The 144,179-nt window shown below is 39.0% G+C and overlaps 9 protein-coding genes across 13 annotated transcripts in view; 2 read left to right on the forward strand and 7 right to left on the reverse strand.

Moving 5' to 3' along the window:
• Positions 1-5,099: 5,099 nt before the first annotated feature.
• LOC132987422 (obg-like ATPase 1) lies at positions 5,100-46,015 on the reverse strand. Its single transcript, XM_061054480.1, has 11 exons — positions 45,856-46,015; positions 45,662-45,753; positions 41,324-41,467; positions 39,765-39,892; positions 26,919-27,094; positions 23,306-23,386; positions 22,832-22,929; positions 12,008-12,148; positions 11,364-11,460; positions 7,972-8,094; positions 5,100-5,588 (listed from the first exon to the last, which is right to left on the reverse strand). Exons 1-11 carry the CDS (start codon positions 45,868-45,870, stop codon positions 5,487-5,489), a joined length of 1,197 nt encoding a protein of 398 aa, XP_060910463.1. The 5' UTR covers positions 45,871-46,015; the 3' UTR covers positions 5,100-5,486.
• Positions 46,016-49,196: 3,181 nt separating this feature from the next.
• On the forward strand, positions 49,197-52,003 carry sp9 (sp9 transcription factor). The gene is made up of 2 exons (XM_061054478.1): positions 49,197-49,365; positions 49,904-52,003. Exons 1-2 carry the CDS (start codon positions 49,345-49,347, stop codon positions 51,200-51,202), a joined length of 1,320 nt encoding a protein of 439 aa, XP_060910461.1. The 5' UTR covers positions 49,197-49,344; the 3' UTR covers positions 51,203-52,003.
• A 1,357-nt stretch (positions 52,004-53,360) lies between these two features.
• cir1 (corepressor interacting with RBPJ, CIR1) lies at positions 53,361-61,041 on the reverse strand. Its single transcript, XM_061054475.1, has 10 exons — positions 60,839-61,041; positions 58,702-58,796; positions 58,478-58,551; positions 58,350-58,363; positions 58,144-58,196; positions 57,998-58,046; positions 56,477-56,597; positions 55,280-55,386; positions 54,890-54,975; positions 53,361-54,503 (listed from the first exon to the last, which is right to left on the reverse strand). The coding sequence occupies exons 1-10, from the start codon at positions 60,908-60,910 to the stop codon at positions 53,783-53,785; spliced, it is 1,392 nt and encodes a 463-aa protein (XP_060910458.1). The 5' UTR covers positions 60,911-61,041; the 3' UTR covers positions 53,361-53,782.
• A 172-nt stretch (positions 61,042-61,213) lies between these two features.
• scrn3 (secernin 3) lies at positions 61,214-65,187 on the forward strand. The gene is made up of 9 exons (XM_061054479.1): positions 61,214-61,371; positions 61,609-61,781; positions 61,909-62,090; positions 62,198-62,397; positions 63,455-63,667; positions 63,752-63,914; positions 64,123-64,303; positions 64,415-64,889; positions 64,938-65,187. Exons 2-8 carry the CDS (start codon positions 61,626-61,628, stop codon positions 64,574-64,576), a joined length of 1,257 nt encoding a protein of 418 aa, XP_060910462.1. The 5' UTR covers positions 61,214-61,371; positions 61,609-61,625; the 3' UTR covers positions 64,577-64,889; positions 64,938-65,187.
• gpr155a (G protein-coupled receptor 155a) lies at positions 64,992-74,643 on the reverse strand. 2 transcript variants are annotated; one of them, XM_061054473.1, is made up of 16 exons: positions 74,387-74,643; positions 73,717-74,218; positions 71,949-72,348; positions 71,460-71,628; positions 71,209-71,364; positions 70,384-70,467; positions 70,158-70,278; positions 69,954-70,038; positions 69,615-69,705; positions 69,316-69,511; positions 68,428-68,517; positions 68,132-68,262; positions 67,685-67,780; positions 67,530-67,594; positions 67,255-67,392; positions 64,992-67,008 (listed from the first exon to the last, which is right to left on the reverse strand). In XM_061054473.1, the coding sequence occupies exons 2-16, from the start codon at positions 74,150-74,152 to the stop codon at positions 66,813-66,815; spliced, it is 2,454 nt and encodes an 817-aa protein (XP_060910456.1). In that variant the 5' UTR covers positions 74,153-74,218; positions 74,387-74,643; the 3' UTR covers positions 64,992-66,812. The 2 variants fall into 2 exon arrangements, with proteins under 2 accessions (XP_060910456.1, XP_060910457.1); XM_061054474.1 differs by lacking the exon at positions 68,428-68,517.
• A 5,213-nt stretch (positions 74,644-79,856) lies between these two features.
• Positions 79,857-88,881, reverse strand: LOC132986530 (lysosomal cholesterol signaling protein-like). The gene is made up of 13 exons (XM_061052986.1): positions 88,453-88,881; positions 87,299-87,698; positions 86,536-86,704; positions 86,280-86,435; positions 84,873-84,956; positions 84,667-84,787; positions 84,481-84,565; positions 82,348-82,438; positions 82,062-82,251; positions 80,798-80,928; positions 80,532-80,627; positions 80,380-80,444; positions 79,857-80,232 (listed from the first exon to the last, which is right to left on the reverse strand). Exons 1-13 carry the CDS (start codon positions 88,802-88,804, stop codon positions 79,857-79,859), a joined length of 2,316 nt encoding a protein of 771 aa, XP_060908969.1. The 5' UTR covers positions 88,805-88,881.
• A 1,694-nt stretch (positions 88,882-90,575) lies between these two features.
• On the reverse strand, positions 90,576-98,089 carry LOC132987419 (acetylcholine receptor subunit alpha-like). The gene is made up of 9 exons (XM_061054477.1): positions 97,888-98,089; positions 96,680-96,822; positions 96,546-96,590; positions 95,637-95,746; positions 95,024-95,219; positions 94,241-94,478; positions 91,599-91,822; positions 91,117-91,356; positions 90,576-91,022 (listed from the first exon to the last, which is right to left on the reverse strand). The coding sequence occupies exons 1-9, from the start codon at positions 97,928-97,930 to the stop codon at positions 90,894-90,896; spliced, it is 1,368 nt and encodes a 455-aa protein (XP_060910460.1). The 5' UTR covers positions 97,931-98,089; the 3' UTR covers positions 90,576-90,893.
• Positions 98,090-103,300: 5,211 nt separating this feature from the next.
• chn1 (chimerin 1) lies at positions 103,301-113,786 on the reverse strand. The gene is made up of 7 exons (XM_061054481.1): positions 113,123-113,786; positions 111,278-111,362; positions 108,280-108,453; positions 106,768-106,845; positions 105,882-106,019; positions 105,082-105,187; positions 103,301-104,637 (listed from the first exon to the last, which is right to left on the reverse strand). The coding sequence occupies exons 1-7, from the start codon at positions 113,372-113,374 to the stop codon at positions 104,466-104,468; spliced, it is 1,005 nt and encodes a 334-aa protein (XP_060910464.1). The 5' UTR covers positions 113,375-113,786; the 3' UTR covers positions 103,301-104,465.
• Positions 113,787-135,966: 22,180 nt separating this feature from the next.
• atf2 (activating transcription factor 2) overlaps positions 135,967-144,179 on the reverse strand; it is a 19,128-nt gene continuing 10,915 nt past the window's right edge. For 3 of the 4 annotated variants that reach the window (XM_061054485.1, XM_061054482.1, XM_061054483.1), the window contains 3 exons: positions 144,027-144,179; positions 140,894-140,999; positions 135,967-137,846 (listed from right to left, as the gene is read on the reverse strand). The exon at positions 144,027-144,179 is cut by the window's right edge and continues 57 nt beyond it. In XM_061054485.1, the coding sequence (XP_060910468.1) occupies positions 137,632-137,846; positions 140,894-140,999; positions 144,027-144,179 (474 nt within the window). In that variant the 3' untranslated portion in view covers positions 135,967-137,631. Of the gene's footprint in view, positions 137,847-140,885; positions 141,000-144,026 lie in introns of those variants that run through there. The other variant, XM_061054486.1, reaches the window with a different exon arrangement.

Raw genomic sequence — 144,179 nt, forward strand, 5'->3', positions numbered from 1 at the left:
ACCAATAGAGGTACTTTCTTACCTGTGATCAGCAGTTGACTTTTATCATGTCCTTTGTGTTGATTACTTCAACACAATTGAGACACAATCTGAGCCTGTATTTGACTGCATTTCTTTCCCTCCATCTGGTTGTGCACAGTGAGCATTGCGAAAGTGCATTGAAATGAGTGCCTGCATGCTATTGTGCCCACTCTGTGGCTGTGATGCTATCAGGACCCCACTTCTGAGTATTATTTGTGGTGTGTCAGTTCCTCACAGTGCGCGACCGCAGTGAGGCTATTTCTCTCAACCTTCAATTCAAACTTGGCCCATTACAGCCAGACTACAAAAGCACTTTCCGTGCACTCAGGAGCTCACGGCAGTGAATGGTGGATATTTCCAATCACTCTGCTGTCAATCCAAGTGTCAGGTAAACATAGGCCAATGGAAACAGCTTTAGAAAAACCTTGCTGCTATGTCTGTCTTACTCCAGGAGTCCTTGGAAGCATATCAACAATTTCTACAAAGACCTCCAAGTTAAAGGGAAAAGTCAAATATCCTATAAGAAGCACAAATGCAACACCTAGGTGGACACAACGGCATTGGCAAGACATATAACTGCCAGGGTGTTTGTCATCAAACTGTGAGTGTTGTCTTCAGCTTGAGGTGCAAACAAAGGAAATGAAATTATATTGACAGACCTTGTATTCACCTCATGAGAGTAAGCTGTGAAGTCTGTGGAGCAAGGTGGGAGTTTAAACACATCTAGGATTCAGTTTAATGAATATAACTTTAAATATGGACATCAATGACCTAAATGCACATTCACACACCCCCTAGTTAAGTTTGTTAGAGAGAAATATGATATAAGTCAATCAGAACTTATTTTTAAACAAATCTTCACTGAATAAAGGAAACCAAATATACTTTTCAAAAAGTCTCTTCTCAGGAGTGGACACAGTGTTTTGGCACCATGTAGATCGTTGGAGGATAAGAGGAGTAACTGACTGAGTCCACAATGGCTCTGAGTGTTTCATATTAACATATTGACAGTTGTTTCCATGAAGGCCAGTCCAAAGGAGAGTGACCCCACAGAGAGAAACTGCCCTGCTGGAGGCACCTTGTGAGACTCTGTAAATGGGACCCAAGAGTGAGAATTGAATCTGGTGCAGTGCAGAGACATGTGCATGGAATATCAAATGTGTGTTATGGACAACACTGAGGCACAGGGACAATCATACAGTTCTTTGTCTCAAGAAAAGAATAATCTGCTGTACATACAGCAAACAGAGGTCAAAGGTAGCTGCATGAAAGGTTGTTAGAATAACTTCTGCAGGAAGATCAGACATTTTTTCACATACAATATAGGGATGCATTTTCAATATTTATAAACTATGTTGGACTTTTGTTGTCAAATGAGACTTGAAAACAAGATAATTCAAAGATAAATGTTCAGGAAGGAGCATGAAAAATATATTTTTTTAAGCATGAACAACAATAGGATAAACACACAATATACATAAGTATATAACTGTTGCTTAGAAATGATCAAACAGAAGATCAGGTCTGGTTAAAAAGTAGTTCAAGTGTGTGTCAGTTAAACCAAATTAACATAGTGTACAGTGAGTGACTGTAATGTACAAATGTGGATTATCTTTGTCTATTGCTGCTACTATTTGAAGGAACATGCTTACAAGCCGTTGTAATCACATACAATTGTTCTGCCTCAAAGTCAAGTTTGATAATGCCTAAAATGTACATTTTATGTAATGAAAAGTATTGAATTTATCTACAGTATATGCTTTTTATTATTAAAGTTATAGAAAGTGATGGAGTCGTACTTTATAGCAATGCATTGAGAGATGGGTCAACTTCATTTTAAAGGCTTTTTATGTGATTTTTCACACTTAAATGTAATATAAATCAAGTATATCCTCTGAAAATAACTCTGTGAGTCATGACTGTCTACAATAGGTGTAACACCCGAGTCCCACTGTCTGTGATGTTTTCAGAGTTTTCAGAGTCCTATCTTCAGTTTGTTTACATCGCCAGGACGGCCAGCTGACTCCTCCCCTCGTGTATAAAAGTTGTTTAATTGAGGGACTAGAGAAAAGAAGAATAACATACTGTACTCACTGCTTAACTGTGTTTCTAGATCACGCTCATTTCAGGTAAATTTACATGCAGTGTGAAGATACGAGCATAATAAAGATCGCTAGCATTAGCATGCTAACACAACAATGCAGCGCGAGTTGTTTTGGTTTCATGCTGGTGCTCAAGGGCAACATCTGCTGGATCAAAAAATACATAAATATAAAGCCTTTAATGCTTGAATCTTATTTTGGCTATTTGCAACATTGAATGGCTTAACCTTTTGCAAAAACACTAAAACAAAGTTAGTCTTTTAAAGCTCCTGTGAGGAACTTTAAGTTTGTGACAATTTTTTTGTGACCCATGTGGGCAAAGTGATACCTCTTCTCTTTGCTGATTTTGTTCTTGCGAGGAGAGTTTCCTGACAACAACAAAAAAAGACACTCTCAAACATAATACTTATGGATGATTTTTTTGCTATGGAAAATATAAACAAAGGCTTTTACAGCAGCGTGCCTTAATCTCCTCATCTGGCACATACCCCGCAGCAGCAGCAGCAGCAGCAGTTTAGCACTTTGGTACATCATATCGAGGCATCAGTATTTATTTTCATTCTGTCCCATGACCAGTAAAAAACTCCTCAAAGGAGCTTTAAAGTTCATTTTTTCAGTGTAGACTTTCAATGAGCTCTGCAGAGGCAATTGGGAAACGTAGGCCTTAGGTTGTGTTCTACATTTATCTTCTGAACTGTCTTTTCACATCAACATTTTAACTCCACGGAGAGAGCAATAAACCAAACATCCCGATATATTATGGAAGCACAACGTGAATGAGAGGAAGTTGTCCACAAACTTTCAAATAACAAGTGAAATGTAATTTTAGTCAAAACTGCTTATTTATTGAATTCACATGTATTGTGAATACATTATATGGTGCATGTGTCAGACAGAGAAGTCGCACAATAGCAGCAATAATTACAACATGGCGACACTTTGTTTAGAGAAAATTTCCTCCCATAATGATACATTTATAATAACCATCATGTCCACCAACACAGTCCCTTGTGCAGTAACTGCTCTGCAAAATGCCAAAGTTATTTATATGTTTATTTGTTATAACTCTTACATTCTTTTATTTAATTCATCAAAAGTCTTTTGTGTTTGTGTGATTTACAGCAGCAGGCTGTGGTCCCTCTTTTTCTTATGGGTGTGTGTTTGAACGCAAGATTTCCACTCTGTGCCCTTCTTGGTTTGATGCCACTGTGGTTTGCCTCGGGCCAGAGCGGCACCGCGTGATTGATGGTGCTGACAGAACATTTGCACCAACAGAGAATCTGTCACATTTCTGGACTTGTTTTTACTTCAGAGGTTATAAATATTGTACTCCTTTTACAATCCACCTACGTCACGTATAGTGTTGTTTATGAATGTGTTTTAACCATTAACTGTGGGTTGCATTTTCATGAATCAGAAAAAGACATCAAATGGGTTTATAATTCACTAATTCTTGTCTCTTCGTTGACAGCAAAACTGTAAATATGAAACCATTCAACAGGCTTTTGAGGATGGACATATAGAAAAAAAAAAAGTAAAAAAAAGTTCTACTCTTTTGTTCCTTTTCAACATCTGCATGATTCTAAATAGCTTTATTACTCACCCTGAGAAGATTTATTGTCACTTTATGAAAAACAAAATCCTCCAAGACCCAGACCACTGGGAACAACTCATCAATCCCTGAGCCTCAAAACTGCAGCAGATGAATGATCCTCTATGTAGGGTTTAGGTTGGCCAACACCGCCACCATCACCACCAGCCCGTGAGGAATGCAAAAACAGTTCTGTCTCAAGCCCCCATTGTGCTCTCCAGAGGATTTGTATGGTTTCACTTAAAAAAACATTGAGCCTTAAACAGCCTGTTGTTGTATAGAAGACAACAGAGCTGTAAACGTACATATCATCTGCATATGATGTCTTTCAGCAGTTATAATCAGTGTTTAATGCTTAATCTACCATGCAAGCAAAGTAAGCTAAATGTTACTTTATTCACATGCTGTCATCTGCGTTGTATTCTCTCTAAGAGAAATAAACACTATCCTATATTTTGCCAGTGATCTTAAAACCCTAAAGACTATAATCCACCTTATTTCCATGACAAACGCTCTGCTTTGTAGTGCTAGCACAGGCTCGGCTCCATAAAACATCCCATTCCAAAACTTGGATATGCAATACTATTGCTGCAAAATGACCATTTTTATTCAATCTGTGTTTTTTTTGTTCCCATCAAAAGGCCATTTTGTTCTCTGCAGACTAAATGGTTGCGAGATATTCAAGCAAAACACTGCTGATCTGCGGCTCTTTGTTCGGACTCCAGCCGAGAACACAATCTTACTTTGGAGCACCGGCGGCTGCAGCCATACAATTCCATCAGCATAAACGCTTCACAAACACTTACACACAAAGTATAGAGAGCGAGAAAAACACTACTTCAGACAAAAGGAATCATTTTCGGCTTGGACTTGGGGATTGTGTCAACCTCTATTTTCATACTATATGGAATATCAAAAAATGTGGCCTTCTTTGGTGGAAATTTGGTTTGAATGCATGTTTCCTTTATCCTTTTTGGAGGTGTGTGTTTTCACCCCATTGTTAAGGAATTGAACAAAGACACTTTAAACATAACAAAGATGCTTTTTGTCAGTATTTGAGATTTTGAGAAATGCTGTGGGAGCACTGAAGAAGATGACTCAGATATTCATTCAAAATGAAATTGAAATCATAAATAAAAGGTTAACTCAATCACTTTACAAATTATCGTTTAAACTGACCGGTTCTTTTGGCCGAAACACCTGCATCCTGTCAGCGGCCCTCTAAAATCAGCATCACTTAACTGATTTAATTGTAATTGTCCCCTCTCTGCTACAGTCAATGTCAGCTGTGTCTTTTAATTCTCTAATCAGTGGTGGGCAGAAGCGCTATCACCATCCCCATGCAGCTTCCCACTCAATACAGACATCCCAAAACACACACAGACTGGTTTTTGTCAAATGTTTTATTGAGTGTAGACATCTGGGCTACTGTAAAACATGCATTATCTGCTGAAGGGGGAGAGGAGCAGGTGGCATTGTCCCCGCTGTCAGCTGTGTCAGTGCTGGCACCCGTGATGGAGATTAATGAAGTATCTGGAGAGTAATATGCTCCTTCAAATGCTGCTACAATTTGGAGTGGGGGCCGATCCTGATCTTAAATAGCAAAGCTGTCAGAGTTTACTGAACCTGTGCTTTGGCACAGAGGGGAGGGGGGGGGGGGGGGGGTGATCCCAGAAAGTGAGAGTGTGGCAATGGGTATCTGGGCAAAGAATGAAAAAAAAAGATGGGTAACAAGCACAGTCAGTTATGTAAACAGTCAGACTGTTCTTGCATCACTTCTTCTTTGGTGCGTTCGGAGCATTAAATTTGAAAAAGATGATGTCCCCATCTTCAACAGTGTAGTTTCTTCCCTGCTGTCTGTATTTCCCTGCTGCCTGTGGAAAACAGAACAAATAAATATGACTTAAAAACTGCAACTGAAAGACATGTGATGTACAGGTTACATATAGGTTGACATAGTTTCATCCTTTTTAGAGTAATTGACACCAGAAAGCAAATAATAAATAAATAAATATAGAAAAAGATAGTTCTTAATTAGTTTCAGCTATAATCGTACAACTCCTATTAAAAATGTCATATTCTCTGCCTTTTATTTTTGTGTCTCTCCTTCCCTCACACACACACATTTACACGCACACTTGCATCAATGTTTTGTTCAAGGGGCGCCTGAATTCCCACTGAGTGAATAATCCTCTCTTGTGCCCATTTCAGTTTCATGTGCAGCAGCTTAAAATGTTAATAAGTCTTTGATTGTGGCGCTGTCAAACTTCTCAAGGAAACAAAATAAGTTCTAACATTTCTTTTGTGTACAGTAAGTGTTTGTTCTCCTTCCCGTGCAGCAAACTCAAAATAATTGACTTGAAGTGCTAATACGGACAGGTTTATGCATTCTGGTTCTGCACGGCGCACAATTAATTAGAAGAATCAATGTCCCTTTAAAGGCTCAGGAGACCATTTAATCCAAGCTCAATACCACCAGAAACACTGCATGGAGAGGGAGACAAGAAAAAAAATCAATGGCTATTTGTGATTCCTGAGTATGTATTAAACCAGACACGTCTAACTGGTTCATTTGCACTTGAAAGCAGCCATCTGGAGCAGCAAGCTTGGCTTAAGCAGATATGATTACTAATAATGTGATATCCCCGTACACTGGCCTTATTCAGACAGCCTATTCCCACAACTGGCATTAAATAGCATGGACCTTCATGCCACAGTCAGAGACGCTTCATGTTCTTATGAGGCCCCGAAAAGGGATTAGTAGGGGAGCGTGCAGTAAGGACCTGACACTCCGAGCTCAGCCCGGGACAACAATGGAGGAAGTCCCCAGAGACCCGTACATTTCACCCTCTGTTTGCAGCTTAAGGAGGGTGTGGACAATACACTGCGGCTGCATTAAATGCTAAATACTTATTTTAAAAAAAGGCCTGAATAGTAAAGAGATTTAAATGTTTTCATAGTGCTTCCTTTCCACATGGCGTGGCTCCATAATTACATTAGTAGAGTGTGTAAGTGGGCACATGGAGTCGATGGAGGCAAAGGATGGAGTGTGACAGCATGGCTTACAGCTGCGACTCACATATGTCACACATATATTTACCTTTTTTTATATATACAACCGAAAAATGGAAAAGAAGTCAGACTTTCTTTATAAAGCCATACTACTTAAACTACATACTTTTTAATGCTCTCCACTCATACTTCAAACTTTGCTCACCTAAACACATTATGTATGTCATTCCTCAGATCAGCCTTTGTAAAAGAACTACCTCATCTGCAGCCACCTTAAACTAGATTATTCAACAACCATGTAGGATCATAAAAACAGGATTATTTGCCAAAAAAACAAGTTTTCTTGCTAAATAATGTTAATTCTATTAGTTATAAAGTTTGTTTCATGGTTTGTTCTTTAATACGAACAGTTTTCCCTTAAAAAAGTGTAGGTCAGTGGAAATATTCCTAGTCAAGTAAAGGTAACACAATCGGGAGTAAAAGTTCAATATCAAAAGTATTACATAACCTAAGGAACATGTTTAGAAAAAAAAGTAAATTTTTGATATGAAAGACATCCTACAGCGTAAATACCTGATTATTAACTCTCTACCTTTGATTTCTAAATGACAGTTTGTTGATTTGAAAGTAAATTAATGATCAAAACCTAAAACAGCAATCGAAGTAAGAAACAAAGCATTGTGTAGCATTTTGAAGAAGTGGCCGCCCACTTATTGTCTACACAAATTCACCATGAAATCACTAATCACATGTGACATGAGTGTGAACATGGACCCCAGTTAAAAGGTCAACACAAACACATGGCCCCTGTGGAAATAAAGAACACGGGTCCCATTTCTTTTCTACCCACCCATGAATCAGTCCTTATTGGAGGAATTTCACACTTTATTTAACTTGTCGCTTTTTATCACTGTCACACGCCCACAGTGCAACAGAGAGCCCCCGAGCTAACAGCGCTCTCCATAGATCTGATAAACGCCTGGCGAGGTGAAGAAGTGCTGCCTCTGAGAGCCACCATCAGCCAGTTAAGACACATTGTGATAAAGATATGCACAGCTGGAGCAGACTGCCAGTGTTTAGAGCCAGAATCAGTCGCCTTGTCAGGAGTGCCGCTGGAGTGTGTGCAGTAATTTCTTCCCCTGAGTAAAGGTGAAGAGCAGTTTGTAGTGGGAGCTGCATGCCGACTGTCAGCTCCACTGATCACAGGAGACTTCCTCCTCATCCTCCGGCACCCTGACTGCTCACCTTGACAGCATTCTCGCTGCCTTCCTCTTTAAAATCCTGGAATTTCATTACTTCCGCCATAATGAAGCCCTTCTCAAAGTCGGTGTGGATCTTCCCCGCGGCCTGTGGAGCCTTAGTTCCTCTCTGTCATGAGGAAAAGGGAAACGAGGGGACAAATGAATTGTTTGGAGAAGATGGATTACAGCATGCGAGCAACATGGTGTTTGATGAGGGTGATAGTGTTGTGAGCATCACTCAGCGGGTGTTTGAGCTGTGCCCCTGCTACAGGGCAGTCTGGACAACGATAAGGAGCCAGCGCTGCTATCAATGCCTTCTGATTCCCATTCCCTGCTGCTATTGATTTCTGTCCAAGCAATCTCGCCTCATTGTGGGTCGCTGCTTTGCTCTCTGGTCATGACAGCAAGAAGACCCGGTGTTGCAGTGAGAGACCGGGGCAGTGTAGACTCCACACAGTTTGGTCATTCCTATTCAAAACATGAATTATATTTCACCGGTTAGAGCAGAGCTGCAGGATCCCTGGAGCTAATTCTGACTTATTTCACTTTAAGTTGTTTTCTAATAATAATAATTTTTAACGTGTTATTATTGTTTTAACAAATTTAAGTCTTGCAAAATTGTATTTATTTTTGTAAACATTTTCACTGCACATTTGTTTAAAAGGTGCTAAATATGTTGTAGGATAAATGTTGGGTCTCTTTAAATGATTTTACTAAGAGTAGCATCATGAGATAACTTATGTTGTGATTTTGCTGCATGTAAATAAACATGATTGATTTATTGATAAAAAATAAAATGAGTTGAGTTTAGTGTTTTTAAAGTCTTGACGATCATTTTAAAATGGACATATTTGAATTAACATGCATTACATTGTGCCTCTTACTTCAAACCAGTATAAAAATAAACATGGAATCACAATTTTTCACGCTTTGAATCCTCGTTAAATCGCCAACACACACCTTGTGACTGATAAAATGTGCAATTTATATGCGCTGAAATAATGCAGGGCGGAAATGACAAATGAGGGATGTAAGTGACGTGTCTGCTGTGCATCATCGTGACTCGTGCCTGTCGACCCGCTCGCTCTGCAGCTCCGTGCTCAGGAACTGTTGAGCACTTTTAATTATGTATATAATCAGGTTGGGGTCAACATATTTCATGCCAAAAGAATGATGCGTATTTAATGACTCTAATACATTACCATCTCTTTGCAATCTCATTGACGGAGTGCTTGTGAGTTTAACTACCATTAATCAGCATCAAGGTTTGTCTATCTGCAGAAAAATAGATTAAGGGAGGGATTTTTTTTCAGACAAGAGAGCCACATTGTCCTAGTTAAGAGCTATGCAGAACAGGCTGATAGATAATGGTCACCTCGAGGCTGCCTAATAAAGCATGTTAAAGGATTTAGGAACACGACATTACTGAGTGTAGTTTTTACAATGCAAGATGTATCGGCTTAATATAGTTACCCAGTGATGCTTACCTGACTAAATGCCCCTCACACACAATCAAGGCTGCCTGTAATCAGTTATGTCAGGGAGGACAGGTGTGTTTGTGAGGATGCCTTTGATGTGTTTCTGGACTTTTTTTGTAAATAGCCAGGACATCAGTCATGCTGAGACGGGTGATGTCATCCAACTAAAATGTAATGTGTCTTGTGTAAAAAAAAAAAGAAGAAAAGAAAGGAAGTGAGCTCACCTTCCCCTCAGGTCTGTACAAAGTCTAAAGAGCCATCGTGGAAATATTTACCTCAAGTTCCTGTTTACAAACTTGTGAGGGCTGGTTTTACCTCAAATGACACAATAATTGTAACATAAATATAAAATAATGTGGATGTGACTTAAGCAGAAAGCTAACATGTATGTGACAGTGGCTTATTAATCAAGGCATAAACACAATGTCTGCTCAACATGATAACATCTGTCTGCAGCATCAACATATAGTAAGCACAGTCAAACGTTTATTATATAATATTGTTGTCCTGTGTTTGTATCTGACCAGTGGGTTTGTTGCATGTTCTTCCCCCTCTCTAAAGAATGATTAACTTACAGTTTATCTTTTGATTGATAGGATTTTTTTTTAAAAGTACGAATACACAGGATCGGTTACTACAGTAATATATTTTCTTACATTTTAAAGCATAAAACTAAAATGTCAGAATCTGTGAAGAATTCTTTTATGAGTCAGTATAATGGCTGTAAACATTTAACAGTCTTATAAATAAATAATGACTTTCAAACACATCAACACTGTAAGATGAGCTCCAGTGAGGTAAGTGTCAAAGTCTTCAATGTAGTTTGCCACATGTCAATGGTAGTAAGATATTCCTCTGTTGTTGTTGTTGTTGTTGTTGTTGTTGTTGTTGTTGTTGTTGTTGTTGTTGTTGTGTTTTGTTAGTAAACATGTTTGTATAATTGGTTTTCAGACTAACTCATGTTCCTTTATACACAAATGTATTTAATTCTTTATGAAAATAAAAGATTTGTTGGAATGGAAAATGTCCAGCAGCTCATTAGATCAGTGCAGGACGCTCATTACCTTTTTCCTTTTTTTCTTTCAGTTAGTAATATATTAAACATGTAAACACTTGAATACTGATGTATGGAAAGATTTGCTTGGTGACACCATTTGATTCAACTGTGAAAAAGGAATTTTTTTAAGAGTCCTATATGAAATTAATAGTAATAAAAATATTGATTAAAATCTCAGATTCACAAATTTTAAGTAATCAAAAACTATCTCGTAAAAATTCCTGTTCTATATTTTTTAACCACCTATAAACATGTACAATATGGAACTCCTGACCAATCCCATATTTCATTATATCTGCATTCAATATTTCGGTTAGCTGTAGAGAAAAAAAAAGCATTTGTCCACAAAAGCACCATGCAAAACCAACATCTGTATCGATGCAAATCCTGCGATCTTGTTGCACAAAGCTCATGGCGGCCTGCGCTCAGTAAACTGAGACACACAGGAGGGAGGAGCCCCCGGTGAGGCCCACAAACAGCCGAATGAAAAGCAACATCAATTTTGGCACAGACACCCTCCGTCACACAGATTAGGCAGGCACAATGCAGTGGCTCCTTATCTCCAGCGGCAGGAGGAGGGCAGGCAGATCTGCACAGGATGGAAACATTCTCATGGACGTAATGGGCAAAATCAATTGTTGCCCTCCTCAATCAATGTAGCCCCCACTTTCACTGTTCAGCAGCTCACATGTAATTGAAGTTATCCTTGGCCTGTAATGACTGGCTAAAGCACGACCATGACAAAGTTTAAAGTGTGTGATATCAGTGAGGGTGCCAGCAGGGTGGAACGTTTATGTGTGTGTGTGTGTGTGTCTGGCACACACTCAAATGGACGTGCACAGCAAGCGGAGGACTCTTTACCCGCATGGTCCACGCACGGACCTCATCCGGTCCAGCAGTGAAGAAATACTCCAGCTGCAGGGCGGCGTATCCAGCCTTGATGATCTTGCTCAGGGCACTGGTGGAGACAAATCCCAGTCTGAATGTGTGGGATTCGAACTGGTGAAGTGTTATTTATTGCCACTGATGCCAAGACAGAGTTCACTCCAGTGGCAAAGGCCCCATTCATCCCAATATGAACTCATTTAGTGAATAAGATGGGTCACTTGGTTTCACACAAGACATTCAACTCTCCAATGGTTTCTTTGATTAATTACAAAGCGTGCAGACTCATTTAGCATTTATAAGAATTCAATCCTCGTTCTGCACCAAGAGGAGGAAAAAAAATAATCTGCTGTCACAATTTTCCCTGCATAGAGGTTTTCACACGAGAACAAAACCCCCAAAATGCCCAAGTTATAATTATACCTAGAGATGACAGATGACAGTTAAAAACTTAATTTAGAGGAAAACCCTTTGACTGAGTTGTTCGGTAAGAAGAGGGATCCTTTGCTTTATAATGGTAATTACTCTGCCATTTATTATTCTATCAGCACATGCAATTAAAGGAGTGCATGGAGGACACAGCTGATAATAAAGTGTGGGGAGACTGAATTCTAATTAACCTCTGCGTCTTGTGCTCCGTGCAGTACTGCTGCTGCTCCTCGTCGCTCTTGTCCTGGAGCAGGCTCTCCAGACCGCCGCTAAAGGGGATGACCAAGGCGCCCGGGTCGTGACTATCCACCCACTCCTTGATTTTCACCAGCCTGAACAAACCAGCCGACAGACACAAAAAAAGATAAGCATGAAGAGTTGATCAACATGAAAGTCATTGTCTTCTGGTGGCACATGCATGTTCCTGAGAGCAGCTGAACATGTGAGTGTCTGCAGGACAATACACCTCTGACACAGAGTTTGACTTTGTTTCCGTAGAAGTTTTCCTCTAAAAATCAGACTTGACATGTGCTCACATTAAAGAGCACAAATACTCAAATATTTTTAAGAAAAGTAACAGTAGCAGCGCTTTGACAAGAATAAAGATCCTGCACTCAAAATCCTGCTTAAGTACAAAAATGGTATGACATAAATCAATTAAAAAAACAAGTCAAAGTATTCTTAATCCAGAATGGATCATTTTGATATCACCTATTTTTGTGTTCAAAGTTCATCTTTTTTGGGGTACTAATAAAGGTGCATTTATATATATATATATCTTAAGTAATGTTTAACCTTTGGAGAACAAGGATCAGGGGATTTGAAAACACTTTGTACTGTTTTGCAGATAGATGTGCAAAATCCCTTTGAAACTTTAAACAGCATTTCTGTCCATCATCCAAATCTTATTTGGAAAACTTATATTCTTACAAAGTAAAAAAAATGTCAGCCTGTTTTTAAATTTGAATAAAGTTATGGAGAACAAATTTAAGTCAAAGTTGTTTTATATTGCTAAGAGGCAAAGGGAAGTATACTCAAATAGAAATATATTGAAGGAGACAATCACATTAAAAAAATATCAGAATATAAGTGCTGCTCTGGTGTACAATAAGTATGGTTTGTATTGTGTGTTTGAGCAATATGATTAGAAGTTAATCATCAATTTTACACGTGCTGGAGGTAAAAGGACAAGATTCTCCGCTTAAATGCGACTACAATGGAAATACTTAAATAAAGTACCTATTGTTGTTAGGTACTGTTCAGTTAATTTACTTGTGAGTTAGCTTACATCTTACACACAAATAATTGTTGTCTAATGCCGTTATAAACATTGTATTCTGAAATACAAATAGAGCTCCACTATCTCAGTTTATCACCTCAGCACATTCTGACTCAACGTCTTTCTGAGTTTCTCTCTCCTTTTGTCTTCCAGTGCAGCAGGACACCTGACATTGCAGGGCAAAGATATCCTTACACCTAATGGTAACTCTCAGTCAGAACAATATGAGGGGGTTAGAGGCAATTATGAGATTAGCCCCACATGCTCTCAGGCTGGGATTGGACGGGTCTTAAAGAACAGCATCACACAAATCCATTTTCACACGCCGGCCCTGACACAGATCCTAGGCTGGATTGATTCTAAGGGGTCCCTGTCATTATCTGTAATCCTAGTTTCCTGTTTAAAGCCCAGAAGAATCAAAGACTGGGAGGGATACGACCACCTCAATACCACATCTATTCCAATAACAATGTCATCGCTTTATCACCTACAGCAGCATATCACTGCTCCTACCTCATAATTATCAATATACAATATATGACAAGGGAACAGGTGTGGGAAGAGCACTGCTTTTTGTTTGATGCGATGTTTTTCCCCAACAAGCTGGAATAACAATAAAGGACAAATTTGAAATGACTCATGTGCCAGTTTGTCCATCTGCTCGTAACCCAATATTTTCCTTTCTGTTCGTATTTGGTTTCGAGGCTGATGTTTGACTGCCACCTCAATAAGATAGTCGTAAAATGTCTCACCAATAAAAAAAACCAGAAAAATAAAAACATATTTAGTCAAAGCCTGAAACGTGAAAACACAGGATATGTCGGGCGCTCCAAGAGGGGAAAAAAATCCAATCTGAGATAATAACAGATGTAGTTTGTCACTTCTCCCAGCACAGCTGTCTATTTGGTGGCACGTTATTTGCATTCCTCAGGTATTGTGTACTCTACAGGCGGCGGAATAATGATTCACAAATCACTCTCTCCACACCAGTCAAGGGCTGTGATCCTTTGAATAGACCATTGTACCTGAGACTGTAATTGGTGAAGACTTGACAGAGCCGAGCCGAGCCGGCCCAGTAACAAAGAGACCCTCGCTAGAAAGGCTGAGGGATGATTTTAATAATGTGAAGCCGAGACGGGGAACGTGAGGCGCAAATGAGCACGGGGATCTCCGGGTCCTCGCACTGAGTGACACGGGACCAGACAAACACCTTGCCACAGGAACATGAAAACTCCCCCTTCCCTCAACTCCCGAAACAAAGCACTGTCAATTAAGAGCTTTGATGCTCTGTCAACATGGCTCCAAAAAACCAATTCTGTCAACTTCAGCGCCGTCTACCCACGCCACTTTGCATTCCCTATTTATGTCCTTTCCAATTATTTGTGGGAACATTTGAAGGGAAGTGTAAATTGGGGGAAAACATGTATGTAATACATTTTTCTTATGGTCAGTCATTCTTGAAAGTCTAATGAAAGTTAGTAAGTAAACATTGCCGAGAATTTCATTTTCTTTACATGGAAAACTTGTTGTGTCTGCTCAGTAACGGCCTCTCTATGACACAAGAAAAGAGAATGTAGAAAACCACATACAGACTCACACACAGACACACACAAAAAGTGAGAAAGATGTTGTGTGTATAAGATTGTGTGTGTGTGTGTGTGTGTGTGTGTGTGTGTGTGTGTGTGTGTGTCTTGTCACTCTGCCATTATATTCCAGCACTGAGTGCCATCTCTCACTGCTCCCTTAATAGATAGATTCAGCACTTTCTGCTCTTGATATCCCTCTCTGAACAAATGATGCCTGAAATTTTTATTCTTTTTATAATGGAATTCCAATGGCCTCTGCTGCAAATCAAGTGGAAATTTTTGCATATCAAGTGGGAAAAATTAAATGTTAACCACGTTTTAATGTGATTAAGGGTGACAGGGACATTATTTCTGCTAATCATTCACTAGCTTGAAGGCTCAAACAAAGCTAAGGAACAAGCCATGTTTTTTTTTGCTTTTTCCTGCTGCTTTCAAATCGAAGAGGAAAACAGAACTCTAAAATCTCACAAAAAGTTCCCAAATCTAAAACGTATGTTTTTTTGTTATGTTTTATTTTTGTTAACTTGATGAAAACAGCCCAATATCTGTTTTGAGAAAATAACAAGTCCTGTAATTTGTTATAAGCCTTAAATTTGAAGCATGTTGTATTAACAATACATCTAATTTAAGGCACAACATATTGTGAAATGACAATCAGGAAAAAAAATTGGAGCTTCCACAGCAGAATGGCACTGAATGGAGATGTCCCACAGGGGGCCACCCTCTGGGGCTAGTCTATTTGTCTTTTTGTGTGGGAATCCTAAGGGGGGGATAATTCCTATGTTTCTGCACGCCTCAGGCTTCCCTGGGCTTTGTCAGGGTTTTGATCTGCTTAAATGGCTCAGGAGGGGAAAACAATGGGATTTAGGAAAGTACAGGGGCAGCTACCTGAGACAATGACCTGAGCCTTGTGTCTGACATACATTCATACAGGTTGGCTTTATTAGGAGTGCTTAGCTTGTTAAGCCGGTAAAAGGTGCGCCAACACCTCCAGACTGAGAGCTCCTTTCAGATGCAAGGGAACTCCGACAGACCTGAGAGGTAATCGACTTTCTGCATCCATCTCAGCTTCATCACTGACACACCCACAGGTGGAGGACACACATCCACCTGGGGATACTAGCTGTGTTGTTGTCCTGCTTTGTGTCACTGAGTTATTTATAGAACAGTTTAAACTATTGGTGGGCCATAAAAGTTTGTTTCCAATAAATAAATAAATCTGAAAAAAAAAAAAATCTGAAAAATATTTCACATGTTGCACTTTTTTCTGGTTGTTTCTCACTTGCACAATGCATTTCCATAGGCCAACTTTTACAATTTAAAAAACGATGTTCATGAACAAAAGTCTCCTAGAAAATATTTTATTTTTATATTGTTTCATTCTGGGATTTCAACTTTTTGTGGGCCCAGGTTTCAAATTGGGCCACAGAATTCTCAAGTTTGGGAACATCTGGCTTAAACTAACGTCTACTAGATTAGCTGCAGGGGGGGGGGGGGGGGGGGGGTTGGTCTGGTTTGCTAGTCTGAGGTTGACAAGCATCCTAAAGAGAGTTAGGATGCTGCAGATCACAACATACACCCTACTCCTCTGTCCTTCCTCTGTGAAGGGAGCCAGAAATGAGAGGTATGAGCTCATGGTGGCTTTGGAGGCTGAGAAGTCGGGGTCACTGTGGGAAGCTTTTCATCCTCTCAGTGGTGAGCTCCTGAGCGACAAGAGTGCAGACGCTCTCTGCTCCCTGTGGCCACGGCCGGATGGAAAGGCATTACACATCAGCCTCAGAGAAGGAAGGAGATCTGACAGATACACACACACACACACACACACACACACACACACACACACACACTATCTCCAATATTGTCAACTTTCTTTCAGCCTTCAAAGCAATCAGGAGCTGGTGGAAACAGCCCAGTGCAGGCACAATGGGAGCAGCTTTAATTAAGAGCAACATCTCACATCATATACCTCAAACAAACCTCAAGGGTGTTCTGGTAACAAGCTTTTTTTTTCTTTTTCTTTTTAAAGAAACTTTCTTTTCTTTGATAACAACCGCCATTAAAATGTTAAAGACAAATCTTTTGACTGCTAATGTTTGCACCTGATATATAAAACCCAACAAACTATCATCTGTGGCTTCCTCCCAGTGATTGTAGAGGGCGTGTTGTCATAGCGATGGGCTTGTTTCAGGGTGTTTTTTGGGAGGAAGAGGGTGATAAAAGGCAAGACAAGGAAATTCAAGTAACCTATGAGTACATTGTACATCATTCAAATAATTCTCTATATGGGGTATCCATGCTGTCATTCATGGAGGTTGACTGGGCGAGAGAAAATAAGGGGGGTTGTGGCAGAGTGGGGGGAGTCATCAAGATGTGACAATTGTGACAAGAGCAGGCAAAGTGTAGCGCCGAAGAACACCACACGGATTTCTCCATCTCTCCTTTTTTTTTTCCCCCTCCGAGGATGACAGCTTAATGTCTACCACATGCAATATTTATTCTCATCGTGTGTCAGACTGTCTAGCTGTCCCAGGGAGTACAAAGAATGCCACTTATTAGAATAAAAGCAGAGAAAGGTAATCAAGGACATATGTAACATCAGCCAATCATGCCCCCTTCCCCATCCAGCATCTTTATTTTTCTCTCCCTTGTTCCAAAGAGTTCAACAATAATCCTGATAATAAGCATTCAGGAGCTGTATGTGGCAACGCTAAATTCATTTATTTGTCTCATTAGAGCCGCCGAGGCTGCAGGCTGCTCACTGCGGCACGTGTGTTTGGTCTTAACCTTATCACAAAGATAATAAAAAGCGCCCGCTCAACAAAGCAAAAGCTTTCAAAATGTATCATTAGACAGACCTGCAACCTGCAGACATTTCTTTTTTTTATGTCTACTATAGGCAACAGGCTTCACAAGGAACAATCCCCAGTATGCACGTCGTTCAGTTGGAGATGTCTACATGTGTTTTGAACTGCAGGAGGATTGACGAGGAATTAGCATCTTTGAGTTTAAGAAACCTAAATGTAGTAGAAAAGTGACAATCTGTACTGGATTTGGAGAGCAAACTGGTTTCTTGCAGGATCATTAAAGAACACACAAGAGCAGGAAAAGTCTGAAGTTCAGGGTCTGTCTCATTAGTTCAACAACAGCGCAGTGTCTTCACCACCAGGACACAACAAAGACAACGGGGTGACATGTCAACAGGGTCCTTTCATTACCTGGACTGGGGACAGTCAATAACTTTGCTAACTGTAATGACAGGACTTTATTAGCACCATCTGTTTCAGCTTTACTATACAGCCTCTCCTGTTGTTTTCTCTCATTGAAAGTTGGCTGAAGGCATCCATTAGGACAGGCTGTGGGCAGAAGGGTACACATCTTACCATGGGAAAAGTGTTTTTCAGGATCCCACACGATACAAGGGGAGAGTGGACGTTTGTGCACAAAGTAAAAAAAAGGAGCAAGCGATCGTATATATCTCCCACACAGCTTTGAAAAGTGAACTCTTACTCCCTAGATAGTAGTTCCTTAAAAAAATTGGATGGAGCCGGTGGTTTTGCACTCAATAAAGTTTCAGTTGTGTTTATGGGAATTATGGTCTGGAGTATAGCTGAAGTGGGCCGCAGTGACTTTCATGGAGTAGCTTTCAGTGAGTCATAAAAGTCTCCCCCTCAGACCCCATCTGAGTGTCTCTTCTGTCTGTAAATCATGATTGATGCTCAGAGATGTCTGGCTGATTGTCAAATCTACCCATGTAAAAGAAAACGCATGTTTTTCAATACCAATAAAACAAAGATGCACATCACAAATAACAAGTCAACATTAATGAAGAAGGATCTATTTTTAAATGTTTGGGGAAATAGGTACAAAATCTCATGTTGGAAATGCTATTAGTGCTCCCTTTACCTTAGATGTCAAAGCTCCTCCTACAGGCCAACTAGAGAGAATCAGAGAATCAGGAATGGTAGAAAAAAGTGTAATTGGATTTCCTTTATTTAACACCAAAAATGTCACAGAGTTAGACACCATCGAATATTTAAGATTAGACTGATGGGAATGTATTTTTTGGTCAAACAATGTAATAAAACCTTTTTTTGTTGTCCCTCAATACCAAATGGGCACTTTGGTTTTTTAGCTCAAAATGTATTAAAAGCGTATTTTGGGATTGTTTTCAGCTCTGGATAGATTCACATTTTATTTGTTTTTATGGTAGGATGGATTAATCACAGTTTCCAAGTTTGTCAGGAAATAATGAATGTTACTCAGTCCAAAGATATGGCTCACTTACTTGTTCTAAAGGGAGCTCCCACACACAGGAGTCAAATCATCTATACAGACAAGACTTTACAGTGGGATCAATTCAGCCCTGTTTTTTAAAAAGATTTGTGGACAATAAGAAAAAAATATCAAACATCTGCAACCTTACCCTTTAACTAATTATGATGTGAACTGATCAGGGTTGATTCAGTATTGTTAAAAAACTGTGAGGAGTTTTCTGATTATGAAAGTATCAGAAGAAGGGTCTAACTGGCTCCAGGACTCCATTTGCAGGACAAAGGCCACCACGGGTCCCACAAACTGACACAGACCAAAAGTTCCTCACATGGAGCGTTAAGCTGAAACAGGGCCAAACTCTAAAGTGCTGAGACACACCGATTGTCATCCAGATACAAGCTGTCTTTTTCAACATCATGCAGGATGAGAGCCCAAGCATGGCACATCATGTTCTCAATTACACCATGCCAGACAAATAAAGGGGGGAGATATTTATGAAAGATCAATTTATGGCTTTGTGGCAGGAGAAAAAAAAAAGATGATTAAAAAGGTTGACTGGAAGAGCAGCTGTGGTATGTGACTTTTCAGTTGTGGTTTTTTGAAGCATAAAGAAAAAACAGAGACACCTAATGTAACACACATTTAGAAATAAACAGTAAGATGGAGTATTAAAAAAGTGGAATAATAAGACGCAAGGAATATCAAAGAGAGAAGCATCCATGCCTGTACTTTTGCACACACACACACACACACACTCACACACACACACTTGCATAGAAGCAGACACACACACACACACACACACACACACACACACACACACACACACACACACACACACACACACACACACACACACACACACACACACACACACACACACACACACACACACACACACACACACACACACACACAGTTAATAAAAGCTCTATGCCATGGTACCCTGCAGTTCTTACACTCACCAGGAAAACCCACACTGCAGAGGCACTCACAGACAGGTCACGCTTGCTGGTTTCCTTAAAGGTCACCATATCTACTTAAGAGGCACCAATTTACTTTAATGCACATTGTCCAAAAGCAGAAAAAAAAAGCAGGCAGAAGAAATGACGAGAAAGAAAAACATCACAGTACATCTGGACTATTCTGAAGTCTATCCTTTTCCCATCCGCCAAATGTGACTTTTCTTGGTATTCTGAGCAGGATGGAATTAATGTGTGCTGTATTAAAATTAGGTGAGATAGACAAAGATGGTGAGGGTGAGCTTGTAAAATAAACAATGACTTTAACTGACAAGTGAAAACACACTAACAGTGGGCAGGCTGCAGCCACCACATCATCACCAGTGCTCTAATGACCCTCTCTAAACATACAAACTACAGTATGTGGCGCAGAGGATCAGTTGTCCAGGCGGCTCGCTGACGCCGGGGGGAAAGAGGAGAAAGCCTCTTGATGGACTCTTGTAGATGCCATTCCCTATCACGCAATGCCTCTCAGTCATAAACACATGACAAATGCGGCCTTAATCATTTTTTACGAGCGGGGATGTGCAGGGGGCAGTGCATGGTTAGAGGGGCGAGGGGAGCGGTGAGCAGCAGGCGGCCCCCCCTCTGCACAGAGGAGAGGGCTGTGTGGTAAAGTCTCCTCTGGAACATCACTCGGCCGACGAGCCTTTGATCTCTACACCGCAATTACGCCAGCATCCAAATGAGCGTGGAGTCGCCTCTGAAACAGACTTCAAACATGTGCACATGGACGCATTCTCATACACATACACTGTATATAGGATTGGAGCCATGTGCTCCTCTCTCAACAGTAAATGATGTACTGTCTCCAGCAGAGAACCTGGGGGATGAAAGGAGGCCTTGCTCCTCGTCTGATCCTCGCATTAATGATGGCTCGCTGAAGCTAATGCTGTGTATTCTTGTCTAAACAAGGAGCAGCTTGGTGTGTGATTCCCATACTCCAAAACAGGATGAGATCAGTTAACAACGAACTGTTTTTGGAGGCTCTAAATGTCCAACACTAGCTATTTAAGAGGGAACAATCGGCAGCATTATTCAACCCTCTTCTGGTGTCTGAATCAATCAGCTGACATACAATTTAAACTTATGTAATATGTTTGCTGAGGCATGCTTGGAAAAAAAAAAGATTTGCATAAAGTTCGAGTGGTAGCATTAGCGGAACAAAAGCACTGAAAATATATTTTTTTTAAAGCAGGGATCCGAAGCTGTGAAATGGCCTGAATGGGTGTCCAGAGAGACACAGATAAGATTGGCTTATTTGCCTCATTCTGGGATTCGCCGTCTTTTTTCCCCTCCTCACATTAGAGCTGAGATTGCAATTTGTCTAGCTGTTTGCTTTGAATAGTCCTTAACCGTATCATCATCTCAACTGTGCTGGTGGAAAAACACGGGGGCATGGCGACAGCCAAATGGCAGTCTGGCGTCTCCACTGCAGACTAGCTGCCATTAGGGCTGAGAGCAGCGTTTATTGTACAATTAGGGGCAGCTAGATCTACCTGTAATCATCTCCATACAGGTGTGAGCTCCTCTCTGGACAACGGGAAGTGACTCATCACTTGTCAAACATCAACACTTTGATGTCGGCATTGTTCACCACCGAGCCCTCGGGACACCTGAGCACTACTGTTTAAAAACGCTCTGAGATTTATTGCATTTCACACAGTTAAAAAAAAGAAAAAAAACCCCACTCACACACACGCAACATGAAAAAAAAGAACCCCTCTCTACCTACTGATGACGGACGTTCCACATGCCATGAATCATTTGATTTACGAGCTTCTCTTCCCCTCCCTCCTCCGTCTCTGACAATCATAGTTTCATGTCAGGAACATTTTCAACAAACGCTTGTAGGTAAACAACTTCCCGTGTGATACAATGCTTGCCAAGTAAAGCACACAAACAAATTTTTGTAAGGAGCGACAACCACAAGCCTAGAGGGCAATTGGAAAAGTGTAGTAACAATCCACAAGTTGGTGTTATTGACAAAACGGCTGTTAGTGTGGAAAAGTATCCCTTTCAGATATAATGGATGTCTAACAGCAGCTTTGGAGATGTGCTCTCACTGTGGCCACAATACAACATTACTATAAAAAGTATCTCTGGCAGAACAGAGGATTGTAGAGCTAGAAGAAGAAGTTTATTCAGTAGATTAAAAGGTCATGCTTTAGTAGGCTTACACTCTAAAAAGTATTGCTCCTGCGAAGGTAAAAAAAAAAAGTGTGGTGGAATTGAAAAGCAAAACAAATGTGCAAATGCCATTTTCTCTCTCAGCCAACTGTATATCAAGAAAGCCTCGACTGTCATTATGATCTGTGGGAATCTCATGACTGTATGAGGACGCTTGTAAAAAGCTACTTGAGCAATAACATGTGAAGACAAAACCAAATATTTGGAACAAAGCACTTTCAGACATGAGTGTGATGTTATGATTTATAGCCCCCCCTCAAGATCAAATTAATTACATGTTTTTATTTGTATGTACATGTTTGTTTATTTGTCATATAAAAGCCTTCATTTTCTTTGATATTAAGGTAATGACACATTTTGATGGAAAAATTGGGACCATGTGTTAGTATGTGCTGAATGAAGTGCAGAATGTGGGGGCTGCTTGTTTAGTTGTTTTTATTTGCAGAGCTGGATGTTGTGTTAGAGCTGAGTTAGTGCCACCTCCAGGCAGATTCTCTCACAAAGATATGATGGTGTTTGTCAGCAGGAGACCACAGTGAGCTAACACACACACATTGTCTTAGATCCAAAGCCCATGCATACACAGACGCATGCAAAGACTTTTAAAGAAGAAATTAGTAATTAAAAGGGAATAAGACAGCGCTCGCCTTTCCTCAAAGCACTCACCATTTGTTCTTTCTCCTGATGTAGTCTTTTTCTGAGAGGTTAACGAGGTATATCATCGGTTTGGACGTCAAAAACAAGTATTTGTTCAATACTTCAATCTGCGGCAAAAGGCAGAGAAAAGCAAGTTCTGAGAACACAAACTTTTCAAAAGCAGCCTTTGAGGACGGCACAGGCAGACATAAGTGAAGCCAAATCAAATTAGGGCCTGGTGTATAGGCACTGTGGGTTGTCACTATAAAGCCTCGAAATCAAGATCAGCGCGGCCAGATGTCATTAGCTTGTACAAAAGTAATGTCAAAATACAACCAACAAAAGACTGTGCATAATATTAACTAGTGATTTGCACAAAAGACGTGTTGCTCGAGAGAGAGAAAAAAAATGAGGGGAAGAAACAGCAGTTGTACTTTCAGGTCAGATGAAAAGATTAGCAAGATAAATGACATTAATAAATGTGACTGTAACATCAAAGCTTACCTCCTTGTCGCTCCAATCGCGATAGTAACGGACGTGTTTCTTTTCATCCAGGACCCAGCTCTTGATTTTGCACATAACGTCCTGTTTGGGGTTAAAAGAGAATGAACAAGAAGCCATTAAAGGAGATGAAAAAGAATATAAACCCAGCAGGGTATGGGGTAATTATTTCCTAAATGCATGGCATCCTGATGCCAAAATGAACAATGGCTGTGCTCGCATTTAAGCAGGAGAGGCCTGGCTCTGACAGAGATGGCACGCACAAGACCCCCTTTTCCCCTCCTTTAAATCATGACAAAAATGCCTTCTGGGAGGGTGTCTCCCTCAGAGTTTTAACATCAATATTCCATCAGAGCTCTTTAATGGAAAGGATAGAGAGAGGGGAGATAAGATTGCAAAGAGCGGGGAACTAATTGGAAGTTTAGGTGTAAATTATTGGTCCTTCCTAAGGCTCTTGGCAGAATGTAGTCAGACTGAATATGTACCAGTGAGGTACAGAACTAATTATTTGCCGCTTCTTCTGGAGAAAATATTGAGCACTTGCAGCCCCCTCTACGCCACATTCATCACTGAGGTACTTGTGGGTTGAGACCACAGGCACGACTGGGTCTTGACAGGATCTGGAAGCGGAAAAGGGTGGGAAAATGGGAGGGAGGTAGTTATAAAATTTGTAATAAAGAAATTGAGCCTATTATTGTTGATCCAGCCCCGCAGAAATTAGCGGAACACATTCTTTTTTGTTCCTGTCAACTTGACCTCCCCCTTCATATAAAAACTCCCCCACCCCCTTGCAACACTCCCCCTACCTCCTTTTCCCCTCCCCAAACCCTTGCAGCACTTCACAATCATACTCCCTTTTTGAAAGAACTGAGGAAAAAAATCCTGCCAGAGCCTCAATTACACAATGGCAGAAAAAGCTCCACACACTGACCCCCAGCCAGCTGCATTCACTCTCTGCACATCTCTCTCCACAGGAATTCTAAAGGCCTTTTAGTCAGGCAGCCAGAGTGCAGCCAGCGGGAGAGAGCACAGGAAGAGCTGCATACACTCCGCCCGCGCCGTCCCAAGTCTTCACAGAGAGATTAATCATCTGTGAAATGGAAACAGCAAACGGCCAGTGACATAGGCTGAACCCGCTCCAGGTTTCCCTCATCAGCTCGCCGCTGCCGTGCAGCGCTCCTCTAACAGGCAGGTGTTAATAAAAGGCATATAGGTCCCACAGGGGTCAAACACATATGCCTGCCACCATGAAGCGCCGCTGGTGGGCCGGCTTCTTATTATTGTTTTGTGAGGATAGGGATTTCGAGGATTCATACGGACAAAGGCAATGAAACATTGTTCTTGTAAACACATCACTGGCAAAATGGATTTAAATCTTCCTAACTATGCATATATATGAGCCCTGTGCCACTGTGTGCATACAAATGAAGCTTCAACTTGAAAATGAAATACATGGGGATTTTTTTTCTGAACCTGACAGCAACATTTTAACCAGAATACACACTATTAAAATGAATTCAGACTTTTTGATTTGGTTGCTTTTTCCTCACAAAATAAAATTTCATGAAACAGAAAATTTTTAGCTGTGACTTCGGGCTGCAGCAGCAAGCAGAAAGTTTTTATCCTCCAATTCCTCCCCCCCCCCCCCCCCCCCAACTATCAGAAATCCTTTCCCTATCTGTTATCCCTTTGCTTGAATTCATTTATTCATCCTCTTATGTGTTTTGTATTTCTCTCCTGTCTTGTTTCAGAAGGAGAGGCTTTTAAAAAAGAACAGGTTGTCTTCAAAACATTTGTGATTGATTTGTGTCATTTCATGTAAGTTGTTTCACTATGCTGCATAATGATATTCCAACATATACTTAATTCTTAAAACTTAATTCTGCTTCAGGTAAATGTGAATTTTGCATCAGATATTAGTGTGTTTTTCTAACAATTATTCAATAATCCAGATGTTTCTAACAAATAAAGCAAATCACCAGGCTTAGTTGGTTTGATATATATATATTTATATACGACTTTATTGTCCCCATGGGAAATTTTTGTCTGGACTCTGTCAAACTTCATTTACAGACAAGAAACTAGAGGGGAAAGAAAGCGGAACACTTCCACAGGAATCACAAGCACACACATAGTGTTTGCAGAGGCAGATATGACACTGGAGTCACGTATTGTCCTTATGGTCGTCTTATATTGCACAGAGTACATTGATTGTGGTCTTTTTACACCTTCCGTATATGATAATATAAAAAGTGAGAAAGAATGTTTAAAACACACTTCTTCTTGAATCTTGTCGGGGATATTAATGTGATAATAAAAAATAGATTTAAATGATAAAATCCAAAAAAGTAAGAAAGTAACCATCCAAATAGTTTCTTTTATATTTCACAGCATTCTGTGGCTCTACAAAAGAAAGTAACATTCTGTCAGAGTCTTTAAGCTGTTAATGTAGACTCTTGATACACATGTTGTGTATTTAGATGCTGACATAAACATGTATATATGTCTGTGCACAGCTGAGCGTGTCAAACGCCAGGCTCAGCCTCTGAAGACAATCACACAATCCCTCCCCTCTAAAAGCTTGCTGCAGCCTTTGATAAGCACCATTCTTTGCCATCTAAAGAGGTCTTCTATAGATTTCACTTGCCGACGTGTGCACAACCTTTGACAAGTAATGTATCATTTTTATTCATTGCCTAAAATTGTTAGCAATTATGTGCGTAAGCGGCCACCTGCCTAGCCTGAATGGCTCCTGTCTGTGGGGCTTACAGGGGTGTGGGGAAGTGCTGTTGGCTCTAAGGGGAAGGGGGGGGGGGGGGTTAGTCTGAGGGGAACCAACCAAACACAGGGCCTCTGCAGCAGGTGAAAAAGCCCCTCTCGTTAGCGTAATGAGTGGTCAGAGCTTCGGTGTGTCTGGGCCTGAAATTGGGCAATGGCGCTCTGAGTGAAAGGCCGGATCCCCTCGCGTGCATCCCGCTCCGGTGATGGAAGGAGCATCATGAGACATTTACAACCAAATCATCGCTAATGTTAGCTGCTCGGCCTCATTACCTTAACAATATGTCCACCTCAGTGTGTGTGTGTGCATCCACATATGTTGTGATCTGACATTCAGGATATGGAATTTTTTTTTCTCATCTTACCCTGCGTTTGGCCCGAGGAATCGTCTGAGAGACACTTTACTAAACATTTATGGTATTCATAACGCAGTATAGGCATATGTGTCACCCACTGCATGGCCTTATACAATTTCCTGAGCTGCTGTACAGTATGTGTATTAGTATGAGCAAGAGCTGTGCTATGATTTGAGTATTACTTTAGATGAAAAGCTGTGTGGAAACACTTTCATTAGCACAGTGCTGCTGACCCGGGGTCAGCGGCTGAATAAGTAACTCTATTAATGATTTCTACAGCAGAAAACCCCTGACCCCTGATCACTTTCAATCTCAGAAAAAGAAAAAAAATGGGGCAGGGGGGAGGGGTGAGACCTATCGGAGGGAGATAAAAAAAAAAAGCATACTTTTTTTTCTTCTCCTTGGCCATGTGTGTGTGGGAGGGTTATTATTTGTGCCGTGCTGTGAGGGGGAGCAAAGGGCCTGCTGGGACATTGACTCACGTATTCTGGTTTGAGTTTCTTGTCACCGCCTCTAATGGCCGTCTTCTCCAGCTTGTCAATAATAGGGCCGATCATCTCCTCGTCCTTCAGCCTCAGCTCCTCATGGATGATCTCCATGTCCCTCACCGGGTCCACTGTCCCCTCCACATGGATGATATCCTCGTCCTCAAAAGCACCTGCAGCGACAGGACACAAACAGAGAGAGAGAGAGAGAGAGAGAGAGAGAGAGAGAGAGAATCAGTATTCGATTTTTATTTCAATCAACAACACTGCTGCACATGAACACGTGAAGTATAATCAAAAGAATCAGAGTCACAGAATCAATGGTATTGATTTCCTGGGATCGAATATGAAACAGTGATTAGATTTAGACCCAAAAATCATAATCTTTTTGCAGAGAATATGGGAGAAAAATAAACATCCACATAAAAAAGCACAGTGGGGAGTCTCAGGAAAGTCACAACAAATACAGTCAAATACTCAGGAATACATTTAATCTTTCTTTTAGAGTTTCCAGGTGTCAGAACTGTTAGAAACCAGCTGACAATGTCAAACTAAGTTCCACTTAAATTGGCTTTAAGTGCAACTAAACAGGCTTGTCTTGTCAATCTGCATGAAGTGGGGAATGTCTGGTCATGCATTTCTGTGCCCCTCTGTCTTAAAACAGTTAGTCATTAAGTAAAAAAATATGAGCAATAAACAAAAATAGGATAGATTTAAAAGAAAAATGTCTTTGATTTACTGATGATAGATGACAGTCCTTCCCTTAATCATGTGCATCTTAGCGGTTGCTGTGCTGGTGATTAGGTAATGAGGCTCTGAAGCAGAGCATTTAGCCAGCAGCAGCCTTAAGGACTCCTGAGGCTCCAGCAGAGATCAGGGGGGCGAGGGGGGCGAGGGGGAGGGAAAGAGGATAGATGAAACAGGGGGGTACATCTGTCACATGAGAGTAGCAGTCTTTAACATGACCAGTGGTCACTTATATGTAAAGCCCATACAATTATTTTTTTGTCAATACTTTTGGAAATAAAAAAGGGGGATTAGAAGCCCCTCAGTTGTGGAGCGACTATTCAGATGCTTAGCTGAAAGGTGGAGTATATGATCCCGGAGGAGGTAAATTAAATTCCTCCCTTTTTTAAGTGATCCTACAGAAGCACCGCCCACTTTATACATGCATGTGAGGAAAATAATTCAAAATGATAATTTACAACAAGGACTATGATGAAGTCTTGTGGGGCCTCTGTCTTTGTTCGTTGCACATTTATAGACAAATTGACACCTGATTTTTTTTTTTAATTCACATACACTGCGAAGCGAGCTGTATGAATATTTTGACTCCTGCCCCAAGTTTCCAAAAGCCAATGGCAGCCCGGTATACTGACACCAACTTACTTTGTCTCCAAATGCACAAACGCCATGTGAGCAATACGGCATGAAAAATACCAAAATGATCTGGATTTTGAGTATAAAAAGAGGACTATTGAAAGAGACAGAGAGATTAATTTTCAAAATACAATGATCCCGAGTTTTAGCAAAGATACTGTAACTCCTTTTTTTTTAGATCCCTAGAAAATGATCCCATTATCATGAGAAAACGAGCTCTGTTATAGTGACGTTATAAGATAAACGAGCGCAAAACTAAAGAAAACAACTGAAACTAACTTGTTACCATGGAAAAATTGGAAAAACTGAAAATGTATGGATGCATGTCAATTTACAACCTTCATATAATACCATTATGTTTCTTTTAAGTACTTTTAATAATCATGTCGCTTATCTATTATAACTGATGTGGGTATAGGCATTATACTCTGGATTTTTTTCTATGTTATGTTATGTGTAAAATAATCTATAAGAGCATCATATTTCATCCTTTTAGAAGGTTTTGTCAGAAACAATCTGAACTACAGTTGAAGACACTTAGCGTGACATTAGAATATACAGGTGAAGTACAAGTATCTGATTTTTATTGTTGTTACCGTAACTTAGGAAAATATAGTGCATGGTTTGATTGGGAATATGGCTGCACAGGTTCGTAAATCAATCAATAAAAGTAGCTTGTGAAGTTTCACACTGTGGCTTAATGGGAATGCCATGTCAGTCAACAGGGAAGTGGGTGTCAGGTGAATGACTACTTTAACTATTGCTATGTTGAGGGACATGTTTGGAATGTGCACAGTGAGTCACTTAACGGTATCAGTGATCCATATTCATGTGCTGACGCCTGAGTGATAAAGGTATGCTGACAGGTGAGGCCCCCCCTAAGGGTCATTACGTCACTGAAGTGATCCTCATACTCGTCATGAAGCTGTCACATTATCTCTCGACAAGTTCTAACAGTGATACATACAGAAAATATTGATGATTCATAAATATACGTTTAGTACCTAGGATGATTCAGGTAAATATGTTCACAGTATCTTTACTCTGTATGTAAATCTCTGGAGAGTTTGAATAGTCTACACAGCAAAGTCTTCCCAAGCCATTCTTCATATCAGTTCAATATCCTGGTTGACTGCAGATGTGTACCTCTGAGTGCATCACTGAAGAAGACTGCTGGATGGATTGCCATGAAATGTTGAAAAGATACTCATGGTCAAGGATTCATCACACTTACATTGATGAAGCCTTGACTTTTAACTTCAGGACCACCAGGAGTTTGACATTTTCCGTTTCAAGAAAAATGTTACCCATGGAGGCTATTTTCCTATGATGTCACGCTCAGGGTGGGAAGCTCAAATGCTGAATTATGAAGTCCTACAGTATTCAAATGATAATATATTTTTTAATGCAGGGTATCTAACAAGCATTATTATTTCTTGGCTTCTCACATAATAAGGAAAATACATTTGAAAAGTGAGATCTTGCTGCATCATCATGAGATAAAAAAGCCTATTGGCTACTCTAAGCCCTAATGCTAATGTTAACATTTTTCACTTCCTAGTTTAAGATATATTAGCTAGGTCCAAAATAAATGGTGTTAACACTATTCTAAGGTATTTGTATTTGCTTTCAGCCTCTGTGTACCAGTAGAGTGCAATAGTTAAATGTTAACACTAGCTTGTGTCTGACTGTGGTCAAATGTTGTTGAAGTTATGATTTTTCAGATTCCCCAAATTGAAATGACTTAAAAACTGGAAAACAGCAGAATGACATTTTAACAACATTTTAGCTCCCAACCCTAAGCAGGACGTCAGAAGAAAATTGCCAGTAATATGGTCAGTTTGATGGCTTGCCATGTAAATGTTCACCATAAAATGATTTTCAATAACTACTATGTAAGCATGTTTAACTAAGATGGTAAAGTTGACCTGCTCAAAGTCAGCATGGCAATAGTCACACAGCATGAGCATGCTATCATGTAACTGTTAGCATTAGCTTACAGTTAAAAACTGTAGGAAACAAGAGTCAAAGTAGCTTTGGCAGAGATCGATTTATACATACAAAACATTGCCTGATTTCTTTTAAGATACTTTAAATTGTAAAATGAACCAATATAAAAATCCCTTACTGATCATGCTGCAGCGCCTTATTCTTCTGCTAGGTTAAGGAGCAAGAAGTACCTGCTTTTCCATAAACTTAAGCTCTATTACACTCAATCATCCACATCTAAACATTAATGCTCAATGACAGAATGACAAACGAGAAATCCTGCAAAGGTGTCCTTATTACTCATGCAAGTCAACAGAAGCTGCAGACTTTTGTGCAAGCTGTCATCCTGTGCGTTGTCCTCATGCTGAAATGAACTTATCCAATTACTCTTTGCCTAATCAGGCTGTTTTGGTTCCTCTCCTCTTGCAGAGGTACTCCACAGTATAAACAGTTCGCTTACGCCACACAGAAAGGGGCTAATCAGTGGAATTATTGTTTTGCTGCTCCAATTTACCAGCTCCCTGTTCAGTGCTGATTGGAAAGAAAATTTGCTATTGTGTCTGCATGAACTAGGAAAATATAATGCAATGTAATCATTTTGTTAGCTGCAAGAATATACATACATTATGAACAATTATGATGTACAGTTTTGATACACTGTGATTCAAATGGAAAATGCATGCAAGTCTGTGGTTCAAATTCGTACATATTTATTAGGCTTGAAGAGGTTTTTTTTTTTTTTAAAGCTTCAGATGGTAAATAGACCTCTAATGATTGGCATAAATCACAATTTGATAAAAACAATTATGTCATTCTAATTAATTAAAATACTTAAAACACCTAGTATAAGGGCAGCACATTCTTTACTTTTTAAAATAAATAATCAACACTTACTAATGTTCTACATCCCTAATAAAAAGCAAATAAATCAAAATTTCAAAGGAGCTTTCAGAGCACAGGAGCAGCTGATCACTCACTATTTAGTCATCAGCTGACACTCTCCTCTGACTGCCACATATTCCAAAGTAATTTGCTTTAATTAATTTTGCCTAATTTAACATTCACATCTCCTTTAATGCTGTCCCATTCAAGGCTTAGAGCTGGAGAACAAATGTATGAGGTGAGAGAGAGAGAGAGAGAGAGAGAGAGAGAGAGAGAGTGAGAGAAATCTGAGGGGGCAATCTCCACAATTAGTCCTTTAACAACTGGCTCTGGGAAGACAGCTCTTATGAGGCTGCGGCGCCACACAAAGCCACATGCACGACAGTAAAAACACAGAAGAAAGGGGAAGACAGAGGTTGGAAAGGCCCTGTTTCAGGAGTCAGGTCTGTCTCACAATTTCAATTTTGCTGCTTCATTTCAATAGGGCATGTTTTGAAGACACTATTAACAGGTGCTCCTTTATCAGCCGAACAAAAGGATTAGTCTGCAGAGGGTGAGTGCTGTTCAGTGGCCTGATTAGGGATCAGGCTAATCTCTGCAAAATGATGGACTTACAGCAGCACTGCATGCTGAGAAAATAAAACTGCATGAACTGACATTTAAATATGAACATATAATTTTTTAGAAATAAATAAAAATTAAACAAAGACAACACATGACATTCTCATTAAACCTCAAAAGGAAGATTCAGCCTCCAGTATTAAAAAAAACTAAGCAATCTTTTTCCAGTCTGTACAGGTCTAACACCTGAAAACACCCAGCGAGCAGCAGCTATCTTCTATCATTACTTCTCTGTCAGGTACACAGACAAGGCAGTCATCTGAGTCAAGTCGAGATCAATACTGATTGAGCTGCTTCCTCTGATGTAGCTACCTGGGAGGATATGTGGTCAACATAATTCAGCTAAATTACAGTATTCATTGACTTTTAACTTCCTGTGCAGGTTTTCACATGCAAGACGGGGTAAGAGCACATCTAAAGAACTTGCATTCCTCGCGTCGCTTTTAAAATGTTCATGCAAAGTCAGTAGCCGCAATTCTCCTGGTATTCAGAGCAGTAAAAGCTATTTTATGAGTCTGTCAGGAAAAGCACATTATGCATGTCTTCTCGGCATAAAAAAACACTGGCAATGCACACAAGGGTATTTATGTTCATTCAAGAAATATCTTCTCGACATTCGTTTTAGGGGATACATGAAATTGACTGCAATTTGTAGTTCTCTGCTTCTGTAACAGAGTTTGTGGCATATCCATCCTTGTTTCTTTGCATATGTCAATTATGGCAAATACATTTGATGCTAAAAAGCAGTTTGACACCTGAAAATGGCAGGTTTGAGCCCTTTAGAGATACACTCATGTTTTCTACATGATCCCATCTTTCCAAATAGATCAAAATGAAACCACAGTGTTCGATAGTATGAATACCAGAATCTCAAATGTCTCCACTTACTATGCAATCTACTGTGTCACACCAAAGCTACTATTATTGGTGCATCTTCCCAACATGTTTGATATTACTGACTGTTAAAAACACTACATGTAAGGTAGAGCTCTTCAGAAAAGCCTGATGTGATGCATGTTAAATGGGACTGTGGTGGAGAATGGCCAAAAACAACAGTGTTAATTCCCTAATCATTAGTTTAACCTCTGTCATTCTATTTATTTTTGTTAAACCTGGGAGCAACAGAGTGCCGTGATTGAATGGAGCCGACATATGCACACCACTGTTGTCCCACATCATTCAGAGAACAAACCTTTTTAGATCCTTAACTACTATAGTGCTGCTGATTGCACAGGCACCGGCAATTTCCTAACCAACTGCCACCTGAACAATGATGTGTTCAGCTTTCAGGCCCTCCAGCCTTTCAAAGGTGAATCATTTCACAGTTTGGAGCGGGATCTCCATAGCAACTCCACTTTGAAGGGTTTAGAATCACCATCCAATAATTCTATGATCATCGGGCCTCGCCGTTCCCAGTGGTTCCTTTCACAGCGGACGGGCGAGGGGGGCACAAGGAGGAAGCAGGAAGATCCTACAGTCTATTTCAGGCAATTCATCTCGCAGCCCCCATTAGAATTCAAAATATTGCGACCTTCAATCACCGAGCATGTGATCGGGAGCTGTGGCGATCTCCAGTCAAGATGGGGAGACGTTTTGCTCTAATCATCCACGATGAGTGGAGGCTGACAAAAACTCTTCATTCTCCCTCGAAGCAAAATGCTCATTTAAATGCTGTGACAGCGGCACGACACAGACTGAAACACACAAAGGACCATGATCCCCACAGCTGAATGATCTGGATTTAAAACAAACTATTGGTAAAAACAACAACTGACATAAAACCTAGCCTCGTGCAGCACAGGGCAGCTTATATTCAAGACTGATTTATGATGCAAGACATAAAAGGTAAGTGCTAGGACCCTGCAGAGACAGTGGTACAAACAAACAGTTAACTTTGTGTCAACAGAGTGAACCATGGCTGCACATAAAATGAAAAGATAAGTCAGATAATCTGGCGCTCATTCGACAGTTTACCGGGGTCCATACAAGTGTAAGATACACACCTTGTAGGGTTTTTGGATGATTGTTGAAAACAAGGCCTTCACAGTGAAATGTTAGCACAACAGACCCAATGACTTCAATACATAAAACATGTGTATCAATTGTCCAAAATGATCATGTAATAAGAAATGACAGATGGTTTGGTACCATCTATAAAACACTTGTATGTGTAATAAGGACTTTTGATGAAAACATTTAAAAAATAAATTGCAAGAGAAGAAAGGAATGTCAAAGTTATAGTCAATGCAGAGAATTATCCCATCTGTCATTTCTTATCACACACTCTTAAGAAGGCTTTAAAAGCCATTTGTGTTGTTATAATGCAAAATTCTGCTGTTTATATTACACAATAACTGTAAATGAAATGCAACATGGAGGATCATCATGGAGAAAATGTGACTCAATCAATAATACAATAATTATGTCAAATCAAAAAACTTAGTGAGGGGAAAAAAGCGCTCATGCTAAGCTAACTACAACATCATAGAGGAGTACCATCAATGTATTGTTTACTTAACCTCTATAAAAAATAATGCTAATTGATCCATTAGATATCAATGTGAGATAAGCTACAGTAGGCTAATCTCACTTTTAAGATTATCTTCAAATCTACATTTTTTATGGGAAAATGAAAAAAAAACTGAACCCTTCAACACTACTACCAAAAGCCCCAAAATGTATTAGAAACTAGTTTTTGAATTGTTTCTAATACATTTTGGGGGATCAACATGACAACTTGACCTACTTCCAAAAAAGCTCACTAACAGACCAAAAGAATCCGCTGCTAAAAAACAGTGCCAATTAAATGCACTATTTACACCTGTTTTGGTAGCATGTAATAAAAACTGCAGTACCTGGCTGCATTAGGGTATAAGTAAGACTTTTCTTATTAAAATATATTAGATTCTTCTTTCCCGACGCAATATGATATCAGCACTGTTGCATTTACAGCAGAATACTTTCAAAGTTTTTTGTCACATTTCTCTGCCTTTTAGAAAATCGATCTGAAATATTGCGAAATCAGATTTCTTAGAGGGACTGTTGGAAAATGTAAATGTCGACACTACATCTGATTAAGCAACTGACTTTCTGACAAATTCCTTCACTGCTGTTTAGATAGTCACACACTGATAGTCACGGGGCTGGGCGAGGTGTCTTGGATGTTTGTCAAGTTTTAGAGTTGGTGAGTCGGTGAGTAAAGAGACAGACATCCTGAAGCGCAGCCATCACTGGCGTCAGTGAGGAGGCAGGTCGGCCATAAATCATCCCTGTCTCAATACTCAATCCAGTTTGTTCTTAACGTCTGAAGCCAAACAATCAGTTTGATTTGTTCACTGTAAGCGATTAGAGGAGACTATGCTGAAGTCTGAGTGATGCAATAACCAAACTGGATACAATGACCTACATGATTTACAAAGTGATTTAAACAATCCTTATCATCAGATTTATGTATCCGTCAGGCTGTGATGATTCATGGATCAGCTGACTGTGATGCTGGAGGTGTTTGAAGAGTGGAAATGTTTGAAGGTGAGTTTTTAGGACCAATTTATCGAGAGAGATTATTGTTGACAACTTTCCTGGATTGTTTACAACTATTCTCATGATCGACTTAAAACACTGTATTAAGAGCTGAGTTGTAAACTTTTTCAGATACAGTTAAAAAAAACCTTTTTACATACAAATAATAGTACACAGAAGTAATATATGTCTAAACCTTTTTCAAAAATCAGTAGGGCAACTGAAAAAAAAAAACTGTTGATGATTGGTAATCCTGATGTATGTGATGAGCTAAAGAGTTAAAAAGGATATTAAAACTCTCGTTGACTTTCATTGTTGTACAGCATAGCAGCACAGTCTGTACACCATTACACCATCACACCATATAGCAAATGTTTCTAGATATCCTGGAGTGCAAACCAAACAGAACTGTTCTCTGAACTTAACAACTCAGCTGCCATTGGTTCTGTTAGATTTTGTACAAACTGCTACTACCAAAGATTTACAAGTTTGTGTCATTAAGTCAAGAGCTGCTGGAGGGTAACAAAACGATACGAAACTATCTTTAAACGTATTTTATGTTTTTTTAAGAACATCGTTTTTAGAAAAATGACTTAAATGTCTTACAGATTGTTTGAGGAACTTTTAGTTTGTGTTGATTTGGCATCCTCCTTGGACAAAGCTGTAGGCTGTACCTCATCACTTTGACAAATTTGTTCTTTAAATAAGTTAGTAGTTTTTTTTGTACCATTGTCTTTATCCTGATTTCTTTTATTAGTCAAATGTATCACTCATCGAGAACCTTTGCTGTGGAAATGTAAAATAAAAGACTTCTTCTTCAGCATGTAAAAACCCTTCTAGTCTAAACACTTAGCCCAGAAGCAGAAGTTACAGGTATTAAAAATAACTCTATACAAATAGTGGATCTTTATACTGATGATCTAGCTTTTAAAGATGCAACAATATTAATTTCAGTCTGATTCATAACTGGCTAAAAACTCCTCATAGAAGCTTTAAATCTGCAGATGATTATTTTTTCTCTTTAGAGATTCCACTTACTGATTATGATCACATGAAATTGATTTGGTTGGTTCCTTAAAAATAACAAACATTGTCCTATATGGTGACTTTATTGTTTCTACTTCAGACCGCAGACAGAAGGAGGGAAGGGATTTTACTTAACCAGGAGTTCAGGTGTTGAAAGCATGAATATCACAGTGCGAGAAGAGACACTAAACCAAAAATAACAGTTTCTTTCCAGCCGGATGCCCACAACCACAGCCATCCCTAAAGAGTAAATGTGCTTTACCACCGTATCTCAAGGCTACGTTCTTACTGAGTGCCGTGCAACCGTAAGTAAGTCTTCATTAGAAGTGAACCAGAGCCTTCCTGCAGCAACGCGGGGACACTGTGTGAGCATTCAAACATCTAATTGCTGGAAACCAAACATCTGGGAATAAGGCCAGGTGAGCTGGCAGAGCGGCTAGCGGGGAACAGAAGAGCAGATGAAGGAGAACATGTCTGTGTCTCAGACTGCGACGTGTTCCAGTCACTGCAGAAGCATTGAAACACTTAGTCTGAATACTGTTATGTTATCCGACCAGAGAACACCAGTCGTTGACAGAATCAGCTTCAGGATGTCTTAATGCACTTCTGGAGTTTTTTGGAAGCTATTGTAGAAAGCCAATCCCTTTATTTACCAAGCCTTTCAAAGTCATTAAGGGGCTGAGATATATTCATAATGGTGCTCAGTACCGGGGGGGATTTGGAGATAACAAGAGGAAAATCCAGTAAGACGACACCCTGGAGGAAATTTAATATTTTCAAAAGAGAGCCGTAAAGAATGAATCATTTCAAAGGCAGTGTTGTCGAGAAAGTGTGATATGATTTTCAGACTTCAATTAATGAGGCTGAGGGCACCTGCTCACTTTCAACCAACAAACTGGAGCTTTTCACACTGCTTTGTAACAAATGATAATTTGTCCATTTGTTTCTTTGTTTTCATTTGGTTCCAGGTATACAGGGAATTAAGTTTGCTTAAATTAATAGAGATAATAATAATGATAATGCGCATATATGGGGAATTAGAAGTGCCATCAGAAGGCAGCGGGAGGATGTGTTTTTTTTTTCTTCTTCTCAAAGACACTATTAATCTTTACTTTCCTGCCAAATGTTTTTTGACCTCAGCGTCATGACTCTGGTGCCTCAGTGGACGATAGATTTTGAGTATTTTTTATTGAATTGCTTGACTCTTTTGACAATCACCACTACAATGTTACTGATCCTGAGCGTCTCTCTCCATCATCTTTAGAAACTCTTCTGCTAATTTAAACAAATAAAAAATAAAAAAACATACCAGACACCAAAAAGTGTTCTCCCCCACAACCATAATCACCCCATATAAAAGTGGTGGCTTCAGCATTGCAGTCTGCCTGACACCAGATAGATATAATTACAAAAGCTATGTTTAATGGTTAACTTGTGAAACATACCACATTGTTTCCAAGGAATCCTCCGGAGTGGAAACAATGGCATGCAACAGCAGAGAGATATAAACACACACAGAAGAAGAAGAAGTAGAAGAAGAAGCTGTCTCTGTTACTATATCTGACTGTCAAGGATGTTTGTCTTCTTTGTGCGAGCAGAAACAAAAGAGGTGGTTTTGGGTCAGGATCTTGCATATACATTTGAACCATATTAAAAGGACTGTGGGTGTGTTAATGTTTAAAAAAATACAAATACCTACATAAGTTATGAAAATGTATTCATCACACTTTAAATTTAGTCACAGAAAGGCAGCAGATTACAAGGAAATAATCAATTACATTCTACACATTCTCACACTGTATTGATATATACAACACATAAGGCCGCTGTAGTTATCTAGAGTTGATCCAACACTCAACTTCTTGCTGTAAATACTTGCAACTGGACAATATTTATATTAACCAGCTGATAATGGTCCCCTACATATACACTTAATACTCTTTTATAATTAAGTCATCTTAACCTGCAGAGGCCAGAGGTTTTAGGAACATACTTCTTCTTTTCTTTTTAGAGAAACATTTGATTAAAGTACAGATTTTTTAAATGTTAATCAACTGAAAGCCTCAAACAGAGGGCCTTTAAAACATTTAAGAGTAAAGAACAACCTTTGGCTGCATCCTCTAACTTTTGTTCTACCAAAAGTCATTCAGAGCTAAACTGACAACAGACCCTTTAATGTCACCTTACATTTCCACTCTGTTAATCATTACTGGTCTAAAAGTGGGTGATCTTTCACTTTCTTACAAACTACAAAGAGTCAAGGGCCATTTGAAAACTGTACTGGCACAGAAGTAATACACATCTTAATGATAAAGGGACTGAGGAACAATATAGGAGAAATGGACAAATCTTAAAGCTTTCTATGACTAATTCTCTATCAGAGCTCCTTTCACACTATGGGAGACTCGGTAACAGGATAAAAGGTAAAAGTATAAAAATAAATGAAAGTTCTTTGAGCAGGTGCTGGAGCCATATTTAACATCTTCAGGTTACAGTAAACAAAACAAAGTGTTTACTATCTTTTGAGTCAAAGATGAACACTTGTCTGTACAAACATTCCTGTTTAAAAAAAACTCCCTTTTGCACTATTTAAGACGAGAGAAAATATGAAGTCAGGCTGTGCAACATCGCATTGAAGGCAGCGAGCAGCGATGAACTGCTAATCTAACAACGATGATTTTAAATGTATTTTAAATATGTCAAATAAATCAGGGTTGGGGTGTGTGCATTCATTTTGTTTGCGTTGAATCAAATTGTTCTAGTGTAAAACAGAGACTACATCTCAGACTCAGAAGAACTTAAGATATAGGTAGACCTGGAAAATAAACGAGTTTAAGCCTGTCTCACTGAGGGACGGACTGAATATATCAATTTATCGTTAACTTCATTATAAGAAATGTTAAAGTTATACATGGCGTTAAATGGAAAGTTCCATAATGTGGTTATGAATAACTAACTCACTTACCTTCACTGCATCCAAACTTAATCAAAAGTGACATTAGGATTCACATTAGAATATCATGTTGTGTTTCATCTGGACTCTCTTTCAATCATGAAAAGTTTCCAAACCTCAGAATATGCTGCTGATTTTGTGAAAACCTTGATTAGGCACAGACTCTCTCACTTTCCCACTTCTGTGACTCTCATTCTGGGAGCCTCCCAGTAGGACTGTGAGGTCTGGTCTGATTTCATTTATCTGGACTGTTTTGTTGATCTTGGCACCAATCACACAAGATTCCTCACTTTATAACATAACGAAGGCATTTCCCCTAAAGAAACTGTTTAGTGTGACCAACTGTTTCTAATGCAGCGGCTTTGAATAGAGTATGAAATACACAGTGAGAGAGAACAGCTTGTGTCAGTTTATTGTAATTTGTTGATGGTTTGAATCCCATGAGGGGAATCAACCATTAACCTGTGACTCACGTGTCAGGTGGAAGATGCCATCGCAGGCGCTGATGTGGGACAGGAAGGAGTTTCCCAGGCCTTGGCCAGCATGAGCACCTTTCACCAGGCCGGCAATGTCAACCACATTAAGGAACGCTGGGACTTTACTGCAGCAGAGGATGTGAGAGGAGAAAATATCAGACTTTTATAGTTTGGATACTATTTTAACAAAAAACATTGTGATCTGATACAACCGTTTGCATGGAAAGGGATATTACTTTAAAAATGTGGCTTTGCTAGATGGTTAGATGGTGGTGATTATACGGTGGCTGAGAAGTCTCGCACTGTAAAGAGAAAACACTACCGCAGCAAAGAAAAAAACAAACATAAAGGCTGCAACACAAACTCAAACAGGCACATGGGAAGTTGAAGTCTGTAGGACCTGGTACGTCTACGATGAGATGTTGACACAGCAACTTAAAAACATTATTTACTGCACGTTTTGGGAAAACATCATAATCCATGAAGCCAGATATTTTCAGTTACTCTGAACAATTCCTCGTTTTATGTTGAACTTCAGACACTCTGTGACTCTGGTTGAAAGTGTCGATAAGAAAAAAGCTTTAAAGACATCTGATCTGTTGGGAAATATTGTGGACTTTTATATCGGTTTGTTATATTACTTCCTTTCATTTCTCAGAATAATTTTATCTTCTGTTATTAACTTATTTATGTGCTTTTGAAAGTTGTTGTACAGTAGTAGAGACCTGTGGCACAAAGGGATAACATATATAACGGGCAATGCTTCTTATCAGGATCAATGTATTGACAGTTTCTGTCTTTTGAAAGGACTTTCCTCAAAGGTTCAGAATCAGAATCAGAATGCTTACACACACAAGGAATTTAACTTTGGTGAACTGTGCTCTCTTATGTACAGGTACAACATTAAATATCAACAATAAACATAATAAGAAAAGACTAATAATTACATGACTAAATATGAAACAGTTCAGTGGTGAATAGTGAAAAAGATGCTGAAGTAGTTCCTTAGGTAGGTTAGACCGGCAGATACTCTAAAATTGTATTGTGTTTTATCAAACGTTAGGGTTTTTTTGGGAGTTTACTGGTGTAACTATTCATTTTTTACAGCAGTGGAATCTGTTTTGCATGTGTTTAAAATGAGACTTTACAGTTCACAGCATAGGAAAGCCAGAAGCAGGTAAAAGCATGCCACAAAGACACATGTTGCTCTTTGAAAAGCAGTTAAGTTCTTGCACTGTTCACTGCTATTCAACATGTATTCTTGTCACTCAAAAAGGTGAATCTTGCAAGTAATTTATCAACACAGCAAATCTGAATCCAACCTGCTTGAACAGCCTCTGTAAATGTGTATGATAACCAGGTGTTGAAGGTTCACATGCAGCAGCTTTCCCCCTTCTCAGAAAACCCTCAGAGAGGATCAGCAATCACACATCACACCACACCAGCAGCAACATGTCAACAACATTGTTATATGTTTTCTCATACCTATAGCAGGAGGAGCAGCGAAGACTACAGATCTGAAGTGTGAATAATAGGAGAACGGCGAGACCCCATACCTGGCAGGTTTGTGGAATTGGCAGAGGAAATCATAGCGTTCATCTGGAATGGGCACTCTGCTTTCATTTGGGTCAATGGTGCAGAAGGGGAAATTTTCTGCTGCAGCCTGACTCTTTGTCAGCACGTTGAAAAAGGTTGACTTCCTGAAAATAAAAAAGAAACTGCAGTGAGGGCAATTCGTGTGAAAGTGCTTGTGTGTGTGGAGTCTGATGGTTCGATAGCATGATCCTGAAACACTCCGGTAAATCATGCAAGATCTGCGTTTTTCTTTTTTTTCAAACTCTGCACATGAAGGAAAAGGTTATTGTAATGGATGACATATTTGATCACTTAAATCAAAAACATGTTATAATGCCCAATTACAAGGTCAGAAAATCCCACAATACATCGACTGTATGAGGAATCAAGGGGGCAAAATACATTTCTGATAGATGTTAGCTGATCGGCCAAACGCCGCCCCGTGTTGTGATCAAGGAGAGATTTATTTTCTGCAGCACAAGCAGCTTAAGTGTACTTCAAGATCTACAGACAGTGGCAAGTGTCTAAGAGTAATAATGGCACAGTTAACTATAATCCTGGACTTTCCCTCCTTACGCCCTCCCTCAGTGCTTCACATTGAAATGATTGGTTGTTAAGTCCTATAGGCATGAAATTGCTGGAGATTGTTAGAGGACGTGCATTAATTCCTTATAGAAAGCTTGACTGTTTCTCTGACATACTTGATGGCTACTCTCAGGTCACCTTGGGGGACAAAAGGAGAGACAACCCCACAGAAACAAAACAACCATCATCAGGTCATTTAAATAATTGCACAGAAAATGATGTACTGCCTTAAATGCAAGTTAGTGTGTAATATGCTGGCATGTTGGAGGGGAAATGATGAGTTTGGGGATTTTTGCTGCCAGACTTCTGTGTTTTTACATCGGTGGTAGTGCAAACTCCTTCTTAAGTTACACATGAGAAGAAGCCAGCAGACTCCACGTGGAAATTAAAACTGACAAGAGGATAAAATCTAAAAAAAAAAAAATGCAACAGAGTTAATCTTGAGCAAAGAGTTATTTGTTGATATAAGATTTGGTTTAATTCATGGCCTGACCGATAAGGGATTTTTGTGTCTGATACCAATATCGACATTATGGAGAGAAAAATCCCATAACGATATATCGGGCCGATATCTGTCTTTGATCTGTAGATATGATCTATAGATAAACACAGTTATTGTGTTGATCCCTCAAATTAAGTTATCAAGATAGTCAGTGGATACGTTAATATCGGCCGGCCGATTAATCGGTCGGGCTTTAGTTCCATTGTAGTCTACCAAAAAAACTGAGGTTGGCAAATTTTGAAGATCCTCTGATTTTGTTATATTAAAGCATACTTGAGGGATAGAGAGGTTTAAGTGATGTTTTTATCCATCTTATGATGTAATAATTCTTGTGTTATAAGGCATACCAGTAAATATTAGGGCATACTGGTGAATATAATCACCCTGTTTGTTTGTAAATAGAAGTGAAGGATCACTTTTATTGTTGTATTTCTCTGTCACCCCTGTGCCTGGAAGAAGCACCTGTGGGTTTTTGACAAAAGCAATCATAAAGAAATCACTAAGCATTATTATTCAAAGGATGCAGGGTAAACTATTAATCTCAGTTCATTAACTAATAAACTATTGAGCCTGAAATCAGAACCAGTTTAGCATTTATGAGAGAGTTTTTGGTTGGTGGATTATGACAGATTTTGAACAATAAAACTGCATAAAAATTAAACTATATTCTCTGATAAAAAGCTCACTGCTGCAATGAAATGTTCACATTCATATATTAAAGGACACAGAATACAAACCACAAGTATATAATATAAAACTATCAGAGCGTAAGGGTCTCCATTAGTAGACTAAGAGCTTAATACAAAGTTAAGATGGATGAGGAGAACAGTACAGTCAATATAAACACTTTTAAATATGTTTTTCAAACAACATTCAGTCATGTTAGCTGCACTTTTACAATAAATGTTTTGGAGCTAACATTTGCATGACCCTTGTTAAGGTTGATATTTTTATTGTCAGTTCATATCAGATTGCAGATTGTTTGATTTGCTGGTTGAACGACTCGTTAATCACAATCATCTTTTGTTGTGCTCACACAAGCTGCCTGATTCACTTTCATAATGACTCTGATTATTACCCAGATATCAGTATGAAATAAAGAAAAAGTACAAATGTAGGCCAGTAAAGAATCGTATGGAAAACAAAGAGTTTTTTTTATTTTTTACTTCTTTGGAAAATAAACTGACAAATATTTGGGGGTTCATATCGTCTCATATGAACAACACTTATATTTAAGCATAGCATTTGGGCTTTTGGGGCCTTTCAATTGCAAAAGCTAGATTAGCAAGATACAGACTTAATTATCTTGAGTTTGAGTTTTGACTCTACCTAATTAAAGTCTGCTTCAGATAAATGAAGACGTGACATCTTTCCAGTCTTCATGAGGTAGGTAATGAGAATATACTGTCTATGTCCCAATAAGGGGTTAAACTGCGACACTAAACTCTTTCTGTGCCTTTAGGCAGAAAGCATGGCAGTAAACAGAACTGCTGTGCAGCTCTTAGTGTTGAAATAGCTGCAGATTGGTTGAATCACAATCTCAAGTTTCCCATATGTGTGAAGACTGGTCAGTTACGCCCAACTAACAGCAGGCCGGCGTCTGAACATGGTTCATTCATGAGGAAACCAAAGGAGGGTCTACATGTTGACACAAATGTGGTGTGGCAGGCCACAACCTCATCGAGTTCTACTTCTTACACCAGGAAGAAATTGTGGTTTCTGTGGTGCAAGAAATGAAAACACAGAGAGTTTCTTAGTGCAGTAAACTGTGAAATCTGGCAAAACAGCTATAGGACAACAAGAGAAAGAGGCACAAACTGAAGCTAAACAGAATGTTTATTCTGCATTGCCAATAGGCAGCATCCAAAAATGGCATTAAACAAGCACCCTCAGTTTGCATGAATAGAGTTAAAGTGAAACAATGTCTGTGGTTTCATGTTCCCCTGAAATAGTACATTCACTTTAACATGCCCAAACTAAACTTTCAGTTATTTCTGGGCATTTGTTGACTAAAAGTAATGAGTCTTAAATCAGAACTGGGAGTCACTGTGACCCTGTGGCTCAAAGAGGGTTACAGAGAGTCAAAGTAGATCTGCCCTGTGATTACATTCTGCCACTGAGGAGTATTTTTTTAACCAGGTTTGACATGCAGACAGCCTGTCAGCCTCCTAACACAACACAAATACAAAATGTGATGTGTCCCTGTGATAGACTGTCTTCATGTGTGTCCTCACAGCGATTGGCTGGAGACCTGTGTCTGACGCACCCTGACCAGTGCATGTGTGAATGAGCGATAAGTGATAGATATTTAAAGTGAGTGGACTGTTGGCTTTGTTATGTTTTTCTTTTTTAATTCATTTAATATTCCTCTGTGCATTCACAGCAGCGTGGTAGGTTTATTTTTACTTGCTATCATGCTGTTTTATTCAAATGTAGAGATGGATTATAACACATGAACAATAAGACTGCATAAAAATTAAACTATATTATCTGATAAAAAGCTCACTGCTGCAATGAAATGCTCACATTCATATATTAAAGGACACAGAATACAAATCACAAGAACTCTTTCTTTTACGTTTACCAAATTCATCAAAAAAAATTGGATGAGAAGATCTTTTGGGATTTGATTCTTGGCTTGTGTGTTTTATCACACTTAAGAACACTCCGAAAGTATAGAATAAAAAAAAAAAAAATCCTTAAAAAATCCATAATGAGCAGAATTTGCAATGGGCTTTTTACGCCTTTATTTAAAGATAGGACAGTGGATAGAGTCTGACATCGAGGAGAGAGAGTGGGGAGTGACATGTGGGAAAAGAGCCACAGGTTGGATTCAAACCCGGGCCGCCCACTATAGGAAGACTACAGCTTCCGTACATGGGGCACGTTCACTACTACTCCATCAGCGCCCTGTAGAGGGCTACTACACTCCTTTAATGTTTTGTCTTTAATCTTTATAAGGTGTGGTTACAGAGATCCTTTGAAAGTAACTTGAATAGATCTCGCAAAACAAATGTACATATATTTGAATATTGCCTTTAATTGCAACTTTTCTTTTAAGTGAATTAATTCTCGTCTGACTGCGACCTCCTTACATGCTGCCTTACATGCATTTATATTTTTGGTATCATGGCTGGAAGACATTCAGATGTGGAGAGGGCACATGCTGCTGCATGCAGTGTGAGTGGTGTAAATGGGAAACTATATCTTCGAGAATAAAACTTTTACTTACCCAACATTGGGCAGACCAACAATTCCTATTTTTAACGAGGTGCCAAACCTTCCAATCAGAGGCGGGGGCTTTGTTGCATCATCTCCTTTTCCCTGATAAAGACAGCGTGTATAATGTCAGAGGGAGCACTTGCCATGACATAACCTACTGTACATGCAGATTTTTAGGATGAAGCTGTTTGAAATACAGTCAACCTTCTTTGGAGCCATTTCCCACGCTTCAGTTTTGCTGATTTTTCACGACTGCTCACAGACTCAGAGAAGAGAAAACACATTCATTGACAGAAAATGGGCTAAGCTAAGTCCTCAAATGTAGCCAGTCGACTGCACTTCAACTGCTCCCTGTACTCAAAATAGCACATGCAGCCTCTGGAAATGAAAGTTGACACTGTAAGCTGGCAGGCTGACCTGAACTTCCAAATTTAGCTGTCGATAGCACAGATGCAGGTTGATGAGCAGATACAAATCAATCCTACATTGAAATGTTGGTTAAAAGCAGACAATCTTTAGCAGAGGCTTGGCTGTGTTGTCGGCTGCTGCCTCCTTTCCATTAACATTTGAATCATCTATTTGACAGTCGTCTGACTGCAGACTTCCAAGAGTCACATCCCTTAACTGACAGGTCCAAGCTATTTTGCCATTTCCATTTGTTTTTACAGTTTATAGACTTCATACAGCAGTAAATGTTTGTTGTCACGCAGCTTATTTCACAATGCACTTTATGTATATCAATTATATTCCCTTAGCTGTGGTCTCTATTAGCCTGCCAACACAAATAACCACTGACCTGCAACCTTAAAGTGCAAGAAATAAGAAAAAACACACAGTGGAAATGGCAGATGAAACACAGACATCATCTTTTAAAGCACTGCATGATAAAATAAAGGAGAATAAATACAGTTTGAACCATAATTATTTCATATTTTAAGGGAACAGAAGAAAGAATGCATCTGTGTCTGAGAGAGGAGAAACTCTAACTAAAAGCATATTGAGAAAATCTTCATACTTTTACCCACTTTCTCTATTAAATGAGCCTCACAGAGTGTAATCTAAGACAATAATGTACTGTTTTAGAGCCATCCTTGCTCTCATAGTTTCCCCCATCTCCCCACGGAGAAAAAACAGGTGTAGCCACATGAGCGCACAAAATTACAACAATTAGTTAAATGTCCTCAAATAAACTTCCCTGAGCAGAAATACAAATCAAAGAACACAGGGGCACAAAATAAAAAATAAAAAACACATCACCCAATCCAGCAGCCTGTCTGGTTTAACATGCAGAAAATGAGGCTCTAATAATCTGGATTGGAGGCAAGTGAGACGGGCTTTTGTAGAAAGACTCTAAATGAATAGGTCTGAATTAATCATTTATCTTTTGTTGATGGATGCACCCCCACTTAGACTCATCACAATAGATGCAGACCGTTTTGTTCGACCAAATAAATCATTCCCATTGTTTAAGGTACATTGATCAATCTAATGGCTTGTAATAGGCTCCTAATTGCCACAGAGAAGTGCTCACGAATGGAGTCCAGAATTACAGATTCAACTCAAAATATTCTCACTTGAATGACAAGAGGCGAGCTCATGTTCTCCCTCTTTTGTGCAGAGCAACTGAAAACTCATTATCATTTTATTATTCTATAAGATATGTAACAAATACATTTTTTTAAATATAATTTAAAGAAAATGTACACATAAGTACAAATATATCTGATGATGCTTAAACATTCTGTATTGCAGATTTCTTTGTTAGATATGAAGCATCCTTTTTTAAATCTGGATGGCCACACTGCTCCTTATAAAGATGTAACACTAAACAAATAATAATGTAAAAAAAAAAAAAACAGATGACAGTACTAAGAATCCATTATTTAAGGAGAATAACCAAGGATTTTATTTTTTTTGGCTTTAATATATTGTCTGCTATTTTGAATTGTATTTGAAATGTACATCCTGCCTTCATTTTCATTCAACGCTCGAATTAATTTGACTTCTTCGGCACCAATCAGCTTTGTTTATGTAGAACAAATATTTAATATCGTTAACAGCACTCACAGCCAAACTGTCATGATTGCAAAAAAAAAAAAAAAAAAAAGAAAAGATTCAATTTTCTTGCCAGCGCTCAGTATTTGATGAGACTGATTTTATTCACCCCCTCAAAGGTTTCAGGGTTTTAAAGCAGAGAGAGTATTAGAACAAATTGCGCCTGTGTTGACTGGCAGCATTCACACTCTATAATGGAGCATTATTTGCCCATTTCGAATAGGCCTACCGTAATGCACATCTTTCGGTCAAGCCTTTTCTCTGGAAAATTGCTTTAACTTTTAAAGCGACGATGATTCACGTTGGAGCGGGTCAATTTTACATTATGCCATTATCCCTGCGAGTTTTTAACTGCGGGAATATTCAATTGTCATATTAAGATATTAAAATAATAAGAAAAGACGAGAGCTTTGGAAAAAATTATTGAACAACCCTCTTTATTGTCAATTTAATTAGGTGATTGATCAAATTGGCATTACATTTTATTTCTCAGCTACAACTCAGGCATCGTGCCTCTTGTTAAACCGGTTAAATGGAGATGACTGGCGGCCTTACAGCAGGAGTCCCATGGGTGCTGAAACTTTTCCGCCCATAAAACACTTGTCTTTAAAAACAGATCCACTGCACGCGCTGAGAAAGCGAGCTGTCATTGTTAATTAACCCCTCACCTGCACTCCCTCAACAAGTAGCCTAAGTTTTGGAGGTGGGTGGGGTGCAAAGGGCTGCGCGCGAGTACTGACAAACGCACGCGCAATGGTTTTGGCTGAGAAATGACCAAACCCTGTTTAAGCAGATTACGCGTCCTATAATATCTATTTATAAGCAAATTGATTTATTCTGATTGCTCTTAAGTTTTCTAACCGCAGCAGAGTGGGTTGAGCTGTCAGCCCTATTTCTGGACTTTTTCTCTGAACTTATTCTTTCTGTTTTTTTCCTCCAATACCATTACCAGCACTTTAAATAACTAGAATAGCTCATTGCACAAATTATTTCCCTCCGTGCATTAACAGACAGCACGAATGACTGCAGTCTGTTCGGATAAAGTCATCAGCAACAACAGCGTTCCTTACATTGTTTACGAGTCTATGCGCGTAACTGCACATATTTCTCAATGACGTGTTGCGCATGATCTGAATATTAGAAACCAGAAGGAAACCCTGGAACCAAACAGTGACACTACAAACAGAAACGCTCTAAAAGGAGAGAAAAGCTTACCTCTTGGAGGACTGACGTGTGAACTCAATTCTGCAATGAAAAGAGACATTGCGCCTTCGTGTGAGAATACATAAAAATAACTGTATGCATTAAAAAAAAAAAGAACCAAATCGTGTCTTGTATGACAGTCTGAGCAGAGGCAGCACAACACATGATTGACGGCGGGTTTTTTGGTGTTTCTGTCTGTGGTCGGCTCTCTCATTGGCTGACAACATCTCCAGCGAGAAATGCAGCGAGGAGATTGGTCGCGCGTCCTCGCCAGCTGTACTTCAAAGAACACGCTCTCTACAACTAGGTAGTGTTTGGAGTCGCGAGCCAAGAGAGAAACCGTGTGACCCGAGTCAAACACGGTGAGGCTGCAGCAGGTTGGAGCCGTACAGTACTGAAATCGCGAACACTCTCATCACAGCACAGACCCTGGATATGGCTACGTCTATACTTGGGGTGAGTCTGACATTGAATTAATGCGTAAAAGTTGTGCGTAAAGTTTCTGCTAGTTCGTGCAGTAAATGTGTCTTCTGCTCTCATGATCATTCTTTAAAGTTCCTCCGAGACAATTTAGGCAACAATACTGTGTTATTTGGTATTTCTTGATTACGAAATAACAGTTCAGTACCCATAAAGCTATTTGGCATCTTGATCGTACGAGAGCTGTTAAAACTTTGTAATGTTTTAGGACATTATTTCTTTACTCACTCGACACTCACAGAAGAAATATGACCCCGTTTACATTCTAAGAAAAAGTTCTTAAAATTGTTTACTATTAGTTGGAAATTAAAATTAAATTATGTAAGATACTTGTTAATTTAAACTTGTCCACTATACATCAATTAATTAAGGTTTAAGTTGAACTTTTAACTATAACAGCTTATTAAGCGATTCGTTTAGGAAACGTGAATAAATTGTCTGCTTCCACTTAAGCAAAATCTGGAATGTTTTCTGTTTCCTGTCTAAGTCCAACTTTTTTTGTCGTGTTATCCAGGAAGAACCACGGTTTGGAACTACACCTCTAGCGATGCTGGCTGCAACTTGTAACAAAATTGGCAACACCAGTCCTCTTACAACTTTACCTGACTCCAGCGCTTTCTCCAAAGGTGGATTTCACCCGTGGAAAAGATCCTCCTCCAGCTGTAACCTGGGATCCAGTCTGCCCGGCTTCACGGTAGCGACGAGTCGCGCCTCTTCGGGACTAACACCGACCAGCGGCACCGGCAACAGCGCCTTCTGCTTAGCCTCCACCTCCCCGACCTCGTCTGCGTTTTCCACAGAATACAGCGGGCTGTTTTCGAACTCCGCCAGCGTCACGTCCCAGGAGTCCGGACAGTCAGCTTTTATCTCCAAAGTCCACACCTCGGCAGAGTCTCTGTACCCGCGCGTGGGGATGGCGCACCCATACGAGTCGTGGTACAAGTCCGGTTTCCACTCCACCATCTCTGGCGATGTTACCAACGGCGCGTCCTCGTGGTGGGACGTCCACACTAACCCCGGGTCGTGGCTCGACGTCCAGAATCCTGCGAGCACACTTCAGTCCTCTCTGCACTCCGGGACGCCTCAAGCCATCCACTCCCAGTTGAGCGGCTATAACCCGGACTTCTCGTCTCTGACACACTCGGCGTTCAGCTCCACCGGGATCAGCCCCTCTGCTTCCCACCTTCTGTCCACGAGCCAGCACCTGTTAACGCAGGAAGGCTTCAAAACTGTCATCCCCACTTACACAGACGCTTCAGCCGCGAACGCCATGATTTCTGGCGGCAGTTCGGGAATTAGTAGCTCCTCCAGGTCGTCCAGGCGGTACTCCGGGAGAGCAACATGTGACTGTCCGAACTGCCAGGAGGCCGAGCGGCTGGGACCCGCCGGGGCCAGCCTGCGGAGGAAAGGACTCCACAGCTGCCACATTCCCGGCTGCGGTAAAGTGTACGGGAAGACGTCTCACCTGAAGGCGCATTTGAGGTGGCACACCGGCGAGCGGCCTTTCGTCTGCAACTGGCTTTTCTGTGGCAAAAGGTTCACGCGCTCAGACGAGCTGCAGAGACACCTGCGCACGCACACGGGCGAGAAAAGGTTCGCGTGCCCGGTGTGCAACAAGCGCTTTATGCGGAGTGACCATTTGAGCAAGCACATCAAAACGCACACGGCAGGTGGAGGAGGCAAAAAGGGCAGCGACAGTGACACCGACACCAGTAACCTGGAGACCCCGAGGTCCGAGTCCCCGGAGCTTATTTTAGAGGGGGTGAATCCCAGAATCACTGTGAAAGATCCGTCTCCTCACGACGAGCCCTAATGAGGCTCCTCCAAAAATATAAACAGATAAAAAAAAAAAACACTGCACAGCGTTAAAAACGGGTCTTATTTGACGGACAATAAAGGAGACAATATTTCAAGCAGCGGTTGCAAAGTCTTAAAAAATATATTCTCCACTGGCGTACTTCATGCGAAGGCCTAAATCCATCAAAAGAAAACAGATAGATTTACTGTAGGCCTTCGGTAATGTTTAAGGGTCAACTTGAAAATGAAAGGATGTTTGCTTTACGCGAAACCTGTTGAACTTTGCTTGGACAATGTGAGTTCCATCTTGTATATTGGCCACTAAACTATGTGTTCTTTTCATGTAAATGTTAGGCTATGATTGTTTTATTCGTGTTGGTATATCCTGGAAATCAGGGAGTTTACTTTCGACGCACTTTGTGGATATGTATGTACACAGCTTTTTTTCAACTTTGGTTAACCATTTTTATTTCTTTGCTTAAAAAAAATATCTATAGGCTATATAAATGTTTACCTGTATAAAGTCACACGTATACGACTTTCATTTTATCGTAATTAAAACATCTGAAAAAAAAGGCTGTAACTGTGTGATTTAGATTTTGTTTCTTTTATTTGTGTGTGTCAGGTTGTACTTTAAAAATAATAGTGAGGTTTATTTTAAATTTAGCGTGAGTTCTGTCCATAGTTTTTTTTTTTATCACCTACAATACCTTGACTTTGACTATTTCCCCTGTGGAATAAATCAATGTTTAATGCCCCGGAAAGAAACATTTCATGGCCAAATGAAAATCTTGTTAAATGGTATTAATTATGACTTGGAGCACATCGCAGCCCCATGTGTCTTGTATTTGCGATTAGGGATTCGTGTCTTATCAAATATCTAATTAATCTCCGAGACATCTTTTGTTCACTTTCACTTTATCGGGGGGTTTTCCGAGGGGGTTTGGTGACAAAGGTCCCTGAATATTTATTCTAATTGTCCAAATTAACTGCCTTCCATTTGCATACCAATCGATGGAGCGAGAAAGAGGATACAGCGTCTTTTTTTCTCTTTGCCAAAAACCACAGAGATGTGATGGGAACACTTTTTTAAACTTGAGAGAAAAGGAAGGGGCAAAGAGTCACATGCAAATGCTGAATCTGAAATGCTCCTTGCTCAGCGCAGTCAAACGGTGTCTGCATGTTATTTGAATATCAGTGGCCCCGCATTGAAAGGGTTCAAGGATGCTCTCTGACTTCTTTGTGCTTACCCAGTGCAGCGTCCGATTCTCAAAGAAAAAGCCGGGAATAATTACACCGGGAATACGTCAGGGGGAAGCGTCTCATCCAGACACCCTCTTTTTTTTTCAAGAGGATGTTAAATTGACCAGAAGGCAATAGAGGGAAATTATTTTCATTTCCCTTTGTGCAACAGCGGCTTGAAGGAAACGGCTAAAAACTGCCAAATTAGATCGCCAATTTGGATTTCTTTAAAATATTAAAGTGGAGGCAACACTTAGGAGAAAAATATGAAATGTTAGCGTTTCAACGACACGTTCAGTCGCTCAACTTATTTATTTAATGTCATGCATAATTTTTTTTTAAACTGTTCAATTGTTTTCTAATTATTTTTCTCTTTTATATAATTTTAGGCCAATACGTTAAATGGATTAAAATCCAAAGGAGAAAGATTCTCGGTGGCATAAAATATAAACGTGCAAAATTCCCCGTAAAAAAAATAAATCTAAAATACGTGTATATTATTATTATTATTATTATTATTATTATATTTATGCTATTTAGCGTAAGGTGTACCTTCATTTTCTTGTTATGGTTTATTTCGTTGTTTGTGTGTACTGGATCCACATGTTGGGTATATTTGGACAGAAATCTTGTATTATTTCTGTTTGTTTGAGCCTGACACCGGAATAAAAAAGTTAATGAAAAATACAGCATGACATAACGTATTTCTACAATTTTGCGCAGATTGTGTTATATCATCCACGGAAACCGTCCTCATTGTCAAATTCTATATTATTTAAAAATGTGTACTGCTTGTCCATGAGGTGCTCTAACAAAATATTTAGGTTTGTAAAGACAAAATCCATTAAATCAACAGAATAAAATCAGAACATTAATTGAATCAGATTTTTGACAATAACTGAATCCAGAGCAAAAAACCACTGTGCCAAATTAAGATGTTAAAACGTTTAATCAGAAAATATTCCCGCCTTTTTCCAGGAATCAACAGACGTCCACGCATTACAGCCTACAATGTGTATATTTCCCAAAATTGAGAGACAGAATAATGAATTAAGATTAAAAACTGCAGCAACATAAGTCTGTTTAGCGGCCAGCTGGCCATTAAAATGAGTCCAATGTTTTTCCATCAACGGATCATAGCTGCAAATTGTTTCCAATGCTAATCAATTAATTTAGATCCTTTTATAGAGCGCAGGACAAAACAAGAAAGCAATGAGCTGCATCTCCATATCTGCTATCAACTGCTTCCCTCTGCTGGAGGAAAAGAGGAATTGCACAAAATATCAGCAGTTTTAAATAGGGGGACACTTATAGTTGAGAAGGAATGTCATGGCAAAAAACACAACAAAACAGTTTATATTTTCATGTTTTGTCTAATAGTAAGAGTGCTTTCTTTAGCTGCGTCTTTCCTTCTCTCTCCTCTCCTCTCCCTGCTCCTGCCCTCCCTGTCTCTCCTCCTCTCCCTGCTTCTGCTCCTCCCATCTGCTGTTCTGCCTCTCCTTCCATCTGTGCTGCTTCTGTTCCTCTCCCCATCTCTGCTGTGTCGGCCGTCTTTACCTCTGTCCTCCCTGCCTCTCTCGCGGCTCCTACTTCTGTCCAAACCGGACTTAGAGCCACTCGGTCTCTCTCTGTCCCTGCTGCTGTGTCTCTTTCTCTCTTGACCTCCCTCCGGTTTCATCCTGTTCTCTGGGCTCCTGCTCCTTCCCCTCTCTGTCCTTGTTTGTCTGTAATCTGCCGACTCCTCTTCAGGCCGCCTCTGTCTGGTGTGAGGGCTCGCTGACCTGCTCCTGTGAGAGGAGGCCCTTTTCTGACTCTTGACTTGTGGCTCGCTCTTCGAGCTGTTATCCCGACAGGAATCTTTTTTCTTGTTCTTCTTTTTCTTCTGGCTCTTGAACTTGCCCCGGCTGTCTAAATCGGAGCCACTGTCACTATCACTACTGCTGCTGCTGCTACTGGAGGAGTCACTTGAGCTGTCGCTACTATCATGCTTTTTCTTGTGTTTTCTTTTGCTTTTCTTTTTCTGTTTTTTGCTCTTCTTCTTCTTGGCCTTCTGCTTTTCCAAGCGGTCAAGTTTTCTGTGAAATGAGAAGGCAAACATTCAAATGATGAGCCCAACAGGGAATTAGCATGATTGAGTCTATGAAACACATTTACAGGTTCAGGAAAGCGCCTAAGAGCCCTTAAAATAAACATAAAAGACTTCATAATGAAATGCAATGCAACTTTCTGTTGAGAAAAACATCATACTGTATATAACAGGCTAAGAATGCATAGGTATCAAAACTGACAGAAAGTAGGTGTCTGATTCATAGGATCATTGATAGTGATTTCTCCTTTTATTTATATATCAATGTTGGTTAGACACATTTAAATATGTTAATTATAGAAAAAACTCATTTAGGCTAAATAATCAAATCAGCCATCATATATGAATCTGTGAGTTTCTTTGTGACAGTTTTACCTGAGGAGTTTCTGTTTTTGCTTGGTGGTTAAAGACTTGAGAAATTCCACCTCTGGATCCTCCTCTTCCTCACTTGCAACATAGTCCTATAAATAAATGTACATATACATCACATTCAAATAATTTAAATGAAACCACGAGGTCAAAGATGAATACATACAACTCTTAAAGCAAAATATCAGAAAATCTATATTTGAAAACATCAACTTAACATCTTTAGCCAATGATACAAAATGTAAAGAAATTAATTTGAGCTTAGTTGCCTCCAAAACAGGCGTCTTTGCAATATGTATGCATGTCATTGGCATATCTGAAATATAGTTGTAACGGTGTGTGTGTGTTTAAATCGTCCTATGTGTGCAAAGATGGGAGTACGAGACAGACAATTACCTGTGCTGGATCACAAACTGTAGAATTCCTACCAAGGACACATTTTTTCAAGGCAAACCCACTGTTTCGCATCTCCGCCATTAACTCCGAGGGGTGCATCGACGGACCTGTTAGCACAAATCACAGCCTCAGAGTCCCATTGATGTCAAAGCCATGCCAACCACTATCTCCACAGTGGGAATTTCAGGGGCGGCTTTGTTAACAGAATGGGACATCAAATCAACTCACTCCACTTCCGGCTGAGCAAATCATACAATATCATTCTCTGCCAAAGCAGCAGTTAGGGGAATCAGAATACACAATAATTACATTTTTTTTCTCCCAGCACAGGAGGGGGACCATTACAGCACTCCACCATCAACACCATGCACTGACTGACTCTCCCAGGGTAAACATTATTACTCCACAACTCCACTCGCTGATTGCAGAACTCAGAATCCGCTCGAGCCCGGGAGCTCCAGCTGAAGCCCCGAGTGGAGAGATACAGAATGTGTAGCTGCTGCAAACTCTGTGACAGACTAGAGCTAAAAAAAAATAATACTGACCACAGATACCAAGCAGTACTCATGCTCTCTTTGCTTTTCCAATATTTAATAAAGCACACAGCATGTTTAACAGAAAGATATTGTTCCAGTCCATTTATAATACGGTATGTAAATATATATAATAACTGAACTTGTAATAATTACTAATTTGTCAAATATAAGTGAACCAAAAATACGACATGTTGCCTCGATTTTCAACTAACATTTCTCCCTTCTGTCAATTAATCAATCACTAATTCTTGCTACAAAAGATCAGAAAAAGGGGGAAAATATTGATCACATGGGGGATCGACACCAAGGCAAACATTCAGTCTAAAATCTTTTTATTTCTCCACTACATCAACATATTGGGTCAGGAAACCAGAAGTTAATCACATTTCAGCAGGTAGAAAATCATGATTGTAACTTTTCATATTAAATATTTATCATCAAAACAAATGGAAAATATTTATAGGTCAACAACTAATAGATTTAAATATTCAGTTCTGATGTGATCATGTGTGTGTGTTGCTGATGCTTATTACTGTTCGTTTCTGATTCATCTTAACTTCATAAACATCATAATAATACTGGTTTACAAAAGTCTTATTTACATTGAAGTGGGTGGAATGAACAGAAGGAGGTTTAAAATGAAGTGTGTTTTGGACTCTACCTGCTGCCTCCTCTGTGGCCACGGAGCTGGCGTTGATACCCGACAGCCCGAAGAGAGGACACTCTCTGTCCGTGTTCACGTGGCCCCATTTGTGACATTTGATGCATCTCACGTTGCGCACCTGGAGAGTAAAAAAACAAACGTTACTTTGTTTGAATTAACTATGCATACCAATTTAAACAAAAAACCTACTCATGTATTGTTAGATCATGTCAACATCTATTTATCAAACAAATAAAAACATCCAATTAAGGTGTTTTGCTGACCTTTAATTCATGACCAAAGTAGTTCTTCTTTTGAAAACGATTTAATTATCAACCTTTTTAGCTTTTAGCCACTTAAAGACACCACTTTCTCTACGCCACGTGCTAATACTAGTCATGAGCCATTTTCACATAATACACTCCTGAAGATTTAATAATAATAATAATAATAATAATAATACATTTTATTTAAAGGCGCCTTTCAAAACTCTCAAGGTCACCTTACAGAGCAGAGATAAAAACAACAAAGTAAAAACACAACGATAAAATTAACATTAAAAACACAAATGTACAAGATGTAAAGGAGTTATGAGGCCGGGTGGAGAATGATCAGACTGAATATGCCAGTTTAAAAATATGTTTTGAGATGAGATTTGAAAATGGAGAGAGAGTCGATATTACGGATTTGTGGTGGGAGGGAGTTCCAGAGGTGGGGGAGGGGCAGAGCGGCTGAAGGCTCTGGACCCCATGTTGGACAGGCGGGCGGGTGGTGCAGTGAGTTGAATGGAAGAAGAAGACCTGAGAGCGCGGGTAGGTGTGTTGATGTGCAGGAGTTCAGAGAGGTAAGGCGGATTTGGAGAGAACTTCAGGAGGACTGTCCCTGAAATGGTCCTGATCTGGTTGTTCATACATGCACCTCACAGTGGGAGTTTATCCCTGTGAGGGAGGGTCTCCTTAGGTAAGACATGGCAAATAGAACAAAGCGGAAGTGGCCGAAGAAACAGAGTCCACTGTATTAATGCCATGTGCGATTTGACAGACTTATAATATCAATAAAAGAGTGGAGAACATACTGATGAACAGAAAACATAATGCAGCAGTTTAATTGCATGCATATACAACTACGGAGAGATCACAACGAACCGAGCATACAGTCTATGGCCGTGCACTGATTGCAGGGATTAAACGTTCCCACCCTCTCCCACCTGCTTGAGGGGGATTCTCTGAAAAATATCCTGCTGCGTTCTTCTCATGTCAGCTCACTTGGACTTCCTGCAGAAAAAATACCAGGGGGCTGGTAGGAGAAACTCCGGATAAATTTGGCTGTTTGCTTTCACACATTCAGCTCCCCCAAAACCTTCAGGAGTTTTGTGAAAGTGTGAAAAAGGCTCTAGTTTGAGGTTTGAGTGTAGATGTGAGTGGTAATCGTGCACCTAAAGTGTACTTTCCTTTTTATGTTCCATTTTTAAGATTTGGAAGAGGGACCAAGTGGTGCAATTTAAAAGTATGCCTAGAAAAGATAAACGTCCCCACAAACCTGGATTCCAAACGGCTGGTCTCTAATATTCATGTCATCCTTTGCATACCTACATGAGAAAACGACAGGTAGAAGAATCAAATGTAAATTAAAGAAGAGTGATTGAAAAACAGAGAGACAATTTAAATGTGCATAAAAGTACTTACTTCTCTCGAGGAGCCCCCTTCTGCCACTCAAATTTGTACTCTTCTTCCCCCTCCTGCAAATCAAACACACTTTCAGTATTAACTTAATTATATACAAACTTCCAGTTACTATGATTCAGGACCAATGTTAAATGAACCCTGTGTGGACAAATTCTGAATGTATTCTTGTTGTGGAATTGTATAGGTTTGTTACTGCTCTTATTTACCTCTTTCCTTTCCTCTGCAGTGAAGTAGATGATGATGAAAAATAAAGAAAAGAAGGAAAAATTATTTTTAACTTGTTCAGTCAGCAAAGGAAAAAATTGCTGGGTTGACATTTCTTTGATGATTTTACCTTTAGATGCTCCAGGTGGAGCCTCGTACATAAAATTGAGGCCATTTTTAACACGATCATCCCCCATCAACACCCTTTAGACGAGAGAACATTATGTTTACATTTAAAAACATTTCTGTCAAATGTACCTAGTAGGTGAAGGCTTTCACAAAATATCAATAGGCCTGTAATAAAAAAGAAATCATTATCCAGTATATTTTGATCTGCAGCAGTGCCCTGCTTACCTGTTGTTGTACACATCCTGCTCTTTCAGGTAGGCTTGCATAAGTTCCTCCTGCTTGCTCTTCTCGAAAGTGAGCTTCTGCTCTGCTATCCATACCTGTAAAATACAAGAAAGGGATGATTGCTGCACATATCCTCAATACTCGACCGTGCATTTAAAACTAGTGTGAAGCCATCTAACTAGCCTGACAGACAAACATACTTCCTATGTTGTTTTTATGTTACTAGAAGTCCTGGTGCTTTCAATGACCTCTACCTGCTCTAAAAGATATATTCATGAAATACTTTTGAGTAATTGAATGATTCATAGGTATATCGGGAGAAAATGGAATTAAATGTATTTTAAATTCATTTTTAAAATCCCTTATAGAAGTTACATTTCGAGAGACTTCTAAGTCGGAGGGAAAGCATGTTGGCTCAAAACGTCACTTGATGCAAAATAATTCCTTTAACGGGAGCTCCCTAGTGTGCAGATCTTCTTATTTATTTATGCCTGTTTGTTTTGGATTAAGCACCCACTAAGGAGTGTGCATGTCTATTTTTATTTTCTATTGAATGAATCCTTACACATTTTCAAACAAAAACACTCATCAGTTTAAACTACTCATATGTGAAGATAAGTAGCTTCTCTTGAGTTGGATGTGAAGTGAATATCTGATGATATAAGTCTGAAAACATTGATTTAATATTCTTTCTAAAGTATCAACAGGCTATGCTAATAAAATACTAAAGGCATGATGCTTTTATTAGGAATATGATCTTGACCTGCTCTTAGTGTAAATTTTCACAAGATAACATTCATAGGTATTTACCTGAATATAAAAACATTTGAATAAGATATGTTACATTAAATGTATGATAACTTCATACACATTGTAAGGGCCTGTCCCTTATAATCACTTACCAGTACGCTACTAATTTACTGAGTGACACTGTGAGATTTACAGCAATTGATATAACTTGCAGAAAAATATTCCTGGGGATTTCTGTACAAGTAGGCAAACTGACGTCACTAAAATAAAGTTAATCCTAGCAAGACGATCCAGTAAAGTGCAAGGAAAGACAATTCATACATTTATCATCAGCATTCTGTATCATAAAAATAAATTGGTATGGATTTACTGTATTTAACTTTTATAATAAATACAACATACATAGTACTACTTGTAAGGATCGATCTTACAACTTTGTGCATACAAATCCTGCACATTACCCAAACGCCAATATCTCTCGGCCTGTCATAGCAATAGGATACAATTAAATGATAACCTACATGGCAAAGGGAATGATTGTGATGTAATGCAAAATGTAATGCCATGTAAAGCAATGTGTAATGCAAGAACGCATGTAATGCAAGTAACGCATTAAGGAGGTATTATGAGACAACACAAAAGTATTGAGAAGGATAACAAATGTTCACAAGGTAACGCAAAAGTATCACAAGGTAAGGCTGGGAAATTAATCGACTTTCAATTTCAATTACAACTTTTGGACAAACATTACACAACTTATTAAACAATTGCTGCGCTGCATGCCGTGTTGAGCTTTCATAGGTTTTGCCATGTGTGGTAAATGTTTCAAAAGTTTGTTTGTACTTGTTGTTGTTATAGCTTAAAAACATAGTTTATATATTTGTTGATATTATTATTAATTTTAACTTATTTATTTTAAATAATCACTTGTTTTTTAAAGAGATCAGAATGTCTAAGTGTTAGGAGGAGTGTTTAAGTTTGGAAACATAAATGTGATAAAGATGTCAATGAATAGTCGTGTTAATCGCGATGTCAACATCAATCAAAATAATCGTGATTATACTTTTTCTCATAATTGAGCAGAACTATCGCGAGGTTTTGTAACAATCAACCATTTTTAGCGAATTTATTGTTGCACACGATACACGTAGCGCAACTCTTTTGCAACGGCAAAACATATATATATATATATATATATATATATACATATATATATGATATATACCGTATAGGACCGTATAGGACAACACCATCAACTTTTTATCAAGCTATGCTCAAGTAGAAAGCTGCTTTAGCAATATCACGTATACAGTTAGCAAACATAGCTTGCAAGCTAACAGGCTACCTGAAGCCTCTGAGAGTAAAACGAACAGTAGAAAGCACCCACCTTTTTAATATTAGACTTCGAAGCAGGATGAAAATCCTTTTTACACATGAAGTTAGCGAATGATTTCCCCATAGCTGGCGGCCTGAACGGTCAGCTTAGGGTACAAAGTAGCTTTAGTTTTAACTAGCAGAGTTGCTGGCACTGCGTCCGTACGTTAGCTTCCTCCTTCTGCTTGTAAACAAATCCCTGAAGATAGTTCCACGTTGGTGTTAAAGGGGAAGCCTTTACACTCCAGATCAACTCTCTTCTGAATTAGTTCCAAATATTTATAAAGTCAATTTGAATTAAAGTCAAACAAAGAACTTAGATAAAATACCATAGACTGTATATTATGTACAGTCTATTTAAAATACACACTTCAAGGTACGTTTAGCATATTGTACACGAATTTAGTAGTAGGCTACTGCGAAAATGAAACCGACTTCAGTTTGATCACCTGACTGCTAAGCTTCCGCCATGAAATCATTGTAGCTGACATGAGAGTACAAACTGATACAGGCTATTGACAATGCCCTGAAGATTGGTAAACAAAGGTAAGGACTTTTTGGAAGTGAGACTATGGCTTTGTCTCTGCTTCACAGAAACTTGTCTAGCTGTTTAGTGTTATCTACACTAAAAGCTAACATTGAATTTAGCTCAAAAGCTTCAGTCAAACCAGTGAGATGTTTTCAATGTTTAACTGCGTATGACAAGATCGCCATGCTTTCAAAACGGTTCATTAAATGTGAGTTATGTAACCTGTACAGTGTATTCTTTGCATTTACACTCAGCAAGTAGGTGATGCAGAATGCAGCCCTCCTCCTGCGACACATTTGTGGCTCTGCCCCCCTCCACTCAGGGACAATGCATCATCTTTGGGAAAAACTCTGACAGGCCTTGTGATGAAGTTCAGGAGGTGGTGTATTTTCCTGCAAAAGACTATGATGCAGGGGAGATGGTGGAGGTAGGCGGCACAGAGAGCTTGTTACTGCTCAACATCCATTTTCCAAACTGAGATTACTTATTTATTAATGTGCCATTAAAATAAGTAAACAACTTTTGCCTCTTTGTCTTGTTCTACTTGTGAACAGTGTACATACATTGAGATGGAGCAGGTTGCCCATACCTATGCAGTTGCGCTGAGTAAACCTGCATGGCTGTGGGGTGCAGAGATGGGCGCAAATGAGCTTCAAGTGTGTATTGGAAACGAGGCGGTGTGGGGCAGAGAGAGTGCCGATGGTGATGAAGCTCTCCTTGGCATGGATCTGGTCAGGTAAAGACCCTGTCAAAGAATATTTCTACCTTGCCTTGGCTGTGGTCATATTAGATAAAAAAAATAAATGGACTATGCAAAAAGTAAATCTGAGTCTCCTTTGTTAGGCTTGGACTTGAGAGAGCTGATACTGCTGAGAAAGCTGTAGATGTTATTACTGAGCTGCTGGAGAAGTACGGCCAGGGAGGATCCTGCATGGAGGACGAGTCAGGCTTCACCTACCACAACAGCTTCCTCATCTCAGACAGGAAGGAGGCATGGCTGCTGGAAACATCAGGGAAGTACTGGGCAGCAGAGAGAGTGGAAGGTAACTAGAAAAAAAACAAGGAAACGTGGCCCTGTTTAGCATTTAGTTCTATCAGTTATAGCTAAACTCAAACAAACCTCAACATGTTTCTAACAATAAGAAAGGTGTAGGTGAGGTTAGAATTATGTGATAGCCAAAAGCTTTAACTGTAACACACAAGTGAGATTCTTACATTTTGATAAATGAAGCTTCATATTTCCCAAGGCGATCCCTAATCATCTCTAATACATTTTCTGTTGATATATTAATGAGATATGTCGGAACAAATTGTCAAAGATATGTTTGAGGTCATTTAGAATCAGTGTCACCAATATATAGTTTGTCCACTAGAGAGTGTTGGCTAGTTATTTTTCCAACGTGAACTGTCCCACTCAGCTCAGTACATGCATGCATGATTGATAGATAATTCCTTTTGAAGCAATTTTCAGGATTATTTTTATCTCTCAATCATGGTTTTGGCCTTGAAAATGCAAAATCTCTCAGGTTATTGGCTACCCCTTTACTTCCTGCCACTCCAAAGGAGGCCACTAATGTTATATCGTAATTAGTTTAGTTTGTTTCTTCAATATACAGGGGAACCCAAGTCTTGTTGTATTGCCCTAGTTTATTTGACAGCGAGAGCCGAATTCTCTCCGTATGAGAGAGTTTTACCATTTCTTCTAACCATACTTTAACAGGTGGAGCCTCTGCTTTTTTCCAAAACATTATGAGTTTTTTTAGCTATTTTGAGTCCGTAGGATAGCAGTTGCCGCTGACTTTTATTCAACTGGGGAGTCTGATCAGAAACTCCAAACAGCACTAGAAGGGGGTCAGGTTTCAAAATTACATGCAACATTTCTGAAAGAGTATTGGATATACTAGACCGAAACAGTTAATTTTGGACAGTCAAAAAAGGAAGTTATATTAAGGGCTGGAGGCATGAAGTACTCCAGCTTTTATCAATGGGTTTTTACTTATAATTCATTGTATTTTGGGTTGCTGTTAAATATGTATTACATGTTTTATAGCAGAGACGTATAACATTTTTTACAAATCCTCTCGCTCTACATTTCTTTAGCTGGACATCGTAACATCTCAAACGAGTACGACATAACAACCAAGATCGACAAGGAACATCCAGATATGAGGGACTATGCAAAAAACAAAGGCTGGTGGGATGGAAAGACAAAGTTCAACTTTGCCACGGTGTACTCCTTCGCGACTACAGGCAGAATAGGAGCGTCAGGGAGTCGATACTGCGAGGGGAAGCGGATGCTGGAAGAGAGCAATGGTTAGTTGTAAACTTGACTGTGATTTACAGAAGAATCAAGAAGACGTGACGACAAGGATATAGTTGTACTTTTGTATTCTGAAGGTCACATCAGTGCAGAGACTATGATGGATATCCTGAGAGATAAAGACAGTGACATCAACATGGAGGGCATGTTCATGACAACAGGCAGTATGGTGTCTGTGATACCCAGAGATCCTGCTCTACCTGGTGTTCACTATTTCACAGCAACTCCAGACCCCGAGAGGTAAGGTGCTTCAACTTATTAAGGAGAATTTGTATTTGATTTCAAATTCATGTCGACAACAGTTAGTCGTAATATTAAAGTGTATTCTCCTGGGAGCTCTTTCAGGTCTTTTACCTGCTTTTTGTAAAGTGTCTCGAGATAACACTTGTTATGAGTTGACGCTATACAAATGAAGATTGATTGATTGATTGATTCTTTTGTTCTACAGGTCTGTCTTCAAACCTTTCATCTTTGTGAATAACATCAATCAGCTTAAGGAGACGACCTCTCCAAGTTACGGGCCAGACGACCCGGTGAAGAAGAAACCTCGCTTTCAGAGCAAGCCAAACCGCAAACACGAGTTATTTATCAAACATGAACTTGTGGCTGCCATCATCGACTCCTACAAGGTGTAGTGATTTAATTCAAAGCTTGCAGTTGACCTAATGTGTCATTTGGCTTAACATGGATCGTGATGAAACTGTCCTTCATATTTGATTGTGTTTTTCTTTTGTCTTTAGGACAGAGGAAAGAAGATAACTGAAAGTATGAGGAAACTTGAGAAGGAAAAAATGACTCAAATGGAGGAAATCCTTTCACATGGGGTCAAGGAACCTGATCTGCTGGTGAATCTGTTTTCAAGCTCAGTGAAGGAGGAGTTGGCTGTGTACAGCCAGAAATGAGTGGTCTAATAACTGTTACAACAACATTACTGTAGCAGTATATTATATTTCAATAAAAAAGGAAAACAAGAACAAAACAGAGTGGTATCAAAATCATTTAAAAAAAATGTTTAGCAACCCTTTGTACTAGAGTCATGAATACAATGATGTACAACAAATACTACAGAAACCTGAGAAAACAAATGAATCATGTGATACACTGTTTAACAGTTTGACAATAACGTTTATTTCAAATTAATCAAAAAATATATATTTACAACTTCCAGCAGAATAAAAACAACTCCAGTTAAAACAGTTTTCTCAACATGATTCAGTTTAAAACACTTCGAACCAAAAGACAAAACAAATTAAGTTACAATAGTTTGTTTTCATCTTAAATGTTTAAGTCGCCGATACAAAATGAATAAAACTGTCCTTTGTTTTCCAGTTTAAAGCTCATTCAGGTTTTTAAAATGGCATATTGTATGTTAGTGTGGTGTAATTGCATACTGCTAACATAACTAAAAACAGTGTTAATCATGTTAAACTGCATGTTATCTTAGCTCTGTGATTCATTCATAGTTCAACTACTTCTGATCAAACTACAAACGAATAAAGGTTTAATGACATTTTCCCTTTTTCCTTTGTCAAGAAGCTTTGGTAGAAGAGTGATAAACACTCAAATGTCCCTGTCATGTAAATAATACATTCAGCAAAGGAGAGGGATTTCTTTTGTGCCTGCGCCTATAATGTGTTTCATGATGACAAATCTTCGATCTTCATTATTGCTCACACTATGACACCACGTGAAATAAAACAGTTTGTGCAATCGCAATCAAGTGCATATACTGACTGAAATGAGTCATATCTTTGCTTTTGCTTTGGTAGTTATGGCCATCAGTCCTTTTCATTTCTGTTCACATTTGGCTCGCTGGCTTTATGCAGAAAAAGGCTTCAGCAGCATCACTCCAGCAGCACCCTACAGCAGTGTCACATAAGGCAGGCAGCACTGACAGATCTGCTATATGACACGTCAGTAAAAACATGTTTCATAGGCTCGTAAGAGAATCTGGCAAATCATAAACTTCTCTCAGTCTGACTTCACAGACTATTATAAAAAAGAAATGACAACTAAGCATGATGAAACTCTTCTCTACAGTTTTCATTGGATGTTGCATATTTTCCATAGAATGAAGGATTATAAATACCAGTTAGTTGTACTTTAACTTAAATGGTTTTATTAAGGCTGAACAGGATGTGTATTACAATCTGACAGCTCATGCTCCTGTCCTCACCTCACTTCTGACCCTGGTGAAGGAAACATATAATTTAAACTAAGACGCAGTAGATTCTAAACACTGCTCATTCCCTTTAAGACCAACTCCACATATCTCCAGCGTTTTGCTGCTTAGCAACGCAGTGCAAAACTTTACAAACATTTTTTGCAGTCTATGAGCAAGGGCGCTCTTTAAAAGGTCAGCTTTATTTATCCCTGTTGTGTGCACTAAAGCTGTATTTGAAGAAATTTTGTCTGAACTTAAAATGCCATTTATATTTGGTAAAAAAAAAAATGTGGACTTAAAACCTTGCGTCTTATAGAGGTCATATTATGCCCTTTTTGGGGTTCATATATTTAATCTGTGTACCTACTAAAGTATGTTCACAATAGCTAAAGTTATAAAAAAGTGTCTGTTTTCATGTACTGCCGCTCCATGCACCGGCTCTCTTCTGACTCTCTCTATAAGGCTCTGAAGTGCCCACGTTCAGAGTCCCCACGTGTGCCAAATCTGATCTGATTGGTCGGCCTGTCGGCACTGCCGTAATTGGGTCAGTCGCTCAGCACGGTTCTCGGAAATGTCACGCCCCTTTTACCATATTGGGAATGCAGCCACTTTGGCTCAGAGGAGAGCAAAAACATTAGCACCTTAGCACTACTGTGCTACCGCAGGCTACGGCATATCGTGGCCGTGCTCAAGGAGTTAATGGGCGTGCAACATGAGCTGCTTGCCACAACGAGCCAATGGGCTTAGATCAGTGATCTCACACTGACAAGACGTCACATTGGCAATTTTTTTTCGAGGGGGGCTAGAACCGAGTGTTACATGCAGCTAATGCTACAGCTAACAGGAGGACGGAGGAGAAGCTGCGTTTACGCGGACTTTGAATTTTTGCACATAGATGTGCCTAAACATGCACAGGACACTTGGAAAACACACTAAAGAGCATATAAAACCAGAAAAAGAAGAATATGACCCCTTTAAATCAAGAATCTGTAATAAAGGCTGCTGTCTTGGAAGCTGTGTTGTTGATTGATGTGCTGGAGCACACCCCCCTGCTGTAACTTTGTTCCATACAGTACTGCCTCACCAACATCCTGAGCCAAGCCCACCTGCTGAAGCCACTCCACAAGTTCACAGCCAAGAAAACAGTCCACCATCGTCCTCTTCCCACACCTGAAAGTTTAAAGAAGGATTTAGCCAGAATTCTGCTGTGCTCTCTTTTAAGGTTTTCCACAATAACCAGAGGAGCAGAACTCAGAGCCCACATGCACAAAGACTAGAAGAAATTATCTGTTAAACTTGTTGTAAAGGGTTTAAGTGTTTTGTATTTTGTTTCCTCTACAGATCAGGAGTAACATTCATGATATTTCCTCCTCAACCTGTGACCAAGCAACATCGAGTAAGACTACGTGCAATCACCTCCTCCTTCGGACTATGTCATGAAAACACTGGTCTTTGTGGTATTTAGTGAACTGGGTGCAGGTCATCCTGATGTCCTCTGACAAATCAGTCTGCGGCTGCTGCTCTTGCTTGTTTCTATTCCACAGACGAAGGAACCTAAGAACCATTCACAGAAAACAAAGAATACAAATATAGACCCAGTGTGCGGTTTTGGTTGAAGTTTAACAGCAAAGACGTGTACTCGTGTAGAAACCTGTTCAAAATGCGCAACAGGGTTAAGCTGAGTTTGTTACCTCTTCTTAAAGGGCAGAATGATCAAGTGCTTGTCCAGTCCAAACAGAGCAAACGAGAGGAAACCCTGAGAAGAGAAAACACGTCATGACACTGGTACTGTGTGACTATAAATGTTCACAAGCTTTGCACTATATGTACTGATTTGATAATCAACCTGTCCATAGTTGGCCACAGCGCAGAAGAACTGCAGCTCCAAGTAGAGTCTCCCAGGAAGACGATTGAAGAGCAACCACAAACAGCTGAAGAAGTTCTGTCATGACGGCAATTATTAGAAATTTTATTTTTATAAAAGAAAACTTGCAAGTAGAACCAGTATTAAGACTGTTAAAGGATGTTTTTTTTTAAAACAGATGTTTAAACTACCTGCCATGATTTATTAGAATAATTGTTATTAACGACTGAGTCTTGTTACATTTATAAATAATCCCAGAGCACAAACTGTAATCCACTTTCTTGTATTTGTTTTGTGGGAAGCTTTCCACCGACAGTGACGAGAGGTCGAAATAACTCAGCTCAGCCATTCATATCTGAAGTATAATAATGACGGTAGTAAAAGCTGAATTCATGTCACTGCTGAAGTGAAAGGTGGTGGTTTACTCACAGCGAGCAAGCTGACAGTCAGGAGCAGACATAAGAGCACGTGACGGGCCACTTGTCTATCTGCAACCTGTTGGAGCTCCTCCACTTGAACAAGCAGACAGTCTGTAGATTCACAGCTGTTCTCACACTGACCTGCAGGGGGCAGCAGAGCAGAAGTGTAAAGAATTATTATAGAGAAAAGCTGAATATTCTTTACACAAAGCTTACATGATAATGGTTGTTTTATTTTGTACTTTCTGGGGCTTCATTCTAAATGAACGTAGAATAGAATAGCAGATGTGTTGAATATATAAATACCTGTGGGGGTTCTTGCCGTGTTATTTATAGTAGTGCTGATGATCATGTCAGGCATGGGCTGGGCCGGTGCACAGTCACATATGAGGCACGCTGATAACAGAGTGATAATAGTGAGAGTGATTCTTGACCCTATAACTACAACTAAACTTGTTTATATCTGCATACAGGAAGAGCAAAGAGCATGAAATCCAATCTATAGACTGATACTGTCATAAAGCTGAGAGTAAAACTACAGTGTCAGACGTTAGACTCACAATAGATTAGTAACCTAGTAGCCTTCAGATCAAGTCAAATAATGTAAAGGCGTTTCCTCTAAACACTTGTGATACTGGTTTGCATCTATGTACATCTTCTGGCTAACATAATTACATTCCTATCATGACATTTCAAAGCAACACAAACATCAGCCACGCAGGTTTAATAACAACTCTAGGTCATGTGTTTTCATGGCATCGTTCATCGAGATGATGAGTTCAGTGTCGCTTTGTTTACAACAAATAAAGAAAGGATTTGAACATAAGGAACTTAACATATTATGTTCCCAGATAATGAAATCCCATTTTCTCCCCTTATTGTTCACTCTTCTGTTGACTTTTGGATTTTGTAATTGCATCAGCTTTTTGTCTGCTTGTGTAATTAGAAATAGTCCACAGGGGGATAAACAGCAGACAAAAGTTGCATTGCCTAATCACAGTTTTCTGTAGACGACCTTTAGATAAGGGCAAGTTTTGACTTTGGATTATATATAGTGCTCCTTTCTACCTTTCAAACTTGGGCTTTGACAACTGGTAAACTGTTGCAGATTTTAAAACAGCCTCTAAATGCTGTCATAAAGAGGACATCTTGAAACAAATGCTGAATAAAAAAAATCTCCATCAGAGAAAGTACCTCTGTTTAGCTCTCCTGAAGGGGGGGCAGGCTCAAACAGGTTCTCAATTTCTGGTTCAACTTCAGTCACAAGAGCCTCTGCAGAGCTTCCTTCTTGGATATGTTGATTTGGGGCCCAGCTTCCTCTACTGATACACACAAGAGAGCCCCCTCCCAGCAGTATACTGAGGGCAGCTATAACCGAGGTGCAGATGATCTGATAAAGAAAACAGACATGCAGGCTCTGAATAACACACTCTCACAGAAAACTGTTTTTATAAGGAAGAAATCTGGTGTATGATTTCCAGTCATGTACTTACCTGTGGTTTCCCATAAAAGAACGATGAATCAATCGTGTCAGACATTTTTTCACCAGAAATGAGTAGCACAGCAGTTGCTAAGGCTGGAACCCTGTTAACATCAAGACAAACATGGCAAATATTAACCAGTAAAACTCAAGATTAAATAAGTATACGTATAAGTTAAGGTTTGTTTGGTAATGGATATTAAACTAGATTGGCAGTCTTCCTGTACATTTCTGTTAGAACTCATGATCTCATTTATTGTTTTGTAACTGTTCATGTGCTCATGTGGCAGGGAGAGGTTTTATTGCAGGAAGTTTTTGATTGATCTTTAAATATATTTTTTAAACAACTTACCCCCAGCCTACAAGGCCAAACATGCCTGGTGAAACCCTCAGATTGTCATGGCTCTTCATGAGCACGAGCGAGAGCGCTATCAGGCCTAAAATAAAACAAAGTACATAAAAAATTAGCTAAGAAAAATTCAGATTTTGAAGGTTTCCTAGAAAAAATGTTACAGTGGCATCTTTGGTTGGAGGGTTTTGTACATTCACAACATACCTGGCCACACATAGGTGCTGTAGAGTGAGGTACAGAGTAATGTGAAAGTCAGGACCTGCCCGACAAAGTTGTCCTCTTTTACCACAAAGTTCCACAGGATCATCGCAATACAAGTTATGAACTAGAGACACACCAAAACAAATATAGGCGTTAAAAGATAAAAAGGTTACACCTAAATATAGATGTGCCAGGTCAGTTTAGACAGTATGTGAAGGTATAGGTTTACCTGTGCAAGGAAGAGGTTCACTGTTAACATATGAGGTAGCCTTTTGAATTTCTTACTTAAAAACATAACAGCAATTGTCCACACCTGTCAGAGAAACATAGTAATTTAACAAAAACATTTCATAACTATTGGCGTATATAGTCACTCTGAGTAGTTACACACATTAAGATTTTTTCTCATAGTCCACTGCACAGCTCCTACATTGCACATTTTTTTGTTTTTTATTTTTTATATTTTATATTTTACATTTTTTAATTCTATTTTATATATTGTAATATCTTCTTATACTGTATTATTTAAGTTGTTGCTAGTTCTGCTTTATTTCCTTGTTAATTGTTTAGCACCAATACACCAAGTCAAATTCCTTGTATGTGTAAATGTACTTGGCAATAAACCCCGATTCTGATTCTGATTCTGATATAACAAAGCAGAATATAGACACATGAAAACATGTTTCCTCTTTCTTTCAAGTTTCGGTTCCCTTAAAGATTCTCTGAAAGTGGCCATAAAAGAGGAAGTAGGTCTGTCTACCAGTTAAGCATCTGTTCACTGACATCCTCTATACACAAGTGGATACACATCCTGTGACCGTGATGTTAATGTTAACCTGCTACAATGGTAAAAAAAAAAGAAAAGAAAAGATGAGTTTCTTTTTGGTTGTCTCCCTATACGTTTCCCAAGTGACACAATGCTGAATAAGAGCTGCTCTGATTTTTCACAACCAACAACAAGCTAACATGTAGTACAGAGGAAAAAAAGCATATAAATAATAGATAACCCTACAACAATCGTATTTATAGTACGTCATACAGACATGGAACTCACCAGTGCAACTAAGCTAACAATGCTTATGTCAAAGGTGACACTCTGCAGCGAGTTCATCAAAAGCTGTGGATCCATCCAAGGGATCGACAGCAACCAGGCAGACACGTACATTATTGGAGCTGAGAGAAAAGTGCTGATCACCATCCCTGAGGTAACCTGAAAGAAAAGAGAGTATTAAAACATTTTTTAAGTGATTTAAACAGGAAAAACTGTCGGTAGTTAGGAGGTTGGTAGTTGTGTAGACAACTCACAACTTCTAGCTCTGCGTTGTAATAGACAGCATAGATAGCCACACTTGGTGCGGTGGGAAACACTCCATAAAGAAAGGCATAATTGGAGAGGCTTGAGTGGTTCAATGCACTGGTGTTGCTGTGGTCCAACAGATCCACCATGTTCTTGCAGATCAGGGGCATTAGCAACCTGAAAGTCACATCAAAAAAAAGTATTATTCGATTGGTTGACATGGAGAAAAGAAGTGCCAGTAAATTATTTTAAAGCACTCCCCATTATCATTCTGCACACTCCTACTCATTTCAACTATTAGGTTAAAGGCTTGTGGTCTAAAGGAGAGGCTTGAGTCATTCAAACCATCAGCTCAAAACAACATGCTCAGAGTACTTGACAAATCTACAACCTGCTGACTCTTTACACTCCTAGAGCGTGCATCATCGTTGAAAAGAGGTCATCTGATAACCCTAAATAATCTGTATAAAATAATATTAAGGATTCTTTCCACTCACAGTTTGGCTGTAAGGAGTAATATCAGTGTCACCACTGTGGACCGGGTGAGTTTCCTTAACTGACCCACCATGGACAGACCGAGGTAGAAGAGAGCTGCTCCCCCAAAAGAGTTTGCCAAACCATCCACAAACTGGGACATGAAAGCAGGAATTTTCTGTTGTAGGACAAAGTGGGCGATGAGGCCGATGATAACCATGAATACTATGGGGTTCTTCAAGACCTTTAAGACCACGAGTCCCATAATCAGTAGTTTGCTCTGCTGGTGGTTTTCCTGATTCTTCCACTTCTGGATCTCACAGAAGACGAAGCCAATGGGATTTAGAATCATCAGGGACACAGGTGCAACCAGGTAGATGTACTGAAGGTAATCTGGGTATGTGCTCTGATACAGGGCCTCAACTGTGGACAAAGATCGAGACAAGAGGCTCAACATCAACACGGCCAACTGTGAATCTGACTTGTTAAGATGCAGCACACATGCATTCACATACAGTAACTGAAAAGCCGAAGCCATCATTAAAAGCACAATGCTGATGTGAAACAGGTATAAAGAAATCAATCAATCAATTTTTATTTGTATAGCGTACAAGTGTTATCTAGAGACACTTTACAAAAAGCAGGTAAAAGACCTTACTCATTGTTATGTTACAAAGACCCGGCCTATCCATCATGAGCACTTTAGTAAAGCAGCAAAAGTTACAGTGGTGAGAAAAAACTGCCTTATTAAAAGACAGAAATCTGAAACAGATGAGCCTAGTTAAAATTATAACTGACAGAACAAGTTTAACTTAGTTCAACTGTTGATAGTTTGTGGATTTGGAACGGATTCTGAACTGAAAATGTAGTTACTGAAGTGATACAAAAATAAAGATACTTTCCGGATATATCGCTATTGCTTTAATAAATATGAGAAAGAGTGTGCCTTATGAAAAGATCCTCTGATTTGTTTCCCAAAGGCTCTGCCCCTCCTCCATCAAGTGACCTTACTCAAACCAGACAACACATTGCACAAGTCTTTCACAGACTGTTCCTGTACCCTACTCATCAAACTGCCAACAACGCAGTGCAACCCCCTGATAACAAACAGAACTTCTGTAAAATTTGGAATAATTGTGTTATGGGTCTTGTGTTGTGCTGTTCAATCACTGTGTTGATGTTTTAACTGGGACCTGCCAAGGGACAGCAGATGAAATAGTTAACTGGGGTACAAAAAAATGATGGTCACATGTAATTTAAATAAATATGTTTATAATAATTATTTAAAGTAGTAAATATCCAATGTAATTGCAATGTACAAAATCTTCAGTTAATCAATCTTGCTTAAATAGGTCTGTTACTTTATTAGATTCCACTCTGACAAGACTTTCATTTGTCCACACAAGAAACATGTAATTAGACCATTAATGGAAAGTGGAAATACTGTTGTTATTTTTCACAGAAGTTTTTAACTGTGACAGTGTGTTCAGTTCTGGTGGATAATTCATGTACATCCTCTAACTTCACTGAGCACAAGTATGATGAGAGTTGTGTTTATGTTAATGCAAATCCTTTCGTTTGGCTGCAACATAATGACTATTTTGCTTTAAAAAGAAAGATCCCATCTTCTCACTGTGGGATTTTCTTTTCTATTACACATAAAGGAGGGACCTGAAGCAGTAATTTCCAGTTTACTTGTTGTGCAACACATGGATAATTATAATATAGTTGGATGAATGGGCAAACACTTTTAAGCATTGTGTGTGGCATGGTTAGACCTATTCAACTTACCTATGGGATATCCCAGAGCAAAATCATTGCTTTGGGTGGCAAATATTGAGTAAATCCCAGCTTTGCTTAAGCGATTGTCAGGACTTGCAACTACCAACGTGAGGACACACACAAGGAGAAACACACACACTTTGGCGATGAGGATGCTCCATAGGAATGGCCAGATGACGTTACCGAAGTCTAACAGGACCATGTTCTTGAACAGCAGTGCTGGGAGGGCGAACTTGGACACAAAATTTCCTAATCCTTTGGCCTGGGTGGATGTGATGATGTTTGCCCTCCCTGCGATGTATCCACATAATATTATCCCAAAGCACTCCAAGAGAGCCGGGAAGAGTCTGTCAACGCTCATGGTGCCTGACACAGCAGAAGAGTCCGGGTCCTCCTCCTCATATGAAAAGTTGAAGTTTGTAGTTCCGCCTGTCACCTCCATCATGCGGATCGTCCCTCCAGTGTCAGCAGGTTGCCTGGTGTGCTGTCATGCTCATGTTACAGCTCGGTTCTGTCAGATACGATCACAGGAGTCGTTAAACGGTCTACTGCTGCAAATTACAGTGAAATGAATGTTATCCAAATACATCATGTAACTTCACTGACTTCTACAAGAAGAAAAGTACAGCCAATCGGTAACTTATCGCAATTAAAATACGTTTATTTAGGTCACTCTCACCTCTCGTGTCCCATGTGTCAGTTAAGCTTCAGTAGCTGTTAGCCAGCAAGCTAAGGCTTAGCATTAACCTGACGAAACAAGACCCACGCAGTGTGTCAAAATACTACTCGACAGAACTTAAACATGGTCCCCTGTTGCCAAACCGCTCACATAACACCAGGCTGACTGTTAACATGTCGTGTGTTACAGAGTTATAATTACAGTTCCCACCCAGCAACTTTCATAATCACCGATTTGTCAACAACGACTCCACCAATCACGTTTCAGCAGAGAGAGAGGGCGGGGCTTACTCTGTCTTCCTGACTCAGACCATGTAAACCTGTAAAAATAAAGACATGTGTAAGTATATATACATAACATACATAATAAAAATAATAAAATATATAAATAAATAATAATAAAAATAATAAAATATTATAATAATATAATAAATATATATAATACATTTTATATAATAACAATAATATAATAAATACAAATAATAAAATATATATATGACATGTGCTTACAACTAAATAAAACTGTGCAGGTGTATTTCTACTAGTGAAAGAATAAACGAAACATAATAATACAGATACACATGTCAACTGTAAAATCACATCAAAATCAATTATTAGAAATAATGTCAAAGTTATGAGGTAAATTAACAATGTCCTATATGTTACAAAAAGTCTGAGTTACGATGTAAAGGTTTTGCAGAAAAAACGACACGTTTGAGAATGTTTAAATTATAGTAATATGACATACAAATCAGAAATTAAAATGTAAAATGTGTCAATGTGAGACTGAATATCAAATAACAAGATCTAATGGCAAATGTAAAAGAAGCTAAACATCCTTAAAGACATCTTTAATCACATGCTTTTTATCACATGACCTTTTATTGCTCCTGTTTTTTATTATCTTAATTTCAACTTTTCTCTAAAGTAGGCTATGACTCGACTGGAGAAATAATATTTATCAATATTATAAATTAATAATTATCAAAGCTTAGTTTTATCTTGTTTTTTCATTGCAGTAATCATATTCTTTGTAACAAATAAAATATGTAATCAGATGGATTTCGTATTGTTAATGATTGCCCCTCTTCAAGTATCGTGCAATAGCAACATGTAAGCTATCATTTTGATGGGTGAGACATTTCACATAACATTTCACATAACATGCTCCAAGTCGTTAATCTATAATGTAAATGGATTTTTTATACATTGTAGAAGCCATATCATTGTTTTTTTCTATTGCATACACCTGTAACCTGATTTGTTTTAATTGCTGATCTATTTCATACCCAAATGGTCGCAAACATGGAATGCAATATATAGCCCATGTATCTGTCTGCAAAAAGATTGATTCGGTTTCATAGGAAAAAGTAGAAAAAGACTTATAGAAAATAAAACCATGGGGTTTTATTTTGCCCAAGGGCAGATATACTGAAGATCAAAAGCCTCCATACCTCTCTCCTATACTGATAGACTCACACACATTTTTTTGTGCCCTTGTTTTTTTTTTGTGTGTGCTTATCTTTGCAGTTAACATGTTTCTATTAGTCATTTCAAACATGTGTCTTTTTGGTATATGTTTCTAGTTGTTTTGCTTATGGGATTTCTGCTTCAATTTGAATTTGAATTTGAATGTATTTATTGAATAAGGACAATGCAATTTAACATAGCTCCATTACATACATGAAACTTATGTGCTGCATAAAGAGTATATAGCTATTGCTAATTTCCAACTTGTGTCCCTAGTTGGGCCTTTGGGTAAACAAACAGAGTAAAAATGTACAAGTCGATCACATAAAAGCCCATAACATTGAGGATACATTAAAATACATGTACAACAATATGACAATACAAATGCCTTAAACCAGTTTAAAATTATTGATTTAAGATACAATTTAAAAGTGGGTACAGCTCTGGTTTGCTTTCAGCATTTGACCTTGTGTTGTATTCTTGTGTTGTTTCCATTGACTTAACAAGAAATTCTACCCTTTAAGTAGACTTCAACTTCTTGTATTTCTGAGCTCAGTATTTTCATAAACAGATCCCAGAGTCTAAATGGTCACACATGTGAAACAACAAAACAAAAGTGGGAAACAAGAAGGCTTGTAGGCTTTTCCTCTTTCATGTTGTGACAAACCTTTACAAGCCACTACCACTTTCTACTCTTCATCATGACTCTTGTCTCCTTGATTCCTCATGTATCTTCTGTTTCTCCCTCTCTCCCCCATAGTTTGCATGTTATCTGTGTTTATTTGTCTCTTCTATCTGTGTCTCTTCTATCTCTGTACTTTTTTTGTTGCCTCTCCCATGTCAATGTAACCTGCTTTTCTCTTTCCATGTTATTTTGTGCTACAAAAACATCAGCTTCACATTTGGTTAGAGCTGTGTGAAGGATGCGTAACCAGGGGAAACCACATGTCATAACTTATAATACTTAGGGACCATATTTGCCTTGGCATTTGAATGTCAAATAGTGTGGAGGGGTGACTGAATGACATTTGTATGGTAAAAATTGCAATGGGAAAAAGTGGTAAACCCTCTTTAATTAAAAAAAAAAAAAAAATGGAGAGGCATGTTGCTTGTGCAATGTCCCCCCCAACAGATCTCCATGTCTTTACATTGTAGGGGAAAGTGTAAGGGTCTCTTATAGAAAATATCAGCTAATAGTCTAACATTCATATCATAATTTATGTGTGATTGCATGTTATCTGTTGAAATTTCAGCTTTTACACTTTCCACCTTAAGTAATTTAAAAAAAACTTAAACATTATCAAAGTCACATACAACAGAAAGAATCTGCAAACATGACAAGCAAGACTGAAAACACATGATCTTAAGCAAATAAGAACTTTATTCCACCACCAAAAGCAAACACACAAACACAAACACACACATGCACGCACACACACACGCGCGCACACACACACACACACACACACACACACACACACACACACACACACACACACACACACACACACACACACACACACACACACACACACACACACACACACACACACAAACAGGACTTTAAATACTAGGGTGTAACAAATATGAATGTGGAAAAACAAAAACGTTAAACATTACTCTATTAGAGACAAACAGTTCATCTGAGATGTTCAACAGGTAAAACATGAACTACAGGCCTTCAGGGCATGCTCAGCCCGTGTTAGACACCCTGTGAACACTCCTAATGTGCAGTTGAGACACACCACCATGAACACACAGAACAAAATCCAACGACAACATGAAACATCCACTCTCTCCTGAAGCCTTGAAAGAAAAGACAAACAATGTGTCAGAAACACAAAACCTAAGAATCATTACACATACACAACAGATTTTTCTTTTTATATAAATCTAACATTGTTGGATGGATTACTCATCTGAAGGTTTTTGCAATGTACTAGACTGCAGAGTTCTGGGTGATTGGTAGGGAATAAGAATGCTTGGTTGCCAGATATATTTGAAATAAAATAAATAACATACATTAACAATATGCACTCTGTAAGTGAATGGTCAACATTGGGATGTTTTACAGTAATTAAATACAAAATAAAAGTCTGTCTCTTACCACTAGATGGCAATATAATGCAGAGAAAAAACGTTAGTGTGAGACAAATAGAATCAAGTCATTATTTTGTTCTCATGTTTTACTCCCCTTGTGGCCTCCAGGGGCGTCTCGTGATTGTTTGGGAGCATCTTCAACCTCCCTGCTGACTTTTTGATATTGTATAAAACTTACCATGGATAGAGAGTTGCTGCGTATTTGTGATCAATCAACATAAGACCTGTAAGGGTTATGAGATGACTACAAAAAGCAGGAAAATAACTGACAAAACAATCTTGCCACAGCGAGCCTTTAGAAAAGATTGTGCTCATATACCGTATAACCTCATGATATAAGCATCTTTATTAAAATAGTTAATAATAATTTTTGAAGTACACTGACGTGCAGCTTTCAAGGTCAAAAATAAAAAAATAACATGCCCATTTACAATACGTTCTTTAATGTGAATTATTAGATAATATTACATGACAAACAATAATGAAAACATATAGACTTAATCTTTAGTTTGTATCAAACAAGGAAAATGGTTCACAATTTGACTTGATAAACTCTGGGAGGTCAAAAGGTAGGTCTGAGAAAGTTAGGTCCATAAAGTCTGTCCCCCAGGGGAAGATCCAGACCAGATTGGGTTTATCTAAGGGCCCCGATTTATGCAGGTTTGGCATCACAGACAAACACAAATTAATGTATTTACCCTTTCTAATCATTTCTTATCTTTTCCACTTTTACTACTCAAACATTAAAGTACCACAGTGGTAGAGTTGGTCATCTCTCAAACAGGTCAGGGGTTCAATCCCCAGCCTGTAGTCCGATATGTCCTTAATCCCAAATTAAGCTGCTTCATTGGCGGCGTGTGAATGTGTTATGGATACTGATGGACACTTTGAATAGCAGCCTCTGCCATCATTGTGTGAGAGGGTAGGTGTGATCTGCAGTTAAAAAATCACTTTACCATATTCCTGTTTTTTAACTTTAAAAATAACACATCATTTAAATCTTCTAAACTGAATTCTTTAAAGACTCAAAAAGAAAAAGTGTGTCCAAAGCACCACATTTCAGGTACTAACACAAGAAAATGTGAGGTTAAAACGCAAGGAAAGCTACTAGCAGCCCATTGCAACACAGCCTAAAAAGTATATTTTAACACAAGTTCTGCCTCTGATAATGCAAATATCCAATCGTACTTTAACCATGATACCCACAAATAGCAAACTAATTACACTGCCACAAAGGAGAGCTGTTCGTGTCTCAAATACTTAATCTCCCTAATGATACAATTTGGCTCCCTAGTTGGAGTCCACCTTTAGAGTTTACACAGTACAACACAATACCCGTACTGTTCACCCTTTAGAAAATCACATTAAAAGACTAAGCAGCATTTTTAGTTGTTGTTTCAAAGACTAACTGTTACACAAGTGAACAGCTTCTGCCACCATTTCAGTGTCAACTTCAATGCAGAACATGTTGTTTGTGTCGCTCAGTAAGAGAGCATAGAGGGATAACTGCTCTCCACATTTTCCTCTCAGCAGCCATATCAGAAACTGAGATCGAGTGATGTATTATACATTACAGCAAAGGCCTGCTGTATGAAAGATTTATGAAAGATAAAAGTACTGTGAGGAGGTTATCAGTATTTAATTCTCATTTCTTACTTTTCATGAGATTCATCATATCATCACATATTTTTTTTAACAGTCAGTATTGTAATAGATATAACACCTATAACCTGTTATCAGAACACATTCAAACAAATCACACACATTTGTTTTTAATGCATGTTGATTTAAAAGTCAAAAACTATTCTTTCAAAATATAGTTTCAGAACAAAAGTGATTTTTTTTAGTTGCTGATTAAACATTCATTGTCAAACGTCTCTTGCCAGCTTTTTTAAGATATATTATCTTTTCAACCTCTTTTTCCTCTTGACGTTGATCCCCTGTGGTTTTGCTTCACTTCCACTGGGTCTTGGATCCTCCTTTGTTGTCTGTGTATCAGGTACAGTGGAGAGGTAATGGATGATCACCTTTTTCTCTTCTTGTACAAATTCTACTGTTGAACCTGCCTGTTGTGCTTTTTCCTCTTTTTTATGCTCTGGATCTTTTTTCTCTGAGCCGTCGCTGATCAGATTCTGTATGTTTAGAGGGCTTTCCTCTGACTTTCTCCCCATTGCATCCTTACAAGTCCTCGTCTTCTTGAAGGCCTTATTAGCCCATCTCCTCTTAGGGGCCATGATAGGGCCTCTGATTTTGATATCGAAGTCTCTTTTTCCAAACCTTTTAATAGTGGACACAACATGCTCGTAAGTGTTCAGTGTAATATACCCAGAGTATAAATCCAGTGTTACATACCGTTTGTTGTGTGTATAAACAACTTACAACATGCTTTACATTTTGACAAAGTTTAAATAAATGTATTATTACCTTTTGCAAAATAGAAGTATCAACAAGTGCTTGTCCAGACCGAACACAGCAAAAGAGAGAAAACCCTGGCAACAGAAAACACATCATGACACTATATGATCATTAATCATGGCAATCTTTGTTATTTATGTAATCTCTATTTTATCACCAACCTGTCCATAGTTGGCCACAGCACAGAAGAACTGCAGCTCCAAGTAGAGTCTCCCAGGGACGCGATAAAAGAGCAACCACAAGCAGCTGGAGAAGTTCTGACAAAACAATAAATAAGAAAGATTTAATGTTTGAAACATGAAAAAATAACTTTGTTGATATTGTTGACGGATGCTTTCTGCAGAACCAGTACCGCTTAAGACGAGTTTTTCTGCAGGCTTGTGATAAATATAATAATGCAGACTTTAAAAAGTGGTGGTTTACTTACAGCAAGCAAGATGACAGTCAGGAGCAGACACAAGAGCTCATGACGGGAAACTTGTCTGTCTGCAACCTGTTGGAGTCCATCCACATGAACAAGCAGGCGGTCTGTGGATGTGCACGTTTTCTCAAACTGACCTGTAGGTGGCAGCAGAGCAGGAGTTTAAAACATCTTACCTGTTCAAAGCTCCTGTAAGCTGATGATGCAACAGGCTGACATAATAATGTGTGTATAATGTATAATAATAATGCTGATACCTTTTGATGAACTGTAAATCAAACAAACCATCAGGGAAGAGATTGATTACTTCTATATTGTTATTATTAATAACTGAAACTGCTTCTGGGGGATAGGAGTTAGACAACCAGTCCATACCGTAAAACCAAATCTCTTTAGACATTTTCCATGTTAAAGGCTTTATATGTGATTTTATGATCCAGCAGATGTCGCCCTTGAGCACCAGCATGAAACCAAAACAACTCGCGCTGCATTGTTGTGTTAGCATGCTAATGCTAGCGATCTTTTTATGCTCGTATCTTCACACTGCATGTAAATTTACCTGAAATGAGCGTGATCTAGAAACACAGTTAAGCAGTGAGTACAGTATGTTATTCTTCTTTTCTCTAGTCCCTCAATTAAACAACTTTTATACACGAGGGGAGGAGTCAGCCGGCCGTCCTGGCGATGTAAACAAAGTGAAGATAGGACTCTGAAAACTCTGAAAACATCACAGACAGTGGGACTCTGGTGTTACACCCATTGTAGACAGTCATGACTCACAGAGTTATTTTCAGAGGAGATACATGATTTATATTATATTTAAGTGTGAAAAATTACATAGAAAGCCTTTAAAGCTTCTCAATGAGTGATACAGTTGACTGTCGAAAGACAGCTGGATGAGATTTTAGTTAAGAAAATAAAATGACATCCACATGTCCAGGACAAAACCGGCAAAGACATCAGAGGCACCATTTGATAATTGCAGTTTTTTAACAATATGTGAAATTAGAATTATCTGTGAGAGGATGAACATCAGATTAAAGTTGTATTTCCTATGTGACAGTTTGCTTTGGACACTTTTCGAGTGAATAAGAGTTTACTTTGGATTAGTGAAGTCTTTTTCACCAATATACCTTTGCTAAAATCAGTGACCTCCTGTCTCAAAAAATGTTAAATCCATGTATTAGCTCTGGACTGGATTATTACAATGCCATAATATCAGGCTGTTTTATAAGTCTCTTAACCCAATAAATCTCCAAAAGAGGCGTACCTCCATTAAACTCGACTGACGGGTTGACAGGGTCAAACTTCGTCTGGATTTCTTCAGTCACAGGAGCCACTACAGAGTTTTCGTCTCTGGTCTGGTCTGTGGTCTGGGTCCTGCTTCCTCTGCTGAGACACATAAGACAGCCCCCTCCCAGCAGTAAACTGAGGGCGGCTACAACAGAGGTGCAGATTATCTGTTAAAGAAAAGACACACGTGTTGACTATTAAATAATTCACTCTCTTCTTAAACATCTTCATCTTAAAACTTGAGAATGATTTCCTCCGATTACCTGTGGTTTGCCGTAAATGAACGATGAGTCAATCATGTCTGATACTTTTTCTCCAGAAAAGAGCAACACAGCTGTCACCACGGCTGGAACCCTGTCAATAAAAAGATAATGATACATCCATGTATTGATGTTTGAATAAGGTTACCCGTGTATAACTATATTGAAGTTATCTTTCAGACATTTGCTTGGTATCTCAAATAGTGGTACACCTTTCTGCACAGGTCATCAGAAGGCCAATACCATTACTCCAGCTCCACCGGCTAGCATTCTCAACTGTTTTTAAAACTAGTGTGTTCACTGTGTCTGCCTGTGACCCCAACCTTCCTATCAGGGCAGATATCTGAGGATAGGATAGTACTTTATTGATCCCCAGAGGGGAAATTTGGTCATTGCAGCAGCACATACAAGTAAGGTCAAAATACAAAATACACATTAAACAGAAAAGATTAGATAAGATAAATAAAAATAGGGGGTATATACAAGTACAAAATGAATGAATGATGAAGTAAACAGCAGGGAATTGAGACAGTATGTGCAGAGAATCTTGGAGGATGTTTTGGATGCACTGGCTCTTTCTGCCCTTCATCCTGTGGATCAGGTGTATGAGTGCGCTCACTCACAGCGGTGACATCCATAAGTTTTCAGTTTACCCTCACTGTCGTTAGTTTGCCATGTGTGTGCTATGGCCTTTCCTTTCTTTCATGCTAATGAATCCTTCTTTAGTGCGTCTCCTTCTTGACCTAACTGCCTCTACACAGAAACTCAAATTGAACTAAGTGCATGCCTTACACGTTCACGTGGAGAAAACAAAAGGCTTTAATCAAACAGATCATCTGCTTTTGAAAATGGCAAGAAAAAAAATATTGGCAGCCTTTTGAAAAACAACTGCTTTCTATAATTCTACAATTCATTTTTCCAAACACTTTTGTCCAAAGAGTAAGCAGGGATCAAGACAGGAGGAAATAAACAGATCAGACACAGGGGCTGACAGGCAGTGCACTTGGTGTGTAGTTTCTTTTTTATCACTATCTACAACAACAACAGCTGCCATTTGATATTATCATCACGAGTATTCTAAATCGATTTCATTGAATTCATCAGTTGCATTAGTTGCATGTGATGAGTCGTAAAAATGATTAGATGCAATGCAAACAGTTGCAACACTGTGGCTCCCAAAAAATATAACTTTTTTTAAATTTTATTTAATGCTGTGTTTTTTAAATGGATTTAAAAAAATGTAGGTATATTGTTGGCACCACAGTGTGAGTATTTTTGTATTGCATCTAGGTGTTGATGTAAAAGCTGGGTCTTGAGCTTTTCTTAAAGATGGAAAGGGAATCTGCAGATCGAAAGGGGATGTGGAAATTTATTCCACCACCGCGGGACTAAAGGGGAGAACAGTTTAGCTAGTGACTCAGGGCCTTGTAAAGGTGGAACCAGGCGCCTTTCAGTGGCAGAGCGTAGTGGGCTGTAGTGTACTGTACACTTGGATGTTAGTGAGTTCAGATAGGCATGAACCCTGTGGCTTGTAAGCGGGCCACAGGGTTTTTGAATTTGTTGCAGGCTGCAGCTGGGAGCCAGAGGAGAGAGATGGACAGTGGAGTGATGTGTGGTTTTGAGTGGGATAAAGAGCAGTTGTTGCGCTGCTGTGCTCTGAATCATCTGTGTGCATGCAGGGAGACCTGCCGCCAGTGAGGAGTTGCAGTAGTCAGTGTGTGATATAACATGAGCCAGTACGAGGAGCTTTGTATTGAGCTCTGACAGGAAGGGTCTGATCTTCCTCTGATTTGTACACTGCACAAATCACTGTGACCGAGCAATTGAGGCCATGTGAACCTAAAAGTTTAGCTGATCGCCAATCATCACACAGGCAAGACTTTGTGGCTCTAAGTTTGTTTGGTCCAAGCTGGACATTGATCTTCAGCTGCACAGAGGTACTGGCTGGGATGTCAAGGAGATAGGTTGAGTTGAGCCGAAGGTGGCGTTCTTTCATCCATTTAGAGATGTCGGCAAGGTGTGACAAAATCTAAAATCCTTTTGAAGGATCTGATGATGCTGAATCCTGGTTTTGAATCAACTACTAGAGATGATCTTAGCTAGCTTGAAATCATTTCTATTTTTTAAGTGACTCACCCCCAGCCTGCAAGGACTAACACGCCTGGTGAAACTTTCAGATCCCCATACTTCTTAACGAGCACAAGAGAGAGGGCTATTATAGCTGAAAAGTCAAAATGAGCAACCACACTTTAGAATGCAAAGCTCTCAAATAAAAAACAAATTAATTCACTTGAATGTATTTTTACACACATCACAACATACCTGGCCACACATAGGTGCTGTAGAGTGAGGTACAGAGTAATGTGAAGGTCAGGACCTGCCCGACAAAGTCTGTCCCTTCAACCACGTAGCTCCACAGGATCATCCCAATGCAAGTTATAATCTAGAGGCAACATTATGATGGACATTTAATGAAGACAAGTTGCAGCAATACTGTCAATTTAGAGAGTCTGTGCCAGTTTGCTTACCTGTGCCACGAAAAGGTTGACTGTCAATATATGAGGTAGTCTTTTAATTTTCTTACTCAAAAAAATAACAGTAAATGTCCACACCTGTCAGAAAAACAAATACAAAATCAATTAAAAAATGTCCAATATTTAAAAAAACAAACATTTATTAATAACAATTGAAGCAAGCAATACCACAGACTAATGACTTATGAAACATGTGTCACCTTTCACTCAAGTTTGCTTGCTTTCATAGCATCAAGTCTCACCTTGCTACATCAGTTGAGAAATCTTTGTATTTTCAGATGAAGGGTTATTAAAGGGATACTACTTTACCCTTTGAAACATGAATCTGTATTGACATTGGGTCATATATGTAGTAGAAATGTGAAATACATTTTGAAGTTGGTGCCTTCTTGGCCAAGAAAAAGGCAGAAAGTGTCTTTTTGGCTCATGTTGATGAAAGACACCAAATCCCAGAATGCACAGCACCGCAGGTCACTCCCACTAAGGTCAGAAATACTTTATTAATCCCAGAGGGAAATTCGATCGTTACAGTTTTTCCAAAATATACTGTATAGCAGTAGAAATATAGTAATAAAAACATTTCCAGACATATTTACTTCAACACATAAGACCATTTCCTCAACTAATTCTGAGATTTCTTCCAGAAGGAATTAGCATCTTGGAAATTCCTGGCAGAAAACAGACTCTATGTCTGTGTCCATAGACAAACAGTGAGAGCACCGACACTACCAGTCCGCCCCAGCTTGAGCCGGCCCCGGCTCCTCGTCCTCACCGCCACCGACAGGCAGGCATCATGTCTCGGCTGCTGAGCTGGCAGCGGCCGCAGCAGCCAAAACACAAGACCGGCCTGTCGGCAGCAGCCGTCTCGCCGCTATATTTATATTTATTCGCCATTATCAGCTTTCTCCATAGAGCCTGTTAGCATAGCTTCCAAGCAATATGGCGGACGTTAAGTTTCGATCCTGGGAGTGAGTTCCCACCCACTGATCTGTGATTGGTCTGTAGCGTCAGTGGTCAAAAATATGAGGAACTAGCGTTGTAGTTTCACCCCGCTAACCGCAACAGCTGATGCAGAAATCGTCATTTTGCGTCACTGGAAGCTCCTTTTCAGACTCAGAAATACAAAGATTTCCCATCTCAGGAGAAAATGAGGGCGGGATGCACAACCATTCAAAAATACTACCAGGTTTCTAATGATACAAAGATTAATGCAAATGAGTGAAGTATCCCTTTAATTATGTAAAAAATTTTACTAAAAGCACTGAGTTGTTGCAGACTTCACTCTGACCTCAATTTTACGTACAGAGAACAGAAGTAGAACAAAAACATTTATTAAAGATAAATCTACAAAAATCGTATTTATAGTGCCGCATGTCACAAGGACATGAAGTCGCATCTCACCAGTAAAAACAAGCTCAGTATGCTCATGTAAAAGGTGACACTCTGAAGTGAAACCATCACACGCTGTGCATCCATTCGACGGATCGACAGCAACCAGGCAGACACGTACATTATTGGAGCTGAGAGAAAAGTGCAGATCACCATCCCAGAGGTGACCTGAAAGACAGCAGAGTGATATGATACCATGGAGGGAGTTCAAGGGGGGACAATGGTACTGTATGGATCAAGAGCAGAAAGAGGCTAATAAAGAACTCACAACTTCAACCTCTACATTGTAATAGACAGCATAGATAGCCACACTTGGTGCGGAGGGTAACACTCCATAAATAAAGGCATAATTGGAGAGGCTTGAGTGGTTCAATGCACTGGTGTTGCCTCGGTCCAACAGATCCACCATGTTCTTGCAGATCAGGGGCATTAGCAACCTGAAAGTCACATCAAAAGATCTTTATTTGGTGGGTGAGGGTAAAATTAGTAACAAGTGCATTACTAATATGCGTGGGCGGTTCTAGGCAGGGGCCAAAAGGGGCCAGTGCCCCCCTGTGGCCACCCCTCTAAAAGGAAGAGTCCCCCTAATAACACATACACAGTATTTGACTTAACAACCAGACTCACAATCTAGATATAAATACTGTTACTGAAACATATAAATCATGGTATTTTATGATGTGTGCTATTATTTGGCATAACATATATACATTTTTAAAAGCAATCATCTTTTCACCTGGGTTTAATGTTCCCCTCTGACAAAACAACTGGCCCCAGTTTGGCCCCCTCAGTAAAAGTGGTCTAGAACCGTCACTGCTAATATGCTTTGCATTAATACACACCACCCTTAAGTTTCAAGGGGTTGTGGTCTGAAAAGGGCCAAAATCAGCCTAACCAACAAAACAACATGTAGATCGCATTTGACAAAGTATTATCTAGCTGAGTTTCATGCAGGAGTGGTTAGCTAATAACACTGAGAAATCTCTTCTAGAAAAATAATATTCATGTGCAGTAAAAGGTATATTACTCACAGTTTGGCTGTAAGGAGTAGTATCAGTGTCACAAATGTGGAACAGGTGAGTTTCCTTAACTGACCCACCATGGACAGACCGAGGTAGAAGAGAGCTGCTCCCCCAAAAGAGTCAGCCAAGCAATCCACAAATTCAGTCATGAATGCAGGAATGTTGTGTTGAAGGATAAGGTGGGCGATGAGGCCGATGATAACCATGAATACTATGGGGTTCTTCAGAACCTGTAATAATACATGTCCCACAATCAAAAATTTGCTCTGCTGGTGGTTGTCCTGATTCCTCCATTTCTGGATCTCACAGAAGACGAAGCCAATGGGATTTAGAATAATCAGGGACACAGGTGCAACCAGGTAGATGTACTGAAGGTATTGTGGGTTGGTTCTCTTGTACAAGGCCTCAACTGTGGACAAAGATGAAAAGATGGCTCAGTGACCTCCAAAGCCTATTTAGCAACTGACTTGTTGCAGCACGAATGCACCTATAGCAGGGATGGGCAACTTCGGTCACATCAGCAAGGGCCACATTCATGTAATTCTCACTGCCAGGGGGCCAAATTGTAGTATACAAAAACAATTACAGTCAATTATGTCTCAAATTTAATTAAACATATACCAGTGATCAAATATGATTATGGACATATTTCTGGTTTTCATGATTTCATGGCAGATTTTGTCATGTTTTTCTTCATGTTTCAAATTAATTGATATGTAAAAATTGACCTGATGGCCACTTTGAGGGTTGATGGGGGCCGCATGTGGCCTCCGGGCCACCAGTTGCCCACCCCTGACCTAACTCAAAAACGTTATCATCTGAGATGTGCTGTATAAAAAGTAGAAAAGATACCATGCTGAAATGCTGCTCACATAAAAACCCATTTAATTTTATTTTGCTTTACCCACTTTCATGTGTAGAACAATTGCACCCAATCCTGGGTCTTAGTGTAACTCAGGGGGATTATGAGCTAATAGCTTGTAACAACCTGTAACAGAATAATGCTTGGTAACAATAGTTTTATCCCCTTAAATATTGACAATTAGAACACCCTGTATTTTAACATCAGGTAATGAGCATAATAGGATCAGAGCAGAGTTTTTTGTTTCTGCAAATCCTCTTGTGTAAAAACAAAATAATAGGCTAATAGGTATTATACTCACTTATAGGATATCCCAGAGAAAAATCATTGCTTTGAGTGGCAAATATTGAGTAAATCCCAGCTTTGTTGAAGCGATTGTCAGGACTTGCAACTACCAACGTGAGGACACACACAAGGAGAAACACACACACTTTGGCGATGAGGATGCTCCATAGGAATGGCCAGATGACGTTACCGAAGTCTAACAGGACCATGTTCTTGAACAGCAGTGCTGGGAGGGCGAACTTGGACACAAAATTTCCTAATCCTTTGGCCTGGGTGGATGTGATGATGTTTGCCCTCCCTGCGATGTATCCACATAATATTATCCCAAAGCACTCCAAGAGAGCCGGACAAAGCTTGTCAGAGGACATGGTGCCTGAAGAAGGTCCTCCTGTTCGTATAAATTGGAGGTTGATGTTAGCAGGCTGCTGTCATGCCTGCTGTGCTGTCATGCCGTGGGATAAAATCACAGGAGTGAGCCCTTTGAAAAACAGTCAGCTGAAAAGATTCACCTGCAGCGTACACTTCTTCACTTATCAAAGTAATAAGAATTAAATCTTTAAGATATGAAATAACTTGTTTCCTCTATAGCCAAAATATAACTTGGTTGCAGTTCAGTTTTGTAAATGTTACTTACCCCTGAATGTTATATGCCCTCTCTTGTACCATGTAGCCAGTTAAGCTTCAGCAGTCTGCAAAGAGTGGCTCAAAACCTTTCAGTTCGGGTCAGCACTCTCTGCTTTATCCAGGTCATCTCGAGAGAAAGTTCAATAATAAAAAGAATTTTCCAATTTATTCTGCAGGGGAAAAACCCAAGTGAGACAGCGTCAGTAGTCCTGAGTGGACAGCTACTGGCAGGGCCGCCCAGAGGGGCTCTCGTGGGCGTAGTGGGCAGGAAAATGCATTAATATGAATTAATCAGATTAAGGAGCAGCTTAGCCTATTCACTGGATCTTTTAGGGGACCGGTCATTTCTCTTGGTGGGTCTGGTTTTCAGAAACACTGAAGGAAAAGGTTGTTGTCATGGGAACCATCAACATATTTCCACCTCTGGTAAACCATAAATATGAGATAAAAAAACAATAAAATAATGAGGTAAAAGCCATGTTCTTGAATTTAGTTATCAGTGTTTCCTGTTTTATTTTGTAGTTTTTTCCCTCATGTATCATGTTTCTTCCTGCCTCTGTGTGTTTCCTTCCAGTTTTGATGGTCCTGATTATCTTCACCTGTGTCACTAGTCTCACCTGTACAGAAGAGGATTAAGGCCACTGAAAAAAAACACATTTTGGTTCTGAAAAATCTTTTTTTTTCAGTGGCCTAATCCTCTTCCATACACCTGTGTCTGATTACCCCAGTATCTCCTTCCCTTCTGTGTCACTACTAGGCTAGGCTCTACATACCTGTAGTATGTTTCCTCGTGGCTCCTTGTCATTTCTCCTTTTGAACTTTTGATTTTGTATTTTTTTTTATTGTAAAGAGAGCATTTTTATTTTTTTTTTAACTTTGGTTTTATGAAATACTTTGTTATTTGCAATTGGGTCCAGTCATTTCTATTTGGCCTATTCATACATGACAAGTATGACCTTCATCTCATATTTTGACAATCTTTTAATATCTATGACAATTTATCTCACAATTCAAAACTGATATTTAATATTATGAGGTTATAATATATAATAATATTATATTATGATTATGAATTTCTATGTCATAATTTTGTCTTTTTTTATTTAGATTTTTCCTTGAATCTTTGACTTATTATTTTGTAAATAATTTTTTTTTTCTATGACTCTCTGACTTCAGAATCAGTTGTATTGGCCAATTTTGAGTCTTGTCACTTTCTTTAACATCAGATTTGGTTCATTAAAAAAGCTGAGAGCTATTAGTGCAAAGGCACAATATTTGCATTGCTATTTGAATGCCCAAATAGAGGGTTAAAAGAAAAATATACCTCAAAGTATTCTACAGTGGTAAACGCTCACAAGAAAAAGATGTGAGGCCATATGTGAATGCTACAGAAAGTGCTTCAACAGACATCAAATGTCACTTTTTGTATTCAAGAAATATTTAAATTTGTGCAACTTTTCAGTTTTCAAATTCACAGACATCAGAAATCAAAGAAAAGCCTACTGATAAGAACTGTACTTCTAAATCAGTCACATTGAAGAATATAATTTATTTGTTTGTTCCCCATAAACAAAAACATCAACATTTCATTTCAATTGGCTAAATATATTATTTAAAAAAATTCTGTTAGAAAATATGAATAAGATATTGTACATTATCTTGTACGAACACAAATAGAAGCATTCTTCAAATGCCAAAAAGGTAAGAAACCAAGACTCCCACATGCTAAATATGTATTCTTTAAAGGCAACATCCAGGAGCTTCACAAAACTTTATATATTTCAAAAGCGTTAGTCTGAGAAGTTCAACAGGTAAAACCTGATGCACCAGGCTTTAAAGCATGCTCAGCTCAATGAGACGGCCGGCGAACACTCCTAATGTCCCGATTAGACACACCGCCATGAACACACACAGCAGGATATGATCCAACACCATGGCCACAAACTTCCATTCTTCAGCAGCCTGGAAAGAGAAGATGGACAATGTGTCATATACTCAAAATCAACACTCGTTAAATGTACTCATAAGAGACCATTTATTATGAGATAAAAATTACATTGTTGGATTCCTCGTCTGATTTCATGGTTTCAGCGATGTACTTGATTCCTTCAATGGCACTGCGGACATCAGGGTTCTGGGTGATGGGTGACTGGTACGGAACAGGAGTGGTTTGGTTTCCAGAGATGTCTGAGATGTCAAAGTCAGCACCATAGATACTCTTGATCTGCTGCTTCTCTTTTCCTGGACGTTTCATCGTTGAGAAGAACATGAGGTTTGGAATGGTTTCAATAAAAACCTGTCATGAAAGGATAAAGATATGCACTATGTTAATGAATGTACCACATTTGGAGGATTTGATTTAATAAACTAAAACGTGTTCTTTCTGCTACCACTAGATGGTATCATAAGACAGAGAAAAAAACAGTAAGCTGTTCTCCAAAGCATGTCAAGCCCAGAAGGACTAAATGATTTCTAGTTATTCAGCTCTGCCATCAAAAGAAAAGAAGTCAGTTTGGTTTAATCCTCTTTTCCACTCACCTTGCGGACCCAGTCAGGCATGGTGTGAGTGCTTGGTGAGCGGTGGTGGGTGTTGATGACAATGACCGTGATGATGATCGAGGCAATGACGAAGACCATAGTAAAGAGCATATATTTCCCAATGAGGGGTACGGCGCTGGAGGTTGAGGGGATCAGCTCGACGATGACCAGCAGGAACACAGTGAGAGACAATAAGACGGAGATGCTGAGGGTCATCTTCTCACCTTGGAGACACAAAACAAAAAACATGCTTAGTGCTCCTGCTAACTTTTCAAAATGTGTTCAAAACTCTCCACGAGGCACAGAACATTGAGAGAGATATTTGTGATCAGTGAACATTTTAAGTGTTCTGTTTTGTTTTAATTAATGTTTCGTGAAAGAGGGGCAGATATTATAAGATTAGTCTTCTTTTTGCTCCTTTTCATTCAAAATTTGAGATTTTATGTTTGTTTGTTTTTCTTAACTTTATTGTTTCTTTGAATAAAATAAAATTTACAAATAAAAAAATAAAATAACAAATAAAAAACAACATTTACACTTGTATTTCAAAGCCTGAAGAGGAAGGGTCATGAGAGTACTTGAAGGAAATGGGGAAGCTTCCATTTATTATCCAACTAGGGGAAAAAGAGTCTGTTAAACCAGACTGATCATTTTTACCATATTAACTAATGTATTATCAGGTAACAGTTTCCAGAACACTTCAGTCTGAGCTTCTTTTGGGGTGTTGTTATAACCAACAACCGCACACGTATACAGATTCTGACACAATTTCAAAAGTGAAATGCAAGACATGTTGTTTTTGTTGCACAGTAAGAGAGCAGTTATCCCAGAGAGAGCGTCTTTTGGGCACCAGCTCTTTTCCTGTCAGCCGCCATATCAGAATCTAGGATCAAGTGATGTATTATACATTAAAGCAAAGGCCTGCTTTCAGACATGACAGCACAGAGGGACCCTGGGTAATGAGGCAGACCCACACACTGGGAACACGGCCAGATGTGCACACTTCCTGCAGCAAGCGATGGAGGGAAGCCTCAGACTGAAAATAAAATAAAGGAACAAGGCTTTTTCCAACACTTATCACACATCTGTGTTTTCATTATACACTACTATATTCTTAGTTTATTTATTTATTTATTTTTTATTTTACAGGGACATTGCATATTAATAAACATTTCGGTAAATATGCCAGAGTTAGCCAAACGGCTAATTTTCATCTGTTGTCCCTGACCAGATTTTATAAAAGGCTCCCTAAAAAAACCAAATTCAAACATTGCTAAAAGCTACAAAAATAGAAATATTATGACAGTTATTAAGCAGACAGGTGAGCATACATAGGAGAAAATACATAAACCATGCAGGATACACATAAAGCAGCATTTGGTTAATATAAAAACATTTATATCATGCAGGACAGACATGGAGCAGCATTGAGCAGACAATTCATACATGAGCCTTATAAGTTATTGTTATTCTTAGAGTATGTCATGGTAACTACTCTACAGGATAGATTCAATTGAATGTTACTGAATTAAGCTTTTCTGCTTTCTTGCTGAGAGTTAGAAGAGAGGATGAATGTCTGTGCTGAAGATACTGCATGGAAACAGTTTGCAAAGATTAGCACAAAGAGTGGATGAAGATGGGAACGGACAGCCTTACTCAATCCAAAAACAACAAAATGCACCTCACTCCAGTGTTTGTGCTTAGCTAAACTGACTGGTAACTTTCAGTTTCACCTTCAGCAAACAGAGATGTGAATGCTGTTGATCATTTGGTCTATCGCTAAAGAAAATCAACTTCATTTCCCCAAATGTAAAAACTATTTACCATATTCACACAGATGCCTTTTTCTTCTATGTAACATTTAGGCTTGGAAGCACACAGTATCTGCAGTACACAGGTTTCCAAAACGTAAAAACATTGAGAATCTTGCAAAATGTTAACACTTCACCTAGTCTGATTCTAAAGGACAATAGATATCAAATGTGTAGGGATATTAACAATATTTCAAAATAAAACCACACATTATTCACAACAGCGAATGTTAGCATTGATCAATAGCTCAAGTTACGACTTGGTATTTGTCTGGCTTCACAAGCACAGTGTAACATCAGGAAAATGGACACTTTGATAATATGTTGAATTGTTTCCATGAAGCTGTCGAGCAGTGTGTTCAGTCATAAATTGTCTTCATACAAAACTTATAAACAAACACAATGCCTTCTTAATATTGTATAAACGGACAATCTTAAACTGGAAAAAAAACATGAGAAAAGTATTGTTATAGTACTGATCTGTGCTGTATACTGCTGTATATATAATAGCAGTTAAATTACAAAGCAGTGTATGCCCTTTAACTAATCATCATTTTCAACTGAATTATGGTCAACACATAACGATGCTACACACGTCAATGTAATCAACAATGAGATAAAGCTATGAAATCTAATATAAACTATAAAGTTTACTTGTAGAGATATATCAGTCTTGTGTGATGCATGTTTAAAATAAGTGGCATGTTTTATTGCATTTTGGCTGTTTATATCAGAATAAAAGGACTTAACTTTAAACTGATGGATGTTTCATGTCTTGTAGCATGCTTTTGACTAATACCTCATATTATATCAAGTTATAATATAAGTTACCTGAGTCTGTAGGGAGATAGAAGACCAGTCCAGTGAGAAAGGAGAAAAGCATGCAGGGGATGATGACATTTACGATGAAGTACAATGGGAGCCTCAGCATGAGGAAGTGGTAGGTGATGTCCAGGTAAGGGGTATCAGGGCAGCAGGCGTAGTAAACCCAATGCTTCCAGCCACGGAAATCCTTCATCACCCACTCTCCACTTTCCATGAAGTTACTCAGATCAGGACGGTCACTGTCCTGGTGAGGAAAACACAGGCTGATAAACGGATGACATCAACTAATAAACCTCAGCATTTCTGTTTTTTTTTTTAACCCTCAGACAAACAGTAGCTGTCTGTTTTTCCTGTTTCTTGACTTTATGCTAATATAAGGTTAGCTAACCCGGAGCGTACCTATGTTCCCACATTTCCTTTCTCATAAATTTGTATCAGATTTTATCCCCCTTTTTCCCAATTTGGTAGCCAATTACACCCAACCTATTATCCAGTAGCAATGGACTACAGATGGAATGTAGCTTTTAGCTAAATCTGGTGCGCCCAAACATTTAATGTAAGTGCACATTGTCCTTTTAAATAAACTAACTAAGTAGCCCAGAGGCCTCGCATTAACTAGCTTCAGGTCAGATCAGTCGAGTGAAGCGCAGCAACTGGACGCAAACCAGCCTGTTATTTAAGTGACAGACAAAAGAGTGGTATCAACTTTTGATCTATATATCTTCAAGAAAACTAATCTAAATAGAAGTTGACAAAATGTAGGACTATGAATGGTCTGAATGTAATTACAGGATTAACAACGACCAGATTTCCATCGTAGGTCCAGGTCCCCAGTTTCATACTGCAGTTCTGGAGGTCAAAGGGGAAATGCAGCACAATAATTTCACAGTAGCTCTTGAAGATGGCAGGCGGGTTCCACGTGATCATCCCTGTGTACTCCAGCAACACTTTGGTCTCATGAACGATGGCAAAGTCACCATCAGCGCTGCAGGGACAGACAAACACAGGCGACATCAGCGTGGGACACAATAAGTTAAATATTAACGCAGAGAGACATCAGTGCCTGAGGATGGGCACAGCACAGCCAACCAACGCTAAGCTTGGCACAAGTTGTTGTGGAAGCGAGTGAGGCTGGTTGTCAGGGAAAAACAGCAGTGTGTCAGCATATGGTAAGAGAAGGGGGGTAGGACCTGCAATACAGAGTCCAGATTTAGCCCAATGAAATCTGAGCTTTCACACGTTGCATACTAGAGGATAGGAAAATGTGATTTAAAACATTGCTAACAGGTGTGTTTATTGTCTCTAGAAGTCAGGTGTTTTAGGTCACATGAAAGCTTACTGTCAGAGAAAGGTTTCAGAGAAAAAAGTCAGGACAAGGATTAAATATAGCCTGATAACATACTTGTTGTAGAGAACCAGATCAGGGCGCCAAATGTCAGTGGAGGGAACTCTGATCTTTTTGATGCCGCCGTAATCCTCTGGATTCCAAATCAAGTTCACATCTTTCCATTTCTGCAAACAAACAGACAAGGACAACCATGGAAACATGATGACATCTTTGATATATTTTCAAAGTGAAGATGAGTTTTGGACAAACAAATATTTGTTCAAAGATTAAGGGAGCTTAAAATATGCCTCTTTGAAACCCAAGTCTTTATGCAGGGAAATAAAACAGATTAAATCAAACAATACATTTCTTTGGTGATACTGAAACTGAACAAAATAATCACAATGCAAGACCAAGATCTTTGTCTCTCTTATGAATCTGTATTTCTGCAGCAATAACTTGTTAGTGTGTTATGGTAGTGCATGTTGAGGTTTACTGCATGATCCACATGTCAAAAGATAAAAATGAAACTCTTTAGATTACAATATTGTTCAGTTAGCATCTTCAAAAACAACTATTCATTTATTTGAATTCAATTTTCTTGGCATCTGAACTTTTTTTTAGAAAGGTGTTTGGAGGCGCCGAAAGGCTTAGTGGTCAGTGCGCGCGCCCCATGTACGGAGGCTGTAGTCCTCCAAGGGGGCCGCCAGGGTTTGAATCCGACCTGTGGCTCCTTTTCCCACATGCCATCACCCACTCTCACCCTGATTTCTGACTCTATCAACTGTCCTGTCTCTACAATATAGGCACAAAAAGCCCCAAAAATCTTGAAAAAACAAAAGAAACATGTCAGGTATTTACTGCTATGCAGAATAAGTCTGATAAGTTCTCACTAATCCTTTTTACTACTATTAGTGATGTGGCCCTCTGCATCATGATGTTGAGACTTTATTTGAGATAAAGATGAGCGTATATGTTTCCAACCTGTTTCAGTCGCACATTGCTGCTGACGATTTGGTTGACCTCGTCCTGTGAGTACAGAAAAATGTGTTTAGACAGCTGATGACAGCGAATCTTAATCCAGACGGGGTGACATCGTATGTGACATGAGACCTCACCACACTGATGAGCTGAATGAGCTGAAGGCCCACAGTTACAACCACAGGGTCCTTGAAGTGAGTGACAGGACGGACGACCTTATTGTAGCCCGTGAAGAGGGTTTTGACGAGTTGTGCTTCATCTTTCGAGGCCCAGGCAGTGCCTAAAATAAAAAAAACACACCATGCAGGACATGGGCTCATAGTTGTTTACAGATGAGATACTAAACTATCGTATTTCTCCTCTCGTCAGGGTACCCCCTGAGTGTGCAGGAAAATGATTATGCTGTGCCAAAGTAATGTGTTGCTCTAAGCCAATCTGATACTTGAGTTGAGTTAATTTAATATGAGTTGAAAATAGATGTGACAAATGGAATAAGATGTATATGTTCATGTACATGGTGTTGAATAGATGTATGTGTAAGTAGTCTTAAAATGACCCACTTTTCTATGACATGTACATTTTCAAGCTTAAAAAAACTGCTGTGCAGTGGAATTGAATTATTCAGACACATTTTTCCTTTTCACCTCTGTTTGTGTACATATTTTCAGTGTGTAGATGTACTTTTTATAATCGCCAGGTTAAATGGAAGAAATCACATTCATGCACATGTTCTCAAAACCTGCGGCCCCTCAGTGTAAATGTTACAGATATATATGTTTGTGTATTCTCACAATATTGATCTCAAGATCTAAATTTAGATACTTGATTCAAACATGACAGCCCTCCCGTGAACTTGTTAACAGAGTACTCTTTCCTCTACATATCTATTACCGGCCCCCAGCAGGATCCCCTTTCAGTTTTTCGGCTGACCTTGAAACGAAGGTCATTTTACAGCAACATGTTGTTTGAATTGTTGAATGATTCTCAAGACAATCAGATAAGAAAATAAGGAGTCACCTTAATCTAATAATGCAGGTGATTTCATGTGGTGACAGACAGGAAGGGGTTAAGAAGAAATCTGGAAGTAGCGCACATGCCCCTGTCAATCAAGAAGCCGATAATAAAACGTTTTTATGTTAGAAATGAATCTTGAATTGACCTCAGAACAGTTTCACTCTACATGTATTATAAAAAGACAGTAACGTATTTTAACTCTTTTACATTAAATGTTTCTTTAAGTCACTGCATGTGCTTTTAACAACAAAGTAATCAATGTTGAGTTATACACACAGATATTTCTTAAGGTACCAAACTCACATTTTAATAGTTTTAAACAAGTTCTTACCTGCTAGAATGACCAGAGGAAAAATGAAAATGAAAGTATTCATTCTTGTAGGATCCCAGTTCCCCTCGTTGCCTGTCGCCCACTGGAGAATTGAAAAGGTTTGACCAACCTAAAACATTCTTTCAGCACCCACAAATGGTTCACCATGCAACTCCAGCTCTGCAGCCACAGTCTTGTTGTTATTGTCTGACAGCGGGTGTGAGTGACTGGCTGTTAATGCTTGTCATTTGAGAGGGCCACATTCTTTGTCATCTGTTAGAAGATCAACATGCCAGTGTAATCCACTACTGAAATATCCCATCGTGAACTTGGCCACACACAGCCTTGAGGTGCAAAGACACAACATGCATGCTGCTCTATGTTTTCCTCATATAAGTGAAGTAACTATTAACAATGGCTGGAAATCTGTGTATTTATTTTATATATGCAGTCCCTTGTAAATCAAAAAGATGTTTCCACAGTGAATAATATTTTGACAATTACGTCTGTATCTGTTATTCTATGGAAAAATCTGTATGGGGAATCGGTTATTTTGGTTTTGTGCTACACAACATGTTTCAAATCATATTGAGAGCTTTGGATCTTCATCAGAACTAAAACATAATCTATATATATCTATCTATATAAATATCAAACGATAACATTTTTAATCGCAATTAACTATTGAAATTTTGTGATTAATCAAATTTTTTAATTGCATGTTTGAAATTCAATTATTTTTCATTTGAAAAAAGAAAAATTGTTAGGCTTTAATTTTGAATATTCTACTGTCTTAAGCTGAAAGTACTTCCTGTTTGAATTCAACCCTGCTTTTATTTTGAAATAATTTAATGACCATGTTATAGATCAAAAACCAAATGAAAACAGCTAAAAGGAACAGTAAAAGAGTGAAATGTTTGATGTTATAAAGGTGGATATCACTTTTGACTCGTAAGCTGTAGGAGTTCTTTAAAGTGAAATGAGACATGCAGCAGTGTCCTTCTTTTCCATCACTGTGACAACAGGGAGACAAACGTGGACGCTTATCCAACAGTGCTCCCTAAAGGGACAAACTAGCATGTGATTAATCCTGATTTAAAAAATGAGTGCATTAATTTCAGACCTTAGTTGATAGTGATTAACTAAATATTTGTATATTTATATTAGTTTTGAAACAGGGTAGATCAGAATTATGCAGGCCAATGTTTGTAGTTATCGCAGTACATTATTAAGCATATAAAAGATGAATATAAACACCAGAAAAAAATATCTTAAATCTATGTAATTACATTCAATTGATTAAAGTGATGATGTCATGACTCTTGTTGCCTGTTGTGCGATTCGATTGGTTGGTTTGTATCTTGCAAGTGTGACTAAAAATATAGGACAACATTATATGGGTAACTTAGCTTCTAGTCTAGGAGTTGTGATTAGTATCAAATAGATTAATTTAAATGCAACAAATGTAGCTTAACACCTGATTATGGATCTTGTTGCTTTTTGTTATTGAGAGAGTGGACACTTTTTTATGGCAACAAACACAGACTGATAATATTAGCATTGAAGATGCTAATGGCTAACAAGGTGGAGGCCGTCTTCTCGCCACAAAAGGACGATAAAGATGATGAGCAGGATGGTGATGTAGAGGACCTTTGAATGAGCTGCATAAAAACTGTAAGTTTACATCATTGGCTAAAAGGAAGCTAGTTGTGTCTGCACGCTGTGTGTCTCTATGCTTTCTGTGCTAACTATGATTTGGGTTTTAATTGTTTGTAGTTGGTGTTGTGTAATTTTTATATGCGTTAGATATGCTCCTTCATAAAGGATCAGATTCTTAGTTTCGTGAAGTACTATTATTTTGTTGTTCTTTTTCATTAAAAAAAAACGTTTACCCCAGCTACATGCATTGTCTCCAGCCCACACACACCCAACACTGAAAGTGTTTTCACCATCAAAGATATGAATGACTTTTTAGTATAACGTCTTTTTTTCTAAAGATTCAAACAACCATGTGTTTTCTAGAGGCCAGGTGGTGCACCCATGTCTCCCTCTTTGGCTCTGCACTACCCCACCCTGCCGGGCCGGTGACGGGTCAGGCAACTCAATTTCCTCACATCCCCGATCCGTTCAATCAGCCAGTCACTCAACCACAAGCCTCATTCATCTTACTTAAAGACAAATGAACATTTTGGCAATGTCTGAATTAAGAGAGATTTGTCTCAACCCTCCCCCGTCATTCTCTTTCTCTCCCTCTCTCTCTCTCTCCAATCACTCCGGCCACCTGAGTTTGCACCATGTGAGCCCCACTTTGCCTTCCTCCAAGTCAGTCATCTAAACTCAGGAGAAGCCAGCAATATATATCAGCTCAGCCGGACTCTTTTGGTGCTCGGTTCAGTGTTAATTACAACGCTTTGAAGGCACGCAGCACAATCCCAGTCTCTGGAGGACTGTGAGCCGTGTGTTTGTATCTGCTCTGTTAGTGATTAAATGTTCATTGAATATGAATCAAAGCCTCCATGTAATATTGGCAGGGGCTGGCTAAAAACTGGACAACATACTGGATGTTTATGCTTCGATGGAGATTAGAGAGATCAGAGTTTTCACAGAAAAGATTATGCTTAATTTTTAACAATTGATTCAACATAAATATAGATTCATTGGGCAGAATTATGTTCATTTCTTGGAGGCAATTTAACAGAATGAATGTTTCCATAACAAATGCTTCACATGGCTGAACTGAATATTTCTTTAGACTTCAACATTTGAAAATGTATTCAGGTCGGCTGTTTGATGGGAGGAATGCATTACCATCTAGTCAACAGAGAAAGGTCACTTATCTCATGGATCACAGCCTTTTAAATTTAGTCTCATTACTGTGAATGAGGCACATCCAGCACACAATACATCCAGCACACATTACTCCTGCACGCTGCTATCACAGTATCTGACGGGCAGATAGAGCACTCGATAGTTTTATTGGCGTGGTTTACCCCCTCACACACTCAATGACTAATGTAGACGAAGATATGATGTTTTTAAAATGGCTGATAATGGAGGGGGAAACTAAACGCTTGGTTGAAAATCCAATTTTGCCACACAATCACAAGAGACAGGTCTGGATGTGGATTAAATCAATGTGATGTGTTCACAAAATCCAAGGGATGAGATGTCAAGCAGGGATTGCTTTGAAAAGCTTTTTGTGGAAATGTAAAACCCAGAAACCTAAACCTATGGCCAGCGGAATCAGACCATACAGGGAGCCAAACACTGATGTAACATCACGTTAAATTCCTCCAGTAATCCCAGCAAAAAGCTCACATGTGCACACTCTAAGGAACAATGTTATCTAATTTAAACCTGGACTGAGGACACGATCCGAATAGCTTCTACTGGTTCCCTTTTCCTCAACAGTGTGACACAGTGCTCGTGTAATGAGCCCCCGATGGCTGTGCATGGCTGGTTTGAAGAAAAGACTCTGAAAGACATAACCTATGGCTAATTAAACCTCAAATGCATAAATTTGATGTGACATTGTTTTCACATATTTCCAGCAATTAACAGTCTCTCAAGTGCAAGAGTGGTGTTGCCTTAGGTGTTGTGTGTGTGCTTTTAATCTCACAGTGAATCAGTGTGACTGGTGTGTTGTTAGAGTGCTGTCAGTAAAGTCACATGATGTGAGGCTGCATGAATAGAGGACAATTAGTCCCGTCTGCCAGCAACAAACAAACATGAAAAATAATTATAAGGTTGATTTTTAAGTATTTTTTCCAGGGGTAAAAAAAATATTATTGCAGTTTTCTTTCTGCAAACAAATCCCAGTAAAAGGCTAAAACTAACAATGTGTTTGTCTGTCTTCTTATAATACCCGACCTCCATACTTTGCCTGTGGCAGTTTACTGAAAGCTCATTAGATAAAGGAAGAAATAAAAAAAGGGTTAAAAATGTAGACTTTTATTTCTTAAAGTGGCAGAGTTTCTTAAAACAGTTGGGCACTGTAGCATAAAGCAAAGAAATATTTAAACAGAAGTAAATAATGGAGTTGTTGGGGACTGTTTTCAGTTAGGATTGATAAACATGTTGAGCTCTTGTGAAGATATGGAGGGTCCTGTATATGGGACTGGCCCAAATGTGAACTACATTGTCCATATTCATGGTGGAACATGTAACCCAGTTATTTTGTTATTTAGAACAATGGAGACGGATGGCATAGAGCAATTATAGCCTTCTCCACAGAGTAAATGTATGTTAGAGGAATAAAGGAATTGTTGGTCTAATCCAAGGCCAACACATTATTCATACGTCAAGGAGGACAAAGAGAAGTGGATCAGAAAATAAGGGGGTGTAGGTTGACATTGGACTGTGAGTTATAGCTGGATTCAGTCTGTAGGAGGATGTGGTTTCAGAGGCAGTATTAAAGCTGCATCATTTTGACGTCACAATCTCTGGGCAGAGTCGACATGTTTATGCATGTTGCTTACCATCATGCAACGCTTGCATCAAACCTTTGCTATCCAATAATAAAAAAATGCTTCAATATTTGAAACGTGAGGACAATGGTTTCTTTGCAGTTTTCCTCACACACTCTCAGTGTTAGTTTAAGACCAAGCAGGAAGCATGAACAAAAGTCTCCATCAAAACAACAACCTCTTACACTTCTTTGAATGTGTAAGAGGTTTGAATCGATCTTTGAAACTACTATTCAAAGGTGAAAAAGTTACATATTGTTGCTTTTAAGGCCAACAGACAAACAGCTAGACAGCTGAAGTTGAGCACTTAAAGTTAAAGAATGTTTCCTCAAAAATTGGTTAAGACAACAACAACAAAAACAACAGACCTAAAATTTAATTGAAAAGTTGACTCACATTAACCAGGTGACCAGGAACCCCCCACCACACATTAAAATGAAAGATATCTTTCTCAATATTTACTGCATCTATAAAAAAATCCAGCTGTTTACCAAACTCATTCAGAGTGTATTTTCTGCATCCCCATACAAAAAAATAATAGTCACAGGTCCATCACACTGTTTGATACATTAATATTAATTAGACTGAATCCAAGATGTGGACAAAGCCAACAAAAGCAAATTCCTTAAAGTGCCTTAAACCAGCTTTTCTCCGTGTAATTCAGTAACAACCTGTAGAACCTGTTCAGCATTTAGTTCAACCTAAGGATATCAACAGAGTCATGTTCATTTCTTTGGTAAGTATATTTTGTTCAATGCCCTTTTCTACCAACCAAAATTGGAAGTAAGTGTCATGTTTGGTCATTTACCAAAGGAAGATGAACTAAGTGCAGAATGTATCAATAAACACAAGACTAAACAATATATTAATTATTAAAGGAGTCAAGGGAAACCAAAATTAAGAAGAAGCAAATAACAAGGTCCAACGAGAAAACACAAGGCATGCCATGAGGAAATCCAAACAGGAAACACCAGCACGTATGATTTATTTTGTGCACAAAAGTTATTATCTTGTGCGATGAGATAATTAGATAATAGCTTGTGCGCACATTTTTTTTTTTGACTTTTTGGGACTTCAGGGGCTCCGTAGTCATAAGACACCGGTAAAAACAATCAGGGAAGGGCACACAATCATTGAGGCGGGAAACACTCAAGGCAGGAAGTAAAACTAGACATGATAAACATGGGGTAAGAAACACAAAAAAACATTTATGGTGTATTACAGATGCAGCATGCCAACCGAGCTAGCACCAGCATTATCATATAAATTAGCATTCGCTAATCTCTGGCTCCTCTAAAGCTCCACCCTCTTGTCCAAATACAGTGATTTTGGATTATAAAAATAAATATGGCCTAATTTGAGGCCTCAGAAAATGAGTCAACAAATCAGATGATAATGTCACAGCCATGTCCCCTTCTTATGTACGGTCTAACATATCTACAGTAATTCAGAGAACTCTTGGGCACGCTGTTTATCAGAGTAAGGTTTAATAAATTAAAGTGATCATGCACAAGGTGTGTACAAAACATCACAGTACAAAATTAAATTCACAAAAAAAATTCTGTTTAAAACACAATAAAAATGTTAAGGTCAGGCAAATTCACCAGTGTGTACACATTAACAGGAAAGGCTCATTCTACGTCAGGTTACATAAAAACAGTTGAGGAGATAAAAAAAACAAAAACATAATAAAAGCATCATAGAAATCACCCAAGAAAAATCAGTAGCTTATTTTTACATCCAGCTGTACAATGTTTCACAGAAAAAAAACTGCACAGCAGGCAGCTGGGAATGTGGACTAGTAGAGACTAGACAAAAGCAAAAAAATAACGGCGCTACACGTTCTGAACACATGCTGGGTTACGACTACAAAGCAACTAAGACCTCGCACCATGCATGCTGGTCTGTCAGCTTCTGAAAATCCCCCGACAGAAATGGGGAGATATAGAGTACGTACAAGTGTAAAGTTCATCGCCGACCCCTTAACACAAGGGAGGACAGATGTTAGGGCAGCACTCGTCCATACGCAGGGCATTTAAAAAAATGTATCAATAAATGTCATACAAACAGTCATTCAAGTCTTTACACAAAGGAATTATCAGACAGCATTTCCTTAAAAGTCCTAATCTGTGTCTAGAAGAGAACTTCTTCTTTTTTAATAAGCAGCTCCACCACCTGTCTCTGGTAGCGGATGTCGTTGAGTGCTGTCATGGCATCCAGGTTTGGTGCGCGCATGAGGGTGGGACCGAAAATTATTGCGAGGTTCTCTGCGTTCATCAGGTTAAATTCCTCATTCTGTGTCACCCTGCAAAGAAACATTGCATTAGAAACATAGACAGATGCTGAAGAGAAATATGATAATTGTTGGTGTGTGCAAGATCTTAACCCATAATATCTCAAAGTCATGTAACACTACTGACTTCCATGACTAAGATGGTGTTATTGCCATAACATGTCAACCAAAATGTACAAAATGACACATAATGTTACAAAATGAAAGTGAACATCACAAAATGCATCATTTTAACACAATATTTCTTCCATCTTTTTAACAGGCTTTGGTGCTTTTTATGACATATATACATATTTTGACACATTTCATGGAACTCTAGATGTGCAACTCAAGATGTAAATTACTATGGGATTGTGACAAATATACAAATGATGTGGAATCTGGAGAGATTACACTAAATTAAAACTTTTCCAAGTCTTAGGTAGGAGTCTGGCAGAGTATAACTTGATTTATCACCTTTTTAAGTGTGCCATGAGGTACTTCAAAGTTTCACTGTGAGATGGCGGAAGCAGAGCCAGAGCCTCACGGAAAGCTTCCACTTTCTTCTCTGGATCTGTGAGCTCTGAGCAAAAACAGAAAGCAGTGGACTGTTAGAGAGGCCACAATACACTCTCTGAACCACAGACAAAAACCAGAAGGGAATCAATACATGAATTTCCTGCATGGTCTAAAAGCCATTAGTCTGTGAGAGGACTTGAGGTTTCTAATGCTTATGGGATTTTTAAATGTGATTGATTTTTTGTTTTGCTTATAAAGGTAATACTTATAATTATTTTCTTATGAATTATTCCAGAATTATGGTCAGTGTTAAGTTTTGAAAGTCACTGATTTTCAGACAGATTCACAAAATGCAAGGAAAATCACAAACAAAAGGTTTTTTTCTCAATCACAGAAAGGTTTCCAATAAAAACATAGGACTGGATTGGACTAGAAGCCAATTTTCACATTGTAAATCAACACGCAGTCCACTACAGCTACAGCTACAACACTAAATCATCAATATAGAGTTTTTCTCATTTTAAGGCAACTTACAAACCATCAGAGAACGTATTTAATACATACTGTACAGGTGTTTCTTAGTAGGTATACTACAGCTGACATTTTTAATGGACACATACTATTTTCAGCATGAACCAAAATGAACACCCAGATTAAGGAGCATGAACATAAACCATGTGTGTTCACACTCTTTAATTGAAGCAGTATGCACTCTGAAACAGGTGTGTTTCTGAGTCATTTGTTTGGTTGCGACTCACTTGCAGCCTCGATGAACCTCGGGTAAGCGTCGTATGAGATGACAGGGACAGGCAAATCCCTCAGGTACAGTTTGAGAGCACCCGAGATGATATTGATGTCTTCATAGGCAGTCACTGAGATGTCTGTCTTCTCGCCATCTGTGAGGAGGTGTGATGTAAACAGGGAGACAAGAAGAAGAAAAGGAGTTCACGCACTGTATAAAAAAGTTTAAAATCTGCACTAACACATCAGAATGAGAATTGCAGAATAGTCGGGGGGGGTTCTTTGGGTGTCAAAAAAAAACTTCTCCTGCTCTGTATTTTGCAAAGGAGCTGCTATCATCCGCCTGGCCTGTTTAAGTCCGACTTCTCTTCAGTTCTGCATGCTTTCCAGAGAGGCCATGGCCTACTTGTGCTGGCAGACTGAACATCACAGTGCTGTGAGCTGGAATGACACTCTGTCATGGATGATCTCCCACATGCCGATCTGGCTCGGAGTTTAGCCCAGTGCTGCAGGCTTCTTCATACAGTTAAAATTCACACTGTTGAGCCAGTCTCATTCTCAATAAGTCTGCTACTGAATCCCAACACAGAGAAGAGCTTCTATTTTTTTTTTTTATACAGCAGCTATGTTTAAACAGTGTGAGAACATCCATGGTCAGTATCCCCCCGAGGTCCCCCCCCCCTCCTTGTCTGTCCACACTGCGTGAGAGTGACTTGTCAGGATGAGATCTGCACTCCCAGATGGACAGTAATCCTTCACAAATGTGTCACTTTCTCTTTAATTGAAAATGTCATGTGAGTTTCATGTAAACATATGAAAGCACGCAATGTCAGTCACTGTGCTTTGAACTGACAGGAATCTATAAAAACAGCTGTAACATGCAGAACGAAAAGGAATACACACCTTTGTCAAACGCCATCTTGACTTCCTCCACAGAGTCGCTGAATCCAGATATTCTGTAGAGACCTTCAGACCTCAGTCCTGGTGGAGAGAACAGTAAATAAATAACCTTTCAGACATCGTCACGGCTGTCAGTAGTAATTCAGAAAAATTCACCTGTATATACCACCCTGGGTAATTCAGAAAAGTCATTAAACGCTCTTAAATATGCATAAGAAATTACGGATAAAACGTCCACAATGGTACAACACGGGCAGATGCAAATAGTTTTCTGCATCAGTGGGCAAAATAATAAAGACATAAATCAAACTTAGCTACAGACATTTTTAGAGGGCAGACAATGAGGGAGCAATGAGTTTCCTACAAGGCTGAATGATTTAACTGAAACGCAATCAAATAAGGCAGCAGGAAACACAGTAATGTATTCCTCATTACACACTCACAATTACCAGCCACACACTCATCACTCCTCTCAGTCATTACCCGCTCAGAAATCATTAACTCAGTTAGTAGCGTAATCAGACTTTCTATAAAATTAGAATAAAGCTGTTAAACAACAAGCATCATAAGTGTAGTAAACAATTCTGCATAATATCAGTTAATAATGTTCAAAGGGAAAAACCAAATCCACATTCAGATGGATAGTTCTTAATTGGACTTTCTATTAATCAGATTAAATTCAAATGTATTTTAAAAAAAGTATTCTTTTGTGATTAAGTCTCATAAAAAAAGATTTATATTTCTTCCTAACCTTCATTGCCTTTCTTGGCTTTAAGAGAGACATTTAGTAATTATTCTAGGCTGGAACTAGGATTTTGCAGTGTGGCGCGGTACGGTGCGGTGCGGTGTGGTATGGTATGGTATGATATGATATGATATGATATGGTACGGTACGGTACGGTACGGTACGGTATGATATGATATGATATGGTACGGTACGGTACGGTACGGTATGGTATGGTATGATACGGTACGGTACGGTACGGTATGGTATGGTATGGTATGGTATGATACGGTACGGTACGGTATGGTATGGTATGGTATGGTATGGTATGGTGGTGAGAAATAAAACCCCCTGACATTTCAGTGTCGTTAATTTAGAATATAAAACAGAAAACTTAAAACAAACCTGTGTAATATCTGAAATCACACTACATTACACATCCTCATCACATCTGTAACAGTCCTGTAACACAACCCATCTACAACAAAGGTTGTTACAGAAGGATTCATATTTTAGTGCTCTAAATTCATTTGCATTTAAATGTCAAAAATAAGTAGTTAGTAATGACTCAATTTAATATTTAGGCATTCTGTGGCTTATAAGGATCAATTATTCTTTGTGTATGAAATTCTTTCAGCTACATTTTCAATTCCTGATTCATTAAATAGGAATGCTGTTTTATTGTTGTTAGGGCTTAAAAATAAATTGCCATCAGTATCCAAGCATGGAAAAAAGGTATTTTAGTAAACTACACATTTGAAATACATACACAGACATATGGCTAAACAAACCTCTGGACTCGATCTCTCGTATGCACATGTCCACCACCATGGGCCGTGCTGTGTTGTAGGCTTTCACCAGGGTCGTAAGGTCACAGCTGTACACTTTACGGATGTGTCGCAGGTCTGGTTTGCAGTCATTGGGTACCAGTGGAGAGCACTGCTTGTGGACGTTTAACCCACAATCTACAGAGAAGAAAAAAGAGACAAACAGCAGGTTTAGTAGTTTGATTGTAAGCCAGAGAGTAAAGAGTGGTGTACACTTTTATTAAATCTGCCCACCAGAACTCAGTCTTAACTGAATTATTTGATGCAGGTCAGTCGTTTTATCTCTTAACAGAGGGATATTATGTAAATTCACACTCAACATCAGGTTAATTTGGATTTGGTTGGCTGGTTTCCTGTGTGTTTTGGCTAGCAGAACAGTGTTAATTCCCTTGATCAATATTTGCCCTCTAAATGTCGCGTGACCACCAGAGAGCTCCTCTCTCTAACACACGATACTGGGTCACCTTGAGTGGTGGATAGATCCAAAGTCACCTCTAAAAGGGCCATTTAGTAATTAAAAAACAGTGAAACAATCAAAAGACAAGACATCGATTTTATATCATTGATTTATAAAAGTCAATTCTTTTTTTTTTATATTTAAAAAAAAGATATATGTAATTTCAAACTGGCAAATTATTATTTATTGTTAGAAAATGGGAGGACGTTTTCTTTCTGATAGTCTATTTGACATTTTCAGATATTCAGTGTTCCTCACTGGATGTTCAAACTGCATATTAGTGGTGATATCGCTGTAAGTATCCTGTCACAGCGCACAGGGCCTGAGGCACAGCTGTTTCAGGGCAGGATTCACCTTGTCAGGAGCAGAGGAGCCCCGATGAGAGCGACTCTGTGGCTCGGCTTTGTAACAGAGATGCATGGAGGGAATTAGAGGAGCAGTGTAAAAAAGCTGTGGCCTGGAGGAGGGAGAGTCAGAGCTGCTGCATGCTCTGTTCTCTTCCAAATCTCAGCTCGCACACAATGCCAGTGGAAGCAGCAATTGAGCCGCTGCGGGCTACACTAGACCTAGTTTCCCAGACTAAAATGGGGCAGCTCTTCAAGCTCTTAGATCTTTTGAGCCGTCTCCAAGTTCCAAAAGGCTTTTCATTGTTTTTGACAGAACCATTAGCTTTTATATCCAAAAACATAAGAAAAAAAAAACATTGGGTTCCCTCATAACTGCCTTTTTTATTCTAACAGCGTGGAAGCCCTGTTTCCGAGGGGACCTCAGACGTTATTTAGATGAATATGGGTCCCTGGAGAAATTCACCCAGCCTGCTTTTATATGCATTGATGCAGAAATGTAATTACTTTAAGAGATGATTCTCTTAAGTATATGAGACAGGGGGTATAATAGAGGAGTACCTGTCATCACACCCTGGTCTGCTGAGCCCCTGGTGTCAATGTGAGGTCCCATGGGAAGGATGGGGGGGGGGGACCCCTAAGCCTGGAGATGAGGCAGTATGCTTTAGTGCATCAGCTCTGTCTCTGGCAAAGAGGCTGCAGATCAGTTTTGGCTAAAGGGCTGTAAGGAGCCGTTTAATGGTGGCTGGATGCTAATTTGTTATCAGCTCATGATCAGCAGTTTCTAGTTTGAAGTGGTTTCTTTTTGGTTGGATTTGAAAAACAAAACAAAAAGAAGCACTTGTATTTGTTAAACGGTTAAGTTTTTCCACCATTTCCAGTAAAATAGGGGTTGAGCTGCTTGACCTAGCTCTATGGTTGAATTTTAATGTGTGTGGAAAAGGAGCTCTTTACCCACGCTCCCAGCTCTGCTCCTCATTAAAGAGACATGCCAGCTTTGTTTTCCTTCATGGGCATGATGGGATGAGGCTGTGTGAGGAGGGGGGGGGTGCACTCTGATGAAAAAATGTGGCACAACAAGCACAAGCAGAGGCTGGCTTCCTGGCACTCAGCCAAAACCAGTTCACACATACAAAAAGAAAAAAAAGAGGGGGGGAGTGGTGGGAGAAGATTTTTTTTTTTAGTATGCAAATGTGAGCATCATGTGAGACTTCTCTGCCCCAGATTCTGTTGCTGCGGTCTAGTCTGAAGGAATGGCAGGATAAGAGTTTATAAAGATAGGCTCCTAACATTGTGTGCATTTTCGTTCCATTGTTGTCAGCTTTCAAAATCAAGACATTAATAATTAACGTCAGAGCTCGCACAGTTTTGTGTGACACACTTTGTTTCATCAATAAAACATCAAAGACACACACCAGGCTGTATCATCGCTCTATTCTGGGATGTGGAAGGATTTCTGACAGCAGCTGCAGCGAAACAGAAATCTAATCTGAGTTCTTCACAAGAAAAGAGGAAAATATAACAGAACCAATTATCTCACTACTACAGGACTAAATTCAGTGTATGTAACAGACATCACATTTTTTGACTGTAGGTGAATGTGTAACCAAATCATACTCAGAATGTAAAGCACATAATAACAAAGATTCATTGGGAGAATACAAAGAAGTGACCTACAAACACATCATTTCTGCTTCTACTGTTGCATGTTTACTCCGATAGAGCATTAGAATCAGTGAAGTGGACACACAGACTTTGTTTCTGTAGTAATAACAACAAGATCAGGAAAACAACCAAAGCCTGAGTGGGAAAAAAAAGATCTTCTATTCATTATTTCCAAAGGGATTAGAAAAGATTAGTTATAAAAATAATCTTTCAGCAGTGATTGTGCTTAAACTCTTTCTTTTTTTGTTTGTACTGATCTTAATCACACAGCAAAATGCCATAAATAAGGTTTTTTAATTAAGTACGTGTTACATCAGAGTAATCAAGCCCTTATTTCAATGTGTTATACAACCCTCGATCCACAAACTGCTGTTGGGATTGTGGATTAAAACAAAATAATCCAGTTCCAGATGCACTAAAAACCAAGTAACCCATATACAGCAATGCTCACTTTGTATGCAGGATTTATATACGAGTGTTTCAGAGCAAACTGTACCTGCACATTTGACCCCCTGAGCCATCAGTCCCCACATGAAGTTGGCACAGTGTTCACACCAGTGAGGCCCCCTGAAGGTGTGGACCTGCAGCAGAGAGGGGGAGACAGTGACACATTTTAGTGTTGAAGAGCAATGACACCACAGAAAGAAAGCAGCAGGGAGCTTCACCAATTCACTCCACAGACACCCTATCTTCTTCTTCTTCTTTAGCCCGTTCAGGAGACCTGTGGGCGCTGCCATCTTAAATGAGGTGGAGGAGGAAGAGGATTATGTGTGTGTGTGGAGGAGGGTTGTTGTTCAAACAGAAACTCTAACTGACAGTACTGAGGTATGTGCAGCAGGGACTTGTCATCATGGCACAGCAGGATTGACAATTTCACCAGAGTGAAGGTGCACGTTGTCAGAGAGATTCGTTATGGAAACAGGAAAGGGATCCCCTCGCGCTTCAGCAGGTAACAGCAGTTCAGCCAATCAGAGAGGCCTGTGGGAGCATGAGTAAACCGCCGCTCTCCTTTTATGGTTACTCCAATCACCTGGAGGGATGTCACCTGATTTCTCAACATGTTTACAGAATTGCAGGCCTCCTTTTTAAGATAAAGAACATAAGAGACCAAAAAGAAAACCACATTTAGTGGAGGCACAAGTTAACCTGAAAACAAAGACTGAACCTGATTTTTAGTTCCGGGCTTCACATAAAAGTATCAAAGCTTTTCATATTTGTATCTTTAAATGATTTTAATATTATGTAAGATGTCCCCCCTCAACCTCTTGCAGATGCATTTTTAAACTGCTGCTCTATTTGACAAACTGCACTATTGTCTGTTCTTGCTGTTTTCTGTCGTCTGATGTTGTTGTGTTTCTCTGAGGTCTGGGGAAACAGAATTTGGATCCTGTCTGTCCTGTAAATAAGGCAGAATTGACAATAAAGATACTTATGGTATATTATTTGAACAAAATTATTGAATATGTACGTTTTGATTTGCAGTTGTAGCATGACAACATTTCAACACAAAAATGGGTGAATACAAGTGCAAGGGACTGTGAATCAAATGTTCTCTGCTCATGTGATTCTTTGTTGATTTATGTGATACATACTGTACTGTCTGTTAATATGCGAAATATAAGCAGTTAGTGGATGCAATAAAAGGGATTAATTCATTTTTAAAGGCTGGGGGTTTGAATAAATAGGTCAAACTGTGCTTTAATTTCATAAATGTAAACTGTCAAGAGTGCATGAAAAGCTTACTGTAGCAGCCAAATGTTACTGTGTGTTTAAAATGCTGCCCTCACTTATGTATTCCCTTTATAATTTTAACATGTTTCCTTTGTTGTGTGATCTATAAACACATGAACTTTTCCATTTTAAATGACTGTAAATATTTATTATACTTTCAGTTGGTTGAAATGCAACAATCAGTGGTAGAATAGTTCAAAACAGCAGACAGAGATTTGTCTGCATCACTTTAAAAGCCTTGGAGGTTATTTTTCACCTGCTATACTCTCCATCATTAACCAGCCAAACCAGTAAGAGTGAGATGGAGCCAAACAGGGAAACACTCCTCCACTGTTTCCCCTCTCCATCCGCCTAATCTCTCCATCTGCTGCTCAAACTAACAGCAGTGCTCCACAGACCACCCAACAGATTTCCTTTTGATAAAAAGGCTCACTGGACGGACTAAAACAGCTCTGTTTTTCATCCCCTCTCTCTCTCCCACTCTCTCTCCCCTCCTCCTCCTTCTCTTCCTCCTTTCATTTCCCACCAGAGCCCTCAGGCCACACATGATGAAATTAAAGCAACGATTTTAGAAGAGGAAAAAACTGACAAGAGTTGTTTGAGTTCTTACCTTGAAGTTGTGGACTTTCTCAGATCTGGGAGTCCGCTCGCTCTCCTTCAGTGAAGCCCTGCGCACCAGTGAGGTGAGCTGTGAATAGGCGAATAGTTTAAGCGGCTGCCAGAAAGTGGCTGGAGGTTTCTGTGGCCCCATCCTCATCCCCAGAGCTGCAGCCAGAATATCCTCCTGATTGGCCTCTCGCTTGGCCTTTTGCACCAGGGACTTCTCTTCTTTGTGAATCTCGTAGGACTCTCTAGATGGCATCCTGGTGCTTCAGTCTCCACAAACCAAACGCCAGAGGAAAAAAAGTGCCCAAAAGAAAAGAGCAGAAAAACTATTTTATGCTCAGAGCAAGTCCAAATCAAAGGATATCAGTGTCATTGTCCCAAAAATGTAGAGACATCTTAGACAATGATTTAAAAATAGGATGTGGAATCATGTAAAAAGGAGACAAAAAAACAATAACAGTGGTCCCTTTTAAATCCTCTCTGAGCAGTGACAGTAGATGAAGTGGAGCCTGTGTGATGGCAGTGCCAGGTTTCATACAAAAGAGGAGCAACACTGGGTGCTCATGTACTTCTCTGAGAACGTGTATGCAGATGAGCTGAGTGCTCGAGCTAATCCTCTCCTCCCTGTGCACAGCTGATATTCTCCCTGGAACAGACACACACACTCTGTTGTGTGTGGATGCTGTCAGGGCGGGCAGGCAGAGTGAGGGGGGAGGAGCACAAAGGAGGGGGGAGGACCCTGTAGTAGGAGCTGCGGATTAAATGGAGTCCCCACCAGCCAATCACAGCATGGATACACCAGCTTTATAGTAGCCCTCCACCCCCTCCACACACTACCATCTCCATCAGATATCCGGATGAAATGAGAGTGGGATGATAATGAGCAATGAATGAGTCATGCATCAGGAGTGGGTGGGTTGCATATCTCACGACAGCAGTGGGCCGTTGGAGAGGAGCTATTTTCAAAATCCGGTTGCCACAGAAACGGGTCATGACTGGGATCACAAAGAGCAGACACATATATTCAGCAAGCACACAATAAAAACATGGGGGTCATTGAAATTGATGCATGCTTTAAAACAAGGTGATGCTCCAGCTTTCAAACAGATACAAATACAACATAAAACTGATCCATAAGCAAAAAAAGTGAAAATAAAATACAGGAAGGACATTTCATATAGTGTTGTATTTAGATGCTCATTCGATTGGGATACATGCAAAGCATAGAAAATAGAAACCCTTAAAACCCGCTCTCTTTTTAAACATTTAAAGTTAAGTGTTTAAAAGGGGATGCCTTGGAGTTTTTCTTGTTTCCTTTATCCTTAAGAATGTGGACTTTAAGAATTAGGAAAAAAATCTTAACATAATTGATGATAAAACACTGATATTTTAAGATACTCCTGAAAAACAAATTCAGTTCTTAACGTTTTGTTTGTGCCAATCAAAAAATAATTCTGAGTTACGAATTAATATATTATATTTGATATTGTTCCTTTAGCATTTGGACCTTGAATTAAGTGTAGAACTAAACATTGTTGATAATGTATGAACAGAAATGAAATACAAAACGCCTGATGAAACGCTCCTGTTTCAATTAAATTCTTGTTTGTCAGTCCACACAATGACGCAAAGGCTTTGAAATGTGCACGTCTGAATGCAAAACAGACTCAAATCAAATGCAAATGCTCTTTCAGTGATGTAGTTCTTGAGCCTTTTACGCATCATGTGAAGCGTATTTCATCAAATGTGTTTAACAAATACACTCTCCTTGTCTTACAATTAAACCTTTTTTTAAAAACAACACTCAACATATAAAAGACTATCCAGTTTGAGGATTTGTAACCTAACTGAATATTCCCTGGCACCAGCAGCTGATTTGATTCCAGCCCTGAACATATGATAAAATATACAATAAAGAATTAAACAGCATGTGTCTGTTGCTGGCATGCGATCAGGAAGCTGGAAGCTCTTTTTTTTTTCTCTCTCTTTGCAGTCTTTGTCTGAATGTTCATTTCCTGGAGGCTTTATTCCAAGCATCATGTTGTGTGTATGCAAATGAAGTATCAAATATAGCATCGATGTGAGAGAGAAGAACTGCAACCTCCTTCTGTAATTCACACTGCAAGTCCAATGTGATTACGCTCTCACGGCTCAGAGTCTAACTCAGATTGGGAAAGTGCAGCGTTCTCACCTTTTTTCAGAGAGAACAGCTGGAGAGGAAGTGACTGCACACTCTGCTGCAGAAATCAATGAAGGAAGCAGGGCAAAAAAAGTGGATGGGGGGGGACAAGTGGATGGGGGGGGACTTTGAAGATCAGTGTACTTATGTAGAATGATATCCCAAACTGTGGTTGGGATCACAACATGAAAGATGTGAAACAGAGCGATGCTGCTCAGGGAGATAGTCTCAGCTCAGAAGGGTACCTGAGAGTGTAGCAGATAAAAGACAGAGAGAGCCTTTTATATGCACCGTGGTCCTCCTCTCAGACCCCGAGCACTTTGCTGGGCTTGCAGTGTAATTGCATTGCCTGCTGTTAAGTGCAGGACGAGCGTCTGACTCCCAGGATGTGGCTGGCATTGAATGCAGCATCTAATTGACACTGATTGATTTGTTTCCCAAACATGTCCAGAGATGGGACTCTGGAGGAAGTATACAGTACAGTATCTACAGTATTACAGCCCTGTGAAGTCCATCTGTCTGCAGTCTGGATGTTTGTCTCAGCCAAATTTAGGATTTTAATAATAGTTTGATTCTGATTTGCCTACCTGTTTCCTTTTTTCAAACCTCATTTTCTTGCTCCCTCCCCTTGCTCTCTCTTTAAGCCATTAAGCTGTTGAAGTTATGCTGAGAATTTGTGTGGTTAGGCAGTTTGTTGCATAAGGAAATGTTCCTCTAATGCACTGCTGACCTAGAACATCATAAAGAGCCATTAGGAGAACCGGCGGTATTCCCTCTCATCATCTGACTGTGACCTTTTAGGACAATAACTTCTATCTCAGAGTCTCACATGACACACTTTGTTTAAGACAAATAAGCAATAATTGTCCAAATCTAAACTTCTTAATACATAGCCACAGTAAATGCCAAAATGAGGAGATGCAGTCTTAGTGATGCAAAAAAAACTGAAAGGCATCAAATTAGTGCTACAGCTCATCCTTGAGTGAAGCTGTAAATCACAAAGTTATATAATGTTACATAACTGGAACTACTGATGATGACGACAGTGAGAGCCGGGATGTTCTGATAGAGTCCAAGGATACAGAGGGTTGAAGTCTGCTTGATGGTGCATGCACTGAATGCTTTCTTTCAGTGCAATGAAACTTGTGTAAGAACAACTTGAGATTCACATCTAGAATGTGGGTTTAAGGAGTGACTACACTTTAACATTTTGTAGCGATGATCAGTGAACACAGACCTAAAGATTCAGACCCCGGATCTATTTGGAAGCTTGAGAAACTTGAAATTAGGGAAAGTTCATTTATAAAGCTCTTTGTCTAGCTGTTACTGTTCCAGGAAAAAAATCTATTACATGGATTAGGAGGTTGGTTCACCTCATTTCCTCTATATCCAAAATCTATACCAGAAATGTCTCAAGAAAATGTTATGAATTCTAAAGAACAGATATGATATGCTTTCAAGGACCAGGCACCAGGCACTTTTATAGAATACATGAGATGTTCACCCTATAGCAACCACAGACTTACTGTAACCTTTAAACTGGCTCCTCTACAGGCCAACGGTAACATGCAGGTATGGTTGAGGTGTTGTGGTGTTCAGTTGCCAATTGAAAACATAAAATAAATCATTTAAAAAAAACAGTTCTGGCAATTTAAAATGAATTTTTAAAAAAGCAAAACCTAACACATTTATTACACAATCATTCAGTAGAATTGTGGACCTAAATATGCAACATGCTTTTCAGCACCTCTACCAGGAAATATCACATCTGCATAAGAAGCAGATAAAATGGTTGCTCTTTTTATTTGCTGGGCTTGCAAGATCCCTGGAACAAATGGCACCATATTTTACCAGGACAAGTAGATTACCTGGGGCAGTCTGTGCTGTGACAGTGATGTATGGTGGGCTGCTATCACAGTTTGATATTCACACAGCAAGGGCAGAACATAGAAGGAACACGGTCTATACTATAGGCACAGTAGTGTGAGGATAAAGACACAGCTTTGTACATACATGTATGCTTTCTTCATTTTTAAAAATGTAATAACTATATCTTGCAATAGTCAAGGCTCAGCCACATGTCTGTTTCATAAAATCGATTTAAAAAGAGGAATCTTTGCTCGCTGAACCTCCATTTTTGATAGATGCATGCTTTAAGTGTAGTGTGAAAATGTCAGAAACACAATGCTGAAAATAACAGTGACTCATTGCTTCAATGACGTGCAGTGCTCACATAACTGCTGTCATTATTCACACTCACAAAGAACAACCTTTACACACATCCTGTTCAGTGTGGGTCTGTTTGTACTTAGCTGTTATGAAATTATAGCATAAATGAAGTAACATTCATTCCTTAGAAACACAGTTGTACAAGTTATACGTTAGATACTTTTATTTTACATTGGTGAATTAAACCACACATTTAAAGGCAGTGAAGTAGTGCCATTAATCCCGCCATGGGAAACCATTTCAAAACCAAAAAGCCATCGACGTGGGATTCAAAAGAAAGGCTGTAATAAATTGAAAGATAAATAGTCATGAAGAGTAATTAAAAATCTTGAGTGGTCCTTTGTCTCTGTGGTTCTATAGAGAGCACTTTCCCCCAACAACAGTCTGAATAGTCATGTTTAGAGCGTGATGAATGACTCATTGTGTAACCACTATTTTGGCAACACGTTGATGATAACACGATGGGTTGATTTAGTTCATGCCTGTGATGTTTAGTCAGTTTTAGGTGCTTTAACAGAAAAACAAAGGAATGCTAAGTGTAAAGTGATTGGGATCATTTGCTTTCACAGAAGCACAGCTAGCAGATTCTCTTTCCATGAGTGAGTGAGTGAGTGAGTGAGAGAGTGAGTCCATATCAACAACAATAACAAAGTCCATATGTGTGTGTGTGTGTGTGTGTGTGTGTGTGTGTGTGTGTGTGTGTGTGTGTGTGTGTGTGTGTGTGTGTGTGAGTGTGTGTGTGTGTGTGTGTGTGTGTGTGTGTGTGTGTGTGTGTGTGTGTGTGTGTGTGTGTGTGTGTGTGTGTGTGTGTGGAAGTGTTGTCACATTCCTAAAGACGGTTGTGTGATTATTTTTCAAATTGTTGAATTTGAAAGTTGAAATGGTTAAAAATACTGCTAACTAATGTAAGGCACTAAATCCATGCAGGTTTATTTACCTTGACAGACTTGCTTTGCAGGTGTGAGGCATCAGTGTTTGCTTGTTTACATGCACTGAAGTTTTTTTCAAGTGGTAATGTAACAGTTCCCATTAGTCAGCATGATTAAGATGTTATTTAATCTGAAATTGGTATTTGTGTTACACTCAATTTTTCCAAATCATTTTACATTGAAAAGCTAATAATATCGTTTACGAATCCAAAATTAATATTTATGGCACGAAAAAAAAAGCTTAATACATGTTTCTTTTGTGTTTTATAGTGGCAGTGTCATTGTCAGTTTTCCTAGATGTGATATTTAAGGGCATCGGTTTGATGGCAATAAACAAACTGTTCTAAATTAAAAACTTAAACTCCTTAATGTTAAAGTGAATGTATAACTCTCTGTGATATTCACCTATTCCAACTCTTCTGTTTTTCGTGTCTGAGTCTAAGGTACGTTAGGTTAAGTTAACATAAAGCACAGGAAATACTCCCTCCAAAGTAAAAAAAGAAAATATATATATATATTCTGAGCAAAAGATGTACAGTGAGTGATAAATTTGACTGTTGATCGAAATTGGGTTGAATATTTCTGACAGAAAAAACTACCAGCTTATGTAGGACAAGATCGATAAGAAATAGGAGCACTGGTTTGTCCGGGGGACCAAAATGTACACACACAAAAAGTTCCTCATGGTGTTCTAATTTGCATTTTCCCATTTCCAATAAAAGTCTTGATTTCACATTAAGAATTCAGGACTTTAACTTTATCAGGGTATCTCTAGATTATAGTTCTCTAGTTTTAGTAAAGGATAACAAAAAAACATCCTCCACCACTAACCTACTGTAAGAGATAACAGTTTAATTGGTATCGATCATTTTTGCCTTCACAAGCAAAGGAGGTGAAACAGTTTTCTGAATCGTTTGGACATTTCCTTGAGCATGAAAATCGAAGAAACTTGTTCAAATAACTTCACCAAACATGTGCCTGAGACTCTCTGGGCTTAAATGCAGATACTCTCTCCCCCCTCACTTAATATTCATATGAAACATTAATGTTATTCACTTCTTCCTGCTTCTGTTTTTTTTTTCTCCACAAAAATGAATCTACAAAATATGATATGCAGCAACTGGTGCTTAAAGAAAGCTTTGAAATGTCCCCATGTGAGCTGTTAGTATGAAATGTCTGAGCTGAGAACATCACATCCTGAACTCATAATCATGGATAGAGACAGCAGCTATATAAGCTGAGTATTTTTTTTCCACTCTTATGTAACTGTAGCTCACTCCTCCACATCCCCAGAGAGATCAAGGCGAAAGTCCCTGCAGCTTCTCCATCATCTATTACACAATCCGCTCTATTCCTGTCAATAACAGGCACCAGGTCAGAGGTCCTACACAAGAATGTACAGACAAACATGTATCAAGAGCATGGACACGCTGTTCCACATGTACTTTGTGTTCTGGAATAATATTCATTTTCAATTTGAAAAAGTTTTCTTAAATATTAGAGTCAGATTTCTAATCAATCAATTTCAATTAACTACAAAACAAAAAGTCATTTCAGAAACTGTACATGACAAAAGAAGCTTTCAGCATTAAATCAAACAGTAACTATAATTAACTTGGTTTTTAATGGAGCAGTTGTTTCAAGAAGATTATTTCTCTTGCAGTGAACTGTCCTTAAGTTCAATATAAAAACAGTCCCTAACCAGTCTTCAATAACAGTACCGGTTTACAGAGGTCTATCCTGGAAACTCTCACAACATATTAAGACATCATGAAGAACATAACTCACCAGACAAATTCAAATCATTCTTATTTTCATGGTTTGAGCTAGACCTCTTAAACATTGAGCCAGTCATTGTGATGTTTTTAATTCTCAGGTATTCAAAAAGCTCAAATGTAGGTAAAAACAATGTCTCACGATGAAGCGAAAGACAGATTATTGGACATAAAAAAGGATCTGAGGTGTAAAATTGTAAAAAAAAATGTTGTTATAAAATGAGAAAATCAAATCAAGTTTTACACTGTAGAGTTCTCCAAAGTTTGCAACAAAAGTTGGGAAAGCAGAAAGAGAAAGATATTTCCCCTTTGTTTTAGTGTCCGCATACTTTTGGCCAAACGTATGCTACACTCCTAAAAATACATGATGTTCTGCTCCTGTAGCTTCTGTGTTTTAGTGTTTGGGGACAGCTGGCTGGTGGATAGCCTCTGGCAGCAGGTCTTGACTTTGTGCTCAGTAATCTGCTCTCTGTCTGCTGTGGCTGTAGACGACACAAACCTGTGGAGTGCTGACCAGATTGTATCTTATCATGTTTCACTTTCTGCAGGAGAACAGCATCTGTTTAGAGTGCCGGCTTCCCCTGAGAACAATGTTTCTGAGCTGTGTGGACTTGTTTTTATACACTGCTGGGTTTCTGAGCAGCTCAAATGAGAAGACTGGTCCCATGAGGAGGAAGTGTTAATAGATATTTGAGAGGTGCTGATGTATGCATAATTTGATTAGTGAGTTTATGCTACACTACTCTGAAAACATATTGCAGTCTGAGCTACAGAGATGGAAGAAAGTGCAACTTATGTTTCAAAATAACACCAGGAGGTAGAAAAATGTATTCGTAAGAAAAAATTGCATGAGCTGCAAATTCTTTGAGAAGAAAAATGAAGCTAATTTCAAGTTTAAAAAAAAACTGCCATACTTAAAGTATTCAATTGAGGCTGGATGCAAAAACATTGTATATTAGTACATATTGTTTTTGTTGTTTGGAATAGGCTGGCTTGATGGACAGAGTAAGTAAAGCTCAGAGGAAGACAACTGTGTAAAAATATTTCTAACTTGATGCAGCAGGTAGCCAAGCAGTTACTGTATGTTGCACGCCCAATGTATGAATATATAGTCCTCATCGCAAGCAGCCGTGGGTTCAAATCCGACCTAAGCCATTTCTTTTCATGTCATCCCCAACTCTCTCCTCCCAACACTTCCTGTCTCTCTATAGCTGTCCTAGACAATAAAGGCAAAGGGCCCAAGAAAGAAATTAAAGATATATTTAATATTCACATTCAACACTGCACCGACCCTCCTACTTTCAAATCACTGATCAACACTCACCTCTTCAAACAAGCTTTCAATGTATGATTGTGATGTATTTCCTGTTTTCTGTTGTTTTACCTTTATTGTTGTTATCTTTATGATTTGTGTGTAATGTTGCAGTGTCTGTTAGTCTGTCCTTACTGTGCTGTTCTTTCTGTTTTTAACTATTTGTCTTGTCTTTAAGTCTTTGAAAAGCGCTTATAAATAACATTTATAATTATTATTATTATATTTGTATCTCAATTCTTATCATACAAAGACGTATTACTCCCACCTCAGTCTTTGAAATGACTCCCACCCTGTCTGAAGGGCTAATGGTTGGTAAGAGGCTTTGTTCAGCTTGAGTTCATTACAATAATTATCATTCCTTTCCAGTGTGTATCCATAGACTTTGCACTCATCATGTCAAAAACATTGATGGTTTTGCAGGACTAAATATTCAACCTTTGTGATGCTCCTTTTTTATCCTCCGTAATCTTTAGCTTGTACTGCATTAACAGCATGAACCAAACTGCAAATAGAGTTGTTTTACTAATAACATAATAATATAAAGTATAACATGGGAAGAGGAACTTTCAGTTGTGTTGATTTTGCTGATAGGTGTGTACAAAGTGGAGTATCTAATGTGTAGCTTATTCTGTCCTGCATGTGTAACTTGTATTTTCTAATGAAAAATGTAAACCTCCATTCTTCAATCAATCTTATGATTACTGGTTGTGAAACTATCCCAGGGTTTCAATCACATCATCTCACACTGACTTTAAGGCAGTGGTAACAGGCAATAAAAACAACTAGTCAATCATCTCTCTGTTGGTCTCCTTTGCTTTCGTAAATCATATTGAGGCTTCGGTATTAATATGAAGTTTTAATGAGGACATTTTAAGACATTTTCTGAGCTCAATGCTAACATCAGCATGCTAACATGCTCACAGTGACATGATATACAGTACAGCTTTGTGTGTTACCATGCTAACGTTAGCTGTTGTGAAGTGAACTCTGATGTGCAGCTGAGGCTCAGTGTCATGTCAGTTTCACACTCATAGCTACACTGTGCTATGTTCACACCCGAGGTCGAGCCCCCTGCAGTTACCTTTCTTCCTCTTAATTAGCTGTAAAATAAACCCTGTGTGTGTGATTCTTTTAACAGTTTGTCAGTTTGTTTTCACACCTTTCAAATAACGAGCAGAGTGGAAAAGATGTGAGGATCATAGATTTAAAGAATAGTTTTCAAAGTTCTTGCAGCAGTTTGCCTTGAAACTTTATTTTGGGAAAAGTGTTCTCACATTTTTCTTTGCAGAGAAGGATCTAAAAAGTGTGAATCTGGTTATGATTATATTTTCAAAGATTTTCTTTGCAAAACATTTTGTTAAATAATTTATGGGGAAAAGCCTTACTGGTTGTTTCACTGACTGTTTTTTTGTTTTTTTTCCAGTTGGACTTTTTTATTTGATCAGTTTTACACTTTGACAATGTGACTGCGTTCTCAGATGTTCAACTTGAAAAAATAATTCATAACTAGCAGAGACATATAGCCACACATATTAAAGTAAGACCGGATTTTTAATGGAAAAACAAGTACAAAGTCAACAGAGGAACTAACTGTTTTCCTTCTTGTTTCCTGCAGTATTGTGGTGTCATGGCAGCTGGTAGGGTCAAAATGATTGACATTGATTGTTGCTTAGCCACAAACCAGCAGTTAGGAATGAATGTATGTGTGCTTCAGCATTTGGCTGGAGGCAGTTTTGAAATCAGCAGGCCATGAATATGAAATAATTCTGAATTACCTCGAACAGAGCGCCTGGTGGACATCTGCTGAAGCAGTGTTAGTGCATGATTTTCTCCCCACGCTGGCGGGCTGGTTAGCATATCAAAGACTCAAATGTTTTATTCACAGAGAAAGAGACGGAAAAAAACAGAAATAATTTGATCCAGGGAAATGATTGTTTTTGCCTCGACTTTTTCCTCCAAACAAACACATTCACTTTACATAACATACACAATCAGACATTACACAATCACAACGAGTGCTAATGGTTGTAATGTGCCAAGCTTTTGAAAACAGAGTTGCTCTTTGTTTTCACCCACTGAGGTTGAACTCCCCCCCCCCCACCGCCTCCACTGTCATTACCTAACCTCATGTATGAGTCTCCTGCACTGTGAGGATACATAACACACTCTGCAGAAAGAAGGGAAGGTTTGCTTTTAAAGGTACTTGAGCTGTAAAGATCGCCTTGAACTGTTCTCCTATCCCTGCATTATCTCAAAGCGATGTGAGATTGTCTACATGATCTGTTCCTGCAAAGACAAGCTCGCTCATTGAGGTCTGCCTCGCTCGCCTCTGGCTGCTGGTCTGCTCTCAGAGCTCTGCAGTTTCCTCCAGAGGCCTGAACTAGAACTCAGATGAGTAAACTACACACACGCAAACCAGTGATGCATCAACCTTAAAGTTTTGTATTTAAAAGCAAAGTCGTATCAACAAACAACTCAACAAGTCTCCCCACAGCTATCCGTGACATCCAAACATTTTCTATAATAATTCTTCCAGCTGGGTGACTAGATGTCCTGCCAGCAGCGTTGCATAATGTTCAAAATTACATTACTGATGCTTCAGGGAACTTTTGTTTTCATGACCTTAAATTAACTTTTACTTCCATGCAGTCCCAGTTTACAGGTGAAGACCAAAAAAAGTACACCTCAAATAAAAGCACTTTTGTGAGGGCCCGGGTTTGAATCCGACCCGTGGCCTTTTTCCGCATGTAGTTCACCGGATGACCTGACATAGAAAACTGCTCTCCTCACCCTGCTGCAAAGCCACCAACCTTTAAGCAGTGATGTGGAAAACCATTTTTCATTTTGATTATCGGTCTCCTCTTTCTGATTGTTTTCATTATCAACAGAGCGAAGTGGAACCTGATCTAATTCTTCTAGAACGCTCAAAAGATTCATTGATTTTAAATGGATCAAATGAATAACACAGAACTGCAGACAACAAAAAAGCAGCATTTCCCTTTACAAGGACACATCTTTCTGCTCTTTGGGCCTGATAGTAAGAGAAGGGGACAATGCACAAACCTCCTAACATACAGTCTTCACCAGGCCCAGAGTGTCAGATGGATGCTGTGATTGCATCGTAGTGGTGGATAAAGTGACCCTATTCCCCGTTATTGCCTGTCCACCCAGGGGAAAGAGGAACACTACAATTTCAAATCTGAGCCTCCATAGAAAGGTTTTAGGTTTGTTTACAAAAAGGCTTCAATGTAATGAAAGGGTGAAAACACCAGCACATGTCTGGAACGATCAATATGATGGAGGGATTACTTTTTCATGGGGCTGCAGGTTTACACAGTGGAGAGTGAAGAACAGAGACAGGAAGAGATGTTCAATAAATGTTACAACTGTAGAAAGTTTATCTGTTAAAAAGATATTTGTAATAATTTGATTGCTGATGAGAAAAACAGTTTCTGTAAGGTTGACTTCCACTCTCAGCTGGACCATCTAATAACCGAACCCTTTTATTGAAAATAAAGTAAATAAAATAAAATATTGTATGTTGGTATCTTCTTCTCCAAACAGTATTGGGTTTCTTTGATTTGTTTGATTTATTGCTCCTCACCAGTACAATGGAGGTTAATGTGGTTTAATTTTTCATTGGTTAAAATCACCAGTTCTGTGATAATCCTGGTTGATTGATTGATGATCATACCCTTTTTTTTTTTCCTTTGTGGAAAAAAAAATCCATTAATAGTGTTTGTCAACTCTTCGTAATATCAGTGACACTTTGACAATAAAGATTTAAATGAAACCCCCGATTTGTCCGTTCAAATAGCAGAGTTTAGTTTATCCAACAAAAGAACAGATAGAAGAAGAAATATCACAATAACTATCGTGTTTTCCATATAGTGTAATGTTTAGATGTTAATCAACATTTATTTGTGACCTCAGAAACAAACGATTCTGTCTCATTACATTTGTGAGGCTTTTCTGGAGCTTTCCGTGATATAAAATGATCTTCATTCTTAAATAGAATAACTCAGTTTAGCTTTAAATACTTCTGAACAAATATTCAAGTTGATTTTAAATGTGATGTGTTGATAAAAGAGAAACTGCAATTCAATTAAAACATGTTTTTTTTTCTTTAATGTCACAAAATTAATTCTATTGAACTCCATAGTCATGTGGACACTTTAACTTCAGGCTGAGACAAAAATCTAAAGACAAATTTCAGAAAAACATACAACGAGAGTGAAATGGAAAAGTATGTTTAATTGTTATTTGGTAAGCTAACCCTCGAATATGTCAACACTCACATGCTGAACGTTTTGTTCTGTTGATGTTTATATTCCAAACAGAGAGAAATAAAATGTCTTTGGATTATTTTGTATCTCTGAGTACATACACATAAAATAAGATGCTGATGCCAGTGTAAGGTTCAAATAAGAGATCTTTCCAAATCAACCAGTGATGATATCTGACTTCCTGAAAGCTGGTCTTAAAGCACAAACAGTAATTAGCCATCACTTGATTTAATGGGGGAATGTTAAAACAGTGATTAGCTTGTCTTTGTTGTCTTGATTAATTCATCCTCTGGCGTGAAAACAAGCAGCTGCAAGTCTGCTAATCAGAGGCAACAATCAACACAACCCAGCAATCTGTGCAACCGAGTGCTGTGAAGGAAAGATGTTCCAACGCACAAAGTGTGCAACATGACTCGAGGTCAAAAACGTGAACAATATGACAGATTTGAGGATTTTTAAATGATTTACTGTGGAAATATAGTGGTTCAATGTATGTTTTTTCACATGACATTCATGGTGTTTATGTTGCTTCTAAATTCAAATCGTGTTCTTTTGTACCAGTAATGGTTTTTTGTGCTCTACATTATGCTGTTTTTCCAGCACAGAGGGACACTGAATCAAATATTCAAAATCTAAACGGAAGTCAAAGATGTGATTAATATAAATAAGAAACCACAGGACTCATGCCGTATCTTATAAATAGATTGAGAGTGAAAACAGGGCAAACCTACTTATTGAAATCTTTTGAAACAATTTAAAAGGTTATGTGAGATTTCTGTTTTTGTCAGAGTTTTAGCGACATCCAATCTTTTGATGTCAAAACAAAAGACTTGTTTGTGTCACAGGTTTGCTAACAATGAGAGGCTTTGACATATGAACTATTGGGATCCTGTGGCTCTAAAAATGTGTCCAATGTATTATTCATGTAATTATGTCTATTTGGAGTTTTATTTGCATGTGAAATGTGTTTGATGTAAACAGAAGAAAACAATGTGTTACCCCCCTAAGTGTCTGTTGATACTGAGCTCTCATCTTATTAACAAAGCAGAGACAACGGGCACAACGTGTTCTCATCAGCATGACAATGTTGAGACGATGGATCAATAAAGACAACCTCCTCATTCATCTGACCAAAGTCATATCTGGCAGATCTCTGCAGGATTTGCACATGTAGGAGAATAAAGAAAAAACATTGTGCCTGTTCTCCACTTTAATTAAACCATGTGTCCTGTGAAATCAAAGATTTTGACATGGTATTGTTTTTTTTTTTTTGTGATAAATTTTTTATTGATCACAAAAAAAAAAGACTTTTAACAAGATGTTGTGGTTTTAACAACAGCCCACAAATGTACAGGAGAGGAGAATCATATACAGTAGATCATATACATAACTCCTTATACAATACATTTCAAAAGAAGGGATGAAAACAGCAGACAAAAGGAGCAAACAAAGATTGAATCATCTCTCTCCCCTGGATTACCACAACACAGAAAGTATACAAATAAGTAAAGAATAATGGCAATGATTCCTCCAATATGTTATTGTTATGAATTAGATTGATATTGATTTTGATTTTCAAGGCTCTGCTGTTGTGCCTCAGAGGCTCTGAAATAAGGTGGAGCCATTGTTCATGAAAAAAAATCACCAGATTTAGCCTTTAAAATAACATTTGATGTAAACAATGGATGCTCGGGTGTGAAAGTGGAAGAGGACACGTCCTCACAGTTGTGTCACTAGCAGAGCTGAGTTATTCCTGTCGTGTCTCCGCAGCCCGTCAGACAAACACGCTCCTCGTTTCACCTCCCTTTATGAGCATGACAATCATAAGACCGACGATAATACAGCCAATAAAATGTGTGACCTCACAGTCCCTGGTGTCATCTGATAAAGCCGAAGTAATCCCGCTCTCCTTCATGTGTGATGAGGACGCCCCTCATTAGCTTGCTGCTGATCTTAAACATTTGATAGTTAAATCCCGTGTTAGCAGCGTCGTCTGTAATCCCATTAACTTCTTCCAGCTCAGCCTGACTTAAGTGTTCAGAAAATGGGGTTTGAGTGCTAGGAGGAGCTCGCTGAGACAGAACTAATGCTGTCAAATTGTGTGCATCTTGAACATATATTAAAAGTCCACATCAGGATTTCTGAAAGCCACATACGAGAGAGGCAGTTTTTAAACCCATTTAGCAGATATATGGAAATCCCATTACAGGGTGACTGACTTGAGTTAGTGCTGGAGACATTGGAGGAAACAGCCGTTGTGACAAAAATAGACTGAGCAAACCCATTTTTTTTATGGTTTGTGATGAAAGTATAAATGCAGAAACACAGCAAAGGGGACATTTAGAGATAAATAACTGTTCATTGGACTCATTATGGTCATTGATGACAGAAAAGAAGATGTATTAAGTTCACAGAATTACATTCCAGTGGAGCAGCTGAGTGTCCTGATTGATCTAATTCAGAGTGACAGTACACAATGGGTGCTTTGCATTCTGTGTTTCTGTGGCTGACATGTGAAAATATTCTCTCATCCCTCAAGGTCATCAGTGAAGCTATACGACCTTCAAACATAACAGTGAGTCAAACCTGAGAATGAAGCAAGTATTTGTGGAGAAATCAATGAGTTTCGATTAAATTATCTGCAAAACAGAATGATTTTTTTATTAAGGGGGAAAGTGTTTGCCTCTGCAGAACTGTGGGATCCTGTATTTAACCTTGAGTTTGATGCACTGTGTGGCTGCTTGAACAATAAATGAACAAATGAACAGAGAAGCAGCAGGCACAGGGTTATTTTGCAGCTGTTTTTAAAGCTGCTTAGTTAAACATCCCATCAAATTAGAAACTTAAACCTTCCCCCACATTATATGATGCCTCAACGATTAGTTGGATGAACACTGAGCTGTGTCCTCATGTCCAGTCGACGTGTTTAATATCTTGCAGCCACAGACATGCTCGGTCGCTCTGTAACCGTCGTGATCCTGTTGGAATTCTGTAGAACTCGAGTCCACCACTGGAAAAGTTTGACTTCTGTATTTGATGCTTACTAACTTAACTCATTGGACTGGATGAACCGAGCAATGGGCTACTTCCATTGTCCGCCAAGATGAGCGCGCACATTTATGATGACATTGGCCATAAAAGGGTCTACATGTTATTTCAACCAATTCACTTGATACTAAACATAAAGACCGCTCCAGTGTTTCCTAAGTTTAACAAGATAAGAAGAGATGTATTAAAGCATCTTTATTTCACGTTCGGAGAATTCAACCAGCTATAAATTAGAACATGTGAAAAAAATTGTAAAAACATCACAAGTAGGATAAAAAAAAACAACAACTGAGGGCTGAAAGTAGCCTGACAATCTTAATAAAATCTACAAAGTCTTGTCTTAGATTTACCAGCAGATTTATATACTTTTAGAATGTTGAAAAGCGGGAAGAGAACAAACTCAAGAACCAGTAATTCTACACACTGTGTGTGTTTTTTAATAAGAACTGTCCTCTGTCTTTGCACAATGGGGGATCAATGAAGTTTATCTTTATCTTTAGCTCTCCAGTGCAACGTACCTCATTTAAATGCTACTGTAATTGTACACTTTCAAGAGAACTTGTTAAAGATCTCTGTAAGACCATAAGAGTGAAGTGACTGCGAAGTGAAGCACAAACACTGTTCCAAATGACTGAATCTTTTACTTTGGTTACAAACCATAAAGACAGATATTTATCCTTAGATTTTATTCTTCAGGCTGTTTTTACTGAGGTCTGAGAAAAAAAGTGAATCAGAAACAACACTGAAATGTAACATACAAAGGAATCCATCACGATAACCACTGACCACAAAGTGTTCTCAGAGTGGCTCGATAAAACTCAGGGTACAATATGGCCCGCCATGAAATGATAGACGGCGTAATGAAGGAGCTAATGAGGGGGATCAGGATCGCTGCAGAGCCAATAAATCAACACAACGGTGCCTACAATGATACAGGAGCAATAAGTAACACTGGTCAGTGAGCAGGGAGAGGACCGGGGTAAGGGCTGAAGGGGGGGGGAGGGGGGGGGGGGGGGGGGGGGCACTGCAAGTCAATGTCAAGAGCATGTTGAGGATGTTTAATGGCTTTTGAAAGAGCACAGAATAATTTACATGCAGAATATGAAGTATTCTGAAACATCATCATAAAGAAATCAGGTAAAAAAAAATGTCAAAGAAGCAAATAAATATTCTCATTTCTGCAACTAATAAAGATTCTTGACATATCTCTCTAGTTGAAATCAATCGTCAGATCCTGGCCGAAGTGTCTGACAATCAATGAAGCTTTGCACTGATCAGCAGTTGTTGGAGAAGATTCCCTTGTGTAAGCATGTTCAAGCCAAAGGTCAATCAACACTTGAGCGCAGAGTCGACTCAGGAGGAGGCGCCTCAGCAGCTCATCTCCAAACCATTCAGAAGTAAATAGTCATCACGCTGAGATCAAAGACAACTCCACCGCTGTTGTCATCAGTGAATCGATGTGTATGAATTATGAAACAGAATCAAACATCAGGACATTTTCTTTCAAATGCTGTCATGAACAAAGAATATGAGGGGTGAAGACAACCGCTTTGATGCTTCATCTTTAGAGGAAGAAGTTACAGGTGAGGAAATGTGAGCCGTTTAAGTTACAAAGTCTTAGACAAGACAAAGCAGGCAGTTTTCTGTCTTTGGCTGATCTTAATAAATCCCAATAATCAAAAAAAAAAAGAAAAGAAAAGACTCTCTGGCTTTTTTTTTTTTTTAGCTCAAAGCTATTTTGTCTTTCATGAAAATCTGTAACAGTGAAACACTTCACAAGTATAAAGTGTTTTCTTTAAAGACTAAAAGTTTCATAAATTGTGATAGTTAAATTGAAACTGTGGTAAATGATGAATGTGCAGGGACTATTTTCAGAAGCGTATTGATACACGATTAGCGTTCTACTACGAGGGTTCTTGAATCTGAGGCTGAAGACCTTGATTAATCTGTGTGGAGAGACTGACTGTTTTTTAAGGGTAGGAAAAAAAACTTTACTTTACTTTCAATAGGCTAAAAAATATTCAAATGAACCCATGAGAGAAAGAGAAATCAAAGCTAGGTTTAACTGCTAACAGTACAGAGTCAGACAACGTGTCAGTCTGTCAGTAGATATTGCTGCATTGACATACAGCAGCTAGAGTGTGTGGCTTAAAAAAATCAAGTAATCAAAGAGAATATCAGCTTTGGAATCAGTGTGTCTTACACGTGTTTTGATTAATTAGAAATATCAAACATCCCCCGCTTTATCATCCAAGATACAACTGTATTCACTCGTCACCTTTGACCTTCTGTTGTTAATAAAAATAAGAATGAAAATAGTCAAACACACAAACAAGCCAACAGACATGTATCCTTCTTCTAGGATCAGATCAACATAAAGAAAGTAACATCCATGAATGTCACAGGGTTCAGGACGTGCAGCTCTGGAAGTTGTCAGTCATTGGGTTACTAACACACAGGGCCACTGTAAGGTAAGATCTGTTATTGTAGCTGAAGTAAAATACCAGATAGCAGTACTCTCTGCATCCTGAACTTTGGGCTCAAGGTGCCAGCTGGGGCAGAAATAACAGGATTAGAGAATTAAGGACTTTCTTTGGGTCAGAGGTGGAAAAACAGGATGTAAAAGCTGCTTGAGTTATTTTTGAGGCCTGATTTTCAATGACATAAGACGTGTGAGAAGGCTGGAAATAACACCTTCAGATTTTCAGACCTTTATTCAGACATTCAATGATCACCGGTGACCGGTTTTTACAAAACTGAATTATAAATATTTAAAGATGTGTAGTTATGATTACCAAAATGCAACTGTAAGACACTTCAAAGAGAAGTCTTTATGTCTCCTGAATTTAGATGTTCGTTTTACTTTCAGCACCTTTTCTGATATTTTGGCTGTTTTATGAGGGGCATTTTCATTGCAGAACTAAAGGACATTAATTAACTACAAAAATACAAATAATTATAATTACACACAAAAAAACCCAGAACAAAATGATTCAAAACAACACCAAAGAGACACAAAGAAAGCAGAGTATGACATGTCTGTTGTCTTTGTAACAGAGGTAGAGGCTTTTTTTTAAATAATCTCTGTATGCATGCTAAGAGTGGACCAACATGAAATATTGATAACACAATTTAAAAAATCACAAAGGAAATAGAACTGAGAAATATAATAAGCCGAGCACATATAGTGCATGTAAATATCAGCAGAGACGGATGGTGGAGACCCCAGAAGTGCACGATAGTGGTGCATGGTTGTGCCCAGGGGAGGGATTGGCGGAGCTCACTCAATGCACGTGCCCACTGGGGTTTTCCCTTCACCCCCACAGTGCACTGAGTGATCACTGATACAACCATATACTACTATTAAATAGATGCACTTCTTTTGTTAGAGAGTCAGATATGTCTGGCTCAGTTGCTCACAGATCAGAAGTAAAAGCAAACAGAGTCTGTACAAAGTATTTAAAGGTGACCAAGTGAAGTGGTTATCAGAGTCACATGGAGAACATATTAAATCTTATTAAGACTTTAATGAAATGCTCGGACTATGCAGTAAAGCCATTTGAATAACAATGGAGACCATCTTTGCAGGCAGCTTGCATCGTGCCCCATGTTTGGTTTGGGACACATTCAACATATTTACATAATCTGAATTAAATGTAAATCAAGCTGTTTCATTTCTGTCTCCCAGGACTCAAGGGGTTAAAACATGTGCTCACAAAACAGCACCCCTCAGCAGGGGTAGAGAGACCTCATTGTTGAAAAATCTGGAGTTTTGAAGCCTGGAGCGTCTACGATTCAGCAAACCTCTGCGTTTTCATAAATGTACCCCTGATGCCCCCCGAAGGAAAAAAGGGCAGCCTGTTTGTATTTATGATACAATTCACGTAAATGAGGCTGTTTGGCCTTAATCCTAGCCTAATTAAGTGCCAGTCTGCTGAGGCAGACCGCTAAGGGCCAAAGCCTAATACCTGTCGAATTATGGGAACAGCTGGAGCAGTCGCCTGTCAGCAGATCAGCTCCACATTATTATCCTGCTCATTTATCCACAGGCTGAAACAGAGACTCTCACCTCTTTATGTTGGTTCAGTTCTTTCCCAGTTAGGCTCAGTGAGTATGTGTTGGCCACATGAGAGATATGGAGACAGTGGATGTATGTTGGAAACTGAAAAAAAAAGATGCTTTTTGAATTACAAACCAATATATGAATCTCATTCAACATAAAAAAATCTTTGTCTGTCTGAAAGCGTCTCCTCCTCCACAGCCAGAATATGTTGATACCTCTATAAATGCTATGCATTCATTAATGAAACCCTCATGAAATTAAAATGAAAATCATTATAGAATGAATAATGAATAACGCAGGGCTGTTTGCCGGGGGGAAATTTAATTAATCAAACAATCAAAATGAATAGTCTGCATATGGAGGTGAAGAAGAAGAGCAAATCATCACTGTGATGCTCCACTTCTTCTGGCCTCTCTTTGATGAAATTTCAAAGACCCACATCTGTATTGTAGCATCTTCCTTTTTTTATGGCTTTGTAAGAAAGAATTGTCAACCCAAAAGTCTTGTGATGCTATGCCAATGCTGTGACCTACATAGTAACATTTACAATTCCCCCCTCTGTGATCAGCAGCTAATCAGGAGCGCCTTGTTTAAACAGTTAGAAAGCGTCAGTGTGTTGGGGGGCAGAAATCTGCCTCGGTCAAATGTTAAAAAAAACTAAAACTGGCAGAAAAACGTTTTTTTATCACTATCAGTAAGTCATCACAATTCTTACATTTAATAGAAAAAATACAATCTTAAAATAAAATCACAAGAGCTGAACATGTGTCGTGTTTGTCCCATTTAAAATGTTCTCTATGTTGCCATGAAAAGCAGATGCATTCAATCAGAGGCTTTGTTTGGGGGATTGATTTGGATGTAACGCCACCTGCTGGACACTCAATGCTGGTGCAAATAGATTAATCAAAGAGATCAAAGCTCTGGATTTATATTTTTGCCCATCAAAGAGTTTGATATATGTAAATATGTTCAGATCATATTTAATCTAAGCATGTATTTATCATAAGGCAGTTCACTTATATTGTGACTGTTACTGCAGCCTCTATTGTTGTGTGGAAATAATTGGCAATGAAAACATGTGAGACTATAAAAGGAGAATGCATACAGGTTAATTATACAAGTAGAGTCAACAAGTAGATATTTTTAAAAAAGTCAACAATGCCTCCAATAGGTACTTTAGCAGGTAATTAAGATGACATCTTATTTTACCACTGATCATCTCATTGACTGTTGTAACAGTCCATAAAGTGAGAAGACAGTGTGGGTGTGCTGCCCCAAAGAAGAGCACATTTATATTCTGGCAACATCGTCATGGTTACTCCTTTTCAGCTGTGTTTTGTGTCCACTACAGTCAAAGTAGAGTTGTAGTCAAGTGTTTGCTCAGTTACACAAGGCAACCTTCATTTGTACAGCGCCTTTCATTGCCATGAAGCATAAAGACGCTTCAGATATGACAAGTTAACAAGTATATTTAACAAAACCTGTTCATATGGACTGAAAACAGTTAATATGGACTGAATTAAGAGTGAAATTGTTTTAGGCCTATTTGAGGATTATATAACATATTTATTGCCCTACAAATATGCTCTTACAGCAGTTTACGCTCAAAGGGACATCTTACTCCAAAACCAAGTGTAGGCTAAAACTAACTGTGTTAAACTAACAGGTCATGTGACTGCATGACTGTTTTATTCCTGACTGAAGTGATTGGGTGTTGTGTGCTGTGCATGAAAGAGGATCATATTTATTATGTTTGATAACTGCTCTTTGTTTGAGCTATTATTGGAATTTGGATTTGTTTGTTTGACCACTGGGGGGCACTGTGAACCCAGTGACCTAAACTGTATTTAAGTTGTGCTGAATAGCAGCAGTTGATGAAGCTGTCTTTTCAACAGTATACTACACCTTTCCCAGTCTATAAATCCTGGAACATGGAAAGAGATGAGTGATTTTTTTTTTTTAACAAATATTCCAGCTCTGCCAACATGGTACATTAAGATGTCCTGGCATAAAGAAGCGGCTCGTTTATGTGCTTAGAGAAACTGTTGTTATCTCTGCCTTCTGCTTGTGCCAAGATTGCTGACTGATGAATTGGTAGGAACTAATTTATTACGACTTAAGAACATAAAAATGTACTTCTTAAGACGACAAATTTGGTCCTCATACACATCCCCAGACCCCATGTGGCTTAACCTCCCGCTCCCTATTAAAACAGGACCCCCATTGTCTGTTCTAGCCAGTATAGGCCCAGCTGGATAAATTCATATAATATTTACTTCCAACCCATTCTACACTCATAGCTTTAACAAAAAAAACAACTGTACAGTTCACCATCTGAGTCATAGTTCAGCTGTGAGCTAGCTGCAAACTGTAGCTATTTTAACTAATTGATGCTTACTGCAGGACAATTTAATCTGAAACAACAACAAAACACGATTTGCTTGAAGGTAAGGTAGGTCTAAAAGTACCTTCATATTGAACCTCATTACAGTGCTTGTTGGAATTTACTCTATAGTGGTTGGTCCAAATGAATCATTATTATTGATTAAAATATCCAGCAGTGTCCAGAAGTTGTAAAATAAATTAGCTTATATTATTCTCAGCTAAATTAAGTATTTAGTGCTGATAGTATATCTGTACAATGTGGATTATGTGTTTTTACATTGTGATTGTTTTACTGCAGCCAATACAAACATAATCAAATATAGAACAGTTGACCATAAAGCACCTCATGGCTGATCACTCCTCCAAATATGGTTAAATCAAGATCGTCCACAAGGTGGCAGAATATACCACAAGAAATGTTTGAATGCACCAGAAACGGCTTTCCAACATGTCAGTCACAATACAGTGGTGTGTGTCAGATGTGTCATGATAAAGGAACAGTCAGTGTTTCATGAGTTGGGCTTCATCTCATTATCCTTTTGTTAAAAATAAATGTGCTATTATTTGCTTGTAATTAATAAATTAATTTAGAGGTAATTTATTAATGAGGCAGTAGAATAAAATAGATGAAATGCAGCATTTTAAAGAGATATTAAAAGGTTTATTACAACAACTTATTGATTCAAATTTATACAGAACTTTCACAAGTTACAAGTACACTTTCAACACAGTATCACACTCCATTTTTTTATAGCAGTTTAGCCCAGGAAAAACAAAGAAGCAAAGTCTCGTAAACTTAGAACCACAACTCAAGTTGAACCAACTTGTTTAATGATATTTATCTGACTGAGACATTTTCTAATAAACAGTTAAATTCTCGCAGAGAATTATTATCTCATGCAGATAGCACAGAACAGCACAAGTTTAATAAATCATACTTTAAGTAAAGATGTTAGCTTCTCTTCAAACTACACAGTAGTAAGCCGGTACAGACTAAAAGAAAAGGCTAATGGACTTCAAGGAGTAGTGTTCTTCTTCTACTGTTATTTCATTGATAAAATGCTCACAATTCTTACAAGCAGTAGTGGTGCTTTATTTAATATGTGATTCTAGTTCACATCTGAATATTTCATTTGACATGAAAAGGTATGAAGTCAGGCAGAAAGAGGCCTTACACTTTAAAAGCTTTTTAAGATCAGTTTTTAACTGCTAACAGAGTTCATGTGATCGACTACTGAACCCAGACTACTCTTAAAAAAACAAAGTACATAACACCTAGAAAGATCACACCACATGTTATTTACAATGTTTTCTAAAAATGTCATCGAGAACTGCGATCATGATAACAGCTTAATGTCCTGAAGTGTTTCTGTGAAAGACACTGAAGCGGTTAACAGTCACTTAGAAAGCAAAGACGGTATACAAAGAGATTTCTTTACTGAAAAACTACGTCCATGAGATCCTTAATCTGAGAGAGCAACTCAAGACAATCTGTGTAAAAAAATGTACGGAATTACAAAAACATTAATGGCACTGAATGAAGTCAACATCACCATGATTGAGTAATGGAAAAGATACTGCAATCCTACAATCACTGCTTCAGGAACAATCAGATCACAGATGGAATGTCGATGAACTATCACACATTTCTAACAAGCTCTCCTCCTTAAGACTTTTTTTTTTTACAAACATTCAAACTGCACAATGCGACTACAGAAAAGTTTTCAAATGTTAAAGTCTGATCCAGCCATTTACATTTGTGTAATGTGACAGTATTCCAAACTACTCTACAAAAAAGCTGCCAGTACTTAACATATGTGGACTGTCAACTCTAAGAAAGATAAACCAGTCATCTCTCAAAATGTGCAAAATGGAAAAAACACATTTCCAAATAAAATAAAAAGAAAAGTGACTGCTCTTAATGTAACTTCATCATTAAGATAGTGCTGAGAAAAAGTCAGGAAAAACAAAGTGAATCAATTATGAATGAGCCACCAAACACTTTGGTAAGTTGTCTAACAATTCACTGATCAACCTTCAAAAACAAGATGAATAAATAAGTCACACAAACACAAAAACATTTCTATGAACCTTACACCTAAAGTGCCCGTTCTTCTGTCTTCATCTATTTCAGAGAAAACACATTGCATGTTCAAAAAACAAATAAATGAGGAATAAAATCAGTGCAGTCACAACTGAAGCTGAGACACAATTTCTTTTCTCAATTTTTTTGTCATAGAGATCAAAAAGGTGACAGCGCTCCAGTGTTGACGCTCGACAAGGGGGGGGGGGGAAGAGAGATGATCAACTCCCTGAAGGCTGGGTCTGGGCGGCGCCCCTCCGCGGCTCACTCTCCTCTGTGCTCTGGTTGGATGTAGTGTTGGTGGCGCTGGACTGGGTCGTGGAGGAGGAGGAGGAGCTGACCCCGTTGGAGGTGCTGACGGAGCTGTGCTGGATGGCCTCGTTCTGGGGGCTGCTGGGGACGGACATCTCCTCGCAGCTCTCGTCTTTGTCAGAGACTGTGTCGGGGAAAAGGATCATAATGTTTGGATTTGTCTTACAGTACCGTTTTCCTGATATGATCCAGGATGTCTCCGGGAAGCTCTGACACACTAATCACATGTAAAACACCAAATCGCATGTGGTATATGCAAACGCTTTCATTAATCCCCATAATGCTACTCCCACACCCCTTCCCTTTAATTAAAACTCCAATGTCAATTTAAACCCACATCATAAGGGTGCACTACATTCTGGGGCATGTGGCACTGTTTCCCATCCCTAACTGCATTCTCATTTGTTTTTTTGTTACCTTGCCAACTACTGCAGCGACAGATGATTACAGCACCTGATTTTAATGATGCTCACACTGGAGAGTAGGGAAGACTTGGAGTCGAAATGCCACCAGCTGTTAGGCAGTTGCATTGAATTAATTGGATCTTGATGAAAAAAAAAACCTACTCTCATGCTCTGTTTCGTAAAGGAATAAGGAGCAGAGTGATAATTAATATTGTTAATGATATCAAGTCACTTGTTATGGCACTTGGTAATTAATGACTGAGTTTAATTTTTAGTAATGTAAAGAGTGGATTCCTCAGCAAGAGGAAGCGATTAAAGCTCAATACAAATGTGTCCACATTAGAGACTTCATGAATGGACTTTGACCGTGTGATTTAGTGCAAGTGGAATGTCAAAGCGCTATAAACTCCCTCGCTGTTTTACAATGCAGAAGGTCAACCTCAGAATAAATCAGCATGGTGGTTTTGTTCCTTGTTCAAGTGAGCATTATTACTCATAACGATATTACAGGGAGGTGAGCTGATGTATCATAATACTCGGAGAGTTTCGGGTTCCCTGCGCAGCCGGAGCGTCTTTCTGCTCTCTTGGTTTCTGAAGTAAGATTCACTCCGAGCAGATGGACAGCTTAGTGTGCCAAGTGAAAGCGTGTCCTGGCTTGTTTGTGGGGTTGTCTGGGTAATTTCCTTCCACCTGCCATGGCTTCGCCTGGGCAGGACGATGAAGGGTATTACCAGTCCTGGAGGGCAGCGCTGCCTTACGGGATATGTAACACTGAGAAAATGGAGTGCTTGATGAGGCCTTTACATGAGGGCCACCGATAAGTCAACATTAAGTACTGAGCTTTACTAATGAGCCAGATAGACTCGTTCAGGGAATCCCAACCAGGAGAGCTTGTGCACCAGGGTGTACTTATGAAGGTGCCAGGTTGGGAAGTTCTACACCAACTGAACTAATCTGCTAAAATAAATGTTATAAATATATGAGATGATCTGTCATTTACACAGCCTGAAAGTACGCTTGCACAATTTGACTGAAGAATTGGATGTTCACTATTATGTTATGATTCTGCTAATCCTCATGTTTTACACCTGTTCCTCTCACTGTATGTTTTTTAAGGAGTACTTTCTGCAGCACACGTTCCTCGCTCTTCTCTCTTCCTCACTTATTGTGATATCTTAAACTGCAGTCACCTTCCAAATTGACCAAATGAATCTGAGGGTATCTGATTGTTAGCTAGGATTGCATGTGGTCAGTGAATCGTAAATGCATGGCCTGTGTGTCCTGCTCTCCATCTGCTCAAATGTTTGGAACATGAACATACAGATTTTGTATTCATTGCATTTCAGGCAGTCTTCTGCCATGTGGTTAATGTGCATGTTTATATCATGATGAGCCCTTAGGAAATTACATGAATGGAAAATAGTTTACAAATGCAGACTTTCCCAAACCTATTTTAACATTGTTGACAGCTCTATTGTAAGAACTATTTCAACAAATCGCGCTTTAAAGAAATCAATAGTGTTAAAGAGCTTGACGTTTAAATTCAGTCCAAAAGAACACATTTGGAACATGATGGGTAGAGTCAGACAAAAAGGAAGTTTTGAACCACTGGATTATTCCCTCTGACAGACAATTATTTTTACTCTCACACATGTTGGCTCTCGTTCTTGGCTCATATTAAATCTAGCCCACCTGTCATCATGAGCCAAACAGATGAACTGGCGTATTTGGGTATAAGGTTTTATTTTTCCAAACAAGGTAAAAAAAATAAAAACACTTCCCCAAATGTCATCCTTCAGAAAGGTCTACCAACACAGGACAGACGTCCTTATCAAATACACGAGAAAGATGACCCAATTCATCTGCAGATCTCGCTGAAAAACAATCCAGGCGAAACCAAATGAGACCTGGCTCTGACAGCCCGCCGTAGCCTGGAAACCATCAGTCCCATAACACCCATGACGTGTGTCAGAGGGACGGTTCGCAATAAGGGATGCCTAATGAACAGCCTAGCTGGTTGGACACCCAGAATGCTCTGCAGTCTTGTCAGACCCTCTGCTTTAATGGACTCATTTCAGACGCAATCATTGTCAATACAAGTCAGAGGAGGCTTTAGGAGCACAGTGGAGAAGCGCCTTAAAGCATACTTTCTCTCGTTGCATACTGGCTCATCTGTGAGAGGAAGGCGAGTTATGAGCTGAATATCAGAACGACAGAGCCCCAGTGAAGGGAACCAAGAAATATTGGTGATATAATTCTACAGGAGACCATATGATAAAGAAGAGCTGGCAGAGAGACGGCACTGTGCAGGTGGACTACAGGAAATCTAAATAAAGAGCTTTAATCATCTACAATTTTCAAAATGAACATGGATATGACTTTAAAAATATATATTATTTAACAATGGTATGTAGTGTTACAAAAAGAGAGATCTTGCTTTCTTCTGAAAATCCTTCCTGCAGACATTTCTCGTCATTCTTTTTCAGACAAATGTTTATTTTGGTGTCAAATCAGAAAACAATTTCTGTTTCCTGGGAGCCACCTGTGGCCTCCTGAAATAACTCAGACCATGCTTTCAGTTTCCACACCAACAGTGGAAATAAATATCCCAACTTTTGCAAAGTTTCTCAAAGAAATGGACCTCATGTGTCAATATCTCTTCCTGTTAGGCCTTAAGTAAGACATGTCTGATTAGTGGTTAGCCGTAGCTCGTTTCAGAGCCGTTTCACTGGACGCCTCGGGCTGAGAATAATGGAGCATTACTCACTGTGATAGCCAGATTTCTTCTGCAAGGCGGTTACGGGGCAATCTTTATGAGCCAGAAGAAGCTGCTTCAGCTGAGCCACTTCGTTTCTCAGCAGGGTGACTTCATTCTGAGGGAGAGAGGAGACACAACAGCACTCACTGAAATTGGTCAATATGGAGCATACAGTATGTCAGATTATAACCTGAAGACAAATAGACGACACATGCAGACAGCTCAAATCTCTGAGACAGATTTTTAAAAACCAGGGAGAGGTTGGATTTTGGTTATTTAAAAAATGACTGAAAAACTTTTTTTCATTTCATTTCAAAGTCTATATATCATCGTTGAAATTGTTGAGACAATTTTTGATACTGATTTTGAGTTTTAAAAAGTCCAATGCGGACATTTTTGATGAGGATCACTGTATTTAATAATTTAAAAAGAAAGGGGTGATGTAATGTAGTGTTGTAGTACTTTACACAGTCACAGTCAGCCTTTTTGAAGGTCTCGCATTTTTACTCAGCCTTGTCTCGGTCTCGGACTGGGCAGACTCCGGATTTTAAATCCAGACAAGTCAAGACCACCACTGATATTTTTCCACGTCATTACTTTAATTGGAAGGAAAATACCTGTTTCTAGAAGAACTTCAATAGACTTTTTATCCCGGCCGCAACGCTGCCGGTGTTACGGTCTAAGTGAGTGACACGCCCACTGCACACAAGATGATGATTTTTCAGTGATATTTATGTTCTTGTTCTTGTCTTGCTCTCACCCTGCCTTGGTCACGGTCTTAACTTGGTCTCAATCCCTAAATGTTTTGGTCGGTTACTGCGATCTTGACTACAACATTTATGTAATGTTGCCATTGTTTCAACATTAATCTTTAGCATTTAGCATCTTCAGCTCTTTAGCATTATATTTCTTTTTTTTATTTACTTTTACAACTGTCCAATGTATCCTTACTGTATGTTAAGCGTCTTTAAATGTACCTGATTCCTTTAACAGAAGCTTGATTTAGTTTGAAGACAAAACAGGATCCCAAACCACAAACTGACACAAATTAAACAAAAATCCATACACAGATACACAAAGTAAATGCTGAATATTAAAACCAAACTAGACTTGAATGTGGCTTTGTTCTCTCTCTCTTTACTGTGTATTAAGAGCTGAACCCTTAACCTCCATTGGGTTGATTAATGAGATCACAGGGTTAAATTCTCAGGCCCTCCTTACAGTAAGTCATGTGACCACTACATTACTGCTGATAAACTCCTCCATGAGAAACAGCAAACACAGGGAAAGATAATAACACAATGGATGTATTCAGAATAAGGTGTGATGCACTTCTTCTTTATGTTGTACCTGCACAATAATTATGGGCCTTCACTGGCTTCAGACCAGCACATTTGTCAGAGGTGAGCTGCGCGGTTTTGTCAGAGCAACTTTGTAGATGCTGCCCAGATTTACACTCTCGTGTCGTTACAACTCCCGCGGGAGCTGGGGATTTCTGCATGTCGTAAAAGGGAGCCACATTACGCTGAAGGTGACTTTAACTGGATTTAGAGCGGCCGGGAGCCCGCCGAACGCCCAGTGGCAGATTTAAGCTCCTTCCCTTCTCCGTTAAAGGACTACGGGCGGCTCAATCTATTAGTCTAAAAGCAGCCAATTTATTTGATTCCATCTGTTTAGTCTTGCTGCTGCTGGCAGGGCTGAGCTATTGTAAGACAGATTTAAAACACAGCTGGAAGGCGTGTATATATCACATGTAGCCAAAGCTGTATTCACTTAACTACCTCCATGACTGCTGCCAGTTTATACCATTATAAACACGAAGCATCCTTTGACAACATGAAGTGTCTCTCTACTCTACTATATGGAAACATATATGATAGACATCCACACAAAGTTCAGAGATGTCAACATACATTACACACCGTTGTGTCCTTGGTTAAATGTGAAAAAAATGTGGAAGAATACATCATACTTCTTCAATAGCACATTTTTGATTTTCCAAAAATTCTGACCCAGAGGATGAAATAAAAACAATGACAGCAGTATCTTCATTGATCTCAGGCCACAGTTTTATTGACACCAGGATTTTAAAACCAGACCAAGAGTTAAACTGGAGTTTTTAACTTTGTGATTTAATCGAAATTGAGCAAATGGGCCTTGGGTGATGCTGGGAGCCCTGTGAGCCGCCTGGTCTGACACCTCATTAAAAAGCCAGTTAAGGATGATGTTAAAATAATTGTGCATCATTAGAGGCAGTTTCACTGATCAGCTGGGCCGTGTCAGCATGGGTTTTTTTTTTTTTTTTTACAAAAACTGCACTGCTGATTAATGCCTTCATATAAAGCGCCTTTTTATTCTCTGCCACATGTTGTTCTCTTCTTTGTAGTTAACGGGTGATGCAATCTGTTTATCACCCCATTCACTCACCTATACTTCCCCTTTCATCCACCAATATGTAAAAAAAAATATATATATCAGCAAAACCGCCCATGACAAGTGGTGATAACTTGTTTTTGAAGCAGATATTAACATGAACCCCTCTCTCTCCCTGCTGCTGTCTGTCCCCTCCTCCACCCTCCACATCTTATTCTGCTTTCAGAGAAAAATAAGACAAGAGAGCAAATAAACACCACATCTCATTTAATTGTCTGGAACACCGATGTGCCGCACCCCCTGCTCACACTTATCAACAGAGACAGCAGATACATGAACTGTTTCGAACTTGTCAGCATCAGATCCTAATTGCTCGCTGCGAAATGAAGGTTCAAAAAGACACCTTTCCCTGGGAGATTTTTGAGGCCATTCAGTAAACTGCTGAGACAGAAGCGAAGACACGCTTGTGTGCGGCTGACATCTGGAGGATACATCTTTATTGACAGGGACGTATCGATGTAAAGGGCTCACACACCGCTGCTGTCACACGGCAGCTCTTCTTAATCGGCTTTAATGACTTCATCAACACAGAAGGGAAAAGTGTGTGTGCACACACGCTTTGCACCAACAGCACACAATAATAAACAGACATCTGCATGCATCCCTACACACACAATACTGACACATTGATGCAAAAGAGCATAAAACCAAAGAGAGGTAAAGTAGCTGTTGTGACATGCGGTGGCTGTGAGGAACAGGTGAAGAGTACCTGTAGTTGTCCGTTGGTGGAGTTGAGGTCATCTGCCTTCTTCTCGAGGGACTGGACCCACACTTTCCTCTTCTGCCTGCAGCGAGAGGCCGCCGCTCTATTGCGCTCCAGGAACTTGCGCCGCTTCTCATCGGGGTCTTCACTTGTGGTTCT

This window comes from Labrus mixtus, chromosome 13 (assembly GCF_963584025.1).
Source record: "Labrus mixtus chromosome 13, fLabMix1.1, whole genome shotgun sequence".
In the NCBI taxonomy this organism is placed as follows: Eukaryota; Metazoa; Chordata; class Actinopteri; order Labriformes; family Labridae; genus Labrus; species Labrus mixtus.

What these genes read in the sequence shown, in the direction of transcription:
- LOC132987422 (XM_061054480.1), bottom strand. An exon ending in TGGCATCTTCCACCTGACAC is followed by an intron (nt 27,095 to 39,764) that starts GTGAGTCACAGG and finishes CTGTCGCTGCAG; the next exon opens with GTGCTTTTGAGGACGAGGAT. An exon ending in TCCGTGCGTGGACCATGCGG is followed by an intron (nt 8,095 to 11,363) that starts GTAAAGAGTCCT and finishes TCCTCATGACAG; the next exon opens with AGAGGAACTAAGGCTCCACA.
- sp9 (XM_061054478.1), top strand. Translation starts at nt 49,345, where the DNA reads ATGGCTACGTCTATACTTGGG. An exon ending in TGGCTACGTCTATACTTGGG is followed by an intron (nt 49,366 to 49,903) that starts GTGAGTCTGACA and finishes CGTGTTATCCAG; the next exon opens with GAAGAACCACGGTTTGGAAC.
- cir1 (XM_061054475.1), bottom strand. Translation starts at nt 60,910, where the DNA reads ATGGGGAAATCATTCGCTAACTTCATGTGTAAAAAGGATTTTCATCCT. An exon ending in CAGGATGTGTACAACAACAG is followed by an intron (nt 58,552 to 58,701) that starts GTAAGCAGGGCA and finishes TCTCGTCTAAAG; the next exon opens with GGTGTTGATGGGGGATGATC. An exon ending in CAGTTTGTGATCCAGCACAG is followed by an intron (nt 54,976 to 55,279) that starts GTAATTGTCTGT and finishes ATTTATTTATAG; the next exon opens with GACTATGTTGCAAGTGAGGA.
- scrn3 (XM_061054479.1), top strand. Translation starts at nt 61,626, where the DNA reads ATGCAGCCCTCCTCCTGCGACACATTTGTGGCTCTGCCCCCCTCCACT. An exon ending in ATGCAGGGGAGATGGTGGAG is followed by an intron (nt 61,782 to 61,908) that starts GTAGGCGGCACA and finishes ACTTGTGAACAG; the next exon opens with TGTACATACATTGAGATGGA. An exon ending in CCATCATCGACTCCTACAAG is followed by an intron (nt 64,304 to 64,414) that starts GTGTAGTGATTT and finishes TTTTGTCTTTAG; the next exon opens with GACAGAGGAAAGAAGATAAC.
- gpr155a (XM_061054473.1), bottom strand. Translation starts at nt 74,152, where the DNA reads ATGATGGAGGTGACAGGCGGAACTACAAACTTCAACTTTTCATATGAG. An exon ending in TGAACCTCTTCCTTGCACAG is followed by an intron (nt 70,279 to 70,383) that starts GTAAACCTATAC and finishes GTGTGTCTCTAG; the next exon opens with TTCATAACTTGTATTGCGAT. An exon ending in ATTCTGCCCTTTAAGAAGAG is followed by an intron (nt 67,393 to 67,529) that starts GTAACAAACTCA and finishes AATGGTTCTTAG; the next exon opens with GTTCCTTCGTCTGTGGAATA.
- LOC132986530 (XM_061052986.1), bottom strand. Translation starts at nt 88,804, where the DNA reads ATGTCCTCTGACAAGCTTTGTCCGGCTCTCTTGGAGTGCTTTGGGATA. An exon ending in CTACTCCTTACAGCCAAACT is followed by an intron (nt 86,705 to 87,298) that starts GTGAGTAATATA and finishes TGTGACTTTCAG; the next exon opens with GTTGCTAATGCCCCTGATCT. An exon ending in TGACTGTCATCTTGCTTGCT is followed by an intron (nt 80,628 to 80,797) that starts GTAAGTAAACCA and finishes TTGTTTTGTCAG; the next exon opens with AACTTCTCCAGCTGCTTGTG.
- LOC132987419 (XM_061054477.1), bottom strand. Translation starts at nt 97,930, where the DNA reads ATGAATACTTTCATTTTCATTTTTCCTCTGGTCATTCTAGCAG. An exon ending in GATCTGGTTCTCTACAACAA is followed by an intron (nt 95,220 to 95,636) that starts GTATGTTATCAG and finishes CTGTCCCTGCAG; the next exon opens with CGCTGATGGTGACTTTGCCA. An exon ending in ATCTGGTCGTTGTTAATCCT is followed by an intron (nt 94,479 to 95,023) that starts GTAATTACATTC and finishes TTTCCTCACCAG; the next exon opens with GACAGTGACCGTCCTGATCT.
- chn1 (XM_061054481.1), bottom strand. Translation starts at nt 113,374, where the DNA reads ATGCCATCTAGAGAGTCCTACGAGATTCACAAAGAAGAGAAGTCCCTG. An exon ending in TCAGGGGGTCAAATGTGCAG is followed by an intron (nt 108,454 to 111,277) that starts GTACAGTTTGCT and finishes TCTTCTCTGTAG; the next exon opens with ATTGTGGGTTAAACGTCCAC. An exon ending in CTCATGGCACACTTAAAAAG is followed by an intron (nt 104,638 to 105,081) that starts GTGATAAATCAA and finishes GTTTCTTTGCAG; the next exon opens with GGTGACACAGAATGAGGAAT.